The 144,179-nt window shown below is 43.0% G+C and overlaps 2 protein-coding genes and 1 long non-coding RNA gene across 5 annotated transcripts in view; 2 read left to right on the top strand and 1 right to left on the bottom strand.

The window, feature by feature from the left end:
- Positions 1-38,760, bottom strand: part of B3GLCT (beta 3-glucosyltransferase) — a 115,169-nt gene extending 76,409 nt beyond the window's left edge. Inside the window, exons 1-4 of one of the 3 annotated variants that reach the window (XM_059377804.1) lie at positions 38,434-38,760; positions 24,214-24,263; positions 14,762-14,801; positions 9,060-9,169 (exon numbers count right to left, since the gene is read on the bottom strand). In XM_059377804.1, the coding sequence (XP_059233787.1) occupies positions 9,060-9,169; positions 14,762-14,801; positions 24,214-24,263; positions 38,434-38,506 (273 nt within the window). In that variant the 5' untranslated portion in view covers positions 38,507-38,760. The remainder of the gene's footprint in view (positions 1-9,059; positions 9,170-14,761; positions 14,802-24,213; positions 24,264-38,433) is intronic. The other 2 variants (XM_059377802.1, XM_059377803.1) reach the window with 2 other exon arrangements.
- A 28,049-nt stretch (positions 38,761-66,809) lies between these two features.
- On the top strand, positions 66,810-91,558 carry HSPH1 (heat shock protein family H (Hsp110) member 1). Its single transcript, XM_059377434.1, has 18 exons — positions 66,810-67,273; positions 69,790-69,847; positions 71,721-71,861; positions 72,562-72,684; positions 74,855-74,954; positions 76,178-76,311; positions 76,743-76,987; positions 77,754-77,982; positions 79,434-79,540; positions 79,791-79,924; positions 81,831-82,039; positions 83,737-83,868; positions 86,351-86,488; positions 87,364-87,489; positions 88,705-88,812; positions 88,914-89,033; positions 89,409-89,570; positions 90,654-91,558. Exons 1-18 carry the CDS (start codon positions 67,167-67,169, stop codon positions 90,858-90,860), a joined length of 2,580 nt encoding a protein of 859 aa, XP_059233417.1. The 5' UTR covers positions 66,810-67,166; the 3' UTR covers positions 90,861-91,558.
- An 8,653-nt stretch (positions 91,559-100,211) lies between these two features.
- LOC132002969 (uncharacterized) lies at positions 100,212-106,766 on the top strand. Its single transcript, XR_009400090.1, has 3 exons — positions 100,212-100,277; positions 104,169-104,258; positions 106,663-106,766. It is a non-coding gene; the product is annotated as an uncharacterized LOC132002969 (long non-coding RNA).
- Positions 106,767-144,179: the final 37,413 nt, after the last annotated feature.

Below are 144,179 nucleotides of genomic sequence, written 5' to 3'. Positions count from 1 at the left end.
AATAAGTCCCCAGTTTAATAAACAACTAATGTGATACTCAACACCCATCAGTTACTACAAAAAAAAATGAATCGAATCTTCAGTAAGCATCTAACTGCTCTCACCTAAAAAGAGAACTGTAGTGATATCCAGACACACACAGTCAAAGCTAACCTTTCAGTGAAGTGCCTCATGCTGTCTCCTTGACAATAAAAAAAATTTTCTAAAAACAGGAAACAAAAAACCATCTTTTTTTTTCTTTCTCCAGCTTATTCACACTGAAAGGTTTCTGTTCTGGCTTATCTTATGGAAATAAAGTTGTTGTTGTTTTTTTTAAACTAATGAACCAAAGTCTGTAGACTAACTCTCCTCTAGCAAATAGTGATTTACAAAACTTTCTGTGAACAGGGAAAAAATTATCATTTATCTGTTAAGGTTGAGATTCTTCCAGGTTTTAAATAAAGTTCATGCCACAAAAGAAGACAATAAAATTTTAAGTGTCTGTTCTTTTCAAAAGCTATTTAGTTAAGGGGGTAGGGGGGAGTTTCTGAGCAGGTAGTTTGGCTCCATTTGGCCCAAAGCAGAAAATGTAATCCAACGACTGCCAATTGTAATGCATACAGCTACAACGTCCCCCGACCTGTCCCCCCAAAACTCTTCTAAAAATATCCCACCTCTGAACTTGCTTTTCTGTATTTGCAGGTTGCCTTAAAAACAGAACCATAGGGTGTGGTGAATAAACAATGAATTTTGGAACACTGAAAATAAATAAATAAATAAATAAATAAATAAAAATTAAAAAAAAAAAACAGAACCATAATTTCTCTGTGCTTCTGCCCACATTTGTCTCGGGTCCTGCCTCCACTGCGAACTCAGGCCTCCCCTCCCCCCTGCTCTCACTACTACAGGGGCTGATTTCCTCACTCAAAGTGGTTCCCCAATCAAGCATGACCCTTGCCCTGTACTCTCGTTGAAGCTCACACTTTAGAGTCTTCAACAATTTTTGTTTTACTAGAACCGACTAAAAAAACCACTAGGATGCTTTTATATTCTTTCCTTTATTGTCTCCAACTTAATCCTATCTGAAATTCCTTTGGAGAACAATACTGGTTTCCATACCTTTAGGCAAGTATTAAGACCTAAGATGTCTGAAGTTATAGTACAGATGATCATAGTCTCAGTTCCCCTTGATTACTGGATCCCAGGTCCCATGAGGGAGAAGACGACATTCAGAGGATTGCCTCTCCATCAACAATACAAGAACAAGATACTCCGACAGTGTCATTACCAGAATCCAAGCTCTTTGCTCCCACTCCAGGTAACAAAAAATACATATATGTGCAAGTATTTTCACACAAATGTCCATTCAAGAAGGAATTTCCTTAGGTTCGAGAAACAGAAGTCAAATCATAACTGATGCACATAGTACGTGTCTCAAAGAACACACACTCAAGTGCCTGATTAATTAAGAGATGTGGCACAAACTCGCCTTGTGGGTTTCTGCCAGCCTCACCTGCAAGCGGCCTTTTGTTTGTGCACCTCTTTAAATAGCTAATCTTTGTAACTTCACGCTACTCCTCCATCTGTAATGTGGGCAGAAAAAAACCTGAGGGGGAAAAAATAGCACTTCCTCAAAATCTGAATTCTCGTATCCACAGATATGCATTTAGGAACCCTGTGCTCACCAACCACATCCCCCAGCTCACTTTCCTTTCCATCCATTCCAGTCTAAAAAGACCAGTACATGTGCACTGTGAACACATCCTTACCCATCATCCAAACCGTTCCCAAAATCCCAGTTTCCACCTGGCGTCCTAACAGTAAGCTTTCTTGACAATTTGCCTTTGTCTTCCAGTTTCAGTTTCTAAGTTCTCAGCTAACGGCCCTCCAGCTCATTTTTCTTGTCTTTCTTACCTAATTTGACATGTCTTTTTTCCTTACCCTCTCAGGCTTCACATGCACAATGGACACGACATTAATAAACGTACGCTTCTTACATACTGTCCTACTTCCTCACTGGTTTCAAATAGGCACCACTGTTCTTTTTTTTTTTTTTAATTTATTTGTCAGAGAGAGAGTGAGCACAGGCAGACAGAGAGGCAGGCAGAGTCGGAGGGAGAAGCAGGCTCCCTGCGGAGCAAGGAGCCCGATGTGGGACTCGATCCCAGGATGCTGGGATCATGACCTGAGCCAAAGGCAGCTGCTTAACCAACTGAGCCACCCAGGCGTCCCAGGCACCACTGTTCTAACGGTCCCTCTGTATTGCCTGAAGATGTCTTTTCACATTTATAAGTACCTAATACAATCACAGATGACCAATTAATATTTCTTGGATAAATTTTTGAAGATGCTTATCTTGACGTCTAGCATCTACCTAATGATATAGTCATTTCTATTATGAAGCAGTTACCTCCTACTCATAAGGAAGTCAAAGAACTCGAGGATCTTTCTAACCTGTCACTCCCCAGCAATCAAGAACGGTACTCTGCACATAGAAGAGCACTTGGTAAAGTCTGCTAGCTGACTGATTGGAAGAAACATCCAACTGTAAACCACAGAGTCATTATAAGCTGTCTTATAAGCTTCAAAACTGGAGATGGACAGAACAACTCAAAATGACCCAAAGTATTTTAGAAATAAGGGAGTTTCACCACTCTAGCAACAACTCCCAGTATAGTACTAAGTTTCAGACGGAAAGTTAGTTTAGGCTCCTGTTTTTATATTCTCATTTAAAATGATGAAAAATGTTTGTGTTCTTAATAAGACCACATTTTAGCACTTTGAGGCAAAACAGGCCTAGGTAACAACTTGCCAAAGAAAAGAGAACAGCTAGAAGCAGATGCATAATCACAGAAACCATTAAATTTTTGCACCTTAATTTTTGGCAGATTTTGTAGTCAAGTGCAACCTGACAAGGGTAATGAATAAACAAACAGCAGTTCTAGACATCTGGCAGTGTGGGAGGAATAGATATTTTGGGCTATCAGATAAATATTCAAAGATAAAACTACTGTTGATTCCACCCTTAGCAAGAAAATTTTGTGAATGCTCATGGTGGGCAAATCCATGGGGAAAACCCAGATTGCAACCTGAACACTTCCTGATTCAGGTCCCCAGTGACATGAGAGCCCCAGGCATCCTGTTCAACTGAGGTACAGCACACATCTGCCAAACCATAGGGTTGACCCATCCTCGAAGGGGAGAGCATGCTCCCCACCACAGAGCTAGGAATGCCCTGACAACTTCTGCCTTAGATTCTCCTGTGGCTGATGAATGAGGTGTCAATTCTTTCTCAAAAATACATCAATTTCTTAAAACGAGTTCTAGTTAAATTTTTAAGTAGGGAGTCATACCTACCTCTTAAAGGGACTTTGGCCCACCTACATGTTTTGTGCATCTCAGCAATTAATTCTCTGAAGTTAACCTCATTGCTCTATTTTCATGTAGTTCTAGGTCAGGGTATCCCAATATTGCCACCAGGATTGTCCGCAAACACTGTGTTAGCTGTCAACTATCTCTGGATCTTTAAAATTCGACTTTAAATTCTTTAAAATTCAACCTTTAAAATTCAATAAATCACATGTATACCATTAAAACAAAACAAAAAAACACCCCTATAAAGAGAAAAAAATGAACCAGTATCCAGTATAGTTGCAGACTCTAAAATGTCCCTGGCCATTTCAACTACTAAAAGGCAGGATCTTGTGAGCAAATTAAATCTAAGCATTAAAGTTTTGTCATAACTACCTCAGTATTCACAGTTGGCTTCCATCCTAGGAAAGAATTTCAGAATAAGAAAAGTAGACTATCTTATAATTAAGGGAAGTTTCCTTATTGCTTTAGTCTAGACTCCATTTATTATCACAGAAATTAAATGCTGGAGAAGAAGGGTTTGCTTAATGATGTTGCTTAATTACGTGTCTTTAAACGTAAAACCAATATTGCCACCTAGTGGCAATCTGAGACAGCTACTCAACACGCGGAACGTGCAAAGTGTACACGGAAAGGACAATAAAAATTAAGGATAAGCAAACTGAAAACAGAAGCATAAAATAAAGTGCTAGGAAAGGTAAATACGGAAGTGAAATGGAACTGCTTTCTAAGCTTTAAAAGCTGAGAAAAATCTATCAGTGAAAAATGCAGTTTCTAATATTGTCCACATGCAGCAGAACATGAGGAGCTGTGGGGGATACAAAGAGAAGTACAGAGCAGGGCTCGCCTCCCTTTGGAGTCTGAGGGTAGGACAGATGCCCTGGAGGAGCAAGGGCACTGCAGGGGAGCCTGTGGGAGACACCAGAGGAGCATCCCAGAAAGTGCTGTCCATCCTGCCGTCTGTTGTGGCGGACCAAGGCCGTCAAAGTAAGAATAACAAACATTCAGCCCTTTAAAGGGAGGGAACCCCATCACAGGCTACAACATGGATGAACCTTGAGGACGGTACATTAAGTAAAATAAGCCTGTTCAAAAAAGACAGATACTCTATGAGCCCACTTACGAGGGGTACATAGAGCCGTCGGATTCATAGAGACAACGTCCAAGGGTTATCAAGCGCGGAGGGAAGGGAAACGTAGAGTTGTGTCATGGGTATGCATCCAGTTTCTGTGGAGAAGACAAAAAGCTCCGGAAACTGGTTATGTAGTGTGAATGTGCTTTACGGTATTTACACTTAAAAATGGTTGAGGGCAGATTTTACATGCTTTGCTTTTTTCTTTTTTAACCATCATTAAGAAAAGTAACAATAACAAGAGCACCAGTAACAGCAAAGTGCTCCGAGTGGAGACACCTCCCGAAGTAAGTGCATGGGCAGGAGTCCCCACAGCAAGACGACCCAGTGGCATGGCCATTTTTGAGACCCTGTCTTACAAGTTCGATTGGGATAACAAGACAGCAGCGATCACTGTTCGAGAGGCTATTCCTTCAGCGTCCCTGACATCCAACCGTGCTCCTTCTGTGTGTCTCACGCACTCCTCCTACATCCCCAGAGGGCTGCTCATGCTCTGCCCAGTCCCCAAACCCTGGTTTTCCCCCACAGTCCCACTTCCCCCCGGAAGAAGCACCTTCAAGCTTTCTGCCACTGCCTACATATGTTCCTGATTCCAAATCCCACCTTCTGGTCAAACTGTCCTCCCGAGTTTCAAGCAAACAAACATCCAGCCTCCAGCATGCGACACCTCCACCTCAGATGTCATGGGCAGAAACCTGCAGTCCTCTCAGAGTCTGCAAACCCACGAATCCCAGCCTCTGCCTCAGATGGCGGCCCCGCTCCACCCCACCTCAGCCCGACCTGGACTCTGGTCCTGACTTCTCCACTTTTCACCCCAACTGCCCCCATTCTGGCCTCACATCCCCTACCACAACCACCCCGCCAGCTCCACCCCTCGCCCCTGGCCCCGTGCCTCTCACACTGCCTGTGGTGAAGCACCAGCAGAGGTCAGCACCCACACTTTCAGCAGCATCACCCTGGACCATTCCCAGTGACTTGAGATGAGGCTCTTTACCCCGGGCTCATTATCTGTTTAGCTGCCCTCCTCACAGCCACTGGAGTGATGGTTTTAAAATACAGAGCTGACACAAGGAGGCCCTAATGGCTCTCCCCAGCCAGTCATTTTCAACAGGCAGTGCTTGTAGTAACAGGACTGTGGGTTCCTCCTGCATGTACTGCCAGGGGCCAGAGATGCTAAATGTCTTGGATCTCAAATAAATAGTTCTCAAATGCCCAGAGCATCCCCTGAGAGGCCCTGAGAAAGGCCAGGACCCTTAAGAAGACCTACAGCTCATCTGCAGTCAGTCCCTACCTAACCTTCTGGGCTGTAGCACCTACACCGCCCCACATCCTGGGCAACACACTCGTGCTTCTACCCTGGCTGCCGTCCCCCGGTTGTCTACAGAGAAGCCTCCCTGCTCCCACCCTCCTCTTTAACCTCACTAGTGCCTGATTTTTTATTTATTTTTATTGTACTGTGGCAAGAACAACTTAACATGAGCTCTGTCCTTGCAACAAGGCAAAAACTTTCTAATGTACAACAGAGTACAATGCTGGAGTGCCAACCCCAGAGCTCAGTCATCTTACTTAATTGAAACTTTCGGCCTGTTGCTAACTCTTCATTTCCCCCTCCCCTGGTTACTACCGCCCTGGCCTTTGATTCTATGAATCTGACTACTTTTAGATATCTCATGTACATGAAATCATGCAGTATTTGTCTTTCTACACTTTAGCCTTGCTTTAAAATTGCCCATGTATGGGCCTGTCTCCTCTCCTGGACTGTGGGCTCTTCAAGCACAAGGACTACGTTTTGCTGATGCCTGCATGGCCAGTGCTTTGCTCTGTAAATACTGAATGAATGAGTGAATGAATGGGAGGTTCATAGATAAATTCTTCTATTGACTAGGGGAGTCCTTGGTGTGTAAACAATGTCCTGACTTTAGCAGTGATGTCCATTTGTCTCTTCTTCCTTTTAGTGATTATAATCACCTTCCTCCTTCCAGAGATTAGAACTCCTTGCATTTTGACTGGATCCAAAGGCCACCCAACTAAAGATTACCTTTCGCAGCCTACATGTGCCCACATGACAGTGGGATGTAGGGAGAAATGAAAGAAAAGACATATACCACTTCAGGGACCAAACCTTAAAAGGAAAGTGGTTGTCCTGCATACACAAGAATGCCAATGTTGTGGTAGTTCCAACCATGCCAATGAGGACAAGACACTCTAGCCGATGGTAAAGTAACAAAACAGAAGGATTCTGGCACAGAGCTGCCAATCTCCGGCCACACACCCATGGGACTATTTGTGAGTGGAAGTAAACCCCCACCTTCCTTAACTCATTTGCTATGTTGTCTGCATTAATGTAGTCAAGTGAATTTTCTTCTTCTTCTCCATAGTGTCTCTCGAAGATTCACTTATTCAAGAGATCCTATTTTCCTAGAAGCAACTCACACTCAATCTTTTTATACAACTCTTTTCTCCACATTCTGTTGTTTCACTGGAAGAAGTAAAATAGCTATTTTATGAGAGAGGTATGAGAGGGGTCCACCATTATCAATTTAAGAATTAACCACAAAATTTTAAATAGAGAAAATAATTTACCTAAACCAAATTTTCATTTTAATTTGTTCAATTTCCTCTTGATTCAATTCCACTGCCATAGGCTGAATACCCATTCTGTTTAAGGTGCTCAGGAGGAAGAAAAAGCAGAACAAGCTGGATTAAATGGGGAAGATACATAATCTAAAAGACATGATTCCCTCTGTGAGAGGGAAGGTATTTCTGAGAACAAGGACACATGATTACATAAAGATACACAAGCTCTTAACTCATATGAGTAAGTGATGCGTAAGTCTGTCCTGGTGTCATTACTGATTATGCAATCCAAGGCAACTGCCAAGGCCTAATTGAACTAAATTCCATTAATGCCTGCCTGAACCCAACTGAAGGATTATTCAGGCTACACATTCCCCATCCTCTCTGCCTTGGCCTTCATTTGGCCACTCCACTAGTGCTTTAGGAGAGCAAATGGAACAAAGCCATCCAGTCAAGGTTGCTTCATGTCTGTCTCTCTGACGAAATCAGATAAGGTTTAGTAGAAGGAAATCTCCAAAGTTGGGTTTCCAAACAAAGAAGTATTTTTTTTTTAATTCTTTCAATGACTTTAATATCAGAAAAATATTATAATGTCTCTATTCTTTTTTTTTTAATTTTCAGCATAACAGTATTCCTTGTTTTTGCACCACACCCAGTGCTCCATGCAATCCGTGCCCTCTCTAATACCCACCACCTGGTTCCCCCAACCTCCCACCCCCCTGCCGCTTCAAACCCCTCAGATTGTTTTTCAGAGTCCATAGTCTCTCATGGTTCACCTCCCCTTCCAATTTACCCCAACTCCCTTCTCCTCTCCATCTCCCCTTGTCCTCCATGCTATTTGTTATGCTCCGCAAATAAGTGAAACCATATGATAATTGACTCTCTCCGCTTGACTTATTTCACTCAGCATAACCAAACAAAGAAGTATTTTAAACTCATCACCGGCGTCTATCTCCAATTACCAAAAAACAATCTGTCTCTAGCATGCTAGTCTTTCCTTTCCCTTGAGAAGCTGTGACGCTCCAAGGAGGGGAGGCAAGGACCTGTCCTTATAAGGATGCTGGGAGGTTGGATGAATTTTATAGGTAAAGCATTTAAAGGTTAAGCACAACTAAACCTTATGCTCAGCACTATCTCAGCCTTGAATACCATTAAGGCTAATTTGTCCATGGCTATTTACAATCCTTTATTTCCCAGTACCCAACAACAGAAAGAAAGCAATCCATCAGAGACACACATCTCCTGTCAAAGAGTTCTTGCCAACAGAGCTGCGGGATGGCCTTCATCTATAGACAAGCATGTGTGTCTTGAAGGCCACAGCAAGGCAGTGTAGTGAGCAGGGTTGGCGGAATGTTTTTTGCTCCGCTAAAGAAAGCACCTCTATAGCAAGACAAGAAGGTAGATCTTCCTTTACCCAAACCTCCAGCATTATTCATAGCAGCTTTAGATTCAGTTCATGCCTATTTTAAACATTATTAAAATATGTACCTGCATGTGTCGATCTTTCTCTCCATAATCCTTCTTGGATATTGCATTACAAATCAACCCAAAAGTTCAATTAATGATATCCAATTAAAAAACAGATTAAGAGACTCATGGAGGAAACACTAAGGTTAATGAAAATGTTATTTCAACATGAAAATTGCCTAAGAACCTGGTACTAAAATTTTGAATATTAATTATCCCTGCTATTTTAAGCCCTGCTTTTATAATGTTATTCCTTCCACTTCTTTTTATCACACTTTATGACAAAACCACAATAGTCCTACACAATTATGCAAGTCTCTTAAATTTAAAAAAATAAGAACTTAGAAAGTGAGACTTTGAGCATCCAGAATTAATAAGAACATTTTAAACAAGTTGATATTAAATAAACAAAACAAGTCAGAGAGTTACTCCTATCTAAATAAAATGGATTCTCTACATATGGAGTACTCTGGAAAAAATGAAAGCAACAACAAACAAGTAACTAGCAGACATCCCAGCCATCACTACATACCTGTGTAAGGTTTGCCGCTTGTTTTAAGATGCTTTTTTTTAACTGTTCTGCTCTCTTTGCATGAAAAGAATTACTTTGACTCTGGATGACAAATACAATTCCTTTTAAATCTAGAACCAAAAAAAAAGATTTCAGGTATTTATTTTTCAACAACTGAAATAAACTTAAAAGCAAGTTTAAAAAAGAAAAGCTGCAAGGCAAGCCTTCGGGCCATAAAAAAATCCATTTAAATGTAATCATAGCGACAAAAATCTCTTTTTGAACTGATCTCTGAAACATCCTTCCTAGAAGTTAGCAAATAAGCTCACTGTACTCCATCAAATCTGCAGTAACAAATGTGCACCTGCTCCTGCGTCTGTCGAAAGCACAACTGGTAAATGTGAGAAAGTAGGAAAACGTCGACAACACTAGCTTCCCCGGTAGCTGAAAATCTTGCTTGCCACTAGCCTTCTAATGAGTCACACATAACCCTACCTTGCACCGTGGCTTGTTATGGGTTGAAGGGCATCCCTCAAACACCACAGGTTCAAGTCCAACCCTCCAGGACCTCCGAATGTGACCTTACTTGGAACCGAGTCTTTACAAAGAGGCACTCAAGTTAAAGTGTGGTTGTTGGTGGGGGACCTAAGCCAGTATATTTGGTGTCCTTACACAAAGAGGAAATCTGGACGCAGATACACAGAGGGAAGATGATATGAAGCCCCTGCGAGAAGACAGCCTTCTACAAGTCACAGAGAAAGGCCTCAGAAGAAACCAACCCTGCCCACACCTTGGGCTCAGACATCCCCCCTTCAGAACTGTGAGATGCATTTCCATTTTTTTTTTTTTAAGATTTTATTTATTTATCAGAGAGAGAGGGGGAGAGAGCGAGCACAGGCAGACAGAATGGCAGGCAGAGGCAGAGGGAGAAGCAGGCTCCCTGCTGAGCAAGGAGCCCGATGTGGGACTCGATCCCAGGACGCTGGGATCATGACCTGAGCCGAAGGCAGCTGCTTAACCAACTGAGCCACCCAGGCGTCCCTGCATTTCCATTTTTAAGCCACACAATTTGTGGCATTTTGTTTCAGCAAACCTAGCAAACTAATAACACCACTTCAAAAATGTTTTGGATGGGTCTTTAAGGTGACAATCAACAGTGACGACTTCTGTCCCATCAGGTCACGAGAGCTTGCAAATAAATAACTCCATAATCTCTACTCTACTTCACAGGGCTCCTGGCCAGAATTACATGTTATCTCCAGGAAAACAGCCACTATTCCACAGGAGCCTCACAAGAAGTGTGGCATACAAGCCAATCTACAACAACACTGGCAGTGTTTGCCAGCCCCCTAGACTCTCGCTTCAGGGTGGCCAGTTTTCTTGCAATGACGAGCACAGAGCAAACCCTTGAATGTTAGGCCCACCTGACCAGGGAAGACAATTGGAGGTCTTGCCAGCAAAGATGGTTGCTTGGTCCCACAACGGAGAAGCACATTAGGTTCTGAGTTTGCAATAAGGCAACGGATAAAAACAGCCCTAGGGTCACTGCCCTGTGCCCAGAAAGGGGCGTTGGCAAAAGGCAGACCTCACATAAATTGTAGCCTCCAGTCACCTTATAGCAATAAATATGGGGACCAACCCCCCCACCATGTGCCTTTCCTTTTAACACCTCGACTCAGAGACATAATTTGGTTTTAATTTTATCCCATATATTTTATTGTTTTCATGTTCAGTTCTATAGTTCCATTCATTTATTCAATCACTCAAATATTCATACAGCAAATAGCTCCACAGTGAGCCATCTAGATCCTAAAAATAACCCCAAATGCTCTTTGGTTAAAACTCAATAAAAAATTTAAAGGGAAATGTTCAACAAGCTATTGAATATGACCTAATTCTTTTCCTTTGGGGGTTTATATAAATATGAACATTCCACATACCTACCTCTATTTCAAATCAGCTTCTTGGCTTTATAAGTAGGACATACAGATAAGACTTGTACAAGTATCTCATGTTTCAACTGAAATGTAGTATTTGTTCTACTGTATTGAAACATTAATGTAAGTGATATATCAAAAGAGGAGTTATAAAGACTTACTTTTGTTAAAAATGAGATAAACTTCAGAGAAAAATTTTTGCAAAATTTTGCAAAAAAAAGCTGAAGATGCACATTCCCAACAACCCAGAAACTCCACTCCTACTAATCATCCTTGAGAAACTTGCATATGCATAAACAAGGATATAGAATAAGAGTGCTCACAGCAGGGTTGTGTAAAAGGAAAAAATTTGAAGCAACTCCAATACCCACTAATAAGATAAGCCAACTAGAATACTATGCAGCAATGAAAATGAACAGGTACTTGAGGCATCATCCCAGATGGATATTATAGGTGAATCCTACAGACTGAAAAACAAAAGCAAGCTTCAAAGGAATAACCATATAAATCAAAGGTTTGTGAAAAGATATGCACAAATATATATAAGATGGATATATCACATGTGATCAGAAAATATAAAAGATTACATGAGAACACCAAATCAAGACCACATTATAAGGCTCCCGCTACATCAGGAATGTTTTATTTCTTAAACTAGTTGGTAGATACATGGATGTTCATTGTATCACTCTTTGTGGCTTCCCCTATGTTCAAAATAATTCATAAGAGGATTTTTAAAAGAGCAAATCCATCTGTCAAAAGGTTAATACTGCAGTAATCAACTCCTGCCTTTTCTTCTACCAGATCAGCAAAATTCCCACTGCTCCCACAAAGACAACAGTCCTTTCACATGGGAAAGAGGGTTTGCAAGAAGAAAAAAGTGAATCCTTCTCCTTTGCTTGCACCTGAGTCACATGCTGTGGGTTGTGTTTGTTTTTTCTGCTACTAGGAAACCACCTTCCTTCTTATCCTTGATCACACGTGCTCTGGGCACTCATCCAGCAAATGTGCCTAAGTCTGTACTGAGGGCAAGGTTCTGGCGTGCTGAGAGAGGGAAGCACAGTCCCAGCAATAGCGAGCCCGAGCCAAGGTAATAAGACAGCCATTACAGTACAGAGCCAAGTGGGGAACTACGGGAGCACGGGGTGGGGGAGGGGGGAGAGCAAGTGCAAGCAGACCTTCTGGAAAGGGGCATTTCCTGCCTTTCCTTTAAAATGCTGCAATTTTCTGCAGACCCAGGCAGAGAGGGTGGCAGATCAGAGGCGGAGAAGGAAGCAGGGTTATCACAGAGCCCACAGCCTGCCTTCTCTCTGCAGCATCAGGAGTTGGTGACCGGGGAGTCTGTCAGGTACTTGAGAGAAAAAGATGAAGGGAACAGTCAGCGATGAAGCTAGAGGAGGAGGCTACCTCAGCCAGATCAGACCATGAAGGATTTAAGTGCACACTAAGAGTGCATCTTTAGAGTAATAGCTTTCAAACATGGGAAGGGCCATGGAGCCATCCAGGACCCCACAGAGTGGGGCCTCCACAGAAAGTGATGAGGATCCTATGTCCTGGGGATGCCACAGAAGAGGTGGGAGAAGCTTCTCAACAGAGAGGGCGGTGACGTCTGGGAGAGCATGTGGAATTAGGGCCCTGAAAACGGTAACAGCTGGGAATGGCTGAGAAATAGGGTGCAAATCGGGCAGTTACTGGTGATGAGGCGAAAGAGGAATAAAGGGGTCGTACACCGAGTGCCTGACGACAATGAAGGGCACGATGGGCCACAAGAGGAAGATAAATCACTCAAGACCGGGAAAGAACCTGTGTGGGTCTGAGGCCAATGGTAAGCCGCAGAGCATTAAGGAAAGGTGATGGAACCAAGAAGGTCCCTAGAAAAGACCCCTGAAGGAGAAATAGTAATTCTTTGAAGGAAAAAGAAATCAAAGGTTCTCTATTTAGACTAATAGACTAAATAGACTAATAGAAATTAGTCTATTTCTCTGATAAGAAATTAGTCTACTAAGCACTAATCCCTCGGGGACAGAGGTAATGTAGAAACACAGACTCCATCCTGCCGCTGTCTCTCTGATGAGCAATCAGCGTGCAGCTCTTCTGATAAAAGCCGAACAGCAAGCGGACTCAGGAGTTTAGGCTGAGGGATAAATACGCACACACACACATGCATGAAGAGCCACTCCAGTTGTATTCCACTTGGTGAGAGTAACTGTCACCCATGCATCTCCTGACCAGGCAGTGAGCCGAAACAGGAAAAAGGCCACCTCACCCTGAGTGTGGAGAGACTCTGATTCTCCTGGGGGGCTGCTTTTGCAGTCCACCCCCCAACGCCCCCAAGCCTGCAGACTCAGGTTGACACTGTGGCAAATAAGGCCCCGAGGTCTTTTTGGATAGGCCGATACCAAAGCACCTATCACTAGATTTGCCATTTGTAATCGCAGGAGTGCTGATTTACTTACCCAGGTAACTTCCCCTTGGTTCTTTCAAGCCCATATCCTAGACTAGTGACATTAGTTCATTTAACAACCATCTTCAGATTTTCAGGGCACCTGGGTGGCTCCGTCAGTTAAGCGTCCCACTCTTGATTTTCGCTCAGGTCATGATCCCTCAGGGTCATGAGATCGAGCCCCACATCAGGCTCCGTGCTGACATGAGCCTGCTTAAGATTCTCTCTCTCCCTTCCCCCCTACCCTCCCAACCCTAAAAATAAAAAATAATAATCATGTTCTATAAGGAGCCCCAGGAGCCTCATCAAATTTCATAAAATAAATACAAAAACAAATGCCCAAACCCACAAGTGTTGGCAGCAGGAAGAACATCTCCACAAAGGGAGAAGTGGCTAGTCATCCAGGGTGTCATAACATATAGAAGAGAAAGCACTGAACTAACGAGGCTCCTTCAATATGCCAGTCTCAGAGCTGACGGCATGCATGCCCGGGACCCCAGCACAGGCCACCCAGGGCTCCTCTCCTGCCTTCCCGACTCTGCAGAGCCCAGGCCTGTGAAAGAAAGACCTAGAAAGGAAAGTGTGCCCTTTCTCTCCTGTCCAGAGTCTACCTCGGTCCCCACGGCCTACCCTGGGACCACCAACATCGACAAAGTTCACATAGATGTCGGTCTTCTCTGTCCTCTTGTCACCATTCGGGGACCTATTTCTCACAATGCCAGAAAGCAGCAACGACAACTGTGACATCATGGTCACATTTCTGAAGATGCTCACAGTACACTGAAGTGGGGGACAAGTAAGGGTACACAGGGGCCGTGACGGCGGCAGGGGTGTCCATAACAATGCGAGTAGCTGCTTCTGCACCAGCGTTCTCAGGACGGGTTTGGCGTGTGGTGGGTAAGCTGACCCGTGGGGAAAGCAGTGTCTGCAAGTCAGCAAGTGGAAAATCGGGCCCCAGGCCGAGGGGAGTCCTTCTCTTCCACGAAGTGTGGGCCTCGGATGACAGAGACTCTGTCTTACTGTCCCCATCGCCCCCTCAGTGTTCACCTGGCCCAATCCTCCACCCTTACTGGAAACTCAGTAAACAAGGGTCAAGGGAATTCAATCTAACATAATGGCTGTTGTTCCCAGTACAAATCACATGTCACTCTGTGGATGCGAAAAGTGTTCTCCTCGGGTCTGCGTGAGGGTAGATGTGGGCCCAGGCCCAAGACAGAACATTTGCACAGCAGTACTGACCTTATAAAGAAAATCAGGAAGAGAATTCATTTCACTGAAATATAATTTACAAGAAATATACCTGGGTACATACTCATAAGTTAAAAAAAAAAATCATTACTTACCTATGTCACTTGTCCTTGAGACACCACTTTTCTCCAAATTCTGTATTTTGGATAAAAGAGAAAAAGATAAATCTCCCCACATCACAAGGCTAGCAAAACACCAAAAAAATAAGCACGGTACACAGTAACATTTGGGGCAAGACGGCAAAGAGGATTGCTAAGGCTTAACTGGTTCATAATGTTCTGGGGAGAGTTCATTTAAAAATCCCGCGAATCCCATAGCACGGCCCACAAAACAGAGGCAGTCTCAACGCTGCCAGCGCGTGGTTCACGATGATGAGCCCCACTAACTATGGGATTTATCACCTTGTGGGCTCGGACATACCAGCATCTAGAACATCACCACCACATTCTCTTCCATCCGAGGAGCAGCACTGGGGGCCTCAGCGGGACCCAAGAAGGCAATCAGCCAGCAGTTCGTGAGCACAGAAGGGGCCTTTCAGAGCTTTAGAGCTCTGGACACAGAAATCCAGACGTGTGCACAGAAACACCTGGTCCTAATCCTGATCCTGAGCCTAGGTGGACCGGGGGAGGGGCTCGTAAACAATTTCTCTGACAAAGAGCAAAGTGTCAGCAGCTACCTCTGCCATGTTCACAGTCTTCTCTGGCAGACAAGGAAGGAATTTTCTCTCTAATTGCCCTTTTCTGCTTTCAACTGCCATTCACTATAATTATAACAATTGGATAGTGGCAAATATCCTTCAATTTTCTTCACAGACTGCAAGGAGAAATGCACTGGTGAGCCTTTACCAACAAAACTGGGAACAGCTTAAAAGCCAAGATACAGCCAGAAAAAGAAGGAGTCTCGGAATGCCAAAGGGGCCGTGACAAAAGAGAGGGAGGGCGGAGAGGGAAACACAGGACAGTGTCTATCTTCTGCAGCATTTCCTGCAATTATCTTTGTCTCAAGAATAGAAATACCACTGAGTGGAGGAGAACCCCATGGTTGGGTACCACTTTGTTATGCCTCGGGACCAAGTGACACTTAGTCCTGATAAAACACGGACTTTTCGGAAAAGCCCACTAAAAAATACTGGAATGCTGCGCTGCTTCCTAACTGTGCTAAACCAAAGCTGGGTCATCATTGTAAGTTAGCACATATGGAATCACTGCATCTCCCATGCTCTGAACGCCACCGCTGGTCAGGAGCACAGCCTGCCCTCGGGGAAGCAGCGCTGGCCTCAGAACCAGAAATGCCAATCAGCATTCACCCCTAACCTGCTGCCCATCCCTTGATCAAGCTGCCCGCTCCTTTCAAGGCCACAGCTTTGGCCAGTAGATGAGGATGGTAGAAAATTTCCAAGTTTAGATTTACAAACAGCATTGGCGTGGGTAAAGAAAATACTGTGTATACACACAGTGGAATACTATTCAGCTTTAATAAGGAAGGACATTGTGGCACATGCTACGCCAAGGTACCTTGAGGACATGACGCTAAATGCAATCAGCCAGACACAAAAAGGCAAATACTGTACAATTCCACTGACAGTGTTGTCTGATTCATAGAAATGGAAAGTAGAAGGGTGGTTACCAGGGACCAGGGACGGGGAACAGAGAGCTGTTTACTGGGGACATTTTTAGTTTTGTGAGATGGAAAGAGTCCTGGAGATTGTCTGCAGGAGAGTAGGAATATCCTTACTACTGCTGATCTGTACCCTTAGAACTGTTTACGATGGTAAATTTTATGTTATGTGTATTTTATCATAATTTTAAAAGAGAGAGAGAGAGAGATGATCCAACCCAACACTCCACTTTACAAATGAGAAAATGGAGGCTCAGAACAGGTAAAGGATTTGCTGGAAGTCCAACAGTCATTCTAGCCACAGAACCAGGATGAAAATCCAGGTCTTCTGAGTTCTTCCCCATGTTCCTTTTTTTCCACCCGTGGGATAATGCATGCCCTGTCTTCCAGAGGCATATTCTCCGGAAAACATGTACCAGAAGAAAGCACGCTTAAGAGTGAGCTCCAAGTGACACCCACAACAAAAATCACCTGTAGCCATAAGCTGAAATATTTAAAACAAAACAAAACCAAAACCAAAAAAAACCCCTGAACTCAGTGTTTCCTGACTACCTTAAGCTGGAAACCAACTGGACGTCCTACCACATCTCTTTGTGAAACCAAAGAAAATCAACCAAAATTACACATCTTTCCATTTGTTATTAAGCTTTGCGGTTCCAACTGGCTGAAAACAATAGCTCGGAAATGATTAACCATTTCGAATGGCTCGATTTGTAAACTGTAAAAATAAAACATCCCAGAACGACCGCATTAAATGAACTGAATGGAACGAAAACGGTCTTGAGCAATTTCCCCTTTGAGAAAGAAAATTAGACTAAATGAACGAATTGACAGGACATTTAAAATTCTGTCTCCAGCTTTCCTCGTGAAAAGGCTTAGCTCTTCCTAAGAAGAAACACGTGGTTCGTTTTATTATCTCTGCTGCCACATGTTTCTTACACTGACTATCAGTATCAGTCAAAATGAGCTCACTGTTAAAGTTTTGTAAGTCAACTGAATTGCTATTCAGATAGGAAAGCAGTTTCTTACTAATGTATCTACCCCACAGGCAGCTCCTACCCTGGCTGGGAAGAGACAAATCCAAGTCACCCTTTGGTGTAGGTTTTATTTGTGAAGACACGATAGATATGAACATGTGCAATCCACATGTGTACTGCCTCATTTACAAAGCCTTCATGAAAAGATAAAACATCCTCCAAAGAATCTCATAGGAAATCTTCTAAGAAGAGAAGTAAAATGGCATCTTGTACCCACTTGCAAACAACTGCCATCCCCTAGATGTTGAATGAAGTGAATTGGTCAGAATGTGTTCATCAGTGGACTCAGCTAAAAGCTGGTCCTTTGTTTTAATTTTGCCCCTACCACTTACTAGTTCAGGCCTCAGTTTCTCATCTGTAAACAAGAAGAATAATTACAAGACCTACATTACAGGGTCATTGTGATAACTTCATTAGGTAATATAACGTTGAGCATATCATCTGCCCAAAGAAAATGCTCACTAGTTGTTAACTATTAATCTTTATCATCATGAACATCTACTTCATATGAAGTCAACTAACACCATAAAAGAAATTTAATGGACAAAAGTGGTAAGGTCAATGGTTCCTGTTTTTATTTTGACTTAATGTTCCATCTGAAAGGCTGTATAAGGTATCTCTTGCTGTCATATCAGGTACACATTTAAATAGGGTCTGGACAGCAAAGGAAACAGTCAACAAAACAGAAAGGCAACCCATGGAATGGGAGAAGATACTAGCAAATGACTCTACAGAAAAAGGGTTGATGCCCAAGATCCATAAAGAACTTCTTAAACTCAACACCCAAAAAACAAAGAATCAAGTCAAAAAATGGGCAAAGGACATGAACAGACACTTCTCCAAAGAAGACATACAAATGGCTAACAGACACATGAAAAAAATTTTCATCATCATTAGCCATCAGGGAAATTCAAATCAAAACCACACTGAGATACCACCTTACACCAATTAGAATGGCCAAAATTAACAAGACAAGAGACAACATGTGTTGGAGAGGATGTGGAGAAAGGGGAACACTCTTACACTGTTGGTGGGAATGCAAGTTGGTGCAGCTACTTTGGAAAACAGCGTGGAGTTTCCTCAAAAAATTAAAAATAGAGCTACCCTATGACCATGCAACTGCACTATGGGGTACTTATCCCAAAGATACAGACGTAGTGAAAAGAAGGGCCATGTGCACCCCAATGTTCATAGCAGTAATGTCCACAAATAGCCAAACTGTAGAAAGAGCCGAGATGCCCTTCAACAGACGAAAGGGTGAAGAAGATGTGGTCCAGGGTGCCTGGGTGGCTCACTGAGTTAAAGCCTCTGTCTTTAGCTCAGGTCATGATCCCAGGGTCCTGGGATCGAGCCCAGAGTCAGGCTCTCTGCTCAGCAGAGAGCCTGCTTCCCTTCCTTTCTCTCTGCCTGCCTCTCTGCCTACTTGTGATTTCTGTCAAATAAAATCTTATTAAAAAAAAAAAAAAAAAGATGTGGTCTGTATATACAATGGAATATTACTGAGCCAGTGGAAAAGATAAACACCCAACTTTGGCATCAACATCGATGGGACTGGAGGAGATTATGCTAAGTGAAATAAGTCAAGCAGATAAAGTCCATTATCACACAGTTTCACTTATGTGTGGAACATAAGGAATAGCATGGAAGACATTAGAAGAAGGAAAGGAAAAATGAAACCAGAGGGGGAGACTATTTGTGAGAGACAGTGGACCCTGAGAAACACAGTTTTAGAGGGGAGGGGGTTGGGGGAAATGGTTGAGCCCAATGATGGCTATTAAGGAGGGCACGTATTACAAGAGCACTGGGTGTTATATGCAAACAATGAATCATGGAACACTACACCAAAAACTAATGATGACTAACATAATAAATGTTAGTGACTAACATAATAATGGTGACTAACATAATAAATAAATAGGGTCCGTCACTCTTTTAAGTGGTGGACACACACACACACACACAATCTTCAAAACAGCTCTTTGATATAGGTCCTATTACCCCATCTCCTACATGAGGAAGCTGAAGCAGAAAGGGTCAGTAAGTCCCACAGCCTATCAGTGTTGGAGGAGGGACATGAACCACAGTGTCCAACTCTACCCCTACATCACACAGGATACAATATCATAAGTTAACACAGGGGGTAAATCTGGGCAAGACTACAGGTTGAGGCAGATATGTGGCCACGGCTGAGGGGGGCACCAGAGCTGAGGGGGTGCTGTGGCCTGGAGCACGAGGCTAGGTGGGCAGGCTCCCCTGAAAACTGCACTAGATCAGAAACCTGGTTCTAGTCCAGGAACCTAGAAGAGGAGCCTAGGCCCAGAGGTCAGGCCCCAGGAGATACAATAGGGCGAGCACCCAGAATTCAGACGTGAAGCCACCAGAGGCCCTGATGTGTGGGGCAGGCCCCCAGCCCTAAGCAGGGCCGCCTGCATTCCAGAAAGCGCCCCCCAACTCTGCCACCCCTGAATAAAGCAAGCAGTGAGCTGAGGGGGAAGGAAGGCAGCTGCTTCTGAGCAAGCTGGTGGGGCAGGTCCTGATCAGTTCTGCCAAGGGTGATCAACTAATGATAATCCCAAGTTAACGTGGTTGTTGGTAAGAGCCTTAACTCCCATGTCCAGGTTCATCTACAGACTTAGGGTGACCTTGCAAATGAATTCTTCTCCAGCTCCCAGTCTCGGGTATGGTCCACAGTAGACATTTTATTACTACCTCTCCTCAAGGGATCAACGGCTTTTTTGGCTCCGTGGCCTAAGCACAAATGGGATATTTTTCAAGGATTTTAATACCTTTGTGTGAAAAATGACATGAAGATGTAAGACTCACCTTGTTTCTATTTATATTTATATATTTCAGAAGACAGATACATATATATTACCCTATTCGAGAATGTGAGTTAGAACCTATGCTTGAAAGTATAGGCTGTAATTTTCAATTCATTATACAAAATGAATTGTATTAATTCAATTCATTTGTATTCAAATTAATTCCCTATTACTATCCCTTAGGTAGCACTTCAAATTCATTACAAATGAGCTTTATTATTGTCAAACACACATACACATACACACACATATTACAATGCACACAGCTATATAAAATTACAGTATGAAAAATTCAAGGATTCAGGAAATTGAGATTCTGACTTCACTTTTTATTTTTTTTTAAGATTTTATTTATTTATTTGAGAGAGAGAGAGCACAGAATGAGAGAGAGCACAGGAGCAGGGGGAATGGGCAGAGGGAGAGGGAGAAGTAGATTCCCTGTGGAGCAGGGAGGCCCCCAACTCCATACCTGGCTCCATTCCAGGACTCCCCAGATCATGACCCAAGCCAAAGGCAGTTGCTTAACCAAGTGAGCCACCCAGGTGCCTTTTAACTGCCAGTAACCTCAGTCAAATCACGTAACTTCTTAGCGGCTAAGTTTTCTCTGCTGTACAGGCATGCCTCGTTTTATTGTGCTTTGCTTTATCATGCTTTGCAGATACCGTGTTTTTTACTAATCGAAGGTCTGTGACAACCCTGCATTCAGCAAGTCTATCAGTGCCTTTTCCTCCAACAGCATTTGCTCACTTTGTGTCTCTGTGTCACATTTTGGTGATTCTCACAATATTTCAAATTTTTTCATTATGATTACATTTGTTATGATAATCTGTAATCAGCTATCTTTGATTCACTATTATAATTGCTCTGGGGTGCCACGAGCTGCACCCATAAAAGATGGCAAACTTCAATGACAAAGGTGTCTGTGTTCTGACTGTTCCACTAACTGGCTGTTCCCCCATCTCTCTCCCTCTTCTCTGGGCTCCCTATTCCAAGACACAACAATACTGAAATTAGGTCAATTAGTAACCCTACAGTGGCCTCTAAGTGTTTAAGTAAAAGCAAGAGTTGCACATCTCTCACTTTAAATCAAAAACTAAAAACGGTTAAGCTTAGCGAGGAAGGCATGTTGAAAGCTTAGATAGGCTGAAAGTTAGGTCTCTTGCACCAAACATTAGCCAAGTTGTGAATGTGAAGAAAAAGTTTTTAGAGGAAATTAAAAGTGCCGCTTCAGTGAACACACAAATAAGAAAGCAAAACAGCCTTTCTGCTGATACGGAGAAAGGTCGAGTGGTCTGGGGAGAGCAAACCAGCCCCAGTATTCCCTTAAGCCAAAGCCCAGCCCGAGCAAGGCCCTAGGTCTCTGTGATTCTGGGAGGGCTGAGAGAGGTGAGGAAGCTGCAGAGAGAAGTCTGAAGCTGCAAAGGTTGGTCCATGAGGTTGAAGGAAAGAACCAGCTCCGTAACAGAAGGTACAAGGTGAAGCAGCAAGGGCTGGGGGAGAAGCTGCGGCAAGTTCTCCCAGAAGGTCCAGCTACGATAGTGATGAAAGCGGCTACACACCACAGCAGGTTTCTAGTGTAGACAAGACAGCCTTCTACTGGAAGATGCCATTGAGGACTTTCAGAGCTAGAGAGGAGAAATCAATGCCTGGCTTCACAGCTTCAAAGGACTCTCACGTTAGGGGGATAACACAGCTGGTGACCAATGCTAACTGACCATTCCAAAAATCCTAGGGCCCTCTCAAATAAAATATTTAAAAAAAAAGAAAGAAAGAAAGAAAAAAGTACACTGAGCACTGAGTAATATTGTTGAACTGCTACATTGTATACCTGAAACAATGTAACACTATATATTAACTACACTGTAATTAAAATTCTTGAAAACTCAAAATAAATAAAGAAAAAGAAACATGTTTCATGAGATGAATGATCTCATGGTGATTCTCTGATGGATCCAGGCAAAGAAAGTTGAAAACCTTCTGGAAAGGATTCACTAATCTATTATACCATTGAGAACATTCATGACTCATGGGAAGAGGTCAAAATATCCACATTCACAGGAGTTTGAAAGAAGTTGATTCCAACCCTCATGGATTACTTTGAAAGATTTAAGACTTCAGCAGTGGCAGTGACTAACTGCATTTGTGGTGGAAACAGCAAGAGGACTAGAACTAGAAATAGAACTGGGGGTAGGGGGATGGTGGTATGGGCAAAACAGATGAAGGGGGTAGAGAGGTATAGGTTTCCAGCTATGGAATACATAAGTCATGGGGATGAAATGTCCCACACAGGGAGTACAGTCAATGGTGTTGTAATAGTGTTGTATGGTGACAGATGGGAGCTACATTTGTGGGGAACATAGCAGAATTATAGACTTGCCTAATCACAATGTTGTATGCTTAAAACTAATGTATCATTGTATGTCAACTCTACTTCAATTTAAAAAAAAAATAAGGAAAGAAAGAAATGGAGCCTGAAGATGGGTCCACCTCATGATCAAACTTGAACAGATAAGGAGCTGCTCCTCATAGATAAATAAAGTAGTTTCTTGAGATGGAAACTATTCCTGGTGGAGATACTGTGAAGATTGTTGAAATGACAACAGTGGACTTAGAATATTACATCAACTTGGTAGATAAAGCAACAGCAGGGTTTGAGAGGACTGACTCCAGTTTTGAAAGAAGTTCTACTCTGGGTAAAATGCTATCAAACAGCATCAGCCACTACAGAGAAATCATTCATGAAAGGAAGAGTCAACCAATGGGGCAAACTTTATTGTTGTCTTATTTTAAGAAATTGCCACAGCCACCCCAGCATTCAGCAACACCACCCTGATCAGTCAGTGAGGCAAGACCCTCTACCAGCAAAAAGACTACAACTTGCTAAAAGCACAAGTGATGGGCAGCATTTTTTTTTCTTTTAGCAGTAAAGTACTTTTAAATTCAGGTATATGTTTTAAACATAATGCTATTACACACTTAACAGACAACAATACAGTGTAAACACAACTTTGGTTATGCACTAAAAACCAAAAAAAAAAAAAAAATTCATTTGACCTGCTTTAATGCAGTATTCACCTTCTTATGGTTTTCACTTAATTGCAGCAGTCTGGAACCAAAACCACACTATCCCCAAGGTGTGCTTATACATGGGAATATCTGTTTTGCTTAGTAATAACAGGATCATTGAGAAGATCAAGTTAATTAAATGTCTGAGAATATTTTATTAACCATAACCATAAAGGATCTTAAAACCAAAGGAAATCATTATTATTGTTCCTGTATAGGAAACGCACAGCACAGTTAGAACAGATAATACTCTGTTGACAAAAGAAACATCCTTTTTAAAAATGCTTTTACACTAATTGTGGGATAAAAAATCAAGTCAACTGAGCCTTAACTAATATGATATAGACAATTTATATTTTTAAAATATGGTTTCTCTTTAAAAAAAAAAAATACTGTTTCTCTTTCTCATCTGCTAAATTCATCTAATGCAAAGCCTATATGGTAAACTTTAAGCAAAGTTCCTGAATGCAATTGATGATGAAAAAAAAGCAGCAGCTCTGTGATTTGGATAAGAGTTGTCCTGTCTTCATTGGTCCCTCAGGTCTCGGTTCCTGGGTCCGACCATGCAAGGAGCCTGGCAGTCACCCTTGGGGACTCACATAGTGCCACCTTCAGGGAGAGGGATAGTCAGGCTCTTGTGACCCCAGGGACATAGTATAAGACTCCTTTCTCAGACTGGGAAAATGAAGCCCAAGTTTAGATGTGGTCAGACTAGACAAAACTACGGTCTCCAAGCCAGACTTCTAAAACATCTAACTCCATTTCAAAATACTTTTTCTTAAAATGAAATTTGAAACCTACTTGGTCTGCTTAAACCATTATTAAAGGACTTTAAGCTTATGTGTAGCTTGCCACTAGGGATTAAAAATCTATGTTGACCAACATTCCATTAATCCATTAAAAAAAAATGATAACTGTTGAAAGACAAAATCATTACAGCTCCCATTAAAGAAAATACAAATGAACCTCAGACAGGAAGAATAGATTTGATCACGAGAATAGTACCTTAGATTGCTTGACCTCTTTCTTTATATCTTCAGAAACCAAAGCAAAAGCTGGAAAAAAGAAAACATTTTTCCATTAAATTATCAATTAAGATTCATTCTCACATTCAACAGTTGTGCTTAAAATGAGAAAAATAGGGTTCTTTAATAAAGCATATTTTGCTCATTTTTAAAAGCAGCTGCACTGCTACAAGCCCACCCCGTGGGCCACCTTCATCTCCGGACCTGAAATTATTCATCGGTGGGAAGCTAATGTGCTTAGCCTACCAAGCAAAAGGAATATTACATCAAAGAAATTAGAATCTGTATACCATTTGTGTCTCTGGATATAAACTACAAAAAAGAGATGCGTACAAAATACACCTTCTCAGCAAGCTTGATTCTGGTGCCTTCTAAAGCGAAGGGGAATTTCTAAGAATCTAGAGGGAAGAGGTACAGATTCCTACTCACACAATCACTGCAGAGCCTGGCAGGCACCCGAGCTGAATCTGGGGCAAGCTTTCATTCTCAGGGGCTGCCAGGTTAGAAGTGTGGTGCAGACAATGGGTGACTGCACAGAGCCCACTCACGCAATGGGGCCAGGAGGGGGAAGGGAATTCAAATCACTCCCTATTTAGAAGGATTTCAGGTTTTGAGTTGGAGCCCAGAAATGGATAAAGATATCCCTCCAGACACACCTAGTCTCTACATTTAAAATAATAATAATAACACTAACAAGAACATGACAGGAAGACTTTGAAAATACAAAGCAAAATAATAAACACCACAGTCAGGAAGGTTAACCAGACAAAAAAATAATGTACTTTAACTTGATGGTGCATTTCTTCTGAGGAGCTAAGAGAAAAGCACCTCATAGAGTTTGCTTTCTCCAGTTAGCGTCCCCAGGAGAAAATGGGCAACGGCATAGAACAGTCATGCACGAAAAGTGTTGGACGCCGATTCGGCAGAGTAATAATGTAGTACAGGGGGTTTCGGTGGTAGGTCTCCTGGGAAAACGGAGGAGACCCTCCTGAGAAGCAGCAGACAGCTTCCTCCATTTGGACCCCTCCAACCTCACCTCCACCCCCAGACGCACCCCCACCCCCAGACATCCACTGCCTCCAGTTCTCTCTCCATTAACATGTACTCAAAGGAAATGATGGAAAACATTCACACGAAGATGCAAATGACTGACATCCTTTAATCATTTCCATTTCCAGGATGACATTTCAAAAGGCAGGGGGAAATCGAAAACGTAACCTAAAAGAACCTCTACGTGTGGAATGTGGACAACAGCAGATGTTACAGGAGGCCTCCCTGAGACCACCTCCTAGAAATAATAATCCCCAACTCCACCCCTCCTTACCTTCTTCACTCTTTTTCTCCAGAGCACTCACCACCATAATACATACTAATATTTGTTTATTGCTTGTCTTAAATATTACAAGCTCCATGATTTTGTTTTTTGGTTTTTTTTTTTTTAAGATTTTATTTGTTTATTTGACAGAGACACAGAGATCACAAGTAGGTAGAGAGACAGGCAGAGAGAGAAAGGGGGAAACAGGCTCCCTGCTGAACAGAGAGCCTCATGTGGGGCTCGATCCCAGGACCCTAAGATCATGGCTTAAGCCGAAATCAGAGGCTTTAACCCACTGAGCCACCCAGGGGCCCAGGAATGTGGTTTTGACTGCCTGCCCCATACCTAGAACACAGCCAGCACACAGAAGAAGGTCAATAAATATTCATAAATCAATCAATTATTCAATCAATACAAGTCTTTACAATGGCACTGGGATCCCATCATTTATAGGCTGTCTGCTCCTTCCACAAGGTACAATCCACCAAGCAAATTGAAGAAATTTAGTGTGTCCTCCCAACAACAATTTATTCTCAGTAAGATCTGCTCCACTTTCTCATTTTACACACACACACACACACACACACACACACACACACACAAGAAGGCAACCACAAAGCCCAAATCATTCATTAAATTCTGAGAGGAAAGATTTAACCCCAAACAGCATTTTAAATTCCGCTTCTGGGTATTTGATTCTTTGGTTTTGTCATATTTGATTTACCTCCAAACTAGCAGGCACACTTTTTAAAACCCTCAAGAAGATACCAAAAATAGAATTACTAATGAGCATTAGTAGGGAAGTCACAACACGTTAATATCACTCAGCACCACAGAATTCCACAAAACAGAACATTCAAACAACTTGCAGGATATGACAACTGTGGTCAATCTAAGACACGACTCGGAGTCCAAAATCTGTCTCTGCTGACTCCATCAACTCTTAATTCCAAACACACACCGTTAAAGCTTTCTGGGCTAAAATTCCCTCTTTTGTCAAGATTTAAAAAAAAAAAAAAACCTTCTCAGTTTAACACGTTCAGTGACTCATCATCTAATAACCAGGATTTAGTCTTCCCTCACTTTTTTGGCAGGCCAGATGGCTATGTAAAAGGAAGAGTATGTCAATACAAAAGCCCTTTCAAAGGCAGACTCAATACTAAAGAAAACAGGTCTGCAAGTTACTAACATGTCACCTTTCATAAGTAAGCAGCTAATGTCATTTCATAATGTTTCACATAGGAATCACATGGAGGGAAGACATTCCTAATAAATCAAGTGAATTCCACAAACCCTTCTTGTCATAATCGAAACAACACACCTCTATTCAGACAAAGCTTAACTGAAGCAAGAGTAAACTAGATTTTAGTTTCCTCCAAAACCACAAAGGCCTAGATTTAAAATACCCTTTAAAACACACACACACAGAGAGAAAGAAAACTGTCATTTGTCCCTATCACACTCTGCTGTGAAATTAAGAACTCCTTTCCCCCATGATAGAAATAAAATGTATGATGTTTAAAGCAGTAACAAAGAGGTGCCTGGTTGGCTCAGTCAGTACAGTGTGTGACTCTTGATCTTGGAGTCATGAGTTCAAGTCCCACATTGGGCATAAACCTTACTAAATAAATAAACAAATAAAGCAATAAGGGAAGAAATGCATCAGTTACTTTCAGGTATAAGAGCAAATCACATGGCAAGATAATCCTCATTAAACATAAAAATATACTAGTTGGTTTTTCCTTTGTGTTTCCGTAATCTAAATAAAACAAATCACCAAGGAACCAAATGCATTTTGAAGGCACAGAATATGCTATACCACTAATAAACCCAATCTTAAAATAATGAACCCTTAACAAAATTCCTACCCACAAGATCCTGGCTTTCACAGTTGGTGCAAATGAAGGAGAAACGGTAAAATTAGAGGACGAAGTAAGAAAAATCAGCAAGTGAGGTAAGAAATTACCTGTCACACAGTGGCCCAGGGTGGAGGGAAGAAGGAAGGAGAAAAGGGTCCCCCAACTCTGCCAAAGGGAGTGGCCACCTGGGGCTGGATATTTATTGTTTGGCTTCATATTAATTTCCAAATTCAGTGGGGAAAAAATATTCTTGAAAGCTTGGCCTTAATGTGCAGTTGGAGAACTATTCCAAGGTAAATCATGCTCTTATATGCCAAACTGCTGTTTAAAAGTAATTTTCCCTTTTCTATTTTCAACATGAATTCCTGTGAATTGCTACAGGGAACTATATTTAAAGTGCAAATCAGGATGGGCAATAGAAATAAGACCTTTCCGAGATAACTTTAAATAATTCAAGCCAACTAATGTGTTAGCACACCTATTCTAAGAGATAAATCAAGATTTTACAACTAACCTGGGACTAAGATTTATAGGCCAGCCTAAGCCCTAGAGTGCCAGAAAACTGGAGAGGAATTAATTGCAACACATTTAAGCAACCCTAATCAACCATCTTTTCTTGTTCCTGGGAGTGAGCAAGGGACCCCAGGGGCCCCCACAGGAAAGATGATTGTCCCTCCTAGTTCCTCGTGCTGTTTTGCTCCTCTTTCCTGGTTTGTCCTCCCAGACTATCCCAGGAACATCTATCATAGAAACCAGATTAAACACACACACACAGAAAAAAAACAGAAACCATTGAGAAGCTCAATAACTCCACTCAGAGGGGTGCTGCCAGGATTAAGTGAGATAAGACACAGCATTTAGCGTGGAGCTCTGTGTGTTCATAGCTCAACTGATGCTGCCATAAGCCACTCGTGGGGCAATGGTTTGCTGTGGGTCTAGGCGGTGTCTAGGTGGTCGTGGGCCCTACCCTGGAGCTTGGAGGGAGGCAGGGAATGGAACCGTGTGTCCCTAGCTCTGGATCCAGGACAAAGCTAGCAGCTGAGCCCCCGGCACCTCTCAGGGTCTCACACAGGCTCTGCCCCACTTTCTCTTCTGACACACTGTGGGAGGGAGCCTGTGGGGCTTCCCTTTCTTTCCTGTGACCTACTTACGAGAAACGTTTCACCCAGCACAGCTCCTCCCCAAGTGGCTCCAGCTCCCTGGAGCTTTCCAGGTTGAATTCCAAGTCCTCCAGAGGAGGCCTTCAACTCCAGGATGTGCAGCCCACAGCTGACTGACTTAGTTCCAATTACCTGCTTTGAAGATCATCCAGGCAGGCAGAACGACCAGAAACGCATGCACCCCCACGCAGCGACAGAGGGCAGAGCCTGCCTTCCCTTCCGCCTCCTCAGATCTACTGTCCCTGGGGCTGTGCACACATGGGGTAGCTGCTCCAGCCGCCCGCCCTGAGGCATCCCCGTCCAAAGTGGAGATGGAGGGCCCCTGGCGCTCCACATGGGCAGAGCACAGAACCAGCCCTGGCATGTGGCCCATGGTCAAATGGTTTCTCAGGTGTTATATTTCTAGAACAGGGCCTGACACATGCTATGTGCTTTAGGCCGTAGCAGTTACTGTCATTAGTATTCGTTTACATTTTCATTTGTGCAGGAGAAAACCAGAGTGGCTATATGCACCAGCATCACCCGTTCTGCTGGGGAACATGAGTAAGCAGCTGCCCGAGGAGCTGATGTGAGACACAAGTCCCTCAGTCAACAACCAAGTGCACAAGCATCCACTGTGCTGGCTGTCACTCTAATGGGAGTCCCTGAGGGAGCACCTGGGGTGGAGACAGAGGCCGTCTCACCCAAGGCAGGGCAGTAGAGGGAAGGGAGGCTCCCAGAGATCAAAGCACTGCTCGGACTAAACTCAACATGGTGCTTGAGCAAGCAAATTCCAAGCAGCAGAGACTTCAAGTTACAAGAGCAAGGACGCCTGGAAACAGGTTTCTGTGTCAAAGTTTGAATAGTTTAGTGTACCCAGAGCGCGGACACCTGAGGGGAGGAACTAGAGCTGCATGCCTGTGGGGAGGGAAGACAATGTGATGTGGACACCTGTGGGGACGGAATGTCTGGGACATGGACACCTGTCGGGGAGGAGAGAGACTGAGGCTAGAGATGGAACTGGAGACAGCAGGGCCATGTCATGAAAGGGCTCAGTGTTAGGGGGTCTGCTTTTATTGTAAAGGCCATGAAAAGCTTCTATCAAAGCAAGCACCATGTTGAAACGTGTCTTTGACAGGTTTCCAGAGTAGTGTTGGGTGGGGCTGTGGGGGGACAAAACAAAAGGCACAAACATGCCAGCTAGGAAGCTAATGGAGCCAGGTAATGGGAGAGAAGGGACAGAATTCGGATGAGGCAGTGCCTGAGCGTGGTGAGTGGTGAGCAAAAGCGGGGTGTTGGAGATATTTAAGCAGCAGAATCTGCAGTCCAGGAGTCCAGTGCTACCAGGAGACGGGGCAGGGAAGGGAGAGTCCATAGGGGTTGGTGAGAGGAAAGGAGCGTAGGTGAGTCCGGGATGCAGAGGGAGCAGCTGAGCACACTGAGGTGCCATTCACAAGCCCGAGAATAAAGCCAGGGGGAGCAAATGCATGGAAAAACTCGGTCTGCTTCCCAACATCCTGAGGTGCTGAGGCCATTCAAGGGAACATATCCAGCAGCAGGGAAGGGCTCTCCAGGTAGAGAGAAGCTAGGGAGAAGGCAATTGTTGAAGGAGTTTATAAGGTGTTCTTCCAAGGCATTCTCTCTGTAAAGCTTCAAAGTGTGACGGAAAGAGGTGTGGCCCAGGAGAGCTGGCCTCCACGGCCTGCTCCACGAGGAGGACCAGCACAGCACGCTGGTCGGATGCACAGAATCTAGACTCCCACCTTGTGGCTTCAAATCCAGGCTCTGCCACTTAGTAGCTCAGCAACACTGGGCCAGTGACTTTGGCTCTCAGAGCCTCTGCCTCCATCCCTGTAAAAGGGGGGAAACTAAACAAGAATGAGCTACGTTGGTGCATATACAGGAGCAGGACAGTACCTGGCCTGTGAAAGGAATGATTGGAACCTTTTGCTCAGGTGCCAAAGAGCAAACTCAGGAAAAGAGATGCTGCCCCGGGGAGGAAGCTGGACAACATTAAGGTCAGGGAACTGCTGTGCCCCACTCCGTGGGTTCCACACCACTTACAAGGTGACCAGCCGGCTGAGAGAAGGAATAGAGATTGGGGAGGGGGGAGCTGGCCTCCCCTCAAGTGTGGCAGTGAGCACACTGACATGACGGTCTTCTTTTGAGCCGCTCACTACCTACCCCTGCTTGGTCTTACTCCATCTCAAATACTTTTTCGGTTTTACCAAAGAAGTCAATGGGCAAGGGAGTTTGGAATATAGATTTTTCTTCCCTTGGCAACAGAGTTGGCCAGGACCAATACAGTCTCTGTGCCAGAGGGTAAACCTACTTATAGAAAGGACAGTAAATAGAAAGAAAATAGAAAGAAATGGGAAATAACTGTATATTTTAGAAAGACAAAGATCATTTGCTTCTTTGATTCCTATATCATTTAAACAAATAATAGGAAAGCTCATATGCCAAGGGAAACAGAGTTTCGGGGGAGAGATTCAAAACACCACCCTCACAAGCAGGTTTCCTAAGTTGAGTCATAGGTAAGGGGCAGAAGAAACCCCCGTTGCACAGCCCACTCCAGAACAAACCACCAAAAAAATCAGCGCTTCATATAATCCCTTTGCATTGTACGAGCAGCACTGAACAGTTAACTATCAAGTGAACTTATACAGTCTCTGCTTAAATTGGGGGTATCTTATTTCTACAATATAAAAAGTCATTTTAGAAGACCCTCCCCACCCCATCAGCACCACTGAATCCACAGTAGCCACAGGCTGAGATATACAAGTTCCTAATGCTGTTAGGAACTTGTCAACTGTCCAAACACCTTTGCTCAAACAACCCACTCTTCAGTTTCTGAGACTCATGGTCCTCCTCCTACAGCCCCTCCAGCAGCATTTGAAAACCTGCCTGTTTCCAAAGGATGCTGGAACCAGAGAAAGACTGCTTTGTTTGAATTCTGGAGTTTCTGGTTCCTTTCCCGAGGTGATGAAATATCTGAGCAAGACAAATCAAGCCTCAAGTCCACGCTTTGCTGTCTCAGAAACAGCTCCTTATTTCATTTTAAAAACAAAGCAGCCAGCAATCATCTTTACATTCTACAGATATGCAAGAAAATCCGCTGGCAAGAGTCCCAGTTTCTACCTGGGCCTTAGGCAGGGTTCCTGCACCTGCGAGCACATATGACCCACCTGGGGTCTGCTACAAATGCAAATCTAGAGGCCTCATCTCAGATTTTTTTTGTAAGAAAAATATGAAGCTGGGAACCCATAATATACCTTTTAACAAGGGGCCCCATAACAAAGGAAACTCTTCAAGACACTGAGGGGATTCTCCTGTGTGCTGAAGTCTGACACACTGGGGTGCAGAGCTAAACAGACTCTCAAGGGAAAGGAATGGGATGATCTTTCCAAAAGGCCTTGGCCATTTACCTTCCTTTACTTCATTCACCTCATAAACGAAGAACAATCTCCAGTATATCCACCCTCAAGGATCCGGAAAAGATAAATTCAGCACGATATGGAAAGAGCCTTCGGCTTCCTACAGCTTTCTTTCAGCAAACAATGATGTAAACTAAAGCATATCACCTTTTCAGACCATAAAATATTCTTTCAGTAGTGAAAATAAGTCATATCCCTAGGTGAAGATGGCATTGTTACAACGGAGATACATTCTAATCTTATTTGAGGATACCTTTTCTCATTTTTTGGTATAAGCCTACAGCTTTACATCACACAGATAAAGATGATTTTCTGTCCCAGCTTCTACCAAATCTTGGATACCCATACATTTTGAATGAAAGTTTAAATGGATTTATTTTGCCAATTAAGACTCTCTCCTCTTTAAAAAAAGAAAAAAAAAAATCTACTCAAATTGCCCTCCAAATCTCTCTGCAATCTCTCCTCTGAGCTCCAGACCCACAGATCCAACTGCCCACATGACACCCACCTGAACATCTCACGTTCCCCAAACTCAATTTGTCCAAAGTGAACTCCTCATCTTCACCTCCCTCTAAAATTAAAAGTAAATTTTAGAAAAATGTCTGGATACTTAATGCCACAGGATGGTTAAAAGAAACTCTATATTATTTAACTACAATAAAAAAAAAAAAGTTAAAATCTGGTCCTTCTCCATTAGTGCCTGTATCAGTAAACAGCTCTGGTAGCCACCCACAGCTTATGACAGAAACCTGACTCATCTTTGACCCCCTCCTTCCTCTCAGCCCACTGCTCCCATCAGCTGCCTTCATCATCTCTCACGTAGTTGATTCCGGCAGCCTCCTCGCTGGTCCCACAAGTCCTCACCAGTCACCTCTAATCTCGGTTCCCCGGGACAACATCAGCGAGTTCCTTACAACGGGAGGTTAAACCATGTCACTCTCCCACTGCAGCCCCTCAGCTACTTCCCACTGCTCTAAGAACAAAGCCCAAAATCCTCACCTTCCTCCATAAGACCTGCATTGCCTGACCCCCACTGAACTTCCCAGCCCCTCTCTGAAATCTCTCCAGTCCTGTCCTATCTCGGTTGTGTTCCTCCAGCACCAAGCTCTTTCCCCTCCTGGGCATGTCCCCTTCTTCCACTTAACTGCCCTTCAGGTCTGAGTTCTGATGTCTCCTCCTCCAAGAAGTCTTCCTTGACTCCCTACTCCAAGGTTTCTTAACCCGGCACCCAGCACTATCAACAATAGATCAGATCACAGATTCTTTGGAGAGTGAGATTGTCCTGCACATGGTAGGATGTCCCTCTGAGCCCCAGCTCTGGATGCCAGTAGCACTCCCTGCCACAAACAAAAAGTCCCTAGCCATTGACAAATTCTCCATGGGGGGCAAGAACGCCCCCTATTGAGAACCACTACTCCAGACTCCAGGCTAAAGCCCTCCATTTCCCTGCCTGGCATTCTCCCAGCACCCGGACTCCCCTGCCAGGGCACTGAGCACAGGGCGATTTGTTTTGTTTAGTGTTTAATGTCACCTTCCCCTTGGAGACTGCCTGCTCCACCAGGGGAAAGCCAGATTCGATCTGTCGTCTTCCTGCAATATCCCCAGTGCCTGATACATGTAGATACTCAACAGTCAGAATAAATGAAAAAAATTCCAAGTACAGTTCTTTCTTTTAATACTATTTTTGAACTGTTAACATTTTCTAGGAGTGCAAATCAGCGCCTACACTGAATTGGGTTCCTCTAGGGAGTGGCTTAGTGAATAAAGCTTTGAAACACGGAATTAAGGGAGACTCTCCATCAATAATAGATCTGATGAACCCCCAACACTCGATAAACTTTCCTTTGTGTTGGAAAAGATAGAATTAACACTCCTATATACTATTCTTTACCAAGAATCTGGCAACGCCAAAGATGGATTGTCCATAATGCTACAAGAGGCAACACATAATAACATTTGCGAATCGCCCATAATCCCTTTGTGCCTAGAAACACCCTGATTTATGTTTCTAATGAAAAGCAAAAAACAAAATAAAAAAACCTGCCTCTTAGTGGTCCAAATGAAGTCAGTATTAGGACTTACTCAACTACTAGGCCCACAATGCTTGCCTCAGAACAAGCTCACAAAAGGGTCAGGATAGTTCCTCCCTCCCCCACGCCCACCACCCACCATCCCACCTGAAACAGATGCTCTTTTCCCCCTCTCCTTACCTGCCCCCTGATAAACAGCTTGACTGTTGGCTACAGACAAACTCCTTTGAGTCAAATCCATAACCAAGAAAACCATGTCTACTTGGAAACCCCAGACTACCTGGACAAGAACTCATCCAGACAGGTAAACTCTCTATCAGTCATAGCTGCTTAAGAAATAAAAGGAGGGTTTAAAAATCGCGAATTAAAACACACACACACACACACACACACACACACAATAACCTGGGATCAGGTCTGACTCTTGGTGTCCTAAAAAGTCTAACTCACTGCAGTAAAAAGAATCTGAGCGAGAACTGGACCAGAATAAAAAAAAAAAAAAATCAAGCCTAATTTTGGTGGATGCTAACAAATTCAATCCTGACACATACAGAGTAGAAACAGGGATAAGAAAGATAAAAGTTAGGGGCACCTGGGTGGCTCAGTGGGTTAAAGCCTCTGCCTTTGGCTCAGGTCATGATCCCAGGGTCCTGGGATCGAGCCCAGCCGCATTGGGCTCTCTGCTCAGTGGGGAGCTATTTCCTCTCTGCCTGCCTCTCTGCCTACCTGTGATCTCTGTCGGTCAAATAAATAAATAAAATCTATATTTTAAAAAAGCTGTATTTATCAGAAATTCCTATTTCAGGAATTAAAAAAAAGAAAGAAAGAAAGATAAAAGTTAGCATCTTATTATTTTACCATTGGTTCAAATGAGCTTCTTCACAGATGTATCAGTTAGGATTAGGTTGGCTGCTACACGTAACAGAAAACTCAACTGAGGCTTAAACAAGACTGAGGTTTATTTTTAATCTCCTGCAATACAAGTCTGGAAAAAGGGACCCAAGGCTGGCGTGGTGCTCCACATCCTTCAGGCACCCAGGCAGGCACTTTCTGCACTTTCTGCCCCACGATCCTTACTACTGGCTTCTGTCTTCAAGGTCACCTCATGGTCACAAGATGACCACCATGGCTCCATCCATCAGATTTACACAATGGGAAGGAAGATGAAACAAAGACAAGCAAACAAACAAAGAATAACAAAAAGCATGCATCCCAACTGGGTCAGCTACCTTTAACCAGCTTCACAAAGAGACCCACCCAAAAATCACTACAGGTAATTCAGTGGCTGTCCCTGCTTGCAAGGGCCACTGAGAAACTTCTTTTCTCTGGACACACCGCTGCTGCCACTACCACCATGAGATTCCTCCATCCTTCCCCTCGCTCCCTGTATTATTAGTCAACTAGGGCGGCCTTAACAACAACCGTAGACAAATGGAAATTTATTCCTCACAACTCTGGAAACTAGAAGTCCAAGATTAAGGTGCCAACAGGGTTGGTTTCTGCTAAGACCTCTCTCGTTAGCTCGCAAGTAGAAAAGTCTTCTCACTGTGTCTTCCAATGGCCTTTTCTCTGTTTGAGTGCATCCCTGGTGTCTCTTCCCCCTCAGAGAAGGACAAGGACACAGTCCCACTGGACTAGGGCCCCACCCTTATGACCTCATTCACCCTGCATTATCTCCTTCGAGGTCCTATCTCCAAATACAGTCACCCAACATTTCTGATTATCTTTTTTTTTTTTTTTAAGATTTTATTTATTTGTTTGACAGAGAGAGACACAGTGAGAGAAGGAACACAAGCAAGGGGAGTGAGAGGAGGAAAAGCAGGCTTCCCACCAAGCAGGGGCCCAGTGCAGGGCCTGCTCTCAGGACCCCGGGATCATGACCTGAGCAGAAGGCAGATGCTTAAGCACTGAGCCACCCAGGTGCCCTCATTCCTGATTATTTAAGAGGTTTTTTAGTCAGGAAAGGAAGGAACTACTGAGGAAGGGTAACTGAGTAGCAGATAGCCGTCTCTGCCACAACAGACTCATTACATTAAAACTGTAAGAAATGGCAAAGTTCTGGTATTTTATCTAGTCTATGTCTCCTGTTTTATATGAGAAAACTGAGCTCAGACCCACTAGGAGCTGACGTAGAGGTGTGAATAAATCTGATTCTAGAACTGGCACTGGACTCTAGAACTGAAGTTGCAGTGAATTTGGTCTGTATAATCATATGGGTTTAAAATAAATTTTCTATATTGACTTTTCTCTAACAACTCGAGAGAATATGCTATAGTTTGTGGGAAAACTAAACTATATATATACCCAGGCCAAACTAACGAGGGAATATTTAGAGTATTTTTAAGCAATCAGGATTGTTCACATGCCTCAAAATTCCTAACACAATCTCCGTTTTAGCAAGATCCAAGAGCCCTGGTTTAGAGATCTATAGATTGGGTACCACATCTTTCTGCATCTGGGTGCTCCCCCAACACCATCAAAGCAGAGCTCAATAAACCAAGCTCATGATTTACTTCAGACCTCGAAGAATACAGCTTCTTGTCTGTACCAACCCATGAAAGCCAGTTCACAAAGCCAAATGTCTCACAGGGACCTTTTAACAGGTTTTAGGTCTTATTTATTGTGCTTATCTGACAACTTCACAATGTTAATAGACATCTCTAAAAATGTGTTGACATTTTGCTTCATTCTGACTGTCCTTTAATGTGTTATCAAGTTTGGACAGTACAGATATTCCCTTAAGTGCAGTAAAAAATAGACACACAGCAATACAAATGTATTTCAGCCCCTACATTGAATATATTATGTACAAATATTATATCCCCAGTACACCATTATAAAGTGCAGTGCTATAAATAGAATGCCAATTTCAGCTACCACCCACCCTGTTTGGTTAGGTGCAAAACTTCCAGGCAGCAAGCCAACTGATGTAGCCAAGAGTCACCTAGTCAAATTCCCACCCCTCCAACCTCCCTTTCTCCCTGGGCTGCCCCCCTCCCGGCCATGCATTCTTTCTTCCACTAAAGCCGATCTCCACGTTCAGTTGCTCCCCACCGTCAATTATAGCTCTCTGTGCCCAAGGTGTCCCAACATTTTTAATTACATTGTTGCTTACTTAATCATGCATGTGAACAATTAATTAACAATTAATCTCCCTCGATTTTCCCACACTTACTGAGCACCTATAGAAAAGCGAAGAGTACGCAAATAACGTCCTCATTCGGAGAGTTTAAATCCAAATAAAAACGAGCTGTACAGGTTCCAGTGGGCTACCAAAAAGCAATGTGCAATAACGCTACGTCTCTTCCTAAATTGCACTATTCTGCCATTTCTAAAAATCTGAAATTACTGCCTTTTAACAGACTGCAAACACAAAATCCGGGTTAGAGGACAATAACCCCGAGAACACTGAAAAGGGAGTCATTTTCCCCCAACCTTTCAAATTTGAACAAATCTCACCATATATGTCAATCAGGACGATTTTTTTTTTTAACTTTGCCACATCATTTTACGATAAAGGGGAGAAAACGCTCCTGTGAGGAGAACAGGAGAAAAAAGGAAAGGGGCATTAGGGCAGCAGCAACCCCGACAAGCACTGCTCCCAGAAGTGTTCTCTAATTTTCCCCCTTAAAGACCCAAGACTGGGGAATGTCCCCACCGCCCCTGCCACGCCACCACCGCACCCACTGAAGGCCCAGCCGGGCACCCCGACCCTCCCTTCCTAACCTAGGAATGATTAGAAGGGCTGGTGCCAAGTTGGCTTGTCAGCCCTGGAGACCCGGGCACGGCCGGAAGATCCCCGCAGAGAGCCCCTGCAGGGCGCGCGGATCTGGGTCGGGGGGCGGGGAGGGCCGTCCCTAGCCCCCGGCTGCCCCGCGCGGAGGTGCAGGGCGAGAGGGCCGCCCCGGCCGGGCGAGAGGGCCGCCGGGCCCGCCCGCCTCCAGTCGGTGGCGCCCGCGCGGGGCGTGTGGGGCTTGCGGGGCAGGCGGGACGCGGGCGGAAGGCAAGGGGGCGGGACCGCGGCCGCCGCTTCCCCGCTCTCAAAGTTTCTTGCAGTTGCACATTTACTCAGCGCTTCCTGTGGGGGTGAGCGCCTCGCCCTCCCGGCTCGGCCGGCCGCCAGCTCCTGGCGGAAGGAGGCGGGCAGACGCGAGCGGGGCCGGGGCGGCGGCGGGACCCGCCGAGCCGAAAGGGGCCGGGCGCGCTGCGCCCCGGGGTCCGGGAGAGCCGGGTCCCCACCCGGACGCCGCGAGAGGGCGCTGCCGCCGGCGCGGCGGGGACGGGACGGCGGGACACGGGCGCCCGCGGGGCAGGGCTGGGCCGCCCGGCACCCCCTTCGGCGCGCGGACGCGGGACGCGGGCGGCAGCGCCCGAGAAGCCCACGCCTCTCCCGTGCGCGCCCGGGCCGCCCGCTACTTACCCAGTGAGCAGGTGAGGAGCGAGAGCAGTGCCGGGAGCGCGAGGCGGCGGCCGCGGCGAGCGGGCGGCAGCATCCCGGCGGCGGGAGCTGCGCGCCCTAGCGGGGCGCGGGGACCGGAGACGCGCGGGGAGCCGAGCTGCGCGGCTGCCGCTGTCGCCCGTGCCGCCGCGGCTGACCCTTCTCCGCCGGCTCCCCTCCTCCCTCCTCGGGCTCCGCCGCGCCGGCTCCGGCCGCGCCCTCTGGCGGCCGACTTCGGGAGCGTCCTCGTGCCAGTTCCAGCGCCCGCCTGGCTCGCAGCGGTGCCTTGGGGTCCCGCCGCCGGGCGAGGGTAGGGATGACTGCACCTTCACTAGGACAGCGACCCTCTTCCAGGCTTGTGGCCCCCCGCTCCCTGCGGTCATTATTCTCCACTCCTGTTTTTCCTTCTCCCTTACCTAGGCCCATCTTCTACCTTCCTGTCCTCCCACCTTACTCCTTCACCTCCCTTTCCCGGCTCTCCTGGAGTCGATCAGTGGGTCCCCTCCTTACTCCCAAAGAAAGGGGGGTGGGGGCGGGGAAGGGAGGAGACAGGAAGCCGAGTCGCTTTTCCTCCCTCCTAATGTACCATCTGCTATTTAAAAAGAAATCAATAATTCAACCCTTAATATTGTTGGCACCCGTGTTCTACGTTGATGAAGGTGTTTTTAATCAGCTCAACTAATTTACTTAATATCCTCTTTTTTTAATAGGATTTGGCCAATAGCTTAAGCCTGGAATTTGGCTTTCAATAGAAGTTAGCGTAAATGTAATTTCGTATAAATGTGATTTTAAGTGTTCACCATAATGGAAGAGGGGGGTTGTGTTTTATTCAAAACGTCCCATAAAAATTAATTAAATTGGAATACAGAGAAGTCGAGTGACCTCATGTGGAGAGTCCCTTTTGTCCCCATGGGACTGCCCAGGGGCTCCCTCCCCAGCCAGGAGATGTGGTAGCCCTGGCAGAGGGCTGGCTCCACTATGTTATGTGGTGGGCAGAAGGGAAAAGCAGTACCTTCTTATGGTTCTTCAGTGCTTCCTGCCTCCGCCAAAGCCTTGACTCATGTCTCTCTCTTAGAAGGTAAATGGGACCAAGTGCCCATCACTTACCTGAGATTAGACCATGACCTTGTGAAGGTTGTGTCCTTGTTCTCATTCATACTTCATGTTTTCTGGGTGCCTACTCTGTGCCTGGGATTGTGCTAAGAACGTACCAACACCAGTGTCTTCCACGTGGATGTGCAATGTTCACTGACTTGCTAAATGTGAAATGAAGGCCAGTGTCAGGTGGTAGGAATACAAGTAAGATGTTGGGCTAATAGCAAAGCAGGTGCTGAATAAATGTTTATTGTCTTGGGCGCCTGGGTGGCTCAGTGGGTTAAGCCGCTGTCTTTGGCTCAGGTCATGATCTCAGGGCCCACCTGCATCTGGCTCTCTGCTCAGCAGGGAGCCTGCTTCCTCCTCTCTCTCTCTCTCTGCCTGCCTCTCTGCCTACTTGTGATCTGTCAAATAAATAAATAAAATCTTTTTAAAAAAATGTTTATTGCCTTGAGCCTTATAAATGAGAAGACCAGGGGCACCTCAGTGGCTCAGTCATTAAGTGTCTGCCTTTGGCTCAGGTAATGATCTCCACGTCCTAGAACTGAGCAAGGAGCCTGCTTCTCCCTCTCCCTTCGCCCCTCCCCCTGTTTATTCTCTCTCTCTCTTTCTGCAAAATAAAAAATCTTAAAAATAAATAAGTAAATGTAAAGACCATTCAGGGGTTTAACCTTGAATATGTTAGGATATTGTCATTTGTCAGTTCAACATCTGCAGCAAGGGTTTTAAAAGGAAGCTCAGAGGCTATGGATTTTCTCTCTCTGGTTTACACAGATTTCTTAAAACTGGGAACTAAATAACTTGTGGGTTACCCATTTTGTGTGAATGCAAATAGTGCCATCTTGTTCCATTCAGCCAGGGTTTGTGGCTACATGTCACACTATCTCTATACAAAGGGAAGAGAAATCTAAGAATTCTTTCATTTTTTTTTTTTTTTTTTTTTTAGTGATGCTCTTCCAATTTATGGTTGACCGCATTGATCCCTTTCATCTTCTAAAATATACCTGCCTGGTTAAGAGTTCTAGAAGTTTTCCAGTTTCCAAAGCTGTTTTGCTTTCTTCCCAAAAAATATTCCTCAAATATATTTGATATCGACTATTAAACAAAAGCGTGTTTACATAGATGTGGAAGCCTAATAATTAAGCAGCTTGTTTACCGTGCATGTGTTCAAAGACATACTTAATGTTTGGTAACAAGGAACTCCAGGTGCGTCAGTGTTTCCAGCAGAATTCACCATAGGAGAGTATTTTGTACGCTGGAACAGGGTGTGGGGTACGGAGCCCTAAAGACAATGGAGAGCACACTCTGTTTAAGGAATAAACCTGCCCTGATGTTCCCCCGTTCCACAGCAGACATAGATAAATGGCACATTTCGAAGCTCCATAACTCACATTTTAAAAAGGATTACCTTTCACTTACTCTAGTCATATGATAAATGGACTTCCTGGGAGTTCCTCTCCCAAAAACAAGTTGAGAGCTTCCTGGAACAAAATGTGCCCGTGAGGACGCTAACAGATTCATGGTGAGGCACCGTGTGCCATCTGAAACACCAACTGTAAGGGGACAGCTTTCAATGGGGAAAAATAAATCTCTTGAACTCTAAGATTAGGATCTGAAAAAAAGACCAGGCCTTCGCTCTCTCTTCCTGGGGTTCTCTCATCTTGATTTCAGAGGCCACCCCTATACCCATGTGCAAGGGTGGAGGGAGGAGTCCCCTTTTTTGAGGAAGAAGGGCCTGTTACATCTTGGTTTCAGCTCAGGTCATGGTCTCATGGGTTGTAGGATCAAGCCCCGTGTTAGGCTCTGTTGGGCTAGGCTGGGTTCCACGCTCAGCAGGGAGTCGGCTTGAAGATTCTCTCCCTCCGCCCCTCCCCCTGCAAGCATGTACACTCTCTCTCTCTCAAATAAATAAATCTTTAAAAAAAAAAAAATGTTCCTGGGACTCCTGGGTGGCTCAGACAGCTAAGCATCTGCCTTGAGTTCTGGTCATGATCTCAGGGTCCTGCGATGGAGCCCTGCTTTGGGCTCCCTGCTCAGCATGGAGCCTGCTTCTCCCTCTCCCTCTGTGTGCAGACATTCTCCCTGTATGCGTGCATGCACTCTCTCTCTCAAATATATTTTTTTTAATGTTCATAAGTAATTTTACTGCTCTGTGATAAATGCTACAGGACAAGTGGAAGGAAACACTTTGGAACATACAGAGGGAAAAACAAAATGGTGGCCATGGAATCCATCAGTAAGACAGAAGTGAATTGTGCAGGGTCTTAAAGGAGAAATAGGCTCCTGGGCTGAGAAAAAGAGGAAAGGCATCCCAGATAGAGGCGCAATACACACAAAGCAGATCAGCCCGAAGAAGTGTGGTGTTCTGGGAAGTGGCCATTGGGTGGCACAGCCTTCTTACTCAGCCTCCTCCCAGCCTGCTCCCTCTCTCCTATGACCTGGAAGTTCTGTACCAGCAAAGACCAAAGGACAGATTCCAACTCTCCACTCTAAAAGGCCCCTCACAGGGCTCAGGAGAGCAGTTCTCTTTGCACACACAGAAGCGACCTTCAGGATTATTTTCAAAATCCTGAAATCAGGCTTAGGGTCTGATAGCGAACTGGAATGTCTAAAACTGGGTCTCCAGGACATAAGATCACTATAATCATCAGACCTATGATTTAACTGTCTGCCAGCCATGTTCCACGTCCCCAGAATCAGTGCTCACCTGGTAACAGGAGAGCACCCGATCACTTCACCTGAAGCTTTAAACTTTAGAGAAGCATGAGAATCTTCATTCCCTATGGGAGAAGAGTGAGACAGGAAGAAAAGACATATAGCGGGGCACCTGGGTGGCTTGGCTGGTTGAGTGACTGCCTTTGGCTCGGGTCATGATCTCGGGGTCCTGGGAAGGAGCCCCATGTCAGGCTCCCTGCTCAACGGAGCATCTGCTTCTCCTCCCTCTTCCCTTCCCCCCTGCTCATGCATGCTTCTCTCTCTCAAATAAATAAAATCTTAAAAGGAGAAAGAAAGAAGAAAGAAAGAGAGAAAGAAAAGAAAAGAAATAGAGAAATGAAGGAAGGAAAATAGGAGGAAAGGAGGGAGGGAAAGAAAGGACAAGACACACAGCAGGAACCTTCATGGCTCAAGGTAGATTCAGGGGTCACAGCTTGGCTCTGCAGCCAGTGCTCGGGAGGGCCCAGGAGGAAGGCTCTGCTAACACAAATAAGGTGGTCTCTCCAACACCCTAGAGGAGCTGCTCTCACTTTTCTTCCAAAGCTATTCAAAAGCCATAGGTAAAACCCATTAAGCCAGACTTTCCAACAAGATGTTTACCCAAAGAGGCTTCACCACAGGATTCTCACAAACTAATAGCTCTGAACCAAGATCCAGGAAATAAAATAAAAGGTACCATCTTGGCAGGCCCCAGGACAAGCCCAGAAATCCAAAGCTATGTTTTTTTTTGGTTTTCTGTTCTTTTGAAGATACTGTATGGTATAAAAACTTCTCTGGGGGGTGGGGGAAGCTATCTCCTAGAAACTTCTGATCAGAAATAGATCATCCACTTGACTGTTTTGTTCTCTTTTCCAGAATCACATATCCTCCTGCTCTCAGTAAAATTCAGGAATTGCTCCTAATAGGTGAATCAAGAGGAGCAATAGGAAGTATCTGTATTTCACTTTTTTTAATGCAATTTAAGTATATTTGATCTCCCCTCCATAAGCCATTCCCTTTTATTACTACTCAATTTATTTAAATCAAAAACAAACACATAATTCCCCCATTTCTCCTATCCCCTATCTCCCTGTCTCTGGAAACCAATCTATTTTCTGCGTCTATGAGTTTGCTTATATATATATTTTAGTTTCTGCATATAAGAAAGACCATTTAGCATTTGTCTTTCTCTGACTTATTTACTTAGCATAATGCCTTCCAGGTCCGTACATGTTGTTGCCAATGGTAAGATTATTCTTTTTCATGGCTGAATAATATTCTTTTTTTTTTTTTTCCTTTATCCATTCATTCATCGACAGACCCTTGGGTTTTTTCCGTATCTTGGCTATTGTAAATGATGCTGCGGTGAACATTGGGGTGCAGATATCTTTTCAAACTGGTTTTCATTTCCTTCAAATAAATATCCAGAAGTAGAGTTGCTGGATCATATTGTAGTTCTATTTTTACTTTTTTTTAATTTTAATTCAAGTTAGTTAACATATAGTGTACTATTAGTTTCTGGGGTAGAATTTAGTGATTCGTCAGTTGCATATAACATCCCGTACTCATACATCAAGTGCCCTCCTTAATGCCCATCACCCAGTTACCCCATCCCCACACACACTTCCCTTCCACCAATCTTCAGTTTGTTCCCTATAGTTAAGAGACTTATGGTTTGCTTCCCGCTCTTATTTTATCTTATTTTTCCTTCCCTTCCCCTATGTTCATCTGTTTTGTTTCTTAAATTACACATATGAGTGAAATCATATGGTGATTGTCTTTCTCTGACTCATTTATTTCACTTAGGATAATACTCTCCAGTTCATCCATATCGTTGCAAGTGGCAAGATTTCATTCTTTTTGATGGTTGAGTAATATTCCATTGTATGTATATACCACATTTTCTTTATCCATTGATCTGTTAATGGACATCTGGGCTCTTTCCATAGTTTGGCTATTGTGGACATTGCTGCTATGAACACTGGGGTGCAGGTGCCCCTTTGAATCACTACTTTTGTGTCCTTTGGATAAATACCTAGTATTGCTATTGCTGGGTTGTAGGGTAGTTCTATTTTTTTTACTTTTTGAGGAAACCCCATACTGTTTTAGACAGTCACTACACCAGTTTGCATTCCCACCAACAGAGCAAGAGGGCTCCCCTTTCTCTAAATCCTCACCAATATCTGTTGTTTTCTGAGTGGTTAATTTTAGCCATTCTGACAAGTGTGAGGTAGTTTCCCATTGTGGTTTTGATTTGTATTTCCCTGATGGTGAGCGATGTTGAGCATGTGTCTTTGGCCATTTGTGTGTCTATTTTTTTTTTTAAGATTTATTTATTTATTTATTTATTTGACAGACAGATCACAAGTAAGCAGAGAGGCAGGCAGAGAGAGAGAGGAGGAAGCAGACTCTCTGCTGAGCAGAGAGCCCGATGTGGGGCTCGATCCCAGGACCCCGGGATCATGACCCAAGCTGAAGGCAGAGACTTTAACCCACTGAGCCACCCCGGTGCCCCCATTTGTGTGTCTTCTTTGGAGAAATGTCTGTTCGTGTCTTTGGCCCATATCTTGATTGGATTTTTTGTTTGGGGGGTATTAAGTTTAATGAGTTCTTTATAGATTTTGGATACTAGCCCTTTATCTGATATGTAATTTGCTAATATCTTCTCCCATTCTATAGGTTGCCTTTTAGTTTTATTGTTTCCTTTGCTGTGCAAAAGCTTTTTATTCCGATGAAGCCCCAACAGTTCATTTTTACTTTTGTTTCCCTTGTCTCTGGAGATGTGCCTAGCAAGAAGTTGCTGCGGCCAAGGTCAAAGAGACTGTTGCCTGTGTTCACTAGGATTTTGGTGGATTCCTGTCTCACATTTGGGTCTTTCATCCATTTTCAATTTTTTTGAGAAACCTCCATAATGTTTCCCATAGTGGCTGCATCAGTTTACATTCCCACCAACACTGGGATCTGCACCATTTCCATATGACATGATATTAAAAATAGAAAACCCTAAAAGCTCCATCAGACAACTTAGAACTAATAAATTCAGTAAAGTTGCATGATACAAAATAAGTACACAAAAATCTGTTGTTTCTGTACACTAATAATCAACTATCAGAAAGATAAAGAAACAATCCCATCTATAATTTTTAAGAGTATACAGGGGTCCGTGACCAAAAGGTTTAAAAACCACCCATTCAGGACATGTAACTTGTAAAGCATGGGTGCCAGGACTCAAACCCTGGTCTGATTCCAAGACCCTTTCTCTTGCCCTGTTTACTTTTAGATTTGTTGTATTGGAAGCCCTAGATTTCCAAGGATTCCACTTCGGTTTCCAGTTACCTAATTAAACCCTTAATCATCAGGAATTTAAAGTAAGTATGTTAGATAGGCCAAGTTATATTGTGGTAACAGACAACTCAAAAGTTTCAGTGGCTTACAATTACCAAGGCCTTCTTGCTCCTACCAAGTCTGCTGCTGGCCCAGGCAACCCTCCAGGTCAGCTGTGCTTCATTGTCCATGATCTCAGGCTGCCTGCTGTCTCAAGTTCTCCTTCACAGTCATTGTTGTAGTAGAGATGCCTGCTGGAGAGCCATGCACCAGCAGTCAAAGGCCTCCAGCAACAGGGAACAGTCATCTCTGCTCAGGTTTCCCTGCAGGGTATGGAGTGCAGTCCTCAGTAGGAGGGGAGCTGCATACTGTTGGGCACTGTCCAGCGTCCACTCCCTCTGAGCCCCCATCTTCCACCACCCCAGTGTCTGCTCTGAAGAGATGCTATGCTAGATGCTATGGGGTATGGGCAAGGTTCAGTTCTCAGAACTCAGCCTCTGCCCTTCAGAAACTTACCATTTATCTAGAATGAAAAGATCGCAAAAAGTCTCTGTAGCTGACCTTTGTACAGCTCTTTACTATTTATCAAGTAATCGTGAAAATAATTGCTGAACAAGGTGGCTAGAGGAGCAGTCCAGAAGAATCGAATAGTTTTGAATGTCCTTGGGAAAAACGTCTGCGTTGGATAATCAAGGATGGTTGCAGGAAGAAGGTAGGATTTGAATAGAGACCATGAAACAAGGAAAGGATCCAAACTGGAAGAAATGGAAAAGGGGTGGGGGAGAAAAAGACACAGTCAGTGAAGTGAGAGAAATATTTGCAAGAGGCCTAGTAGACTAATGTGGCTACAGATGATTATGTCAGAAACTGTACTGGTAGCACACAAAGATGGTCTCAGGGGGAACAGCTCAGAAGCTGTCTGGAGAGGAGAGTAGCAAGCCCTAGAGAAGAGCCCTGCCCTGGTGAGGCCTAAGTCTCTGGGAGGAGAGGGTACAGCTGACCAGACCCCCACAAAAGGAGGCTACAGGGCCCTGAGGACTCCTCATTAATCAGCAAGAGAAATATTTGGCTTAGAGATACAGACATCATTTGTTTTAATAGGAAAAGGTAGAGCCAAAATAGAAGCAAATTTTTGTCTCTTTATTTCTAAAAACATACTTCCTTTGTAATTCCCCAACTTTGAAAACAGTAAAATAGCTGCGCACGACAATGTCTTACGCAAATGAAAATACGATTTTCAGAAATAGCATTTCTGTAACTTTACGTCAAGTGGATGTTGGAATATTTGGCTTAAATTGTGGATGGCTTTCAAGAGTAGGCAAGTCCTCTGTTTTTTGTGTTTTCCTGCCTTGTGACATCTACTGACATCTACTTTTGGAGGGATATAAAATAGAAGAAGGAAACTTTAAATCTTGAGTTGCGGGCTGTGTCTCTCAGGGAGGCTGCGGGACTCACTAAAGCACTCGGGTTGGCTGAGAGTGGGGGCAAATTCAAATGGGAGCAGTGGTCATGGAAGAGAAGAGATTGCAAGGAGACACATTGCAGACATTGAATTTAAATGACCTCTGAAAGACTGAAATCAACATCTTCTTTCTGTGAAATCAACATCTTCTATTGTGCAGAAATGCATGATAACATTTCTTAGTTTGCTTAAATGTTTGAGGTTGAATTGAGACTATATGATGCTAGAACAGAGTGAAGGAGTTGAAACAAGATGGCGAGGCCTTGAACAGCAGGCTTGCAAAGGTGTTCTTTCTCTGAGAGTCCGGAGGAAACCATTGCATTGTTGAGAGGATGACACTCACGGAGGCAGCCCATTAAGAAGACTCTGGTGGCAAAGTCCAGGATGCACTGGAGAGAGTACGGGCAGATGGCAGTGAGGCGGGTTGAAGACTGTTGCAACAGTCCAGACATAACCCCAAAAGGAGCTGAACTCGAGCCCGGGCTGCAGAATTAGAAAGGAACATGAATGCAAGAGTTGCCATGAAGTATAAATCAGAAAGATTTAGGATTAGCTGGAAGGAATTAACCATGATTCTGAAGTTTGGAATCCTAGTCACTAAGTACCATAGTGACGTAAGCAAGGAAAAAGAACATAAGGATTTAAAAGATTTTGGTTTTCTGACAAAGTGTATTTGAGGTGAGAGTGGGCCATCTAAATAGAAACTTTCCGTAAGCAGATAGATGGAAGGACTGGAACTTAGAGAAGGGTCGGTGGCTGAAATGCAGATTTGGAAGGACCCACAGAATACTTGGAAAAAATTCACGGGTGTCAATAAAGAGAGTGGCAAATGGCAGGACACCAAGTCAGGGACATCATGCTGGCAGCTGTTAGGTTTTTTCCATCTTGGTACCAAATATTTGGTGTCTTTTACAACACGATATCTCTAGCCTCTGACAATAGTTAAGTGGCATCCTCCTCCTGGAGTAGGTGTCAGATCCTGTAGGGGAAAAGGCTCCCACAGGCTGCCCCCACTTCAGATACCAATTGCAAATCCAGGGTCACCTATATTTCCGACTGATAGGTTATAAATCTGGGGTTCCAAAATCTCCTCTTCAGTTTCAATAATTTGCTAGAACAACTCACACAACCCAGAAAGACGCTTCGCTTAGGTTGACCAGTTTATTAGAAAGGATACAAATGAAAAACCAGGTGAAGAGGTACAGAGGTGAGTCCAGAAGGATCCCAAACACAGGAGCATCTGTCCTCATGGAGCTGGGGAGAACCACCCTCCAGCACACAGATGTATTCACTGACTGGGAAGCTCTCCAAATACCATCATTTAGGGGTTTTTATGGAGGTCTCATTCCATAACCATGATGGATTAAATAACTGGCCTTTGGTGATATACTCAATCTCTAACCTCTAGCCCCAATCTCTTTTCTCCCAGGAGGTGGGTGTGGGGGTGCAGCAGTGTTGTTTGAGACTGAAAGTTCCAACTTCTAATCAAGGCTTGATCTTTCTGGCAACGAGTCTGCATCCTGAAGCTATCTAGGGGATCCCTAAGAAACACTTCGACAAAAGAAACTCCTGTCACCCTTATCATTTAGGAAATTCCAAGGGTTTAGGAGCTCTGTGCCAGGAAGCAAAGAAAACCATAAGGGCTGATTTATATAATACCACAGGGGCTGTCCTCATTGAAGGGTCACGGCAGGAAGAGAAGCTAGTGACAAAGCAATCTGACATGCAGGACAGGAGCCAGACTTGGCAGTGCCATGAAGATAAGCTGAGGCACTTCCAAAAGAGTTGGAAAGTGGACATTTAGCTTTCCTTTTGACTTTCCAGCATCTGAGTCCCTTGGCTACATTCGTGAAATTCCGCATCTTACTATAGGCAGAGCCTGATCACTTTCCCACCCTGCATTGCAGCTAGGAAGCAGGGGCAAAAACTAGACTCTGCCAACCAGACACTCATGCCCCAAGCTCAGAATGAGAAGCTAGGAGTGCTTCCAGGTATACTCTGCAGTGCACGGTGGCAGCAGCAACAGGCTCCTCCAGTGTGGGTGCCTCCAGTAGTAGAAGCAGCAACATCCAGGGCCAGCAACAGAATCAATGGATCAATTTTCTGCACGACTCAGGGAACTCATTCTTGGCTTCCTGGCCTCCAAGCCTGGCTCCAAGCATTCACCTCATGTCCATCCCCAACCCCCTAGATTATTTGAGCTAGCCAATACCTTTGTGTCCCTTTTCTTCTTAAATCAGCCAGAGTGACTTCTGTTGCTTGCAACTAGGACCTGTGGTGAATACAAGAAGTTGCCAACAATGTCAAGTACTGTGCATTATTGCTTTCAATTTCATGATTTGGTTATTTATGACTTTCAGACAGATACCTAGCAATAGGAATAAAATATTATTAACAGTGGAAGAAGGAGTGAGTCCAAAGATAATCCTCATCCAGCCACATGTCTGAGATGGAAATTGTGCTAACCAATAATATCAAATTGGTTATAGAGTTCTGGAGGACTCATCACAGTCTAATAGTTAAAAGTCTGAGACTTTCTTTTGGTTAGAGCTACATTTTATGTGTTAGGTGAGGCTAGAGAGTGTCTGAGTCTCAATGCTTCTTCCTCCAACAGAGAGAGACCCACTCCTAGCTTCACAGCCAAGGAGAAATAGGATCCTAGGATCATAGCCAAGAGGAGAATCCCACAGATTGGTCCAATGGGGCAGTAGAAAGGTCTCATTATCCTTTTCTTTCCTCCCCTCCTTTCCCTCCAAGTTCATGAACTTGGCATCCTCAGTTCTTCACACTCTAATCTCAGCCTTTTCACCATGGGCTCTACCTCTCCCTTCCCTCACATGTCCCACCATGGATGCAGGACTCTCTCAGAGCACATCCCATTCACAAAAGTGACATGTTCTTTCACACATAGGAGAAAATACTGCTATATTTTCCTTCTGACTAAGATGGTTCCCCCACTTTTCTGCCTGGCAAACTCACAGGCTTCCTGTATGACTCAGATAGAATATTGCTTATATGGAGAAGTCGTCCCGAGTTCCACACTTCAGATCAAGTGATGCCTGTTTCTGTTCTCCTTTCGCACTGCTCTCTGAACAATTGGTTATGCAACACATCTACCTATATCTACTTATGAATTACATGGGTGTCACTCTACCAATTATATATATCTAAAAGCACACAAAACCAGAAAAATTTAAAATAGGAGATAAAAAATACAAAATGAATTCTAGTATTTTTCCTTGTCCTTAGCCCCCACCCCAGCCCAGTCACATCCTTTGTACATAATTCTTTTTTCCCTTTGTACATAATTACATCACGTTCACAGCATCTATTGAATCCTATTATAATTCTGTTTCAATACCCTATTGAATTTGCCTTTGTATCTGCACATAAACTAGATGCTTATATATATCTGTTCAATTACCCTAGTAGCATTATAGGAAATCATTTTTTATAAATTTCAAGTTCCCATAGTTTCTCAGCGATGACAGACTGAAGAAATTGGTGTATTGACTGAGTTATTGGAACCACTGCAGTTTAAATTCAAGTGAATCGCTTTCCTTCATTCAAACTACCCTGATCTTGTGCTCGGTTAGGTTTTCTTTCTGTCAGTCCTGGATTTATGCTTTATTTTTTTAAAGATTTTATTTATTCACTTGACACAGAGAGACACAATGAGCACAAATAAATGACAATCCAATCCTGGATCGGAGCTATTAAAAAATTCCAGAATCTGGATTTGTTTTCGAAATCAAGTATTTGGACATTAACATCCCAGCTAGGACTGGGTCATCAATTTGCATATGTGAAAGTCATCGCAAACAGGCCAAAGGCCCAGTTATATTCATGCAAGACTTGAATCAAAGAAAAAAAAAAAACCAATAGGAATCTACTTTAAATAGTCACAATTCCCACTTCTGAACATTCTATTCATTTTGGGCATTCAAGGCTCAGTGCTTTTTCTTATGAGAATTATCTGACTGTGAAATACTTGTTTAAAAAATAGAATCTTTAAAAAATACTATTATGCTGTGGTCCTCTCCAATGTTCATCCTACTTGTTTAAATTATGTGTCAGTGGCCGAGCTATGTATGCAACATATAAATGTGTTAATACTAAAGTGAGTTGTATAAGGAAAACCAGCGTACACCTGCCTGGTCGGAAGGTAGCACAGTAAGAACGCATTGACTCCACCTAAAGTTCCATAGCTTCATTTTCCAAAATCCTTCCGATAACCCCTGCCCCTCTGAATACTTCCATTTAAAAAAAAAAAAAAAAGAAAGAAAAAAAAGAAAGCTCTACCAGATCAGCAAGTCCTCTTCCTGGAGAAGTACTAATAAAGTAGAGTTGACTATAAGGATAAATAAGGGTTATTTCCCCATCCACTCTGGGGAAGGAGGCCTAATAGGATGAGAAGATCTGAAAATTCTTCTTCTCCAAAAATATTAATATTCAGTTCCCAAATTTGTTGGTGTTTTCTAAATGTCATGGGTTAGGTCATGTTATGCTGCAGTAAGAAATGACCCCCAAACTCTCTGAGGCTTACATGATACAGATTTATTTCTCTCTCACATTATTCGATCAAGGGTCAGCTGTACCTCTACTCTATGTCATTTTGACTGTAGGACTCAAGGTGACAGGCAGTTTCTTCCTGGCACATTAGCGGTTGCTTTAGCAGGAGGGGGAAAATGCAGCAAACTACATATCACTTTTGTTCACATTTCACTGGGCAAAGGAAGTTGCACAGACACATGTGAGGGACAGGATGTGTTACCCTTTCTAGGAGAGGTCGCCATAAACAGGTCATTGAATATGATCAAACTATATTACAATCTAACACATGCTGTTACATTCTTATGTTTTATGTTGACCCCAGAGAACTTTAGAAAAGACTCAAACGTGGTCTGGAAATGGAGAAATACAACTATGGATGTATTCTAGCCCCAGGGATACTCTTTTAAAAAAAGAAAAAAGGCTTATTTTTACTCATAATACATGTTCTTCTCAAGAAGCTCTGATCTCTGATGTCCTCACTCAGAGACAGGGGCCTCCACCCCTTCAACTGCAATGTGGTAGATCCATGGCAGGGAAAGAGAGGATAAGAATTTGCACATTCTGTCTTAAAGACTTTCACCAAGAGACAACACCTGACACTTGTACTCCCATTCTGTTGACCAAAGTAGATCACATGGCCATGCCCAAATTTAAAGGGAAAGCACTATCCCACAATGTGCTTAGAAGGAGGAGAACAAAACCTCAGCTGAACCACCCAATGATTATCATGGAAGGTGCTGAAGGTGGCCGAGGCTGAGCAATGGAAGAAGAATCCAGAATCTACCGACCACCTGTGACTCCTCTGCCAGATGACGCATAGGGGACAATGAAACAAAAAGTACATCTCTTGTATGCCTCCTCAACTTTAACTTTTCTTTGGGAAAAAAATAAAAGGGTTAAAATTTCATATGTTGATGCCAATTTTGAGTTATTTTATATACTAGCCCTGTCATGATCTGGGCTGGGTTCCTATCTGAGCTCATCGTATAAACCTGCCAGACAAACTTAGCTAGCCATGGAAAGAAACTGTGGGTGACTTCTCAGCCTATGGTAGAGTGTGACCCTGGGTATAACAACAGCTCATCTTGATCCAGTTTAGAGATGGCTGCAGCCACCTCATAAAGGCCTGAGGGGGCTCCAATACTCCCTTTACAGACTTTGGGGGATGTGCAGGGAAGATAGGATAATTCCGAGAAGGGGCCAGGGTGCAGTTCTCCACCGGGCACAGCAGGCATAGTGTCTGGGGCCCCCACTTCTTTCAGAAAGTTCTTTAAAAATCAGAAGAAAAAGACCTTTAATGCTGAAGAAAATGTCTTTACATATAATATTAATATCCTTCTTTTTACCAATGTTTTGGTAAAATGATTTTTATTTTATCATGAGGGAAGAGGTTCATGAAGACAAAGGTGGCTAAGACCCATGAAAGTCATAATGTGATGCTGGAAAGGGTACCCAGAATGTTCCCCTAACCTCTCTGGAGAACAATAGAAATATGGTTAACTGAACTCAACCATTGAATACATTGGGATTAATAAGCCAAGAACACAAATGAGGAAATTCTGGCCTCAAGGGGAAAATAGGGCCTTCCCTTGATCCCCACCCCAGGCCATACCGTACAGAAGAGTGCTAAAGAGGATGTTCAAAGTCTACATAATAATTTGGGAATCAAGAGAGGGTGGAGCTTTGAAGGGTGATAAGAGTGTGATGAGGAAGGGATTACAAAGCTAAGCCAGAGTAGACAGCTGGATTCTTCTCTTCTATCACATCATGGACTTGGTATGATTCTTCCTTTCCCTAGAAGGGGTAGCGGTGCAAGATTCTGCAAGTTCTAGCCTATGCCTTAAGAAGAAGCAATTGTTTCTCAGGATTGCTCATCCTTGGTGCATTTTCGTCCACACCGTCATCTTTCCTCACCATTCTCTCCTACCTGTACTGTTGCAAGAATGTCCCAACTGGTGACCTTGTTTTTGCCCTTGTTGTCTACAGTTTAGACCCATGTTATACATTATGGTAACCCCAAGCCACCTAGGGCTATTAAGCCTTTTGAAATGTGACTCTGCTGAATTCAGAGTGAAATATATGCCAGATTTCAAAGATTTAATATTTTTAAAAAGATATATATATTATCTTAATAATAATTTTATATTGATGTTATATTATTAATAATTTGGACATTAGATTGAGTTAAATATACTAAAATTATTTTCATCTCTTTTTGCTTTCTAAAGCAAAAAAACTGTTTCTATTTGCTGCTTGAAAATTTTTTAAAATTATGTATGACTCATTTTTGTGGCCCACATTATACATCTATCAGACAACGCTGCTCTACACTTCATGCAACACCAAGAGTCATCCTTTGGGAATCATGAATTTCATGTTTCTCCTCTATTCAAAACTCTCTAAAAGCTTTTCATTTCACTCAGAGGCAAGTGACAGATCTTACTGTCGTGTGTAAGGTCTTAGGTGATCATAGGTGATCCCAGCTGTCTCCCTGATCCCCCCTCTTATTACGTTTGCCTCTGTCACTCCATTCAGGGCACACTGGCTTCCTTGGTAAACATGCCAACCATGCTTTTACCCCAGGACCTTTGCAACTGTTTTTCCCTGGCTCAGAATCCCTTTCCCCAGATGTTGGGTTGCCACTCCCTCACTTCCTTCAGGTCTCTACTCTTTTGTTACCACCCTATTTCAAGTACAAGTGTCTGTATCTTACGCACCCGCATGCACAATCCCGAGTCACCTGTTCCCTCCTTATTCTGTTTTACTTTTCCTTAGTATTTACCCTAGCCATCTGTTTTCCTTTTTTCTTTTCTTTTCTTTTTTTTTTTTCTGTTAGAAAGTAAGCTCCATGAGGGCAAGGCTGTTTGTATGTTGTTTACTGCTGAAGACGAAATGCCTAGAACAGTGCCCTGGCATGTTGTAGACACTTATTGAATGTTGAATGAATGAATGAATATCACAGCAGTAAATGTATGTGGATCCAGAGGGGAAAAGCCTGGGACGACCCTCAGGTTTGCCAGTAGCCTAAGTAAAAGGATCTCCTTCACTTCCAAGAGATTTGTACACTGGGGTTTGCAGTAAAAGCCTTTCAGTATTGGGGTCCCCTTTGCCTGACTTTGTTCTCTGTAGAAACTCAAGGACAGGACAGGACCTGGGAATGCCAGATGCCATCCAAATATTATCAACTCTAACATAGCTCACAAAAATCTCTGTTGCCCTTGTGTCCTTTTTTTTTTTTTTCATTTCTTTTCCTTAAACACAACTAAAACAGAATACAGTGCTTTAAAATTCTTATGTAAAATAAAAAGAAAGCTAAGAAATCCAATAGTATAAAACCAATTACTTAGGACTTGGGCTATGATCCTACAATAACTAGAGTCAAGTCGCAGATTGATTAAATTTTCAAGGGCAAGGCCTGGCTTCCTCCAGCTTCAGCTTTCATCGGTCTCCAGCTCATATGTGCTCTGGGCGTTACCTCATTTCCGATTACCTAGTATGCTCCTGAACATTGCCCTTAGTTCAAGGAGAAACTGGAATGCCAGTTTTTCTAGCCACAAACCCTTGCTTGCTAGAGACCTCAGTTCATAGTTGACGGTTTCTCCAAACACTGTTAATCCCCACCGGGTTCTTCCAGTCAGCCTCCTCCCCTGCCCTCGCTGACCCGCTCAGACATTCACTTCTCTGGGCCCTTTTCACACCTCCCGGACTCAAGGGAGCCTTTCTGACAAGATTTAGCAGCTTGGTCTCAATTAGCAAGGAAATGGAGTACCTGGAGGTCAAAGGCCCCAGATGGTAGAAGAGCCCCTTGGAACTCAGCCTCACCATCTGAGAGCTGCTCCAGATGCTCTATGCCCCTTTCCCAGGGGAGGGTTAAGATGTGGGAGTATAATCCCCGCCTACACTCCGGAAGCCTCACCCCATTCCATCCCCACACATTGCCCAGCACCAGATATAGTAACCTGTGACTTTAATGGGATGCATATTGTTCTATTCTCTGAAGCTCACCTGGGAGGGATTTTATGGTTTAGGCTGTGCTTGAAGCAAAGGAAAGGAATTACCTAGAAGCACTTTGCTCTGTTTCCTCTCCTTGCCTGCAACCACACCCTCTGCTTCTACCATCCAACCCTGCCAGCCAGTGCCCTCCCCCACCTTCCCCTGCACTTTCCCGCCCCTTTCCATCAAGCAAGGACTTCTGTAAGTAACACCTGGTTCCACCACTTACCAGCTGTCCTACGGGAAATCACTTGATCCAGCAGGGCTGTACTCTTCATTTGTAAAATGAGGATGAAATAGAAGGTACCCATCTCTGAGGAGCCATGGGAGCTTACTGGAAAGCACATGTGACACGGCATGCTCTCCTCTTCTGAGCCCATTTAGTACCCTATCCACATGGAGCTGCAGGGCCTGACTTCATCCTCATGACAGAAGGGAAAGGAGCTCAGAGCAGAGCTTAGCTGAGAGTGATAAAGACAGAACAGGTCCTGATAAGCTCAGTGGAGCCCCTGGATATGGGTGAGCCTAAATCAGATGTACCCTAAAACTTTCAAGTTGGGTGAATCAACAATTTCCCATTTCTAGTTTTATTTTGTTGTTTGGCTGATTGGTTGTTTTGTTGCCTGTAACTGCAAAAGCTCCAATTAAAATACTGCTTTTCTACTGCTTTTTGAGGCCCTGGCTTTTAACTTTGGCAGCTTCGCATAAGATTTTCATGAGTCTCTGGCTCCCCTGGGTGGCAAAGAGAATAAATTCACCTTTCTGGGATTCCTACTCTCTACATAAGCATTTTCATTTCTGCAATTTATTCACACTTTGGTGCCTCTAGGCTCAGACGTATTTGGGTTTACTCTTAGCCCACAGGTGCTTTGACAGAGATCTTTTTCATGAGCCACCCCCCATCCACCACCCCCACCACTGTGGTGGGGTTGTGTCTGCAGTGAGCCAGTCTGATCCTTTCACTAGTCCTATTTGGGTTGGCTACTGGGTTTGGGGCAGTTGCATAGTGAATGGCCCAAGTCAGGGGAGCAGAAGGTCACCCACCTCCAGAAGCAGTCAGGATACAAAGCACTGTTTTGGTATTATTACAGGTTTCCCCAACCAACTATGTGAACCAGCCGAGATTCTAGCATGCTTTTAAAAGCCCTACCCAGGGGTGTCTGGTGGTTCAGTGGGTTAAGACCCACATCGGGCTCTCTGCTCAAAAGGGAACCTGCTTCCCCTTCTCTCTCTGCCTGCCTCTCTGCCTACTTGTGATCTCTTTCTCCCTGTCAAATAAATAAATAAAATCTTTTAAAATAAATAAATAAAAGCCCTACCCATGTGAGTTGGCCTCGTGCAAATTTCTCTGAACAAGGAGAGTGCAGAATTGAAGAAAAATGTTCAAGCTGACAGTCATTTTCATCATGCGATTTGTAAAGACATGTTTAAAAACACAAAGTTTTGGTCATATTGGTTTTATTTTACTATGATCAGTTTTCTGGAGGACCATTGCTATTGCAATGTCAACAAGGTTCTTGGAACCCTTACTAGCCTTTTAGTACTCTGAGACCATCTGGAAACAGGTCTTTAAGTACATGCTACGCTGTTTTGCTTACTTTTTTACATAATTGTTGCTCATTCCTTACTTGACACTAATGTTTCTGAAGTCAGAAACATTAACCTGCTTTTCCTTACAAGCCATCATTCACCTCCTGTGTATCTGCATACTCCCCCAGAGAAATGTAGTACCCTTCCCCCACACTCCTCACCTCAGCTCAGGTGTATCTATCTTAACCCCCCATTCTGCACCCTTGACCCAAGTTGGACTGGGTGTCCCACTTCTATTTCCAGTAATGCACAGTACTGTCATTACAGCGATTACATTGGATAATTAACTGCTAATGAATTGTGTCCTCAACTAGATTGTGAAGCTTGAGATGTGGTCTTTTATCTCTTTTGTTCATTAAAAGGTGCTGCTGCCCCTCAGAACGATATGTTACTTCAACTGTAACCCTGGGAGGATTTTACTAGTTGCCAAGCACATTTAGATATGTCCTTAAGAAATAACATATACTGGGGTGGGAGGTCGGGGTACCAGGTGGTGGGTATTATAGAGGGCACGGATTGCATGGAGCACTGGGTGTGGTGAAAAACTAATGAATACTGTTATGCTGAAAATAATAAAAAATAAATTTAAAATAAGCAAATAAATTAATTTAAAAAAAAAGAAATAACATATACAGGCAACAGGTCTTTGGGGAGAAGGACGATATACGACTGTGAAGCTGGGCAGCTGGGGATGCCCGGCTCGTTCAGGGCGGAAGGCCGCCCCTTCATAGAAGTTGGGCAGCCGGGAACGCCAGGCCCGCCCAGGGCGGAACACCGCCTGCTTCAGGGAAGCCAAGCACCCAGGAACGGCCCCGTCAGCTCAGGGTGAAACGAAAACCGCCTGCTTCCCTTTTCCGTTGTTGCTCCTTTCATTTCCCAGAAGCGCCCGTTATTAGTTAGACGAGTCCTTTGAATGTGCTTGTTTAACTATAAACTTTATCTTCCTCCTTGCTTGTCTGCAAGATGAGACTAACGTGTGACCTTCATCGGTCCTTCTGTTGGCTGTTGTTCCTATCTAATAAAAGTGAGACTGTGGAGTTGCTCGTGGCAGGAGTCTTTTTTGACTGTTGTCCCCTGCTCCCAGTCTCTTGCAGCTGACTTGTTTGTGCCTAATTCTTTTCCCATCGCCGGCTGGAAGCGGCAAAAAGGTGCTTCCTGGCACAGGGCGTGGCCCAAAGTTTATTAAATGAATATATGAATTAGGAGGACAGGAGAAGATAAAATAACATTTGTTGAAGACTATAGCACTATGGTAAGAATTTCACAAGACAGAGTAAGTAAATGACCTGGAGGCATACCTAGCCCTGCTTGGTCCTGCATGTTGAGTGAATTATGGTAGATCCACATTCTGCAGAGGAAAGCTGAGGCTCAGAGCACTTAAGCTACTCCCAAAGTCACCCAGTTATAATGAGAGAGCTAAGATTTGAATATAGCTCTCTCTGGCCCCCAGGCCCAGACCTCACCTACACCTCCCTGTAGCCTTCTACCTCCTCCTCACCATATCCCTCACCCCAGCAGGTAGGCAAATTTTTTTCTGTTGATCATAATCTTTGAATCAACTGTAACAATTTTACATATGACTTCCCATGGAAAGAATCCCACAAATATTTGTTGGATGACTAGGTGAATGCCTAGACTGGGGGAAACTTACAGAGCCGAACAAACACAGGTGGCTGTCTAGTCCATTATGTGCATGGTATTAGATTAGTCCTTTAGAAAATGTACAATATCTCTGTAGCAATCCATTAAACAGAAGCATAATGCATGATAAAATAACAGTAAAGGGCTTTAAGAACAATATAACAGAAGTAAAGGTAAAGAAAATAAAGTTAGGGGCGCCTGAGTGGCTCAGTGGGTTAAAGCCTCTGCCTTCGGCTCAGGTCCTGATCCTAGGTTCCTGGGATGGAGCCCTACATCGGGCTCTCTGTTCAGCAGGGAGCCTGCTTCCCTCTCTCTCTCTCTGCCTGCCTCTCTGATCACTCGTGATCTGTCAAATTAAAAAATCTTTCAAAAAAAAAAATTAATCTTTCCAGGACAAGGACAAAGTTAAGATCTGTGGTATTCAGAATATTTTTAAGAATCTCTCAAAACAGAGAGGATGCACTTTAACCTCCCCGCTACAATCCGATTCTCTGATTTTGAATTATCTGCAAGGGTATTAACACAGATTCATCTAATGTTTTGAAATCTGGATAGTTGATTGCCTAAGCAGTTAAGCAGTATGAGTAGTGCACTATGAAAGGTGAGGATAAGGAAAGAGTTTCAGGTTATCTTACTGGGAGAGGATTAGGCAGGGAACAAAGCTAATTGGAGGTGTGGTGGGTGATTAAGTGATCAAAGCAGTAATAGTCTTAACCATTGTCCATCATGCTCCCTTTCTGTGGCAGGCCCTTTGCTTATGCATGATTGAATTACCTGGTCCCCACAATACCAGGATGCAGGAGGATTTCTTATCCACATTTCACAGGTAAGATTTCAGAGAGCTCAGGTGTAGTTTGCCCAAGGGATGTTACAGATGCAAGGATTTACACCTAGATCCATCCGATTCCAGACACGGAGGCTGGTGGATTGACTTTCACTGTAAAGGCAAATTCACAACCTTGCTGTCCACGCCGTGAACCTTACCACGCTGGGTTCTAAGAGCTGCATCCCCTTCAGTTTGCTCAAGGCGTGGGGTGATCGCCAGCATGTCTTCCGTACAAAGCGAAGGTCTTGCCCGCTGAAGGTGCTCATCCCCTGTAGGTAATAACAAGTGCCACTCTGTACTAAGCAAGGTGCAAAGTTGACTTATTAGAAAAAAAGCAGATCAGGCTGAGGGCTAATAGGCATTTTAATTATGTAAACTAAAGGACATATTTAAAGCACCAAGTTTGGGCCATATTGGTTTTATTTTATTGCGGTTAATTTCCTAGACATCCACTGCTATTGAAAAAAGTCAACAAGGTCCTTGGACTCTTTCTTGGAAAGGATTCGAGTGCTCCTCAATATTACAGTCTTCCTCCTACCATCCTTGCCCAAGTATCCCCACATTCTCTTATGTATAAATTCTGTCCCAGGGAAGCATTCTGTTCAAGGACAAATGTGATCCTCAAGGACAGGTCATAGGTCACAGTCATAAGGGTGGGGCTTCCTGTACTCCAAAGGAGCAAAAATGCCCTCTTCTTTCATCTCTGTCCCCCAAGGGTAATAAGCATAGTTGGTACTTCCTCTTCCATAGGAGGAGATCCAATGATCTTACCACTGGAGATCCAGCAAGGCCAGTGCAGGACGAGAGGAAAAAAAGTTCTGTAGTGGTTTGGTCTAGGAGAAAGAGGCCCTTTTTTCACTGCTTTGCACTCGATATAAAACGGGACCCGGGCTGTTTTTTGCAGGTAGGCCTCTCAGGCCTTGGAAGGTCAAAGAGAAAACAGATAAAAGCAAAACATACTTATGTATAGAACCTTAGCAGAGGCAGGTCAGGGATTTGCATTTTGGGCCACATAAGACACAACCAGTAGAAAATGAGGAGGCGGGAGGCAGGTATAAAAAGGCAGGGGTTAGGAACTATAGACATTCCTGACCCTTTGTTTTGGGGTGACCCTGTTCCTTCCAGTGGAGACAAAGGAGAAGAAATTTACGTTGTCAAAAAGTTAAAAACAGCTTCTCAGAAGGGAGACTTTGCAAATATAGAATAAAGTACAATAACATATTTGTGGAGTGTACTTTTTTAAATGAAAAATAACACACAAACTTCCTCAGGAAACAAGCTTAGTCTACCACAATTCAAATACCTGGTTTCAGGGTTGTTAGTCAGCAATATCAGGTTCCTAACAGTAATTTTGTTTTTTTCCCTCTTGGGGAGGTTGGAGCGATACAGCCTTTTCAATGCTTTACTCATAACATATCTTAAGCCTTATGTTTGTTGGTATAGAAAGCAGTTGGAAGGTATGTGCTATTATTGTGGAGCACCTCATTACTCAGAATTGGCAAGAATTTCTGCTTCCTTTTTGCTATTTCTCCTTTTTTGTTGGGGCATTAAAGCAACTTTAATTTACATGACTGTTAGTTCTCATGTCCCTCTCTTATCCAATTATTCTAGCTATCCACCGTTAGACAACTGACCTTTTGTGATTATATCCATTTTTTTCTGAGATCTGAGCCAACTCTCCTGAAGGATCTAGAGAGAGGGATTTCATTTCACGCTGCACAGATGAAATAACAGTTCCACTTGCCCCATGAAAACAAATCCTGAATATGTTATTTATCCCAGCACTCCCACCCTCCTTACTGGGTTATTAATTCACTTGGGAAACTGAATATACATACATGGGTTCCATCAACCTAAGCTGTCATCTAGCAGTAGCGTCCATTAAAAACACTGACATCCCTGGAATTCAGACACATGCTAGTCTCAGAATCTACCTGATTTCTTTAAAAAAAAACCCAAAAAACATTAACACTTTGGTGGTTGTTTCCCACTGAAATGGAGGTGCTTGCTTTCAACAGGGCAAATCCAAATACTGTGTAGTGAATTGACTCATCTTTGTGTACGAGGACTTTGGATTTACCCCATTATAGCTCAGGAAAAGGGAAGACACAGGATACTAATTCTTCTTCCTTTCCTTTTTTCTCAAATGTGAAGAAACAAAGAAAAGAGAGAGAGAGAAAAAGAAGAAGAACCTATTCCTGGCCTACAAATTTAGTTTTCAGGATGAAAAATCAGAATATTATGTAGAGCAAAAATGATCACTATAATCCAAATATGAAATCTCTTATTTCTACTATCACAGAATGGTTAAGGTAACGATAGATATAAGAATTGCTTAGTAATTTTCAGGAACAGAGCAGGAATTCTATTAGTCTGTAGGTGGGAAAAATAAGGCAAAGAAGAGTGGTGAGTTACATATATTCATCCGAATTAATTTATAGTCACAAAAGTACTTCTCAATCACAGTCAAAATCAACTCCTCGGAATGGGCAGGGCAAGTGTTCACAACACAAGCGTGTCTGTAGCTAACTGGGAGGCACACCATCCCTCCACACCTACTACATGGAACACAGGATGGAGCTGGCTGTCTTATTCCTAGTGAAGTTATGGCTCTCCCGTCTCTTAGCCTCTGGCTTCAGAATCAAACATCACACTATATTCTCTCAAAAATGTCTATGCTCTATTTGTGCCAGTTAAGCTTAAATAAAATCTTACAGATAGCATAGCAGTGGTTCTCAGTCAAGGACACTTTTGCTTTTTTTCTGCTACTAGTAAAAGCTTGGGGTGCTGCTAAACACTCTAGGACAGCCCAAACACAACAAAGAATGATCTGGCCTAATATGTCAACAGTGCCAAGCCTGAGAAACCCTGTATTAGAGGAAAGCTGACAAATGTCCCTTTTCCCCAGTAAGTTTGTGATATATTTCTATCATCCAAATCATTCACCAAAAATTTATTGAGCATGTATTATGGCACTGTGAAGAAGAAAAACAAGATCACTGCCTTCCTGAGCCGTACAATTTAGAGAGGAAATAGGTGAATAAACAAATAACTAAATAGATAAACAACATAATTTCAGAGTTTGGCACATGTGGCAAAGGAAGTAAATAAATAAAAATAGGGAATAACTAGAAGATGCTTTTGATAATATAGTCAAGGAAGACCTACCTTGCTGAGTAAGTGAGGATGTTTTTAGCTTTGAATAATAGAAACTCCCAATTCAAGGTGATTTGGGAAAAATGTGGCTTCACTTAAATCCAGAGGCAGGATGAGTCTCAGAATTGGGTTAATGCCTAGGCTCCAATTTCTATCCAAGTCTCTAAATCCAGCTTCTTTTTTTGGATGGCAGTAAGGTTGGCTCTAATCATGAGGTCTCATAACCTCACAAAATGGAACTTCAAGGAAGGCAATGGGGCACACAGGTAAAAAGACAGTCACATCCCAGTGCTCTAAGCAATAGCACTGAGAATCACCTGATTGGACTGTGTAGGTCACGTGCCCACCCCTGAACCAATGACTGCGGCGAAGGGGAATGGAAAGTACAGACTGGCTTAAGCCAACCAGTGCCTACCCTTGGCACAGGGTCTGGCGTCAGCTTTTCCTTAACAATTAAACAAATGGTGGGAAGATTGAGGTACTTACTGGGTGACTTTCGGAAACTTTCTCTGTAGAAGAAAAGATTCAAATTGTGCCTTGGAGGATGAGAAGGAGCTGGCCTAGTGAGGGGCCCAGGGAAGAGTATGGCGATTGGGGAAGGAAGGGGCACAAAAGCTTTGAGATGGGGTCAGGAGGCCATGGTGTGCCAAGGGGAAAGTGGTCCATAGTAAGCTTGGAGGGGCAGATAGTTACATTATCTTCTAATTTGAGCTTTTGTGAACTACATTTGTTATAAAGTAAGGTGATTCTATTTAGGTTGGGGAAAAAAACCAGTATTTCCTTAAGGATTTTTCCATGCATTCCTACTTTCAGGTAATCATTCTTTCTAATGTCACTTAAAATGAAGACAAAATAGGTTTTATCAAAACTAATTAGCTTTTTAAAATTTTTTTTTACTAATAAGCTTTCAAAGAATAATTTTCAAGTTAATATATGGGAAAAATCCTTTAGAAAGCAAATATTGAAAGAAACTCGAATGGATGAGATTTCAGATATTTGAGCGTTTGGATGCATGGGTACACTGGAGAAGCTATACAAAACTCATCTTGATTTAGAATAAGTTTTATCTACTTCTGTAACCCCCAGCACCTGACACCATGCTGAAAACGGAGGCTGCCACAATAATACTGATTCACACCAAAAGCTGAAGATCCTGAGCACTTCCAAGTTCATTACTCTACCTACATATCCACGGTTTTGACCATCTCTTCCTTCCTCATAAGCCCATCACAATTTTTTTTATATTGACTGCACATTATCACTTTTAATGGCATTTTGGTTTGGGCTTTTCTTTTATCTTTGCGTTTTTGTTTTATTCTACTTTGGGAGCGGTTTCTGCTTCTGATTTTGAGGACTCTCTCGTTCTCCAAGACAAATATGGAGGAAAACCCCCCAGTAACTGCAATGATAACAGCTAGCAGATTTAAGATGAAGTTACCTTAATTTTTTGTTTACTTTGGGCTCCATAATTACATACCAATGATGTGATGGGATTACGTTTGTCTATTCTTAGTTTCATACTAAAATTTCTGACACTATGACACATAGTGTCAGAAATTATGTGTATTAAAAATGTAACAAATAAAATATGATAAAATAATAAAAATAAGGATACTAATTAGATAACAAATGCAGCATTATCTAATTAGGTAATAAATGTGGTAGTTCATATGGCCCCTACTCACCTGTCCCAATAATTAGTTAAGGTTATATAAAATGCTAGATAAGGTTAAATAAAAGGGGGTTACAAAAATGTAGAACTCAGGGACGCCTGGGTGGCTCAGTTGGTTAAGCAGCTGCCTTCGGCTCAGGTCATGATCCCAGCATCCTAGGATCGAGTCCCGTATCGGGCTCAATATCGGGCTCCTTGCTCAGCGGGGAGTCTGCTTCTTCCTCTGCCTCTGCCTGCCATTCTGTCTGCCTGTGCTCACTCTCTCTGCCCCCCTCTCTCTCTCTGATAAATAAATAAAATCTTTAGAAAAAAAAATGTAGAACTCAGCATTCACTCAGCAGTGTGAGTGGAGATATAAATTCTGATACTGACTTTTCTTGAATATTATTGTCACTACAATTTGAGTGCCTGCTACCATGTAGATGTTTTATTTATATGTGATCCTTCCAAACTTCCAAGTGATAGTATGATCTCCATTTTTGCATATGAGGAAACCAAGGCCCAAGTAAGAATTGGAAGATTACACAGCTATCACATAATTGTGACGTATGTTTGGTGGCTTATATACAGTTTCAGTCATTATATACAACCTATGAGGAGGAGCTCAAGAAAGCTTAGTAATTATCTCAAGGCCTCACAGCTGGCAAAATAGTAAGTCTAAAGACAGAATTAAAGCCCATGAAATCTTAGAAGCCCTGCTATAAATTATCTTTGTATTTGCCCAGGATTTGAAACTGACTCAAATCTGTCTAGTTTTAAAGACCAAGAACTGTTCCTTTCTCCTTTCTGCATAAGTTTCCTCATATACAAAAATGTGAGAAGACCAAAAAAATCTCAAAGTTCTATTTCTGTTCAAAAATGCTATGATTCCATGGATGGTAATATATAAAATTTTCTTATGCAAACAATGTGGAGGCAAGGGAAGTTTTTGTAAGGCAAAACAAAAATCCTCAAAGCTACCAATATTTTCAAAGGTAAGGATCCAATCACCTTTAGTTAGCTAATGAAGCATTTTAAGGTTTATTAGCTTGTCTAAGCGCCAGGCCAGCCATCATAAAACACATATAATTTACTTCACGTGTAACAAAAGCTGGCCTCCTAGACTTGTCTCTCATACAACCTTCTAAGAGTTGTCATACTCTTCAGAGACAGATTTTTGTATCTTTGGGTCACACTCTTAACTTATCCAGTTACACACCTTTGGACTGTGCTCGTATTTCTCTGTGCCTTAGGGTGAGTGATCAGAGAGCTATCAGGAAAACTTGAAAGACACGTTAAGTGTTTAAAAGACTAGACAATAGCAGCAGCGTGCGAACTTTTTTCATAGTTGTCTCTTTACCGAAAATAAGTTGATTGCAACATCCCTGTTCCGGAAAAGAAACAAAAGTTTTTTTTCTGATCAACCCGAGAAGCAAAACTTAAATAATTTATGGCTAGGAGTGAGAGTAGAACAAGGTCCGCTGAAGACAGACATCAAAAATAAGCACCAAGTGATATTACAGACAGCTTTCCATATTACGCCACATCTAAAAATGCTTCCCTTAAAAAAATCAGTACCACCACCAAAAAACCTTCCACGTTTTGTTCCACCGAAGACTACCTTGCGGGCTGACGAATACAAGAATATTTAACACACACACGGCGCCTATTAGCGCCTTAAGCGGAAGTTCCCTCTTGTAATTCATAATTCTCCAGTTGTGGCGTAACCTATACAACAACAGAAGCGAACGCAAAACAAACAGCAAACAAAACACCGCAGCTGGAGAACGCGCGCAAAAGCACTAGCAGCACCCAGCCTCTCCCGCGAGTCTCCCCAGACAAAGCCGGTCCCGACACGCACTGCGGCCGGGACTACACATCCCAGCACGCAAGGCGCACTCCATCTCCCAAGCTGGACTACGATTCCCGACATGCTCTGTGAACCGCGGGTCGGCCTCCTCAGGGTCTAGGGGGTCTAGGGTCTCCGCAGAAGTGGGGTTTGTCTCCGCCCGATCAGCCTCCCCAGGGTCGGACGCCATCACCCACTAGTAAATTGTGGATTACGATTTTCCATTTTTCCGTTCTTCATTGTCTGTTTTACTGGGACACCGAAGAGTCCGTGGCTAGGGCGGGCGGGGACGTAGGTGGGTCAGCCTGGCGGGCTTGAGCCAATCGCGTCGGAGCGGCTTTTCTGCCACTATGGCAACCGTGGCCGTCCCCAAAGGGACCAGCCACCCATTGGGTAGAATCTTTCGAGAAGGCTCGAGAAGAAGGAAGCGGAAGTGGCACGTGGAGGGGCCGGTGGAGGCGCCGGTGAGTAAATGCCGCAGATTCTGGAAAGTTCTGATCAGTACGATACATAAGGCTGAGGAACTGGGACCTCCCCTTCTGGGCCGGTAGTCAGCGCCGCGCCGGTTTGCTGCGGGTGCGGATCGAGGCTGCCATCCCGAGCTTGCGGAGCGACCTGCGGAGACCGTTGGCCGCCTTCCTCCGTGCTTGGTCCTCTGAGAGCTGCCACTGTCCCCGGGAAGCCGGAGGCGCCAGCCAGGCCGACTGTCCGTGTGTCCGCCCGAGTCACAGAGGAGCGGTCGGACTCCGCGGGAGCCGGGCGCGGCCGGGGCAGGAAGCGGCTGCGGAAGGAGCGGGCGGGCGGGCGGCCGGCCGGAGGACGCGGACGCAGACCCAGACCCAGACCCAGAGCCCGGGCGGAGGCGGACCGCGAGCCGGCCATGTCGGTGGTGGGGCTGGATGTGGGCTCGCAGAGCTGCTACATTGCCGTGGCCCGGGCCGGGGGCATCGAGACCATCGCCAACGAGTTCAGCGACCGGTGCACCCCGTAAGTGGGAGCCTGCGGGGGCGCTAGGAAGGGTTCTGGAGTGGGGAGGGAAAGCCGGCGGGGGCTGGGGAGCGTGGGGACCCGGGGCTTGCGGGCCGGCTTCCGAGCGCCGGGCCGATCGGAGGGCGGCGTGCGGAGTGCTGCGCTCCTCCGTAGGGTCTGGGTACCGGCGGCCGCGTAGGGCAGGGCGCTTGCCCAAGAGTAGGGGTGGGGGCTTGCCAGGAGCGGGGAGGGTGGGGGTGTTGGCGATTCACGGGGCCAAAGTCAAGTCCTAGAGTGGAGTGGCCCAGGGTCGTCGCTTCGGGGTCGGTCTTCCTACTGCCAGGCCCGCGACTTTATTCGTTTTCTTGGCAAGCCTCTGTTCGCCCTTTCCGCGGCCGCCCCCGTTTCCCCATGTGGCTTCTCTGAGCTGCCTCTGCCGCCCCCAGCTTGTCCCCCTCCCTCCGAGCAGATCTTTGCGCACCGCAGATGCGGGGCTTCTGAGCATTTTTCTTCCGCATCGTGAATCTCGAAATGAACTGGAAGCTTCCAGAGCCTGTGCGCTGCTGCTTGTCCAGTGAGCGGGTGGACTGTTGTTAGCGACCAGAGAATCACTCCCTTCACAGATCCCTCTCTTCTTGCGCACTTGTGGTTGCTAACGCTGTCAGCCTTAGTGCCTGGGATCATTTGTGAGGATGTAAACGTCCTTTTCCTCGTTTTATGAGAGCCATTCGAGGGGAATCCTAAATCGTGTTTTAGTTTATTAATTTTGCCCCGTTTAAATAAAGGAGATAAAATGAGAATTGCACGGTTTTGTGCTAGAACTCGGGGATAAATGTTGTCACTGAATTAAATACCATATTCTATAGCGGCAGGAGGTGGGCAAAGGTAACGTTTTATTAAAGCAACTTTTTCGAGGGGCTTATTTTCTGAAGCTAATACATGAAACATGTCTGCATGTATGTTAATGAAAACAATTGCTTACTTCTCGGGGAAATTAATGTAGATATTTTTTAAGTGCCTTAAATCCAAGATAAAAAGCATAGAATGAGACATTAAGGCCCAATGACTGACTGTAGAATGTACAACGAATGACTGTAGAATGACTGTATATGTCACAATTTGAGTACAGATGGCTATTTTTGAAAGTGAATGGAAAATCAGAAAATGGGCAAATATTTGACAGTGAATAGCCTTGGGAATACTTACTCCATGATTTCACATATTTGCAAATTTACAGTCTGTTCTTCAGCTGTGTAAAAGGCTCTGTAATTGGAGTATAGTAGGAAAGACAGAGTGTTGGGCTTTCATGCTTAGGTACAGTTTACATCTTTGTTCTCTTTGATCCAATAAAAGGAAGAAAAGCTGTTCAGATGAGAGTAGGAACAAAATGTGTATGTGGTTGTAGTGACCATTGTGAAACTAGAAACAACAGATATGTCCTTATAAAGGGTAAGCAGAGGGCAGCATTGGAATGCCCTTTAATCTTTAGATGGAATAGATGTTTGATTCCTCTGGGTTGGCAGTATTAATTTCAGTGTGGAAAATGAGTTCAGTCGTTCTGCAAGTGAATAGTTACTCTGAGTCTAGAATGATAAACTTTTTTTGGAAGAGTCTGGCCTTTGCTTGAACACTTCTCTGGCTTTTAGAATGCTGTTTAGTACTTGCTCAAATAATTTAGGTTTAGGGGTCTCCTTAATAGCCAATTTAAAGTTGATTTAGCCTGGTGTTTAATGCCCTCAGCATATTCCCATTTTGTTCATCTATTACTCCTACCTGCACTCTGATTGAAAACCTAATTTGCTTACCTCCTCCTGACAAGACTTTGAGTTTCTCTCTGTGCTACCATTCCATTTCTATTGCCGAGAAGGTTATCTCACAGAAGTCGTTTTTCATCTCTTCAAGGCTGACTTAATGTAACTAATTATTACCTCCTTTTGTGGTAGTTGCTCTGTGTCATTCTTACTTGGTTTCATCAAGTATAGTCTTCCCTATAAGACCCTCTCTTGAGCTTTGAAACTCCAGAAACCTCCAGGCCCTCTTGTTTGGGTTTATATAAACCTTTGGATCCTAAAGAGGCCAATGGTGTATCAGAACAGCAGTGGGTATGACAGTGATAACTTAGATTTGTACAGAGTTGCTAACCGAGAAGTGAAATTAACACCATATATTTTGTTAATCATGTATCTAAGGTCAAGTTAATGTTACCTTTTATTCAAAGTATTTTCAGAGTTCATGTGCACTTCCTAATAATTGGGGACCTGGACAGTTATATTGGTATTTGAGCTATTGGAAAATGCCCCCTGAACCAAGAGCAGACTTTTTAGGTAAGATGGCTACCTAGATTGGATTCTCAGAGTAGCAATTAAGCAGACTTCCACTGAGTATCTGACCAAAACTTGTGCTATAGTTATGCTGTCCTCAAACCACCCCACCACCCGCTGTGGGTAAGAAATTTTATATTTTCTTGTCAGTTAAAGATGTCTGCCCCTATGCCTTTTAACAGTTTTGAGACATGTGGTTTGTATATCTTCTAGATCAGTCATATCATTTGGATCAAAAAACAGAACAATTGGAGTTGCAGCCAAAAATCAGGTATGTTCTTTAGAGAATTCTGGTCATTTTTTTAAAGGGAGAGTCTTTGAAGGTAAAATCTCAAGGGCATACAAGAATATGAAATATCTAAGCCTACATATTTTTGAGTTTTAGAAATGTAACGCAGGTATTCTTTATGAACCTTTACATGGGGATTTTTCCTTCTGTTGCTTGCCTCTTCTCCTAAGAACCACTTTAACAGTCTAATCTGCCAACCTTAATTTTTAGTAATTTTGTCACCTTGTAATTTATCTAATTTTTAAAAATTACAAATAAGACACTTGAAGTTCTTTCATGTGGAATTTCTTGTATATTTAAGAGTTAAAGATTCCTTCTAGAAGTTCTGTATTTAGAAGCACTTTCAGATTATTTAATAATGAAGACTGGGAGCATGTTCTATATAGACCTGTGCTGTCTTAAGGGTAACCATTAGATATGCTTGAAATGTACAAATGTGGAGCAAGTATGAAATACACATGAGAGTTTGAAGTCTTGAAATAAAGTATCTCCTCAATATTTTATATTGAATACATGTTGAAATGATAGTATTTTAGATCTATTAGGCTTTAAAATAAGTTACTGAAATTAATTTTGCCTGTTATTAATGTGATAGAAAATTTATGTATGCCCCTTCCATGTAGGCCTCACGTTAAAACTGGTGAGCCCATAGGGTTGGGGAGGAAAAATTAAAGCAAAAGAACATGAAATATGAAATCTCTTCTGAGAGGCTTTTAAAGAGAAACTGGAAAAGTTCATTTAAATACAGAAAATAACATTGCTGAAAGAGAAACAAAATTCTAATCCCTGAAATGCTACAGTAAAGCTAGTTGGAAGAGATACAAGATACAAAAGAAAACAAGGGAGAGAAAAATAGCTCTGTATGTTTAAAATAATATACTCGAAAGAAACACGTTAGTGAAGTAACTATCTTCCTGAATATGGCCATTTAGAATATTGATAATTTCAGACCTAAAACTATGGCAGTCTTTTGTAGTTATATGAGGAGAATCAGTTGAGGCTCAGATCTAGTCTTTAAGTTACTGGATATACTTTAAGTCATATTTTAGTATATAAATGTATTTTAGTACATGCTTCAGTTCTGTATTGTTTGAAAAACTAGTGCTGTCAACTTGTATTCCTCCCTTTAAAAGACGTGGAGCAGAGAAAAACAGGAAACTGTTTTGGGATTTTCGTTACTTCAGAAGCCTCAGTTTTTAGTCTTTGAATTATTTATGTATTTTAAATAAAGTTCCCACTGCTGACTTCTGTGAGTGAAGTACACTGAAGTGTGGGACTTTTCAATCCAGAGCCTAATCATCAAAAATACACAGTTGAAAGCATTAAGTCACTTAGAAACTTCTTGAATTATCCTTGCCTCTTTCTTTTTGGTATAGATAATTAATGTTCCATTATTGTCCCAACCCATGTATTTTGTAACACAAAATGTTTGTGCTGACCACTTAGCAATTTACTAGACTGTAACAACTTTTCACTTTTTTTTTTTTTTTAAGTAATTTGACTTCTAGTGCTTCTAGATCTTATTTATTCATTGGGTATAAAACTTAAAAGTTTAGTGGGGAAAAAGAAATGAAATAAAGGGGTGCAGTTCTTGGTTTGTTCAGGGCTTTAGTGATAGTTTCACCATCTTTTATTTTATCTTGCAGATTTTGAAATCTTTTTTAAAATTAAAGTCTGGTGACAGTATTGCTTCCTGTTCCCTCTCACTGCCTACCTTCTGGCATTTTCCGGGGGTTGCAGAGAGGTTATTTATGTTATTAATGGTTTGGGTTGTACATTTGACTTTCTGTAAAATTGTAATAGCTGATAGGTGTTCAAATTAGAAAAAAAATTAAATTTATAATTTCTTTTGCAGCAAATCACTCATGCAAACAATACAGTGTCTAACTTCAAAAGGTTTCATGGCCGAGCATTCAGTGACCCCTTCATTCAGAAGGAGAAGGAAAACTTAAGTTATGATTTGGTTCCAATGAAAAATGGTGGAGTTGGAATAAAGGTAATATGGACTGGTCAACCTTAGAGTCCTTAGTTGGAAATAGGAAAAAAAAAAAAAAAACACCACTTAATTCTTAGTAAATATTTAAAGTTCTTAATTAGATGAGTTATTTTTTGTCAAGTTCTTATAAACTGTAGGTATGTCTTAATGCCTGAAAATTATTCAAATTATATTGCTATAACTTAATTTATGTCTCATAAGTTCTTTATAATTGTTAAAATTTAGGATTCCTTAGTGTTGGTTAGAAAAAAATCTCAATTGTGTTATTTTATCATACAAAAGTCTATTCCTTGACAGCCCAGTTGTAGTTGTTTGGAGAGCAGTAGTATAACAAAACCAGAAATCTATTTTTAAATTAGCAGAAGCATTTTTATCTTAGGGTCACCATTAAAATAATAATGGCTACACTGATCTCTTTAGTTAGAGTGGAAATTTACTACTTTCTGTAATGTTTTGACTAGTACTTTGGGTAGAGGGAAAAAAAATCTGTCCTAGCTTTTTTCCTTCCCTTCACCTCTAGAGAAAAGTTTTCTTTTTTTTAATTCTTCTTCTTCTTTTTTTTTTCTTCGTTTTCTTCTTTTCTAACAGTTGTAACAATAAAGGTTTTCTGGAAGAGAATGTGTAATAATATTTGGAAGTTAGTATTAGCATGTAGTTTTAAGTACTACAATGTTTAAAACATTTTTCTTCCTCAATGTAGGTTATGTACATGGATGAAGAACATCTCTTTAGTGTGGAGCAAATAACAGCTATGCTGTTGACGAAGTTAAAGGAAACTGCTGAAAACAATCTCAAGAAACCAGTAACAGATTGTGTTATTTCAGTAAGTACAATTCAGCAAGGCAGTGTGTTTTATTTTAATTTGCCTTTTTTGCTACTCTTAAGTATTAAATGTGTGAAAACTGTTCTATTACTAGAGATCAAAATCCTACTGGACTGTATTAGCATAGCACTCAGGAGCATTTCAGAGTATGTTTGAGTGATATTTTTAGCCGAAGTTGCAGAGGTTCTTGATTGGAGGTGCAAATCAGAGTCTCCTCTAGGGCTCCTTGGAAGAGACTGGTTGGCTGAATGGGGAATGTTCTAATACAGTCAGTGAACAGATTTTCTATTTGTATACTTAATGGGACATTTTCAGAATTCTGCCATCAGCTGACAACCAGTTCATTAGAAGTTTTATAATGTCATCTCCTAGTAGTGATAAAACATAAGATTTTTAAAGATTTTATTTATTTATCTGAGGGACAGAGATGGCACAAGTGGGGAGAGACGCAGAGGGAGAAGCAAACTCACTGCTGAGCAGGGAGCCCAACATGGGGCTTCATCCCAGGATCCTGGGATCATGAGCTGAGCTGAAGGCAGACACTTAACTGACTGAGACACCTAGGTATCACAAAACTTAGAAGATTTTTTAACACTGACAAGCCCACTACCTTCAGTGGGCAGTTGGTAGGTTATCAAGGTGTATTTGAAATGGACAAAAATCATCTTTTATTTGGACACCAAAAAGGCAGCTGGAAATTCTCTCCCAAATGTCTAGGGTCACTTTTTGATCTTCTGTGGTTATGCCCTGGACCAAGACAGTCTGTGATGGAGTTCCCTGCATCTTGCATGGTCTTTGCATTATAACATGGGCAGCATGGCCTTCCCAGACGGTTCAAAAGCTTTTATGGCAATATATCCTGGGAAATGGAAGAGTAGATTCAGAGGCCTAAAATTTCTCCTACTGTCCTTGCAAGACAGAAAAGACAGAAGGTGTTCTATAAGACTGTCTGGTTGTCGCTTGGAAAAATAGTATTTAATCTCTGGGAAAATTAAAGAATTAAGTTACAAGTTAGTGGTTCTTCCTTTTTTTTTTTTTTTTTTTTGAATAAGCAATATGGAAAACTGATGAAAGCAGTGTTCCGATTTGAAAGGTGAGCAGACCCACTTTTGCTCTTGCCTCTCTTTCTGAAGCAGCTACAAATACTTTGGGGGAAAAATGAAAGCCCACTGTACTAAGTTTTCCCTTCGGTACTTTGTTAGTTAAGTGATTCTATGACTGTATTGTTAGACACACCTCCTGAAGAGTGTCCTAGTTAGAGTGTTGTCCTAGAAAGCGATCAAAAGAATTAACCTAGCTGGAAGCACAAGTCCGCACCATAAGAAACTTCATCCCATCCCTTGAGCTGTTTTTTGCTCTTCCTTCTTTTAAGAATATCAACAGGCTTTGCCTAAAAATGTTTTTGTAATCTTAACAGTTCTATAGAATTAGAAGGTACCCCATCACCTATTAATGCTTAAATGCAATGAATAGCAAAACTATAGAGCAGTTGCATATGCTAGTATTAGTTCCATATTATCTTTAAGTTCCTTCAGTATTTACCTGTAGTTCAGTTATATTTAACATTAGAATTTGACTTAATGCTGTGATTTCCAGCTGTCAGAAATTTAAGACTGGTTCCGAAATGGTATTTCCTACATCTGAAGCTTTTTATTACATAGAAGTAATTGTCAGGGGGCGCCTGGGTGGCTCAGTGGGTTAAGCTGCTGCCTTCGGCTCAGATCATGATCTCAGGGTCCTGGGATCGAGTACCGCATCAGGCGCTCTGCTCAGCAGGGAGCCTGCTTCCCTATCTCTCTCTCTCTGGCTGCCTCTCCATCTACTTGTGATTTCTCTCTGTCAAATTAATTAATAAAAAATCTTTAAAAAAAAAAAAAAGTAATTGTCAGTATGTCTTAGTGAATACTCCTGATTTTTATTTTGGGTTAAAATTTGGTTATAATAAAAATTACTTTGATAATATAATTTTGGGACATTTTTTTTAAAAAGTAATTATTCTTCTGAAAGTTAAGGAACTTGCTGGAAATGAAGTCTGGAAGTTCTGTTTATGTTCTGTAACTTTGCTAGGCACCTATTTAGCTGTACTGTTTTATTTAATTATAAGTGGTTGTGAGGAATTCGGATGTGTGTGTTTTAGACAAGTTAAAATTCTTTCCTTTCTTGTTGGTAGGTTCCCTCTTTCTTCACAGATGCTGAAAGGCGATCTGTTTTAGATGCTGCACAAATAGTTGGTCTAAACTGCCTGAGACTTATGAATGACATGACAGCTGGTAAGGGAAAAGAACTATTTTTGTGTAGTAGTGAATATACTATCAAAACTCGAGTTAAGACATATCAGGTATATAATTCATGTGCTTGTAGAAACGTAGCCTAGTTAAAAAAAAAAGGGTTAGATTTGAAATTAAAGAATTCCAACTTTTCAGATGCTTCTATCTAATGAGAAATTGACACTTTGTCAGATTTATGGTTCTGTTTTCATTAAATTCTATGTATATATTTTAATCTTTTGAATTAGGGGTATTGAATTTAGTTCTTTGTTTCCTTATGTGGTTTTTATATTTAAGTTTTCCCAAAACCTAAAGATTTGGGGCTTTACAACTGCCTTGACTATAAGTATTGATTAAGTTAAAAAAAAAAAAAAAGTTTTCCCTTCTATATTTCCTGAATATATGCAGTTAGTTATTGATTATTCATATTCTAGCAAATATTGATTTAAACTGTATCATTTGCAAGGCATTGTATTTACAGATATAGTGGTAAGCAAAGCAATGACTGTTCTTCCTAGAGCCTTTACTAGTTTTTTAAGATTACAGGTGAACAAAAGGTCAATTATACAATGTAGTGTATTCAGACAAAGCAAATAAGACTTTTTTCCAGTGTATATCTAATATACACGTGTTTTATATCTAATACATGTATGTCTTTCACATCTAATATGTGTTTTAAAATTCCTAAAAGTATCAATAAAGTTGTGTTCTTAAGGTTATATGTATTTAGAAATACAGTGGTTTAGAAGTTCAGAAAAAGCTAACAGTCTCTTTAAGGTAGATCAGCTTTTTGCGTTGAATCTAAAAAGAAATTGGTAGGAACTGCAGTTGCTGTAGTCATGTATTAAATTCTTAATTTTTTTGGATAAGCAGTCTCAAAGGTTGTGGTTCAAATGTAAGTATTATGTGACGAGACTGCTATTGTTTGTGATTACATTTCATTGTATTTGCACCTTGTACATTTTCTCTGTGGTATCTCTTCATACATTGCAAAGTGAATAGAGAGAGCATTGTTCGGAAATCAGAAAGGGAGCAAGTTACTGATGCCATGAAAATTAGTTTGACGTCAGGTATAAAAGAAATGTGTTCACCTTTAAGCGTTTGAGGTATAGTCAGGTTTCCTGCATGTGTAATTATTTTGGTAATGATGAAATTGTAAGAAAATGTGAACCAAAGAATTGATTGATTTTTTTTTTTAATTTAATTTAATTTTATTTTTTTGGTAGTTGCTTTGAATTACGGGATCTATAAGCAGGATCTTCCAGGCCTGGATGAGAAACCTCGGATAGTAGTTTTTGTTGATATGGGACACTCAGCTTTTCAAGTGTCTGCCTGTGCCTTTAACAAGGGAAAATTGAAGGTAAAGTCATAAATTAGAACTCAGTGACCAAAACATATTTAAATGTGTTGTATTTATCATTTTACTTCAATCAACCGAGCTTCTTAACTTTGCTTCTTGGTAATGAAGAGTTTGGGGTAACGATATTAACAAAGAATTATTCCTAAAGTTGTTCTCTATAAAGATGATGTAATTATCTTCGCATACTTCTAAGTATTCTGGCTTAAGAAAGAGCAGCTTTTTAAAGATTATCCTATGTAATCATTAAAAGTAAATCAGAGATTTAGCATTTCATTTGGCTTTGGTAGTAACATTTCTCTTGACTTGGATTTCATGTTGTAATTTAAGTAGCAGTCTTGATCTGTAGTCTTCAGTTGTTTGAGTAGCAGTATTTAAGATTCTAGTTAAAAATATGAAAATAACCAGATTATATGTTGTTTTAACTAAATTAGGTACTGGGAACAGCCTTCGATCCTTTCTTAGGAGGAAAAGACTTCGATGAAAAGTTAGTGGAACATTTTTGTGCAGAATTTAAAACTAAGTACAAGTTGGATGCAAAATCCAAAATACGAGCACTCCTTCGTCTGTATCAAGAGTGTGAAAAATTGAAAAAGTTAATGAGTTCTAACAGCACAGACCTACCACTGAATATCGAGTGCTTTATGAATGACAAAGATGTTTCGGGAAAGATGAACAGGTGCGTCTTGAATTCTCTTGATTAAATAGAAGAAACTTCCTGCTGAAACTATGGCTCAGGTGTCTGTCTAGCTATGGTGTTGAGAGTCTTGGCCTCCATTTTCAAGAGGGTGTGCTACTGTCGCTAGGACTATTCACATCATTAGAAACTAGGGTCACTTCGGCAGAGAGGTGATTTTTTATTTATTTTAAAGTGGGGGTAGCAGCAAAGGGAGAGAGAGAATCTAAGGCAGGTTCCACACCTTGCGGGGATCCCAACATAGGGCTCAGTCCACGATCCTGGGATCATGACCTGAGCCAAGGTCAAGATTTGGATGCTTAACCAACTGAGCCACTCAGGCACCCCATGCAAAGATTTTTTTTTTTTTTTTTTTTTTTTTAAAACAGGCACTTTGCTAGGTGCCCTTATGGTGGAGTCTTTTTGGTATTTATCATTTCTTAGTATTTCTAGGCCAGTTAGTGATAATGGTTACACACCAAAAAAGTTTTAAGGAATAAAATGGCAGTCTTAATATAAAAGTGATTTTTTTCCAAGAATACCAGTATAACTAATTTTCTCCCCCATCTCTTTTCTGTTCCTGTATTGTATATTTATATATATGTTAAAAATTACAGATTATAGTACAGTTTAACTTGACCCATGTGGAATTGAGGTTGTCAAAGGAAAAGGAAATTCTTTGGGTTAATATTGTTTTAAAAAATTGGTCAGGATATTGGCTTTAAGATAATGTTTCCAAAGATTAGTAGCATTCCTCTTCTTTACTAAGGGCACAATTTGAAGAACTCTGTGCCGACCTCCTGCAAAAGATAGAAGTTCCCCTTTACTCACTGATGGAACAGACTCAGCTCCGAGTTGAAGATGTGAGTGCTGTGGAGATAGTTGGAGGCACTACCCGAATTCCAGCTGTGAAAGAAAAAATTGCCCGATTCTTTGGAAAAGACATTAGCACAACACTCAATGCAGATGAAGCCGTGGCTAGAGGATGTGCACTACAGGTACTGCTGTCTCAGCCCTTTTTTCTCTTGGTGTTCATGCCTCTAACCATTTCTGCTTTGTTTCACTGTGATGAGGTCGTATAATAGGCAGAGCCCTGTGTCTAATTAGCTATCCTGAGGGAGTGCACTTCCAAACAACAGCCATAAGGCTCTGGGGAAACGGATCTTCAGATCTGGAACATCTAGGAAATTTTTGATGGAAGGAAATTTGCAGCTGTTGTTTCTTAAACTGTGGGTCAGGAACAGGCATGACTCTGAGGAGACCCAGGAAACACAAGAATCAAGCATGAATTAGCTGTGTGGTGGTAGCAGTACTTCCCAGGCACAGAGAGGGCATTTGGAACAGCAGTGTGGTGTAAGGAGGAAGTGATCGGGGTGGGGGGGAATTTGCTGAGAGTGTTAGTTAACAAGTGGTCTTAGGAAACAGCTCTTCCTCCTCCTTCAAGCTGATTGTAACTTACATATCAAGTAAGAAGGCCACTCAGAGGCTTAAGTTCATTTGGCAAAGTGAAAGCACCAAAACTAGAAGTTGCTGATAAGGAAATTAGTATTTATTTTTAGGATAATATTATAGTCACCAAGTAGTTTTAACCAAAGTTTCAAGATAACCATGCTTAAATTTTAATCTAGCTAGCACAGTTACTTTTAATACAAAACAGCAAGAGGTTCTGTACACAAAGGTTTTTAGAAGGACTATACCTTCCTTTAAAAAGGAAGGATATGTACTCATTACTGCTGGTAGTCCATTGTATCCACATGATGCATCTGGGGTTTTTGTTTCTGTTTTTTCCTTGATAATGGAGTGTACTTCCTTAACTAAGGCTCTAATTCCCCAAAACATTGGAAGTTTATCATTTCTTTAGAAGTAGAGCTTATTTTGGCCTTTCTTTTGAAGGATCCTGTGCTAATCAGAGATTGACTTTCACTTTACTTGTGTATTTGTTCAGTTTTATGTGACTTCTCTAAATCCACCTGTCACTTGGGTGTTTTCCACCTCAACTTTGAATTTACCATTGTTTCCTTCATAAAATTACCTGAAAATATGAACATTTTGGGTTTTATCTTTTTCAAAAGTTTTTTAGACATTTGAAAGGTGATATGGACAGAGTTGTTTGTGGAAACACACACAGACTCCAGAGTGGTACAGCTTGTAATTGAAATTGCTATCAGGGCATTCCTGGCAAGGCCAGTGGTTTTTTTCCCTAACTAAGCTCCTATGAAACTTGTTATTGGTCAACAGTTGTCATCCTGAGATCCATTGTATTACTGGTCTATATTTAGTGACTGGCATAGTATTTAGATGTTCTGTTCTTTGTACTTACGATGACATATACTGTAAGCAATTTTGAATTTGAATTTAAACTTACCATCCAATTTGAATTGAGCTTTATATTAAAAGATGAGTGCAATTATTCATGATATTATGATAATCCTTTCTTTTTCTTTTAAAGTGTGCAATTCTTTCCCCGGCATTTAAAGTTAGAGAATTTTCCATCACAGATGCTGTTCCTTTTGCAATATCTCTGGTGTGGAACCATGATTCAGAAGATACTGAAGGGTATGTAGCAAGTTTATTCAGATAACTATTTTAACATAAAGGAGAAAAAATTAACAAATGACTTTTACAGTTGAGGGTCTGATGAGTCCAATTGGAGTCTTTGAACAACCAAACCTATCAAAATAGTTCTCTCATTTTGGTGTTAATAAATGGTGAGGTAGAATTGGTGATTTCAGATCATTTATTCTGTTTTGTGTAGCATTATAATCTTAAGCGCTTGGAATACTGAATGCCTTTTCCTTTCCTCTAGGGTCCACGAAGTATTTAGTCGAAACCATGCTGCTCCTTTCTCCAAAGTTCTTACTTTCTTGAGAAGGGGACCTTTTGAGCTAGAAGCTTTCTATTCTGATCCTCAAGGAGTTCCATATCCAGAAGCAAAAATAGGTAAGCGATTAATTTGAAAGACATAGTGTACCAATGTAAAAAAATTTTCTTCTCGGTAACGTTGGGTGGGACATAATTCCATGTAAAGTCATTGTCAATTTAGAATAATGGTGATGAAGAAATCTCTTCCTTTTATTGATGAATGAATTGGCTTGTAGAGATGAAATGACTTGCTTAGTGCTGCTGTCACATCCATGTGTTTGTGTCTTGAAACATGTCAGTCTTTTTTCTCCTGATACAGTCTCTGCTTAAAGGATCGCCACCTGTTTTTAATACTAACCTTTCTTCTAGGTGGAATGTTACTTCCAGTTTAAAACTGGCTCAGACACCATTGCAGCAGCTTCTCAAATGGACCTTTCTATTGTAATCTCTTTTAAAAGTACATCTTTTTTGGTACATTTTTCCTTGAGAGGTTAGGTGCTGTCCATCTGTTTTGACTCTTAGTAACTGGAAATTTATGGGAGAGCTATGGATCCCTTCCTGAGTGGCCATGTGTCTTTCCCAGGCTGAGGGTAAAACTTTTCCAGTATTGCAAGATCTGTTCAGGACTCACTGTTACCCCACACCTTTTCATAACAAAGTTGTTTGTAGAGGTCTAACCTGACCAGTGTGTTTTCTTTCTTAGCACTTAACACCAAAAATGTTCAACACAGAAGAGATTTTTTTGTTGTTGTGTGTGTGTGTGGTTTTTTTGTTTTTTTGTTTTTTGTTTTTGTTTTTGTTTTTTTTGGTTTGTTCTTAAACTGTTTTTACAAATTTATTGCTAGGAAATTAGCTTGAGAAATTGTTAAATAGAGACTAAAAATTTAATAGGTTGGATTCTATGCATTAGTTCCCCATCATGCAAAGGATAAAATCCAAGCCTTTTTAGTACGACATTAAATCAATGTTATTGCCAAAATAAAAAAGCTTGCACATGCTTAAAGAACAATCTTACATCTCTTTCTCCTAACTCATCTCGGATACCCCATAGTGAATGCTGTTTCTTTAAATGAGTCTTAACAGTAATTATTTCCTGAGCCCCAGTGATTTGGTAATTATTGAATGTCTATTCTAATATCTTTCACTGACCTGGTAATTAAATCTGTAACTTCTTGTGTTTGTGTAAACAGCACCTTAAATATAAAGGTGTCGAATCCCATATAGTGCTTTGCGCATACTAGGTTCAAAATACTTAATTTTGGCTTAGTGGCCTCTGGAATAATAAGGCTATTAGTGGATATGATAGCTAACATATACCACTTGGTTCTGTGGTTTTATGTGCTCACTGTAAACACTTATCACCTCAATCCATAGAAGCATAGGTAGGTTAAATAACTTGCAGTGGGTTACACGGCCAGGATTCAAGCCCAGAGACTGGGTCAGAGTCCATACTCTTACCTCCTACTCAGAAATGCACTACAACTACTGTATTTTGCATTATAATTTCAGGCTTTGACATCCGGTTTTATCAGACTCTCTCCTACTTAACACATAGAAAAATGTTTTGATTATTCCCTCAGGAAAACAGTTTTCCCTGAAGACTCTGTAGGATTAAAATGCTTAGTATCACTTGAGATCTCTGCCTTACACTTGCTAACAGATTTTCATGTTTAGTTTGCGCTTATGTTTATTGAAATAGGATTGGAGGAGGCAGGGACTTCTTGTCATCTGTCTTACAGAATCTGTTTTAAATAAAAACAATCACAGAAGTGCCATGCCTTTCAAGGTTTTATAGGATATTAACACTAATTCCAAGTATTGGAGTAGTACCATACACCTAAGTTTATTTTATGTTAGTAGGATAGGTTTTATTTCAGTTGGTAGAGAAAATGGGAAGATTTGGGAATAGCAGTACTTTGAAGCTTTGTCGTCTTTACAGACATTTAGATTCACTTCAACAATTGTCCATTTCTTTTTGTTCTAGGCCGTTTCATAGTTCAGAATGTTTCTGCTCAGAAAGACGGAGAAAAATCGAGAGTGAAAGTCAAAGTGCGAGTCAATACGCATGGCATTTTCACCATCTCTACAGCATCCATGGTGGAGAAGATCCCAACTGAGGAGAATGAAGGGTCTTCTGTTGAAGCAGACATGGAATGTCCTAATCAGAGACCAGCAGAAAACTCAGACACTGATGTAAGTTTGTGGATAAGCCTTTGAGTTGGGATATATAGTTGAGTTAACTCTATAGGAAAAGAGTAGGGAAGGGTTCAAACACATTTTTCTTAATTTTATTTAGAATTTTGGGGAATGACGTGCTCGCTTCGGCAGCATATATACTAGAATTTTGGGGAATGATGATAGCATTGCTAGGTGATGATATATATGGCCCAGAATTTGGTGAATTATCGTTAAATTCTATGTAGCTAATTTGAACTGGCACATTACAAAATAAGAGTGTAATTATTACAAAGTAATAATTTTGTTTTGTTAATTTTAATTAACAAAATGTAACAAATTTAATTAAAATGTTAATTTTGTTTGTTAAAGGCATTGACCACATATGAGAAGGCAGTTTTGACTGATGATTAAGAAAAAAAGAAAAAGACAAAAAAAATTTGGAATATATACCAAATATTAAAGCTGATTTTTAAAAAAATACTGCAAAATTGGCTTTGGTATTTCAGGACTTGTTTGCTTTTATTTGCGTGATCTGTTAAATTGTGGGAGGGAAGGAAGAGAACTATCTGCATGGAATATAGAAAGTTGTTACTGTTCACGTTCTTCCAATTAGTATGAGTACAGAAAAATTTTAAGAAACTTCAAGATGGATTAGCTGTTAGAGTTTACTTCTGGATAATGATCAGAAATAGCTTAAATGGAGAGGCAAGTGAACAGTGTTTTAGTTAAGATGTGAGAAAGTGTGGTATCCTGTGGTCAGACAGCTCGTATCCTTATTATTCCTGGAACATTTAAGGAACATTAGTATCTGAGCCTAAGGTTTGTTCTCACTTTTAAAAATTGCAAAATGATGCGTTAAATGATCAGTGCTGTATACTTCTCCATTTGGCTATGGACACCCATTATTCTAATGCCTGTTGTATCAATCTCTTTGTACTTTTTGGATATTTACATCATGAGTGCCTTGTTTCTGAATATTTATTTCAGTGTCTGCCTTAGACTCTTGAAGCTCTGCAAGAAAAATTTGAGAGCCTTCAGGGTGGACAGAAAGTAGTTAAATGAGAATGTTTCAGGCTTCTCCCAAAGATGGGAAAGGACTAGAGCAAGCACTGATTTATTGGGGATTGAGGTCTACTAACACATAGCATGTATCTTTATCCTGAGATCTTCTGAAGTGGAAATAGCTAAATCACAAAAAGAAGGTGGGGACAGGAGGAGCCTTGGGTATCTGTAAGCTGAAATGAGGAATCCCTGAATGACTGATCGTTGGCTTTTTTATGCAAATGTTCAGTTCATTGAAATGGCGATATGTTGCTGATGGCTGCTGGTGAATTTCAGTTTTGGAATCTTGTTTCTGGGAGAGAGGCCTGGAGTAAATCTATTTCTTGTGCTTTTGCGAGTTATAGCTCTACAAAGCTAGATCAAAGTTTCCTAAAGGAGAGTTCTTGGTTGTCATCACATCAATCAAAATGCCTACTGCTTGGTTATTTAACAATATTAACTGCTCTCATTCAAATAATTTCTTACAGGTTTAAGAGTTGTAAGGAGTTTTCAAGTATTTTGTATTTATTTTGATTTTATCCAGTATCTTTTCTCACCCACCTATTAAGATTTCAGAAATTGAGTGTACTGTCTTTGGTGCCCTGTAACCTTTTAAATTTATATAAGTACACCTGCTTTCTACATCCTTTGTGCCTGGGCTTTCATTTCAGAAAAATATCCAGCAAGACAACAGTGAAGCTGGAACACAGCCCCAGGTACAAACTGATGGTCAACAAACCTCACAGTCTCCCCCTTCACCTGAACTTACCTCTGAAGAAAACAAAATCCCAGATGCTGACAAAGTGAGTGACTCTTCTAGTTCATTCCTTTAGACAATGTTGCAACATGTGATCATTAATGATATCATTAAATTTGCAGTTTCAAGAGCCAGCACCAACTTACCTTATTCTGTATAGGGTTTTGGTTTTTCAGTTTTTTATGTGTTTATCAATTAAAATGAGTTAGAGGTACTCAAGCCCACCTAAGGGAATTGAATATCCTGTTTTAGACACGATAGCTTCTCTTGATTAACTGCCACTCCAAGCAACAAGAGACGAATGCATGACATGTCTTATTTTCTCTAATGTCAGAGGTATCTGCTAATGTGAGGAGTTTTCACTTGAATTAGTCTGAGTGATAAATACACGGGCTATAGGAGTCTAGTAAACTTTTTTCTCCTCTCAAATCACCTGTCAAAACTAAATTAATTATGATAGTGTGCTAATAACCAGATTGTACTTCAAAGTCATTTTTCTTTGCCATGTTTCCACAGTATGTATTAGAAGCTAAATTAAATATTTGTGCTTGTCCCTTGAAAAATGACAGCTTCTAATCAAACCTTTTAAAATTCATAATCGTGTAGATACTGGGAAGTTGACATTGTTCTTCCAGATCATTCTGTGCTTTGCAGAACTTCACTCTTTGTACACGTTGCATGTAAATTATTAACCTTTCATTAGTGGTTTGGTTTTCTCTTACCTTAAGATGAATCACAGAATTGTTTTATACTTGGTAAACATTTCGTTTTTAATCTCCTGCCCTGATTGATCCTGTGGGAATCCTAATATGAGCTTTAGTTCCTGACTCTGAAAGCTGCTTTTTTTCTCCCCGTAAAGAGTTCCGTGATGATGATGGTGGAGCAGCATTGCTTTCTTTGCCAGAACAGCTCCTTAATGTCCCGTCCCTCCCCTCACTTAGTGTTGAGTAGTAACTGACTTCTGCTGGTAGTCTCAGTGCCTGTCTGGAACATGACATGGAGTACCATTTCATGTTCATAGTTGTAGGTGGGAATGCCAGTGTCAAGCCCTTTGGAACATTCTCACACACCCCTTTGGAGGGTTCTTCATCCATTCCTTGTTGAGTGCCATTTTGTGATGTATCGGTTCAGTCAGTAGTTGGTTTAATGTTGTACCGTCAGAGTCTTACACGGACTTTAACTGCTATGTGTGTACTGTCATCCATTTGTTTTCCAAATATCTGTTGTACTCCTGTGTTGTATGAGGGATGGGTGTCCTCTAGTTCATTTTCCTTGTGGTGTGTGCCCCGGAGCATGCACAGTATATTGGGGGGTTCTCGTGTGCTAGAGATTGGGACTGCAGGCTGATTGACTAGATCCTTGCTGGTGAGACAGCTGGCTACACTTCTGAGACCTGTGACTTTAAGGAGTACTGAACCTGTGACTTTTAGGAGTACTGAACTCTGGGAAACATGAGTTCTAGTCCCATCTCTGTCTTCGTCATTTTAGGCAAGCCACTGAACCTTTTTCAAGTCCTCCAGTTTCCTCTGTGAAGTGCCTAGAGTTCTGAAGTTTTTAACTTCTCAGAATTATCCTGTGGCGGTGCTTATTGTACTGATAGGCTAGTCCTTCCTATCTGACTATCCCAGCCATTCAGGGTGTGTGTTTATCCCATTTGTTATTTTCTAATCTGTTCCACAGCTGAGTTTCCTAAGTTGTGTTCTTTGTTATCTCAGCTAGTAGGAACGTGTAGAAAGGGGAATACATAGAAAAGTCTTAGAAAATTAAAGGCCATGGGAGATACTTACTTCTTTAGCCCTGTATTTACATATTTTGAAAGACCTGCAGCAAACTGTTAGCATTTGCTGCATCATTTCATTTTCTATTTTAAGATTCTTTTGTCTCTTTTTTTACCTTATGTTTGCTTAAGAAAAGGAGTATGACTCCAAGGCAGATAGTAGGAATAAAGATAATTTATATATGTATACATACATTTACATCTGTATGTGTCTAGAATCCCCAAATTCATTAGGAAACTTTAAAAGGCACTCATCGGTATAGTGCTAATTGCAATTGAACCAGATATAATACCTGGTTGGGATGGAGGGACTGAAGTATAAAGGAGGAATAGAAGTGATCCTAATGTGTTTACCTTTGGTCACAGTGTGTTTTAGTTAGTTAGATTCTAGACAGTATTTAAAGATGTGGTAATTTAATAATAGTTTAGACTTTTTTTTGGAGTCCTAGGCATTGCATACAGGCTTAAAAATTAAAGACGTATGAAGAAAAGTTTTAGCAGGAAAGATTAAATTTAAGTTCAATATGCAAAGAGAAAAATATCCTGGTGAATTCTTGAGAGAAAGTATGACATGTTTAAGTTGTAGCTGCAGCCTGGTTTAAAATGGGTGGGTGGGAATTAGATGATGTGCACTCCTCCAGTTCAGGATATTAGGGAGTTTATTTTTAGAAAGTATGATAGGGAGATTTTTTTTTGTTGTTCTGAAGATTTAGGAATTTTTCCTTTTTTTTTTTTTTTACCCCTTCCTAAGGCAAATGAAAAGAAAGTTGACCAGCCTCCAGAAGCCAAAAAGCCCAAAATAAAGGTGGTGAATGTTGAGCTGCCTATTGAAGCCAACTTGGTCTGGCAATTAGGGAAAGACCTTCTTAACATGTATATTGAGACAGAGGTAAGTACTTCAGGTAATTATTTTCCATTCTGGAATTATTTAGTTGGTTGGCCCAGTTACCCATACTCCTAATAGAGGAATAGCCGTGCTTCTTTCCCATACCCCACGTTGTATACAGTTTTAAGAATAGGAGGAATCCAAAACTAATGGTTCTCAGTTTAATTTTTTTTAAGAAGGGTGTTTATATTTTTGCCTCCTTATGGAAAAGATCTATACTCTAGATCATTCTGCTTGATTGCTCAAGGTCTTGACAGAAATTGGATGCCACTGTGTTCTAGGACAGGGCGCAATACAGTTGGTACCTCAAGCCACACTAAATGTTTTTTTTTCATACTAAATTTTCTGTTAAAATACACTGTGCTTCTTTGTAGTCTAGAATATGTGAAATAATTGAGGTATAGTTTTGTTTTATTGAGATGGCAGCATTGTGTTTTGAAATTTAATAATTACACCTCATTAATATTTCATTAATAAGTGGATAAATAAATTTACAGTCCTTGATTTCAAATACAGTTGCAGCATCCTGTGACCATTATATATTGGCCAATATTACTCCCAATAGGAGACAACCATATAACTACCTAAAAGGAAAGAAAATTGTAGTGAATTGAATTTTTTTCTTCTTTGTATTAAGTCTGAGATGCAAAAGCTATGTTATTTATCATGTAATTAAGAAAAAAGTCACAACCTACTGTGTATATTTTAGTAAATGAAGAACTTCATAAGATCTGTTATAAACTTATGAGGTATCAATTAGAACTGTAAACACTTTTTTTTGGTATAATTGTTGATTTTAAAAAGCAGAGTCTAGTTAACGTTTAGTTACAGACAGCAGAAGAGTAAGGCTGGAATTAATCTTCCCTGTTTTCTGGCAGGGCAAGATGATCATGCAGGATAAACTGGAGAAGGAAAGAAATGATGCTAAAAATGCTGTGGAGGAGTATGTGTATGAGTTCAGGGACAAGCTGTGTGGACCATATGAAAAATTTATATGTGAACAGGTATGTGTAGAGCTCTGTTTCATTCAGATAATAAAAGTGCTTCATGTAAAATTTGACATTTAAATCTCTACTAGATTATGTAATGAGCTTTTTGAAAACTTGAAATTGTTTAAATAGTCCTGAAAGAGGCTCAGTAGTAATATGTAGTTTTATTCAAACTTGTCCAATGACTTTTTAGTTTTCCAAAAAGAAAGAACCTATCAAACATTTTTAGAGTCCATGACATTAAAGGGTTGTGGGCTAGACAGGTAAATAGGAGAAAATGCTCGGTTTTAAAGACTTCCATTCTTACATTTTTGTTCTTGTTTTTTTTTTTTTGTTGTTGTTGTTATTGTGACTCTGGTTCCCTTGGTTACTTATGGTCAGTGTTTTATCCCGGAAGACTTGTTCATCCAGTCATTCCAAAATTTATCAGGCAGACTATTCCCTTTAGCTCTTTTCTAAGCTTCCAAAGTCAGTGTGGCTCTGAGTAAATCTCAGAAGCAGAACTGTGAAAATGAGGCTTAGAAAACAATTGGCTAGATACAAATCTGGGATGGTTTCGGGATTAATTCTGAAGTTAAAAGAATTTCAACTTAGAGGTCTATTTTAGTTCTAAGTTCCTTGGGCTACCTTGTAATAAGCATTAGTTTTTGGCTCTGCCCTGACATTTCCTGGATTTCTTGTGGTTGGAATTCTGAAGGAGAGATGACCTAAGGTGCGTAGACCTCCCAAGACTAGAGTAGAAATACATTATGGGAATTGGTTAGGAATGATTTTTCTTTTCAGGTTCAGTGATTGAATTGTCAACTTGCCTATTTCCCTTTGATAATTGTGGGAGTGAATAGAAAGTTAATTCATCAAAACCTAATTGCTTTGGAAAGCAGAAAGATAATTGTTCTTCCATAACTCCATTTCAGTGTATAGATTGTCCAAAAGTAGACTCTGGGATACGGTATTGTTAAGTCTGTAAGCGGTTTACCGGACTTAACAATGTCTCCGTGTAAAAGAGAAGCCAAGAAATTATTGTTAATCTCTCATGTAAAATCTACTAGTAGATTTTACTAGTAGATTGTTCCTTGATACTTTTCAGTAAAGAGAGTCCAGCTAATCAGAGTGCCTTTCTTAGAAATAAGATTGGTGACTTAGTGTTTAGCACTTCTGAGGATGACTCGTCTTGTTGTGAATTTAAAGTGAAGTTGCCACTGGTATGGATTCTTAATGTTCCATATACAGGATCACCAGAATTTTTTGAGATTGCTCACGGAGACTGAAAACTGGCTCTATGAAGAGGGAGAGGACCAAGCTAAACAAGCATATGTTGACAAGTTGGAAGAATTAATGGTAGGTCCTTCTCTCCCCCTAGGATGTGGTGCCTGTGTTTTAGACTACAAACTTTCAAAATGCAGTTAGACAAGTGTTAATTTAATTACATCTTGTTTTAGAAAATTGGCACTCCAGTTAAAGTTCGGTTTCAAGAAGCTGAGGAACGACCAAAAATGTTTGAAGAACTGGGACAGAGGCTGCAACACTATGCCAAGGTAGCTGCAGACTTCAGAAATAACGTAAGTCTTTTTGTGCGTTGCAAGGAAGCTACCCTAGATTTTTGCAAACTGATACTAAGTTGAGGAACCTTCACTGTGAACACATGAGAAATTTGTATTTGGTATAGAGATAGATTTGAACTTCATGGGAAATGGGGTCAGGTTAGAGGTTACTATTAAATACTTTCTTTAAAAAAAGATCTTATTTATTTATTTGAGCGAGAGCATGAGCCCCAGGGTAGGGCAGAGGGAGAGGGAGAGGCAGGCTCCCCACCGAGCAGGGAGCCTGATGTGGGGCTTTTTCCCAGGATCCTGGGATCATGAGCTGAGCCACCCAGGTGCCCCACTTTTAAATACTTAAGTCTACCGAATGACCATGCCTCTTTTTCCATTCAGGATGAAAAATATAATCATATTGATGAATCTGAGATGAAAAAGGTTGAGAAGTCTGTTAATGAAGTGATGGAGTGGATGAACAATATCATGAATGCTCAGGCTAAAAAGAGTCTTGATCAGGATCCAGTTGTACGTGCTCAAGAAATTAAAGCAAAAATAAAGGTAAGTAGTATTGTCTAATGTTTGGTGCTGTGTTTCCTTAGGGACTCAAGCTGCAATCCTGTGAACCTTAAATATAACTCTTTCTTTGACTATTCTTTAACCTCATCCTGATTGAGACCAGATTTATTAGTTCATTATTGATACTACAAAATATAGAAGATCGTATGTGTTTCTCTTAAATTTCCATTTTTTCATTATTTATTCAGTTCAACAAATACATTTGTTGAGTCACTGCCGTTGTGGCAGTTAGCCTGCTGGTTCGAGGAAGACTTGACAGCAAACGAGGAGAGGAAGTGTATCAGATGAGGTCAGGTGCTGAGGGCAAAAATTAAGTAGTCAAAGGGTTAGGAGATACTGGGCACTGGAAAAGGACTCAGGTATTTTATCAAGGAAGGCCTTGCTGAGTGTGTGAGGCTTTGAAGAAAGTTGAGAAGAAAACCAAGGGATGCTTTCCCTCTGGAAGAATGTTGAAACACAAAGTTAAAGAATCGTGAGCCTTTTTTTTTTTTTTTTTTTTTTTAAGATTTTATTTATTTTGGAGAGAAAGCATGTGAGCAGGGGGAGGGGCAGAAGGACTGAGGGAGAGAACATCCCAAGCAGACTCCAAGGTGCGGAGTCTGATGAGGACCTTGAGATCATGACCTGTGGCAAAGAAGTCAAGAACTGGAAGCCCAACCAACTGAGTCATCCAGGAGCCCCAAGAATTGTGAGCCTTTGAAGTCAGGGGGCTATAATCTTGAATCCCAGTTCTTTGCTTACTAGGTTACCTGATCTTGAGGTTAAGTTAACCATCCTCTCTGAACCATCTTTCATAGGTGGGGATCATAATTTCTACCTTTTAATATTATTGTGAGGATTAAATGAAGTATGTGAGGACTTTGCCAGGTTCCTGACTCATCATAGAACATTATTCACTGTTGTTTTCACCAGACTTTAGCCATAGTTTTGGGCAAGTGTCATGAGGAAATTGAATTCCTTGAGATAGAAAAAATAAATAGCTCAGGTGGTGTCTTAGGAAAATAATTGAAAATGACTGGATGGACCAGAGTTAACCTGATTACCAATTTTGTTTTCCTTGCTTAGGAGTTGAATAACACTTGTGAACCCGTCGTAACACAACCCAAGCCAAAAATTGAATCACCTAAGCTGGAAAGAACTCCAAATGGCCCAAATACTGATAAAAAGGAAGAAGATTTAGAAGGCAAAGAAAATTTTGGTGCTGAGCCTCCACATCAGAATGGGGAATGTTACCCTAATGAGAAGAGTTCCATTAATATGGACTTGGACTAGATACTGTTACGTTGGCTTAGTCCTTCAATGAATAAAATATTTTTGCCATAGTATGTGATTCTACATAACATACTGAGACTATTTATATTTTCTTTTTTAAGGATGTTTAGAAATTTTGTGTATTATATGGAAAGAGAAAAAAAGCTTAAGTCTGTAGTCTTTATGATCCTAAAAGGGAAAATTGCCTTGGTAACTTTCAGATTCCTGTGGAATTGTGAATTCATACTAAGCTTCTGTGCAGTATTACCATTTGCATCACTGAGGATGAAATTGACTTTTGTCTTTTGGAGAAAATAAAACAAACTGTACTGCTTGTTCAAGAGGGCTGTGATTAAAAATCTTGAAGCATTGTTCCTGCCAAGGTAGTTTTCTTGCATTTTGCTCTCCATTTCAGCATGTGTGTGGGTATGGATGTTTATAAACAAGACTAAGTCTGATTTCATAAGGGCTTTCTAATATTAATTCTGTCCAATAGAGTATGACTTTTTGCTTTGATATTAAAAATCAACGAGTAAAGCAAAAGCTAGTGAAATGTGTTAGCAGCATGCAGAACAAAAACTTTCAACTATATCTCTTGTTATACAGTACATTGTCATGTGAAGGTGTAAATTGGAAGAAATGTTGATTGTTTGTAACTGATATTGTGAAGCCTTTTATGAGCTTTAAAATAAAGTTCATCTTATGGTGTCATTTCTAAACGGTTTTGTCATTAAAAAATGCAGCTCGAGGGGGAAGGTATATAAATTGTAGCAAAACTGAAGTTACTTTCTATGAAAATCCAGTTTTCCTTTTTTGCTGCTCCTTACATATGCTTTTTCCTGATAGAAAAATGGCATATTTATTACATTAAACATAATTTTTTTTTTAAGTTGAATGTAACTCCAACACTGTAGAAAAAAGCATTAACTTGTTGCATATCCTTCAAGCTTTGTCCTAATGATGGAGCTTTGTTGGGACAGGTATGCATGTTATACTGTTGTGTAGTCTTGTTTTTTAAAACTGTGTAACCAAGGGAAGAAGTACAGAGTCAGGTGTTTTAACTGCACTGCTCTCCCGAGTTCCAACATAAAGCCATGCAAAAAAAAAAAAAAAAAAATTTGACCAGCCCCAGTGTTGGTGGAAAGAGGTTTCTCTGGGTTTTGCTATCTAATGTTGCAGGGAATCCTGTCTATCTGCTTATTTCCTAAGGACAAGAAGTGTTGGGGGCATGCTGGGCAAGACCTGCAGGGTAACAATAGATAGCAAATAACCATACTACCATCTAAGGGGCCACAGTTTCATGGTCCTTCAACGAGGGCCAGCTTTCCCTCACCAAGCAGCGCAATCCATGTTTATCTATTGCAAGTCTATTATAATAGCTACTGTTTGTATACTGTGTACTAGGTATTTCAGAGGCTAGTCCTCAAAACCTGGGCATCCCAGTCACTGAAGTTTTAAAGTCTACACTACAAATAGCAATTAAGCACTAAATAACTTCGTCTGTGTGTGTGTGTGTGTGTGTGTGTGTGTGTGTGTGTGTGTGGTGTGTACTTTAGCATTGTGTTTGCCTGTTCCTCTTTCCTAAATACTCCTATTTGTGGTGTTTGTTGCTTTTTTTAAATAAAATGTTGTTATTAAGGATCTTAACCATTTGCCAACATTCAAATATTTTCCCAATTTGTAATTACTTTTTTTTTTTTTTTAAAGATTTTATTTATTTATTTGACAGAGCACAAGTACCAGAGAGGCAGGCAGAGAGAAAGGAAGCAGGCTCCCTGCTGAGCAGAGAGCCCCATGTGGGGCTCAATCCCAGGACCCTGGGATCATGACTGGAGCCGAAGGCAATCACTTAACTGACTGAGCCACCCAGGCGCCCTACTTTTCATTTTTTTAAACTGTTCAGAGTCCATCTCTTGTGGCTCTTCTTATGTTCTCTTAATGCATGTGAATATATACTCATCTAGGATATGGCCCCCCATTGAGAAGTAAAGATACGTTAGTGTTCTGTGTACAAAAGGGAATCTCTTAAAAAATTAATGGTTTTTAAAAATAGGAATGGGAAAACTTTTATTCTTCTACCCCAAAATAGTACCCAATGATCATGATAGAGGAGCTAACAGTCTGCTCTAAGTCCGTTTTATAATAAAGATTGGAAATTTTCTGTAGTATCACTTTTCTGCAAAGATGAAGTGTTTTTTAAAATGGCTCAACTGGCTATAGTTTGCAGGCCTTGAGGTTGCATTTTTGGGTGTGGGGCAAAGCATAAAACATCAACACTGACTACTTCATGATATCCTATCTAATCATAGGTGCACACAGTTGATAGATATATCTAGTAATCACCTAAAATCCTCAGGACAGGGACTAGTTTGGCTTCTCTATTTAACAAAGTATTGATTTTTATATTTAATTTTCATGACCATTATTTTAAAAAATGATTACTCACTGGAGAATATAACCAGTGACCTCTGACACTGGCTGTAGCAACTTTACAAGATGGGTCTTCTGAGGCAAGAAAAAAGCAGAAATAAACTCTTGGGACTTCATCAAGATAAAAAGCTGCACAGTGAAGGAAAAAAAACTAACAGGCACCCTGGGGAATGGAAGACGGTATTTGCAAATGACATCTGATGAGGGGTTTGTATACAAAATATGTAAATAACTTAAAAGACTGAACACTCCAGAAACAATCCGGTTAAAAAGTGGGCAGAAGACATGAACAGATATTTTCCCAAAGAAGACTTACAGATGGCCAATAGACACATGAAAAGATGCTCAACATCACTCATCTTGAGGGAAATATAAATCAAAACTCACACCTGTCAGAATAAAAATAGCAATACAAAAAACAACAGGTGTTGATAAAGATGTGGAGAAAGGGGAACCCTCTTGCACTGTTGTAAAGATGTGGAGAAAGGGGAATCCTTTTGCACTGTTGGTGGGAATGCAAACTAGTGTAGCCACTCTGGAAAATAGTATGGAGTTTCCTCAAAGGTAAAAGAAGAACTACCCCGCAAACCAGCAATCACACTCCTAGCTATTTGACCAAAGAATACAAAAGGACTGATTGGAAGAGATACATGCACTCCATATTAACAGCAGCAGCAGCAACAATAGCCAAACTATCTATGGAAAGACCCCGAGTGTCCATTGATGAGTGGGTAAGGAAGATGTGGTATATATAATGGATATTACTCAACCATCAAAAAAATGAAATTTGCTGTTACTAACAATGTGTATGGAGCTAGAGGGTATTGTCCTAAATGAAATATGTCAGAGAAAGACAAATACCATATGATTTCACTTGTAGGTGGAATTTAAGAAACAAAACAGATGAACACAAGAAAAACAGACACAAACCAGGAGATAGTTAACTGTAGGAAACAAACTGAGGGTTGCTGGAGGGGAGGTGGGTAGGGGACTGACTAGGTGGAGGATGGGCATTAGGGAGGGCACTTATTCTGATGAGCACTGGGTGTTGTATGTAAGTGATGAATCACTAAATTCACCTGAAACCAATATTACACTGTATGTTAACCAACTGAAATTTAAATAAAAACTTGAAAAAATAAAAATAAAAATATCTACTGACTTTAGCAATCAATAATGGACCTCTGGAGTCCAGTTCTTCATGAACATTGGTTAAGTCTGAGCAATGATTAACTTCCATAGGTAAAATCCCTAATATGTACTCGATTTTTGTTGTCCTGGATTTCTCATCAAAAAGCGCAATATAGCTCTTTTAGAAATGGCTATCAAGAGTTACTTTTAAAAAGACCAAAAAATCAACTTTAGCAGTTGCCAATGACTCACCTTTATCAGGAGTGTTCAATATTTCTGACATTATCACTTGTCAACTTCTACCCAGACTGTGGTCTTGCCTGTAGTATTTGCTGTGCGGAAATAACTCACTATCTATATGTAATCAGCACAAAACAACCACGTCATACTTCCCTGGAGAGATTGAGTCCTGATTCAGTGATATTTGGAGAGAGAGATTCACTTCCCCAAAGAACTGAGGATCTTGGATTTGGGGAAGCTCTTGTAGGGGCTAGGGTGATGGGGACATGTCCCTTTTGCCATTGTGGCTAGCTCTGGCAAATGTGCAATGGTTTTCTCTCAGGGGTCTAGCCTTGGCTACTTCCTAAAAGACAACATGTCAAAATTAGTTATTTTTGAGTCTGTATTTGCATGTGTTTTGTAAATAATATGAACATGTGTGACATATTTGAAAGCTTTAGAATAATTAGCTGTTCCAGTCTCTAGTGGTTTTATTTTCTCAGATTTGTCACATGGTGTGGGTCCCTTAACAATTCTTATTCTACTTAAGGACAGGTGGCACTATGATATAGTGGAAAGAGCACCTTTTGGGGTAAAAAAAGATTTGGTTTCCCGTCCAAGTATCCAATCCGTGCCTCCCTCAGCCCCCTCCCCAAGTACACTATGGTTTTTAGACAGATCACCCAACTTTCCTGAATCTCCCATTTCCTCATCCAAAGTGACATCACATACCCTCGGCAGAGTCTCTGAAGTTGTGCATCCTCAGTGGTACGTTTTCTGAACCTCAGCCTCACTGATACTTGGGGCAGGATAATACTGTGTCATGGGGGTCTGACCTGTGCCTTGTGTAATGTTCAACAGCATCTCTCAACCACTAGATGCCACTAGATGCCCCTTTGTGACAACCAAAACTGACCCCTGCCCCTTGAGATCCACTCTAGTAAAAGTGACAACTTCAAAATCATACATAAAGGGAAGGTCGGAAATTGACACCTAGCTGCCTCGGAGTGTCCCAGAACTCTGCGAGGTGCTCCTACTCTGGCTTCACCGTCCTCCGAGGGGGTGTGTATCGCCCAGTTTACAGGTGAAGAAATGGAGCGGGGAGACAATGTGACCAGGTTGCAATGTTAATCAGAGCTTAGATCTGACTGACTCTAAAGCCTGTGTTCTATGGCAGTAGAGTGAATAACCTGAGCATTTACTCAGGTGTAAAAGTTGGTCAGCACTGTCAAAATACACTTTTATCATCATTGCAAATGCTTCATGAGAGGACTCAGATCCTGTTTTTTGAAACTGTCTGTTGAATTCAACCATATTACAATTTGCTGTTTTTTTCACCAGGCTGTACATCACTTTGTAAACTCATGTTTATATGAAACACCAAAGCTTTTCTTGACCAAACACAGCCTCTTAATCCAGTATTTTCTATCCTTCCTTTCTTTCTTTCTTTCTTTCTTTCTTTCTTTCTTTCTTTCTTTTTTTTTAAAGATTTCTATTTATTTATTTGACAGAGAGAGCACAAGTAGGCAGAGCAGCAGGCAGAGGGGGAGGGAGAAGCAGACTCTCTGCTGAGCAGGGAGCCCGATTCAGGGCTCGATCCCAGGACTCTGCCCCTCCTCCCACTCCTTCTCTCAATCTCTCTCTCAAATAAATAAAAATCTTAAAAAAAAAAAAAAAAGAGAGAGAGAGAGAGAGAGAAATGGAGAGGGGGCCAGGGATTAAGCAAAATATCAACGTATTAAAAAAAGTCAAGATGAGTATTGGTTCTTTTAGACAACTGCAGTTGTTTTTCATGCTTTTGTTAGGCTATTGCAATTATTCATTAAAAAACATAACAAAACAAAAAACAAAAACCAAGTTTGCCCTTCCATTAAACTCCAGCCTGGAAACTGTGATTTGCAACACTGGCCCAACTTACATTGTCTCAGAGGCTTAAAAAACAAACAAACAAACGAAAAACCACTTGCCCTCAGAAGTTCTGATTTAATTGGTCTGGGATGGCACCTGGGCATCAGGATTTTTAAGCCTTTCCAGATGAGGCTAAGGTGCAGGCTCAAGAGCCACTGAGCTACTGTTGACTGGGTATGTGGCATCTTTCCGCCCTAAGAGTTTCTAAGTTTCATTTTCTGAGCATTGATACTCTGTTATGCAAACTGACAAAGACGCTCATCCATCTCCCTTTTTCTGCATGCAGCTTTTCTCATGGGCTACGGATGTTCAGTTCTCACTTTGCAGGAGAGGAATTTGGGGATGGATGTGAGATGGTGACTGCGCCTTTCCATAGGTCTGTGTATGTCATTTTCATGGCTTCTGTTTTCATCACTGAAGGCTTCAGTCATACTGAGAATGAACCCCTGTGCAGCCAACTGAATGAATGGTCATGGTTATTGGCACCAGTGCCTCTTGGGGGGCCCTTCCTTGCATCACCACCACCCCTCACCCCAGCATCGTCTGCCTGTTCTACTCCTACTCCATCCAGCCCAGAGATTTCCTACAAATGTGCTCTTTTTACATGCTTTTGTCTTTTATTACTAAAAATCAAATAAACCAAGCAGAGGGAATCAGGAAACAATCCCCTATGTACCCAGTCCTGGCTGCGGCTCAGCTGGGAATTGTACTGGATAATAAATTAAGTGCTTGCATAGCTTTTAAGTCAAACATACTGGAGGTTCCATTCTGGCTCCGATTTTTACAATCAGCATGGCTTTGGCATCGACCTGCCCAAACCAATTTCCTCTGTAAGCTCAGCTTTTCCTTCCACAAAGTGATTGTGAGGATTGAAGGAATTTATATGCAGGAAGTGCTTGGCAATTGGGGGACAGAGCCAGCACCCAGCACCCGGAAGGCTTGCCACACGGAGAGGAGGAAGTTGTTTCCTCTTTTCGCTAGTTTTCTTCTCCAATATCAGCATATACTGTTTACTCCTCAGCTGCTATCACTGCACACACACACAAACACATCAATATTTTAAAATTTCCTCTCTTTCATGTCTTTTGTAAAAAACGTGGCTCTTTAAATAGACATAGGCAGTCAAAGCATGCCTGTCTTCCTGCTCAGGGAACAAACCAGCTGCTGTGTGATTCGTGGAAATTCAACCTATTTATTAATGCTGGGTGCCCAGGACTACCTCTTTGCTAACCACTTCCAGATTTGGGAATGTTCTAAAAGCCAGATGGTGCCCAAAAATGGCTCTTGGGAACCATGACTTTATAGTTCATAAGCAGAGGACAGTACTTTTCCAGCTGCAAAGAAGTGATGATTGTCGGGATTTGTAAATTGTCCTGTTTACTAGCATTAAAAAACAAAAAACAAAAAACAAAAAACATCTAAAAGAGGAGGGTGCCTGGGTGGCTCAGTCGGTTAAATGTCTGACTCTTGATCTCACTTCAAATCTGGATCTCACGGTCATGAGTTCAGGGCTCACACTGGGGTCCTTGCCAGGAATGTGACCTACTTAAAAACAAAACAAAACGAAAGAAAAACCTCTGAAAGAGTTGCCTTAATAATATCCTTTTCCCAGGGGTGCCTGGGTGGCTCAGTGGGTTAAGCCTCTGCCTTCTGCTCAGGTCTTGATCCCGGGGTCCTGGGATTGAGCCCCGCATCGGGCTTTCTGCTCAGCAGGGAGCCTGCTTCCTCCTTTCTCTCTCTGCCTGCCTCTCTGCCTACTTGTGATCTCTGTCTGTCAAATAAATAAATAAAATCTTTAAAAATAATATTCTTTTCTCTTAAACAACAACAACAAATACCAGAGCAGCATTCTTTTTTCTTTTCTTTCTTTTTTTTTTTTTTTAAGTGCCCCTACCTTTTTACTTAGAAACATTAACAAAGCCTCTGCCTTCAGCTCAGGTCCTGATCTCAGGGTCCTGGGATCGAGCCCTGTATCAGGCTCTCTGCTCAGTAGAAAGCCTGCTTCCCTTCTTCTCTCTGCCTGCCTCTCTGCCTGCATATGATCTCTGTCTGTCAAATAAATAAATTAAAAAAGAAAGAAAGAAAGAAACGTTAACAGAATATTGCAGCAAACACTTGGCCAATTATGGCAATTCTCACCTGTCTGTTCTCCACATACCTTTCCAGAACAGGGACCTCCTCCTCCCAAACCACAAGTCCATTGCCACACCCAGGGTACCTCTCACTGGCACATCAGCATTATCAGGTCCACTTGTGCCTTCGATGTCCTTTACAGCTGTTTTTTGGAATCTGGGATATGATCAAGGAGTATACACTGCCTTTAGTTCCCATAATCCACCCAACTCTTTAAATGATGTCAATTAAGTTTTGTTCAAGAATGTTGGACATTTTGCCGCAATACTGTTCAGAAGTGTTTGGCCAAAGGAGAGGTTTATTGAGGAATTAGAAGAATTAGAAATAATTAGACAGTACTTGTATTCACTTAGATCAACTGCATCTTTTTAAAAGCCTTGGGGGTGAGCTCACGGTTAGGGACAAAACACTCTTCCGTTAGTAGATAAGACACATCCAAGAGCAAACAGCCCTACTGCTTAACATCCACAAAAATCAAATCTAGACTAGCAGAGCTCCACTTTACAATTGTTGTGTTTCAGTGGGACAGAGGTTTGTGTCCTGCGGGTAGGGGCACTGCGGGTCCCTACATGTCCCCCACACAGCTGATGTGTTGAGGTCATGAGCGCTGCACCCTCAGGAGGGGACACTGCCTTTGCGGTACTGATCAGGCTTTTCAGCTGTCAAGTGTGAGACACCCAACTTCAAGTGTGCTGGTTCAAAGAGGGAATTTATAGGAAGAATGATGGCATGTGATTAAAGAGCACTGAATAACCAGCATGTGGGTAACCTGGCGTGACTCATCTTCCAGAACGCGTTACTGGCATGAGTACGGCACGCCCTTCTCTTCTGCCCTTGCTCTTGTCTGCTCCGTCTCCTGCACACATGCTTGCTCCCTGGGCAGAGTGGGAAGTCCCCCAGCAGCCAGGGCTGATACACACCTTCCTGTATCCTGGAGTTGGGGGGAGGGAGGACTTGTGATGGGCGCCCTCCTGGGGACCAAACTGCCCACAGCTGAGCTCTGTAAGAACATGACCACTTGCATTCAAGTCCTGTGTGGCAGGAGGAGCACTTCTCAGGACAGGAGCTGCTCTGGGAAGAATGAGGGATGCTTGACACACCCAGTTGCGGCGTCTGCCAGCTCCTGGGGGCTGCCTGGGCTCTCCCCAGCAGCTCAGCGCATCTCTACAGCACCCTTGTGGGGCATGGAGGAAAGTGGCCAGGAAGTGATTCTTCAGTGTGTGGTGGCATTGAGGACATCCACCTGTCCCCAACTGTCCCAAAGTTGTGCACAGGAAGGATGGGTGGGCATGCTGAGAGGGAAGCAGGCAGTTCTTCCTTCTTTCCTGTCACTGGGAGTCACCACAAATAACCTAAGCAGCTCACGGATCCCTGTCTCTGAACTCAGCCCTGATGGTGTGCCCAAGAAGGCTCGCCTCCCCTGAGACCTCAGCGCTCTCATCTGTCACTTCCACGCCTCTCCATCCTGCTGTGCTGCAGGCTCCCAGTGAACAGCAGGGACAGGGACAGGCTGACTGCCAGGTCTCTAACTTTGGTGTCATTCCTCAAAATGGAGCCCACAGGAGGAGACCAGGATGGAGGAGGAGGTGAGGAGGGCTGACTTCACCTTTGTGCATGGTGAGTTTGAAATACTTGCCAAGGACAGACCAGGGCTGAGAGCCAGTGAGGGGTAGGGGGTGGCTCCCAGCTGCGGGACTCAGGAGGGAGGGCTGAGCAGAAACAAACCACCAGTCCTCACAGAGGCCATGCCTCAGGCTTTGTGTGTAGATGAACAAGTGGACCATGCATGGAGCCAGGGGGAAGGGTGGGTGGTCGGAGGGTGGGGTGAGCAGGGCTACTGTGTCCTGTGAAAGAGTGTAGGGGGTGCGCAGGGCCCCTGGGAAGCCACAGGGGAAGCCACAGGTGCACAGGGGAAGCCACAGTGCTGCTCCAACATCCCCATGCCCTCCCCTACTCCAACAGGAGGCTGATCATGGTATTAAGGACCTTCTTCGACAAGCCCTGACTTCCCCAGGCAGCTACCAGAGACTAGCCTCAGATTGCTCCCACTGGTCGCCCAAACTGGTTAGGACATCCTGACTTCTCCCACACAAGGAGATGAGGATTTATTAGCTAATGTAAGAAATGATGCCCCCTGTCAAGGACATGGTCTGTGAAGGCTTCAGCCCGGAGTTGGTCCCAATGGTCTGTGAGACCTCTCTGCAGATTTGTTTCCAGGGACAATGGCAGCCCCCTGCCCCCATGAGACAAAGCTAAAGCAGGATTGGCCACATGTGGATTTCCGTGTCCAGTCCTGGTACTCCAAAGAGATCTTTGAGTCATGGACCTTTACAGTGTCTGTGAGAGGTAGAGTTTGAAGTCCACTCTTGGCTAAAACTCTGGATAGCATGCGAAGTCAGTTCTCGGCTGCAGCTGAGATTTGGGAGGGTCCCAGGGGGGAAATAGGTGGAGGCAATGGGGTGAGAACCGGGTGCCTCAAGATGGACAGAAGGGAGGACCAGGATGCCTGGGGGTTCTTTCTGGGTTTGATGCCGGTGGCTGAAACAAGTGCTTCTGATTTCCAGGGCCTGTTTGCTCAGTGGGACAAAGGACATACAGGTCCTGGAAGTAACTTAGGGTTCCGGTTTACTCCTCACTCTCCTAAGTCTACATGTGGGGGAGTGCTCTGCAAACACCATGTCCCCTGTTTCCTTAGACCCATTCACTCCAACTGCTCTGCTCTCAGAAATCACCAGGGAACCTTCTGGGGGCTAAGTCTGGAGACCTTTTGGGCCTCATCTCCTCTGGTGGCTCCGTAGCGCTCACGGTTCTCCATGTCTCGCTCCTCTTTCATGGGTCTGGAGGCCAGAGGTCTGAAATCCAGTTGGTGGCAGGTTCTCCCTCTCTCTAAGGGCTCTGTGAGGAGGATTCTTCCTTTCCTCTCCCAGTTTCTGGTGGCTCCAAGTGTCCATTGGTGTGTGGCCTCATGCTTCTTTTCCATGTCACCTCCCCCCCACCTTGTTCCCCTTTCTTCTGTTCTCTCCTTTGCCTCTCTCACAAGGACACTTGGGATGGCATTTAGGACCCATCCAAATAATCCAGGGTTATCTCCTCCTCTCCTGATACTGAGGTTAATAAGAACTGCAAAACTGCCGAACTTCCCAGTAAGGTCACATTCATAGGTTTTTGGGGATAGGAACTTGCTGGGTCTGGGCAGCCATCCCTCAGCCCACTACCGGGTCCCACAGTGGACAAGAAGAAATAGTGCCTATGTCTTCCTCACCACGTTTTCCTGTCTGTGTTTCACCAGAGAGAAATCTCCCACATAAAATGTGCTTGCTTTGTCGTTGTGTAGGAATATTAAGTGAATAATTAAAATTTGTAAGCCTTTAGTAATAGCTCTGATGGTCATAAAGAAGCACACAAATGACATCTTTCTTCATGAGAGTCACCACAACAGGAGGCAGAAGTGAAAGGGGAGGCTGGAAAATGTGTCTTGGGAAGGGGGTGTTGGGCATGATATATCCAACTGGCCAAATTATTGCAGACCAGCATCTAAACTATAGAATATTCTCTTTGGGACCTTAGAACGGGGGGTGACGGGAGGACAGAGCCAGGTTTAACCTGATCAGATAGGACATGGGGTGGTTGGAGGGATGGAGGGTAGAGGCTGGCCTCAGAGAGGGGCCTGGGAGCAGTGAGGATTCAGGTAGGACAGAGTGGCTTTCAGGGTCTAGAAGAGTGATCCTGCCTCGGTGTCGAATCTCTGAGGCAGCCGTCCAAGCGTCTAGGAGCTGTAGCTAGCCTCCCTCAAGCTCGTGGAGAAAAAACTGTGGTTCCTCTTTGTTGGGCCCCTACCTTCCACAGAGCAACCTTGAAAGGCAAACAAACTGTGCTCCAAGGCTTAGCCAAGTGGTATAGGCTAGGTTGTACCCAACAGAGGAGAGAAGACAGTGCCATCACTGTCTAATGCCACTGGTGAGAGACAGGGAGCCTGACTGGGCTTCACCACTCATGGTGGGTCACTCACACCAGAGTCCTCAGCTCACCAAAGTCCAGTGGTAAGATTTGGACAGGAGAAGGAAAGAGCTGGTCAAGCTCTGAGCCTGTCCTGGCCCCACCTCAGCTTCCTGGAGCAGTCCCTCCAAGGGACTACTGGGCATCTCAGTTAGAAATAAAATGGCACTTGCTTTCATCTTCCATTGTTCCTTGTTGTGCGTCTCTCTCTGGGATCTCACCAGAAGAAGGGGTTATTTGGCGGGGCAGATTTGGACTCCCCAGGGCCACTGTTCAGATGCCGGGCATCATAAGCCTCTCAAATTCTATCCAGTCTCATCTTTCCCACCAGCTGCCCAGCATAGCATATATGCCCTATAGTCCATGATGTCTCACACTGTCCTTTATGTACAAGGGAAATGGGACAGATGGAGGAATCCGGAGACTTCATCCCAAACGTGGCTCTTGCCACCTTCTTGCTTATGATCCTGAACAAATTACTCTCTGTTATAGACTGAGTGTTGGTAACACCCCCAAATCCATATGTTGAAGCTCTAATTGCCATGCGGTGGTGGTAGGAGGCGATGCCTTTGGGAGGTGATTAGCTTGAGATGGGGTCAGAGGTAAACAAACTCGCTCAACTGTCTTTAATCCAGCATTTCCCAAACTCATTCCTGCAAGGCCCTGGGGGTAATGCTGGGGTTGTCTCTGCTCCTGCTGTGGTGGGCAGCAGGGAGTTGAGAAAGCAGGCTTCTGGCTACAGAGGTAAGAGTGGGAAGGGGCAGAGGGAAGACCTGGGTCAGACAAAGGTCTGATGTTCTTCACTGCTTTGCCCCATCTTCTTCCAACAAGGCCAGACCAATTGGAAGTTGCACCTGGAGGTATCTGGAACCCTGCTTGGCATGATTTATAAGATGGGATTTGTTTTGAATGTCGCTGACTTCATATAATGGCATTATTTCCTCAAGGGATTAGTTAATGGAAGGAACACTGCCCTCAGCAAAACAGCATTAATGCAGAGCTCTCAATTTAAAATAGTACCAAGTAGGCAGGCTAGAACCCCGAGGATTAAACTCTAAATGTTATGGTCCAAAAATAAAGGATTAAAAATGAGTACTTCATTAAAATAAGGAGAAAGGTTTACATAAAGCAGGGTGGGAACAGTGGTCTGGCCAAGGTAGGATGGTTACTTAGGAGGCTCAAAGATTCAGAAACAGAAGGGCAAAGCCTGTGTGGGGAGCAAATTGTTCCCCCTTCCCTTTTCAGCAGTTGAGGATATTAAGGCTTACGGGATAAAGTAATAATATGCTCTGGCCCAGCAGCAAGCTGGTAACATAGCAGCGAGCAGGTCCTCTCTGTGCCTCTGGGGCCTGGAGAAAACCCAGGATTTAAACCCATGTCAGGAAGAAGGCAAGGAAGGAGGAAGGGAGGGAAGGGGAAGGGAAAAGCAGGCGGAGAGGCATAGTTTGACAGTCTGAGGCAGTGGGAATCCATTGTCTAGCCTTGTGTACCCAGCCCCCTTCTCTTCTCCAGGGGAAGCAGGGCCTTTGCATCACCATGGATCTAAGGGACCAGCCATTTTTAAAGGAACCAGTTCCCAGACTTCACTTGGGTTGAGCCAAGGTAAGTGCTGACCCAAGATACGGCAGCAAATCTCTTTGCTAGGGATTTGAGGCTTGGAATGCAAGAGAACTTGAAGTCAGTCTCTCTGTGGAATTAGAGCTACTAATTAAACCCAGAGACCACTGTGGCCATGTTTCCTGCAAGGAGCACAGAGCTGGTCTGCAGAGAAAAAGAGGAGAGTACCACAGGGACAAAGATAGAAGGTCAGTCCTGACGGGGTTGTTAAGTTCTCGGTCACCATTTTCCCCATGGTTCTATGAATCAATACATTTCTCATTTTGCCTAAGCTTGGATTATTTAATGGGGAACCAGGAGTCTTCCCTGATGTGAGCGTTTTCTACTGGCGTCAGCTGGAGTTACTGAGGTCTGGACTCCGGCGTGGCTGGGTCAGAAAAATGTCAGGGAACAAGCAGGCAACTTAGCCAGAAAGCAGAGCAACGTCTCCCTGGCAGCTACTGAAAATACAGAAACCTGTGGGATGCCCTTCATGGTGGGGGTGGGGGGAGAGGGGGCTCCTAAAAAGCACTCAGTGAGAATCCAACATTCTTGGCAAGGGTGAAATAAAGTAGAACGTCACAGGAGCCTTGGGGTGGGGGACAAGAGGAGTCTAGAAGTGAAAGAGAAGTAGGCGCAGGCTCACCCCTGGTGTTTGGGGGCAGGGCAAGAGTACAAATGGAGGCTCAGTCTTTAAAAGTTAAATATCAAGTTAACAAAGTGTTCATTAAAATCTTAACAGATGGTGAGTGTTCTTTCCTCCTACCTTGGCCATTCAGAAGGCCCCAGAAGGCCAGGATGGTTGTAGAATTTTTGTTCCATAGGGATGTGGCAATGCAGGGAGGGCAGCCTCTGGCTCCCAGAGCCCAGCTCACTCTCTTGCTCCCTCCACCCTTGGCTTCTTCCTGCACCATGACGGACATGTATGGGCACCCTCCCCCAACGCATGTCCACTGTGTGCGTGCACCCCAGCACATACCCGCCCCCTTTGCTGCCCTGCTGAGCTGGGACTGTGTGGGTCTCTCCACGAATGAACAAATCCCTGAGGACACGGCATGACTCTGGACACAGATTCAAGGTCATCTGGGCTGACATTTCCAGCTCCTAGGACCTGTAGCACAGTCTAGAGGTGGGACACTTCTCAGACCTGCACACTCTTTGCCCTTTGTGGGGGCGGGGGGGGTGCATGGCCACGACAATACCTCTCCTGCTCTTCTAAGAAGCCTGCTGCTCATGGACTGACCAAAGAGCAGGTGAGCCAGTACTGGACAGTACTGGACTGCAGGGTCGAGACCTCCTGTGTTTGCGGTACTCTGTACCTTGCTGCCCTCATTTGCAAAGTGATGGCTTTGAATTAGGGGTGGAGATTTAGAGCCCGGTGACTGGGGCCACCCTAAGGTTTGAAGTTTGAAAATTTCGGCTTGTGTGACTTTGCGCAAAAAACCCATAATCTCTCTGAGGACCGTTTTCTCATCTCTAAAGCACGGATGCACCTTCCCTAGGCTGCTTCAGGGTTGAAGGACGCCCATGGAGAGATTGGCATAGCAAGTCGCTGTGACTGGCAGCTGCTTTTTTATTCTTTTTCTACCCCTGTCAGGGTCTCTGAGAGAGGGCTGAGAGCTTCCGAATGGCTGTTCTAGGACCACGCTTGGAAAGGAGAGGGCAATCGGCCTCCTGATTCTTTTCCCAGAGCCTGCTTTTCTCAGCTCGGATGGTCTACATTGTTGGTAGTTAAGAACATGGACTCTGGATTTTCTTTTGTCATTTACTTAACTCCTAGCCATCAGCCAGCTGTCTAACCTCTGGAGCCTCAGGTTCCTTGTTGGTGAAACGGGACACTAATAGTATCTACTCATAGAGGTTTATTAGGAATAAAGGAGATAATACATTCCAGCGATTAACCGTGGCTTGCCTGGTATAAGACAAACTTTTCGAAATTGTCAGTTTTTTCCCAGCAGCCTCCCTTTCCTGTCCGCTGCCCCATCCTACCGGCGGATGGCGGTGGTTGGTGATAATCTGCGGTGTGTTGGAGCTGCAGCCCGTCGGCTCTGCGCTGGCTTCCCTCAATGAAATCTTGGCTTCCAAGGAAGGAACACCTCGAATCTGACTCGTTTGCTTCAATTCAAGGTCTAATTGCTTTGGGAGGAAGCCCACACTGGCCGAAATCACTCCTCGGTCTTTCTTCCTGGCCCCTGATGGCAACACGGGCTCTCGCTCAGACATCTGGGTTAACTGGGAAAGAAGAACTTGCCAAGAAAATAGCAACCTGGTGCCTTCAGAGCGCAGACAGGGAAACTGCTGTGTGATCAGTGCTCCTGGGCAGCTTCACCTCCTTCTTGTTCCTTCGCGAGGAAATTTACGTTAAACAAATCCGAGCCAATAATAGACAAGTCTGGCTTCTCCCCGACAGCGGACACGCAGGCGACCTCGTGGCACCGGAGGGTCTGGTAGATGCTCGGCCACCCCGGCCCACATGTTCTCCTGGAAGGCGGGTTCCAGTCCAGCGGCAGCCTGGAGGGAAAGAACCAGGTGAGCTTACGGATTCCTCAGCCCTCTGCTGCCTCCTGCTGAAATGGAAGCCCCCTGCTCAGCCCAGTGGTCCTTGCCATCATCCTACGGCTTCCATTAGCAATACCAGGGGCAGGTTGGTCTCTTCCACTCACCCCTCTATCCACCCTCCGCAGCAGCTCATCTCCCTCCTGTTTATTTCTCAACACCTTGGAAAGCCACCAACTCCCATCTCTCAGAATCCTTTCATAGTCAAGTCCTTGTCATGGTCGCCCCCTCCCCCACCCCAGACTCCGAGCCATTCGCACAACACACCCTGTGCCATATTAGCCATTGTGAACGACAGGTAGTTGTGTAGCATTAAGTCCATTCACACTGTTGTGCAAACATCGCCTCCGTTCATATCTGGAACTCTTTGCATCTTGTAAAATGGAAACTCGATCCCCCATTACACTACAACTCCCTGTTCCCCTCTCCCCCCAGCCCCCTGGCCATGGCCTCTCTGTCTCTCTGAGCCTGACTCCTCCTAGTTTCTCTCGGGATTCATCCTTTTGCCTCTGGCTTATTTCACTCAGTTTAATGTCCTTGTAGTCATCCAGGCTGTAGCCGCTCTTCCTTCTCTAAAGGTTCCCTTGCAAATGTCTATGTCCTATTCAACTTACAGGTCTGGGTACGAATCATTCTTCCAGGAAGCCTGCACTACTGTTTCCACGATGCTTTGCACCCCTTCTGTCAGAGGACAGCCAAGTGGCGAAGGGCTAGAGCCTGGAGACAAGCCCCCTGTTTCCCCGAGTGTGAACTCCTTCGGGTCACAGACTCTTCTATTCTCACCGCGCCCAACCGAGAGCAGTGTAAGTGCCCTGAAAGTATCCATGTACAATTTCTGGCAAAAGTCTTGAGACCAAGCCTGAATGTTCTGCATCTATCAGGGATAGGAGGTATACTTGCCTACCCTTCCCTAGAGCAGCATTTGTCTCTGTGGTGCCCTTCTCTGTTTCCTGGCTTCCGTGGCCTCTGTCAGTAGCCCCCCCCCCCCAATGTCTCTGAGAGTCCAAGGGTATCCTCTCCCTCCCTCTGTTCCATGCATGGTCACTGAGTCACCCACTCGCCTTCCTGGTAAAGGGTCTCTTCCCAGTCTGCGGCTCCCAGACTTGCTTCACCCCACACAGCCCGGAAAGCCCCTACTCCTGGCCACTTGCTCACCCCTTTCTGTACAAGTGAACCCCAGCTAGTTGATACTAGTGCGATCACTCTGGCCTGCGTTTGGGGGAAGGTGCTTGATTCCACGGTCAGCTGCCCATTGCCAACAGCTTCTACTTCCTATCAGGAGCATTATAAAGCTACACTTTGGGGGGACGTCTGAGTGGCTCAGATGGTTAGGCAACTGACCCTAGGTTTCAGCTCAGGTCATGATCTCTGGGTCATGAGATTGAGCCCTGCTTGGGGTTCCATGCTCAGTGGGGAGTCTGCTTAAGGATTCTCTCTCCTTCTCCTTCTGCCCCCTTTCCACTGCCTCAAAAGAAAAAAAAAAAAAAGCTACAACTTTCTTTCTATGCTCATATAAAAGCCCTTCTCTGAGGTCTGGTCTTTTCACAGACCGGTGACACCATGTGCCAGCCTTATACTGACCAGTGGTTCGACTTTGGGCAACTCCCAAGCCTCAGTTTCCTTATCTATAAGTGTGGAAAATGCACAGTCCATCTCCAGGGTGCTATGAGAATGAAACAAGATCATTTAATAATTCCTGCCTAAACATCAGAGGTGACCTGGAAGATCCCCAACATTTTTTGGTGTTGGATGAGGTGTGTGCTGTTTGAGAAGGCAGGCCCCACTGAGAGAGTCCAGGTGAGGTATCTGATGGGTAGACCAATGACAGGGTCATCCCCCTCTTCCTTCCTGCCCGTGTTCTCTTCTTCTCGTCCTCAATGCTACAGCCAAGCTGTCCAGAGAAAGGCATCAGTTTGATTTGTTTTTATTCTTGATACTCAAAGGATTACACATGGTAGATGCCCTCTTAACTGAAATGATGGATTGACTGACCTGTAAACACCATGTCTGATGCCTGCAGCTTCCCAACGGTCATGGCTGGTCAATGACACATCTGCTCCCAATGGTAGAGGGTTGAGTTGTGTGCTTAACAAAGACTCTCTGTGTTTGTTCCCAAACCTATATGCCAGTGGTACCTTTTATTGTGGATATAAATCAATTTACATGATATGAAATTTAATGAAATTCGAGTGAATAGTTTTCATTTTGTGAAAACTAAGACGAATTCTTTGGTAAGACAAGAAGAAGGGTGATATTGAATTGAGGGTAGACGGAACAACTTTTAAAAGTGTGTGGAAAATTCTAAAAATCTAGGAGGGTACTGTGCTCATATTGCTTTGCAAGTATCTTTCAGTTCTTGCTCTACTTAAAAAGAGTAGAAACTGAAAGTCATATATAACGTATTTATGGAAGACTGTGCTGAACTTGTCTCTTAGTTGAAGAGAAAGTCTTGGCCCCAAATCCAAAGATCGGGGAACAAATGTACATCTTACTGTTGCAAGTTGAAATAAAACATTTACTATTTTATGTAGGGTTCTCTGCCTTTAAAAATATAGATTTTTAAGTAGCCCAACAAACTTGTGTCCATCCAACTGGATGAGAGTATTTCCACTGGTTCCCCTCCTGGCTGGGACTCTCTAACCCGCCCCACTCTGGCCTCTTTTCTTCACAGCTCACAGATCCCCATTTAAGGTTCCACTCTTGTGGCCTTGCAGCAGAAAGAAAGAGAGAATCGATGCTGAGTCCAGAGCCAACATTCATGCTGCCCCTCTTGGCGTGGACCTAAGGAGCATGATGGTATCTTCCTACGGCTGCCTCGTGCTCTTGGTTTATGTTGTTTGGCAGCCTTGTCCCACCCCACACCCAGAGCCATCTCTGGAGATGGACTGAGCGGTGTCCCTCAAAACTCAGATGTTAGAGCCCTAAACCCCAGTGTGATGCTGTTTGGAGATGGGGTCTTTGGGAGGTCATTAGGGTTGATGAGGTCATGAGATGGGACCCTTAGGATAGGATTAGTGTCTTTAGAAGAAGAAGAGAGGGATTCTTGTTTCACCCCATGAGGACATAGTGAGAAGTCCATCACCTGGAAATGAGTTGACCCAAACCTCGATCTTGGACTTCTACCCTCCAGAACTCTAAGAATAAATGTCTGTTGGGTAAGCCACCCAGTCTTGTGTTTTGTTACAGCAGCCTGGGCAGACTAACACTCCAAGGAGAGGCAACTAAAACACATGCTGGTTCTGCAAAGGTGTTTAAAGAATGATGATGATTCTGCCCTCGCCCATGATGACAATGATGAAGATCCAAGGTATCTGTGGATGAGACTCCTGCTCCCTTTCTGTCTCCAGACAAACACAATGTCATGCTCACCGTCTCCTTAGATCACAGATCCTCCTGGGAGATCCTGGGTACCAACAGGAAGTCTAAATGCCTTGCCTGAGGTCACACTGTTTTCAAAGACAGACCTGTAACTCTAATTTTCGTTTATGCCATTTAATTTCTTTTTTTAAAAAAAAATTTTATTTATTTATTTGACAGAGAGATAGAGAGAGCACAAGTAGGCAGAGGGAGAGGGAGAGAGAGAAGCAGGTTCTCCCCTGAGCAGCGAGCCCGATGTGGGGCTCAATCCCAGGACCCTGGGATCATGACCTGAGCTGAAGGCAGCCGCTTAACCAACTGAGACAACCAGGCACCCCTTGTCCTTGCCATTTTCTAACCAAACTTTAGACTCATGGCTGTCAACTTTTTTCTGGCATGATACACAAGGTAGGGTTTCCATGTGTGATGCCTTCTGATTTTGACAGCATCTGAAACATTCTACTATTTGACCCACTGGAACAGAGATTGGCTAGTCACCTACTAAAAGTCCCTTTGAATTCTCTTGCAGCTAGGTGTTACCATGTGACTAAGTTCTGGCCAACAGGATGTAAGCAGAAGTATGTAGGACCTCCTGGAAAAGTTCATGAAGGGAGCAGATCTGGCTGGGATGTGCCTCCCTTTTGTCCTGGACATCTGTTCTCCATGTTTCTGTTTCTTCAGACTATTTGGAAAGTGGGGAGCCCCTGCAGCTATTTGTACCATAAGATGATAGTGAAGACAGAAACCAGAACCAAGATACTGGGCAGAAGTACAAAGAAGGGGTCTGGGCTCCTGATGATTTGGAACCACTGCACCATGGAAATGGGCAAGTCAGGGTGGTGTCATCACTCATGCACCCCCACAGCCTAGATCTAAATCCCATGATGAAAGGAGTAGCAGGTGACACTGAGTAGCTGTTTCCAGGTCCCTTGATGATTGGGACCCAGGACAGTTGGTTTGGGGCCTGGAGAATAAAATACCTCACAGAACTGGAGAGACGCTTTCATTCATCTCACTTCTCTGTGGAACCCAGCCACATCCCAGTGCAGGGAAACTAGAGGGCACTCAAGGCCTTTGGGGTACCCTATGTTTTCAGAGCTTTGGATCCTCACCCCACACCCTCAGGAAGTCTGAGCGGTTACAAGAAGAACAGTGAGAGTACTGCCCCACATGGCCTTGAAGGCAGCAACATCAGCCATGGAGCTCAAGATGAAGAACTCAATGGGTCGCCCTTGGCCACCTGGGATGGCTAGACAAAACTGGGGCTCGGGATGTCCAGTCATGCAGGTAGGACATCACACTGGCGAGATTTGAATGGTGACCTCATTCTAGTCACAGGTTGGGGGCTTAGGGACAAGTGACCCATGTTGATGACAGAGTGGTGTGAGATGCCTCAGCCAGAAAAGGCTGCCTTACTTCAGGGGGGCCCTCACTTCGACCTGCCTACTCCTATTAGGCTGACCTGCCATTGCGAAATGCATACCATTGATCTATGTCTTTTTTCATTTCAACTTCAGGGATGGGGTCTTCTGGAAAGCGAGGATTAGGGGTCTTTTCAGGCTGGAAGAAGAAGGAACAGTTATGGGACTGAGAACCCAAGGTCACACTGGTGATGGGGAACAGGGATAACTTGTCAGTTACATGAATCTTCTATGTTGGAACAAGATCCAGCCTGGCTGAATCTGCTGGAAAACAAGAACATTTTCCCCTGAGATTTTACTCAAGTTTTCAAACCACCAACTCATACGAGATATTTTCCAGGTGAATGATTTTCTGCATTCTGTCAACTTACTTTAGTTGTGATTGTATTTGCTATGCTGATATTCTGGAAGAATTGCTACTGACACCCAGAATCCAATCAACACATTCAGTTTTGCAAAAACAGACATTCAGAGAAACATAACGTTTTTAGGGCTGGAACAAAACACACAGATCAGCTAATCCCTCTCTCATCTCATAGATTAATAGGAGTGATTGGTGAAGGTTACACATCTAATGAAGGTAAAGTTGAGATCAGAACTCAAGAGACCCTACCTTGTAAACAGTGCTGTACTTTATTCTGCAATTTCACAGTTTGGATTCCCATTGACTGGCCCAAATACACTACATAAGGGCTGAGATTCTTTTCTTAATTTTCCCCATGTATTTCTCTTAGAAAGAATTGACAGACTGTTTCCTGAGGTAACAGCAGTCAAATCGGATAAGATAATAAACACAGAAGCACCTAATGGTTTATCTACACAAGACCAAGGTCAATCCTGGAGTCCACCGCCCCACCCCCTTTTACTCTCAGAAAACAAACATCACGTAAATTATCTATTTTGCAGTCAAATGCTCTACCACTGAGCTATACCCCCAAATTATCTATTTTGATCTGTTGAACCGAATAGCCTTCCTCCCCTCCCTGCCTCTCCCTTCCCCTCCCTTCCTTCTTCCTCTTGCTTGCCCTCCTCCCTCAGCTCCCTCCTTCCGGTTCCTACATTACACTTGCAGTCAGAATTTCTCTCTAGGACTGCTTCCAGCCAAACATCCGCCTGGCTTCTGCGCACGTCAGCACATTTCCCTCATCCTGGCCTTCCTCTCTTCCCACCTCCCTCTGTGCTTTTGTTTCCAAATTGCGGGTCTATCAAAATTAATGAACTCATTTATTTGCTCTATATCAAATGCACATGGAAATTATTGTATTTCTAAATAGACCGATAGTGCTGGGTAGACACATTCTGATCTCCTGAGAGCCACCACGGTACCTCTTTATAACCTTGGGAATGCTTACGAGAACACGATCGTGGCAATGTTGAGAGGCCTCTGACAAGACAGAAGGTTTTCTTGATCTATGTTTGCCGGGTCCCTTTATTTCCTATTTTGAGTATGTTTGAAGCTCTACAGAAAAGTCAGCAACGAGGTTACACTGTGTGATCAGTATTCTAGGAGGCTGCCAAGGAAAAATCTGAGACACATTATTTTGCTGGCAGAGCAGGTGTTCTGCTTTGAGTTGTAACATAACCAGTGAGCAATAGCTCATGAAATGACCTTCTTTTCAATTTATTAAAGGGCAAGCGTTTCTTGGAAATCCATATATTTCACTAAGCTCTAAATCAAGACTGCATCGACCAGAGCCCTCTCAAAATCTCTTGCTCCAATTTTGACTTTCATAGACTAGGGCACTAACCCGATCATTTCTTCCTATCACTCGCTAGGAAGCCAAGCTTTAGTGTGTATGTCTTAAAGGGGCTGAATTGTCAGTGTCTGTCCTTCTCAGATGTGACTGCAGGGCTTAGCCTGATGCTAAGTCTCTCCTTATAGTCCAAGGCCACAGACAGTCACCTTTTTGTTGGTCAAAAGGAGGACAAAGTCAAGTGACCCTAGGAGACGAGTTCCCACAGATGGACCAACAATCCCTACCCTCCCAACCCCTAACACAGCTCTGGTCGGTAGCGTGATCTAGGGACACACTTTTAATCCCTGTATTTACTTGGTTCTCTGGGTCATTCCTTGACTCTTTCAGGTTGCAGTTTGTATTCCAAGCCACAAAACTCCAAAATGCAAAGATGTGAATTGGATGTGCCGGGACCAACCTTAGCCTTTTCCTCCACCACCTTGTCTTGTTCCTCCTCCTTTGTGTGCAGAACAGCCACATCCCCTCCCAGCACTGGGTGAGCAGGTGTGCTCTGGGGATCTGTCAAAATTTCACAGGGCACTCTAGGGTGGCTCCAGGAGGCAGGAGTGAAAATATCCCAGGGGCTTTGTTGCCCAAAGGTTCCTGGAAGAATAGAGACAAATAAGCATAGTATGGGAGCTAACCTGGCTTCTAATTGGAGCAAAGCTTACTGCTAAGATGGCTAGGTCAACCTAATCAAATTTAGTTCTGCTTTCATAGTTCCTTAAGAAACAATTCCAGGGCAGTTGGCTCTGGAAACCTGAGCCTGGTATGCCTCCTACAAAATGCATCACATGGGCGCTTGAACTACTCAGTAATCTACTGAGGATTTACAGAATAAATTCTAAACAGTTTTAACATTTGCTTCAAGGTGTATCAGTTAGGGAAACAAGATGACCTGCTGAAATAAATATACAGAGTCTCTCTACACAGTAAGTCAGGTTAATCTTATTACTTCAGCCGACCCTGGCTAGGCCTTTCCCCATACATAGCCCCTCCAGTCCTGAATCATTTCTACAGAAACAAGACCCTATGATAACAGGGTTCCTTACCAAACTCACTGAGATTAGTCTGGCTGAGTTCTAGAAGTTTAACTGTCTTTGATTTTGCTAATTTTTGTGAAAGTAAGCTGACTTTATGGTATGGCCTGAATTTTGTTTCTCCCCCAAAACTCACATGCTAAAGCCCTAACCCCCAATGTGACTATATTTGAAGATAAAGCCCTTATGAAAGTCATTAAGGTGAAAATGAGGTCATAAGGGTAAAACCCCGATCTGGCTGGGATCTGATAAGAAGAGATACCAAAGCAGTCTCTCTGCCATGTGAAGATACAAGAAAATAGTCCTCTGCAAGCCAGGAAATGAGCTCTCTCCAAAGCCCAACTGTGCTAGAACCTGATCCCAGATGTCCAGTCTCCAGAACTGTTCTCATGTGAGACATAAATGTCTACTGTTTCAGTCACCTGGTGGATGTTATTTGTTAGGCAGCTTGAGCTGACTAATACTCTTGGCCTCAGAGAATTCATGACTCAACAGAGGCTACATCAGAAACCCTGAACTGGGACTGAGGTAATGGCCAGGTAGATGTTCCATACCTATGTACTTCCCATCCGCACTCCACAGGCGCACAGTGTGGTCAAGGGAGGATGACAGCAGAAATTTTTCTTCTATCAGCTCCAGACTAATGAGATAAAAAGGAAGGAGAGATGCTCCAAGGCTTGTCCAGCATGAGACACGTTGGATCAACATGTCAATGCTCCATTAATTACAGTTGGAATATAGAAGCCAAGCCAATCTCCCCAATTATTCCTGGTACCATTCTTTCCCTGCCTTCGACCATACCACACTCTTCAAATCATCTGGCTTCAGTCCCAAGGTATCAAACAAGATACACTGGAAACCATCTTATAGATGATGGGCCTAGGGGGTAGATCACAAGGTTGTAAAAAACAGCCCAGCCAGAGTTCAGGTCATGCCTTTAGCACCAACGCCTTTCAACTCAGTAACAAAATTAAATAAATATAAATAAATAAATTAATTAACTAAATTTCCAGACTTATAGTAAAATACCAGATCACCATCTAGTCAAGGAAGACAATCACCCATTTACAAGAAAAATGAAGACTTCCAATCAGTCTTGTGCAAACAATACCTATATTTTCTTTCACCAACAGCAGGACTGGAATACTGTCTTCCTATTTCAAGTAACTCAGAGGCCTTCTGAGAGGGTTAATGTGATTAAAGTTCTGAAAAGTATTTTAACTCTTACAAATTCTCAAACTCTAAAATGGATGGTACTTACGATGTCACCACACTGACATGGGCCCGCCAGAATGTCACATCTAAATTGAAAGTAAAAACACACCTGAGTACAGTTGGAGTTAATGTGAGATGCTATACAACCATTCCTACAGGACAGGGTCAGATCTGGATGAGTATCCTGCAAGGGGAGAGATACTGGTGTGGCAGTCATTGGTTTTGTTACATTAATTGATAAGTGTTTATCGAGCATCTACTATGTATAAGATCCTATCCCAGGTCCAAAGACATACAAAATGGGTCCTGGGCAAGGTGCTTATGTTATGGTTTTCCTCAGTGCTTAGGGTTTGGTAAGCATGCAGAAGCAGACAACTAATGAGAATTATTTTGTGAATTAGCCAGGTAAGAGCTATGTTCCCAGTACTTGGAGTAAATGACCTAGACCAGGCAGGTGGCTCTTACTCTTAAATTCCAATTTCTCTTACTCTAGCATTTAAACTTCTGTGGTGAACAGGAAAAGATGACTCAGTGGAAGTATGCAAATATTTACCTTTCTATTGGCTTTATAGAAATGTATTTATATATACATATAGAAATATAGAAATGCTATATTCTATTTATATAGAATAGTTATATAGAAATGTATATGGGGTTTCATATAACCATTTATATATATTAGATATTAAATATGCTAAACAAAGCTAAATATGCTTAGTTAGAAAGTTGTCTAAGGGACACAAAGTAAAAAATGAACAAATCCTGAAAATTATGTATTGTGTATATGTAGGTGCCCCTGTATATATATATATATATATATATATATATATATATATATATGGATTATATATATGGATAGACATTTTCTGGAAGAAAATGAAAATTCATTAACAGTGTTCTCCAGATGCAGCAAGGGAAGGTTAGGAGGCAGTAGAGGTCACAGTTAACAACTACTATTTTCCATTTTCCATTCTTTTGTGCTGTCTAATTTTTTTTTTCCAAACTTGAACACTTTTACAATTGCTGAAAGGGTTTTAAATTTTTAAACATTTTTCTGACTGCTAAACCAATATGTTTCTGGAAAATTTAGAAAATACACATTTCCAAAAATAAAAAATAAATAATCTCATCTACAAAGAGCTAACATTTGCAAAAACTTTGGTGTATGTCCTTCCAGACTTTCAGTCTTCCATATACTTCTTCGTTTTAACAAAGACTCATACTTCAGTAATTTCGCAATCTGAATTTTTTCACTTAATAATTTACCATGAATATTTTTCCTGTGAATACATTTTCATTTACAGCATTATTATTTAATGACTAGATGGCATTCCAGTGTATTTGTTACACCATCACGTACTGAACCAATTCTCCTTATGTTGGATATCTAGCTTGTCTCTAATGATTGTCTTTCGTACAAATAATGTTTTGATTCACACCAATAACTAAATCTTTGGGCACTTGTCTTTTTTTTTTTTTTTTAAGATTTTATTTATTTATTTGACAGAGAGAGATCACAAGTAGGCAGTGTGGCAGGCAGAGAGAGAGGGGGAAGCAGGCTCCCTGTTGAGCAGAAAGCCTGATGCGGAGCTTGATTCCAGGAGGATCATGACCTAAGCCTAAGGCAGAGGCTTAACCCACTGAGCCACCCAAGTGCCCTACACTTGTCTTATTATTCTTTTCAGCCACATGCCTAGAAGTAGGACTGCTGGTCTGAAGCTTTAGATACATACTGTCAACTTGCCCTTCAGATAGTATATACCAATTTGCTATCTAAGAGCATTTGAGTGCCCATTTGCCTGTATCTCTGCCAACTGTGAATATTTTCATAAAACTATTTGTTACTACATCCATTTGTAAAGGGTTGAAGAGAGCCCCTCCCATTCTCACTGGTACAATTTCATTTTACCAATGAAAACATTTAATTAAAACAGAAGCTGTGCTAATCATGGTATTTAACAAGGAGCGTTCACTGCTTACTCTTGGGGGACTGCAGCTCAGGTCCCTGCAGGCCGTACTCTTTGATGTCATAGACGTGCACAAAACCTTCCTGGTCAGCCACGTAGGCAAGGGCATCTCCTGCTGTCACCGTGATGCTGCTGACCTGCGCTTTGTCCCTGGACTGAAAGAGACATGCACAGCACCCATTACAGAGACACCCACGTGGTGCATCCCAGACACACACAGACATAGCCCCTCACACATACATACACACGAGCATAGCCTTTCACAAACATGTACACACGGGGCCACTCGTAGATAGCCAGACACACACGCACATACACACACATAGGGCCCATGACACACACACAAACACACGTGCACACATAAGTAGTCCATCAGAGATACACATGGGGTCAGGGTCATTGCAGATAAAGCAATGTCTTTATCTTGCCTGTCAGACAACGGCAAGTGGAATGTTATATCTCATTTATAACAAGAACCAATCACTGTGCCTGTGTTAATCTTTCAGCGAGATAGGGAAATGCTGTATAGAAAAATAAAGCTAAGAACTTGGAGCCCATAAGAGTTGCTATGTTTCATAGCCAGGCTAGTGTCAAAAAAGAAAAAAAACAACATGGGTGCCTGGGTGTCACTTAAGCAACTGCCTTCAGCTCAGGTCATGATCCCAGGGTCCTGGGATAGAGCCCTGCATGGAGCTCCCTGCTTAGTGGGGAGTCTGCTTCTCCCTCCCCCTTTCCTGCTGCCTCTCCCCCACCCCACCCCTGTGTGTGCTATCACACGTTCTCTCAAATAAATAAATAAAATCTTAAAAAACAAAACAAAACAAAAACAAAAAACAATAGACCCAAAGCCTGGAAGTGATTTCCAACCAACTTCCCAACTTACGGGAGTGAAGTTTGCAATGGGACAGGCTCCACCAAACAGCTTCCAGAAGGTAACAGAACCTGTGAGGAGGGGACAGCAGGAAGGGCAGTGTGGCTGTGCAGCACCGCCCCCACCCCCCCCAAACTCCCCCCGCCCCTGTGCTGAGTGTCTGAGCCTTTGCTGACAAGCCCTGCAACCTCATGACCCCAGGGCCTTGTTCTTTCTCCCTTGGCTAACAGATCAGTTAGAATTATCAGTAAATACTGGGGCGGGGGTCTTCTGTATGGATTTTGGATTAACTGGTTCAGTAGCCTTTTCTTTCTCCATTAATCTGGGCAGATTTTGTGGTGAGAAGGTCTCCAGCTTTGGCCATAGAGAAAGGGTCCAGAAATTTGGGCTACAGCAATAATTAGTGTGTGTGTGTGTGTGTGTGTGTGTGTGCACGCGCGTGCATCTGTGTGCCTGTATGTATGAGCACTTATTTCACACACACTGTGGGACTTGCCTAGTCAAAGGAATTCGGGGAGGGGTGGGCGAGGTCCTTTTAGGCCTAACAGTTATGCATAATTCTTGACCATGTTTTATACGTGGATGTTCATGGAGCAAGCCTTTGTGAAGGCGGTCCCCATGTGTACTGCATCCTCTTGGGAGCTCCCTAATGGATGCACTTTCCTCCTCTTCTCTCAGGAGCAAAGGAGCTCTGTGCTCCCACTGGGTAAAGCACAAGCCATGGACGCCTCATGGTGGAGGATGGAGAGAAACATCCAAGGACATCTGCAGCTTGGGGGGCTGCTGGGACCCTGAGTCCGCAGCCTCTGACACTACATGATGAGAAGAACACAGACGACCAAATACCCTGGGACCAGTAGACATATCTCAAGCCTTCCCTTGCCACCGGAACACAGTTGGCTGGCTGCTTTCAAATCGCAATTTTAATTAAAATCCTACAGCTTTGGAACAGGACTATGGCCCACTTGTTACATTTTACTAAAGCCCGTGGTGGGGGGCCGGAGGGGTCATGTCATTTGTGGAATGTCACCAAGCTAGTTAGTGGCGGATCTGGACTCAGAAGCTCATCCTCAAGTTCTTGGGGGAGCCCCAGCTTCTTCGTCCTAAAATGAGCAGGCTATGTAGCTGATCTCCACTCAGGATTCTTTGTTCGTCTTCTTTAGGCTCTTTGGTCAGGCCGCCTGTGGCTGCTTGTGGCCTTCCCCTTACAGACTATGATTGGCATTTCCTCAGCCTGACTCAATGATGTCCTCTGTGGCCCACTTCACTTGCAGAGGGCCTCTGAGTGGGCAGCCGGGGCAAGGAAACTTGATTCGGAGGAAGGGGGAGTCAGGCCCTCACTCTCCATGTGACCACCTCGCTGGCTGGCAGGACTGGGCCAGGGCAGGCCAGGGTGGGGGCCTCGTCAGCCTGGGTTCCAAGGAGAGACAACCGCCAGAGGGAGGGATAGGAGAGGTTGCAGAGGAACAGGAATGAGTGACTGGGGACCCCCCTCTCCAAACCTGGGCTTAGAGTGACCAAGTCTTAGCAAAGAGCAGCACTGGGGGATGCCATGCTCACCTCCAGGCCCATTGGTGATGAGGGAAGCAGCCGCTGATTCAAACTTGGCAGCCCGAGACTTCAGGAAGGTGAGGCAGGAAACACACCGGTCTGAGCCTGGTGACCAGGGAAAGTTTCGTTGTGACCTCCATCAGGCTCACAGCCCTTTCTTGCCCCCTTCCTGCAGCCCTGCTCCCTCCACACCTCACCGTGGGCCTGAAGCTGGAGCCGAGCATACAGGGGTGCTCAGGCAAGCAGGCACCTGTGCTGGTTAAGAACCAACCCAGGTGAAGTCAGGTGTGAAGGCTAATGGCCCTGGCAGCACAGGACCCTAGGGCTTTTGGAGAGAGTCAAGGATTTGGGAGAATTTGCCCGGGATTTTATGGGTGTTCCTCAAGAAGCCCCACTCACCAAAAATTCCTGGATTGGAATAATACGAATTAATCTTATGTCACCTTTGACATTTACCAAGATGGAAAACCATGTGAAATCCCATGGTTTATTGGATTATTAACCCCATGGCCAGATGAGGAAGTAGAGGCTTATAAGGGTAAAAAGCTTTGCTCAAGTCCATAAAGATGTTCATGCTTCTATTCGCTTTGTTTGTTCGTTTTATCAACATCTGTTTAATCTCTGGTACAGCCTAGGCATTGCAGTAAGGGCTGCAGAGAGAAAGGGAAGCAGAGAGCGAACCAAAGCAGAACTAGCCCCAGGAATGAACAGGATGCTGATGGCACCTGCAGGATGAAGGCTTCTCAGGGGAAGCAGCATCCGATCTGTAATCTCGAAAGATACCATGGGCAGGCGGCAGAGAGGGCTCTCTAGGGAGAGATGTCAAGCCCTGATCTTCACAGCACAGCCAAGTGTCGGAATAACTTCAAAGCCCACCACCCTGCTTCGCCTCGGTCTTCCAGTCTCCTGGCTAGACTTCCAGGACCTCCACACAGGGGCCACATCTGTCTTGTTTATCACTTTTCTGTAATCCCCTCACAGTGCTTGGCACACAGAACTCAACTATTTGCTGCAGAAGAAAAGTCCAACAAGCTCTTTAGAAGCAAAGCTGTGAGAGCCACAAAGAACGTTGCTACTTGAGGTTGTGGGCAAGGAACTCCCTTTATATTGCCCTCCTTGAGTCTGTGTGCTCCAGGGTACATAGGTTGCCCAGAGTAGAAGTGCAATGAATGATCTCATGTAAATAAGGGGCCATATAAAAAATGGGGTTGATATTGGAGTTAAATACAAGGAGAGCTGCTCCGTGAGGACACTCATGTATCATGTTGTTAATCATTCAACAACATTTATTTTGGCCTCTGAGCTCAGCACTGTGCTGTGCACTCAGGAAACCATAGTGGACATGGTAGACTCTGACCCTCAAGCTCTCCTAATCATTGTTACTGAGTTCTCTGGCCTCGGTTTCCTGATCTATAAAAATGGGTGCAATAGTACCTATCTCTCAGGGTCAATGTGAGCACTAAATGAGAAAAAAATATTAAAAGAATTCAGGAAAATGACATAGAAGATTGAATAGAGTATTTTAAAAATATTTATATATTACTATATTAATTATAATCATTATTAAATACTAAATACTACTTAAATTATTATATTCATTAAATATTATATTATTATAATAAACAAATATCATTAGTTATAAATAAATATATTAGTTTCCTAATTAAAAAGCTTAGTATCTAAGAACTAATAAATGAATCTGGCAAAGTAGCAGGGTACAAAGTCAGCCCAAAATAATCAGTTGCTCTTCTATATACAAACAAGGAACCATCTGAAAAGGAAATTACAAAAACAGCCCCATTTCCAATAACATCTAAAAGAATAAAATATTCAGGAATTAAGAAAATGAAAGACTTATACAATGAAACCTACAAAACATTGCTGAAAGAAATTGAAGACATGAATAAATGGGAATATATCCATGTTCATGGATTAGCTGACTTAATATTGTTAAAAAGTCAATATTATGCAAAGCAATCTAGGGGCACCTGGGTGATTCAGTCAGTTAAGCGTCTGTCTTCAGCTCAGGTCATGATCCTAGAATTGTGGGATCGAGCCTCTTATCAGGTCCCCTGGGCGGGAGGGAGTCCATTTCTCCCTCTGCCTCCGCAACCCCCCCCAAAAAAGTAAATAAGTAAAATAAAATAAAACTACACAAAGCAATGTCAATGGTATTTTTTACAGAATAGAAAACCCATCCTAAATTTGTATGGAATTTCAAGGGACCCCAGATAGCCAAAATAATCTTGAAAAAGAAGAGCAAAACTGGAGGATTCACATTTCTCAATTTTAATACTACTATAAAACTACAGTAATCAAACAGCGTGGTATTGACATAAAGACAGACATGTAGACAAATGGAATGAATAGAGATCCCCAAAATGAACCCTTATATTTATTGTCAAATGATATTTGATAAGGGTGCCAAGACTGTTCAATGGGGAAAAGACAGTCTTCAAGAAATGGTGTGGGAAAACTGGATATCCACCAGCAAAAGAATGAAAATGGATGCTTATCTACATATAAAAATTAACTCAAAGTGGATAAGAGACTTAAAGGTAAAACCTAAAACAGTAAAATTCTTAGAAGAAAACAGAGGACAAAAACATCAGGACATTGGATTTGGCAAAGGTTTCTGGGATATGACACTAAAGGCACAAGTAATAAAATTTAAAATAGACAAATTGGATTTCATGAATTTTTTAAAAAAATGTGCATCAAAAAACACCCACAGTAAAAAGGCAACCTATAGAATGAGCGAAAATATTTGCAAATCATATATCTGATAAGGGATTAATGTCTAGACTAGAGGGAACCTCTAAAACTAAAATAACAATAACAAAAAAAAGAAGAAACAACAACAACAACAAAACAAAACAAAACAGAAAAACCTGTTTCAAAAGTCGGCAAAGGACTTGAGCAAGCAGTTTTGCACATGAAGGGATGCTCAACTTCACTCATCAGGGAAATGCAAATCAAAACCACAAGGAGATACCACCTCACACCCATGAGGATGACTATTAAGAAAGAGAGAAAGAAGGAAAGAAAGAATGAAAAGAAAGAAAAGAAAAGAATAAATGTTGGCAAGGATGTGGAAAAATTGGGACCTTATGCACTATTGGTGGGAATGTAAATTGGTGCAGCCACTGTGGAGAACAGTACGGAGGTTCCTCAAAAAATCTAAAAAAATACCCCATGATCAAGCAATTCCACTTCTGGGTATATACCCCAAATCATTGAAAAGCAGGGTCTTGAAGAGATACTTGTACACCTATGTTTATAGCAACATTATTCACAATAGTTAAAATGTGGAAGCAACCCAATTGTCTTGGATGGGAAAATGAATACCAAACTGTGGCATCTCCACATACAATGGAATATGATTCAGCCTTAAAAAGGAAGTAAATACTTAATGAAACAAGATGGGATCGGGAGGGAGAAAAACCATAAGTGACTCTTAATCTCACAAAACAAACTGAAGGTTGCCGGAGGGAGGGGGGAGGGAGAAGGGGGGTGGGGTTACGGACATTGGGGAGGGTATGTGCTATGGTGAGTGCTGTGAAGTGTGTAAACCTGGCCATTCACAGACCTGTACCCCTGGGGCTAATAATACATTAGATATTAATAAAAAATAAAAAATTTAAAAAAAAGAAAGTAAATTCTTGAATAAGCTACAATAGGGATGAAACTTGAGGACAATACAGTAAGTGAAATAAACCAGTCACAAAAAGACAAATACTGTATGATTCCACTTACAGGAAGGACTTAGAGGAGTCAGAATCCTGAAGACAGAAGGTGTAAGGGGAGGCGGCGGGGAGGAGAGACTGGGGAGCTGGTGTGAAGCGGGGACAGAATTTTAGGTGGGAATGATGGAAGGTTCTGTGGATGGGTGGTGGAGGTGGTTACTCAGCCACATAGCGTATTTAATACCATTGCGCTGTACACGTTGCTGTGTGTATTTTACCACTATAAACAAAGAAAGAGGAGGAGGAGGGGAGGAGGAAGAGGAGGAGGATGGGGAGGGGAGGGGAGAGGGAGGAGAAAAAAGAAAAAGTCTTGGTCTCGGGGTGAGCCCACTGCTCTCCTGGATTTTAGTCTGGTTACAATCTCTGTCGTTCTCGTTCCCTGTCAAATTCTTTCTCTTTGATGTCAAGGAAGATGCGACAATCCCCAATATAAGGAAGAATGAAACTAAAATGTCAAAAAGCCAGCAGAAAGTATTTGTTTTGGTCTCATTTGGCTTGGCTTACACCACTGCCTTTCTCCCTGAGCTCCCCTCTCTACTCAAAATGACTTCAGAAGAACAGTCTGGACAGTTTTTCCAAATAAGATGGTGACCTCTTAACCAATTCCATGTGAACCAGACCACTGGGTTCTGGTTTGACCTTCAAGTAGAGCCAATACTCCTCTTTCCTGGAAGTGTAGGGCACTTTCCCATATTTTCATCTCATTTGTGCAATGTAGAAATGTGAATTATTGGTAGCTATGGCTGGCTTCATATTTGGGGGAGAAAAGGAGTTTCTCAAAGCCAGCAGTCATATAACTTTAAGCAAAAATTCTGCTACAAACAGGGTTTTAAATTAGAGCTGCTGGCTAAAAAGTCAACATTGCATTCTTGGCCAGTGACTTTATTTTCATTTTAATGGCAAAGAAAATAATCATTAGAAGGAAATGCCACCACTTCTCCCTCAAAGATTTTTAAAAGTTTTTGGAACTAGCAGAAAGAGCCTCATACAAGAATCTTTTTTATGTTATAGGGTAGGAACAGACTGAGTAATAAAGGAACAGGCTGGAGTGGCTGGGTGGCTTGGTCGGTTAAACATATGTCTTCTGCTAGGGCTGTGATTCCAGGGTCCAGGGATCGAGTCCAGCAATGGGCTCCTTGCTCAGTGGGGAGTCTGCTTCTCCTTTTGCCTGCCATTCCCCTGTTTGTGCTCATTCTCTACTCTCTGACAAAGAGATAAATATAATCTTAAAAAAAAAGTCTACAGGTAATAATTTCTTTTTAATGTCGTGGTATTCAGTTTCTAGCCACTGCCTTCCAGAGTGTGTCTCAATCACAGCAGTCTTGGGCATTGCTTTATCATTCTTTTATCTGTTGGGCATGCACATCCTGTGTCTTAATTTAGACTGTGAGCCATTTGAAGGCAGCATCAAGCCTCAAGTCTCTCTCTAGTCTTTTCTATGCATCTCTCTCAGGGTTATGTCGATGGGAATGGCTCAAAGATATTTTCTGATCAAATGAGTTATTAGAGCTGTTCTTTGGCTATTAAGTTATCAGGTGCCTGAACCAGGAGATTACAGGGTGGGGGGGGGGGTTTCTGAGGGTTTGCTGGTTGGGTTTCAGGAGATGCAAGAATCCCCCAGTTTTATGTAAAATCTCCAGTATCTCCCTGTTGGGGCTCCATGGGTGTGAGGTAGTAGGTCTCTCGGCTGTTGGCAGATGGGTGTCTACAGACTGCCACTTGGGAAGGATGAACCTGGACTCTGGAAGTAGGGCAAGGAGTGGTAGGAAGCCTTTGGCTGTGGGTTCCCATGGTTTTCCATTCAATATAGCCAGCCATGAAATGGATAGATAAGTGTGTTTTTCAAAGTGTTTGTGACTTAGAGGGAGAGGGAGGGGTGTGCTTACCAGCCCCAACACCTAGCACTGGGCCTGGCACATAGCAGGAACTCAACAGTGTGTTTTGAATGGAGCCATGAATGTACGGGCCAATGATCACATTAGCAGAGAAAGAGGGCCATGAAGAAATGGAACCAGGGCAGAAAATTAAGGGAGAATGGGGTGGAAGATTGGGCAAAAGTTTTCGAATACAATGTACGAGTAATAAGGGACGCCTGGGTGGCTCAGTTTGTTGAGTGTTTGACTCTTGGTTTCAGCTCAGGTCATGAACTCAAGGTCCCGGGATCGAGCCCCACTTTGGGCTCTATACTCAGTGGGGAGTCTGCTGGAGATTCTCTCTCTCCCCACCGCCCTCCCCTTCGCCCTGCTTGTGTATGGTTTCTCTCAAAACAAATAAATACATGAAATCTTTAATACACACACACACACACACACAAGTATGTGTATATATGTGAAATATATATATATGCATACACACACATACACACACACCATATACACACACATATATATAGATGTACAAGTGTGTGTGTGTGTGTGTGTGTATGCATATATATAAGTAATAAGGATTGACCCATGTGGCAGAGTGTAGGGGATGAGGACTCTGGGGCCCTGGGTACCACCTGAGGGGGCTGATGGAGAAGGTGGCATAAAGCCTGGGCATATAGCTGAGTGACACAACAGAAGATGATGTTTGAGCAGCCTTGCTAGCTGGGCAAAAGGAGCCTGTGAAGACAGAGGGGTTAATCAGCTCTGTAGCAAAGCCCAAGGGGCTCAACAAGGCAGAGAGTCCTTTAGATGGACAGTAGAGGAGAAAAGACTCCAGGAGGTGGTGGGCTGGACTGAGACAGCGTCTGATGGATGAGTGCCTGGGGATGTTGACCGAGCTAGCCAAACTCTTAAACTCCCTCCCAGCTTGGGGAATCTCCCGCCAACAGGTTAAACCTGAAACCAGGCCAATCCCTACAACCTGGGAAGTTGTCCAGAACTGAGATCTCTTTAGGACATGCCAGAGTCCTAGGCTGCTGGGGCCTGCGCATAGCAGCCAAGGAGCGTACTACCCTTGACCTACCCTTTCCATCTTCTGCATCATCAGAGCAGGGGGGAGTGTTCAGCTTGCAGTATATGTGGCCTGAGATGACATTCCAAATGATGACCTCCCCATCATAACTGGAGGTGGCAAGAAGAAAAGGTGGGCACTGAGCCACACACAGGATGTCCTCCTTGTGCCCGTGGTTCTGAGAAAGAGAGAGATGGAGAGGGATGGGGAAGAAGTCAAATCCCCAGTCACCGCCAGCTAACTCCCCTTCATCTGATGCCTAAGACAGAGGATGCAGATGGGTTCCTCCTTCTGTTCTTGCCCACATCGAAGACTCACCTGGAACCAATCCATGCAGCTCAGAAACATGTATTGAGTGAATTAATAGTTGAATGAGTAACTGTATGAACTTCACGGTCTTGCATGATGCCCATCCTTACAGTGGTCATCACTTCCGGGGCATTTTCTGCTTAACTTTGTTCTTTCACTCAATAATCACTAATCCACAAACCCCAGGAAATAAGTTTATCACTTCATCTTCAGTGAATAAAGCAGACTTGGCTCACAACAGGCCTTTGGCATATGCTAGCTGAATGAAAACAAATGAATTGGGCATTGCTATAAACTGGACGCTGGGCTAGGTCCTGGGAATACCATGGTGAAGACAGACAAGGTCTGGTTTCCTGGAGTTTGTATTCTAGTGACTTGTCCCTTTTGGAATATTTATGGGGGTATAAGGTAGGGTTGAGCCATGATGGTTGGGCACAGTGACTTTTCTTTCTTAGCACTTGTCTTATTGGCTTGGCATCCAGGCAATTTTGAGGAAGGTCATTCCACCCTGGGAGGCTATAGAAAGTTGCGGGGGGGGGGGGCACTTTGCTAATAAGAATCACAAGAACTCCCTGCTTATGGGTCCCCAACAAATCACAGGGCAGGAATGTAAGCTCTTAGGCTCTGTGGCTGCCCAAGGATGACACAGTAATTGCATATAATTTTGCATGCCAAGCAGAAGCAGGAAGTAGAGGCTTCTTTGAGCAAAGTTACACCCACCATATCTTGGGCTGCCATTCCAGCACGACATGAGTCGTGGCTGAGCTCACAGAGAGTTGCGTGGATTGGTTTCTGTGGCCCCATGCCCCAGCTGTCACTCTTCCTGGAGCTAAAGCGGCTACTTGGAGCTCAAGCTCCCAGCTCTACCTGGACCCATCATGAATCATGCTGCAGCAGAGCCTTGGACTGAAAGGTATCTGCCTCATGTGCCCCTGTTTGGGTGGAAGTCAGACAGTGGACTGGGGCTCACCAGGTCATCCTGCCAGTGTGGCTGGGGCTTCCAGAAGTGATGAAAGTCACGTGGTGCATCCTGTATGCAAAGCCAAAGAGGAGACGTTCTATAAGCAGTGAAATGAGCTGCCAACACACTCCCAACTTCAGAGAGAAGGTGTTGGCACATTTTATAACCCTACCCCTCACCCCACCAGTGATGTAGATTTTCGAAATGTCAAAGCAAATTCCCCTAGTGCTGGTGGGAATAAAAAGCAATCCACTTCTGCCGTTTGGGTGATTGCATTTCAACAAATCATATGTCAACTGACAAACCCTGCTTGGATGGTCTGCACAGCTTCGCCTTCGTAATAAGACCCATAGCTGTTGCATGTGTTAAAACAAAAGCCTTCAGCTCAGGAACCTATAATACCAAAGGACGAATTCAACGCCAGGGCTTCTCAGGTAGCCATCTTTCAAATCATCTGGGGATGCAAGGCTTAGACTGTGAAATATGGTACACCTTCAAATGAATAAAGAACTTACAACGTTTAAAGACTGTCGGAAATCCATGACCATCCAGCATAGCAAGCAGGGGAAATAAAATGTCACAGGTAGATTTAAAACTTAGCTGCAGTCAGCATTTTCAGCTTTCCCTGTCTCTGAATCCCTTCCCCTTCTCTAAGCCATAAAAAAAGAATTTTTCCCCCATAGAGCTGCTTATGGATGGCATTTCATCTCCTCTTTCCACTTTCCAGAGAGGAACTAGGGCAGAAAGACAAAGTGGGAGGAAGAAGGAAAAAAATAAAGGGCTGCGCAGTTGATAGGGAGGTTAACACTCGGTTAGGGATGTTAATGTGAGATACAGCTGAAGGCCCTGTACGCAGGGAAGGAGGGAGCACGCCAGCCTGTACAAGGGGTAAGAGCACGAGGCAAGGTGTGGAGAGCTACGCGTTCAAGGCATGGTCTGCTTTGGATTCCCGGGGATGTCCTCTGTGCCTCTGATAGCAATTCTAGCTAACAATTTGTGGTATTGTGGTTTATGATAAGAAGCAAGTATTCGGTCTTGGTCCCTATTTTTGGCAGATAGCTCCCAAAAGCTTTGGAATTTCTTTCTTTCTTTCTTTTTTTTTTTAAAGATTTTATTTATTTATTTGACAGAGAGAGATCACAAGTAGGCAGAGAGGCAGGCAGAGAGAGAGGAGGAAGCAGGCTCCCTGCTGAGCAGAGAGCCAGATGCGGGACTTGATCCCAGGACCCTGAGATCACGACCTGAGCCGAAGGCAGCGGCTTAACCCGCTGAGCCACCCAGGCGCCCCAAAGCTTTGGAATTTCTTAAGTGATGAGAGCATGGGAGGTCTCTGAAGTTGAGGGACAAGAAGGACCAGCTTGTGAGACTAAGCCCATAACCTGTGGGACCCAATACCAGCTCCAGGGAGATGGTGTCAGGCTTGAGCTGAATTATAGGACAGCAGCTGGTGTCAGACACTTACTTCTTGGTGTAGGACCCACCCCCTCCCAGAACTGTGTGCAGAGTCATTACACTTCTTCCCAGAGGAGAGAACTAGAGGGAAGAGACTGAAACAAAAAACGTTTAAAAAAAGGTTTTTTAAAGGGAGGAAGGGAAAGAGGGGGGAGTTCTTCTGTCTGTATCATGACTTGTAGTAAAGAGAAGAAGCATGAGGAATTACTACAAATGTTTTCAGTGGGAAAAGAATCTATGGGTTGGGGGGGGATGGCAATCGGAAGCAGGGTTTTGAATACCTAATTTTGTATATTCCACTTACAAAATATACATTTATTCTTCTGTCCCATCCAACAGCTATGATATACCTAGAACAGTAACAGAGTAGCACATTTCAATACTTAAGCTTATTATCTCTTTTTAATTTTTGCCTGCAGTCAAGACTGTGGTTTAATTTTGCCATGTCTTTGTGGATAAATGGAGAGAGCCAGAGAGTTTTTATGAAGAACAAGATAAAATGTAATTGGATAAATTAGGGTCAGTGTTTTCACTGGTACTTAAGGGATCTATAATTTCCAAGATCTATAGATGATGCTCTGTGAGCAGCTGCCCTCCCGAGGCTTACTCTATCCTAACAGCCTTGTTGAACCATGGAGGCAAGGCACAAACAGAAACTGATCAGGAATTGTTTTCACTCATAGTGTTCAGGAGAGGATTTTTATTCTTTGATTTGTGGGTGCTAAATTTCATTACTCTAGTGATCTAGTCTGCTTTACTCCTTTAGAAAGCATTTTGGTGGAGAGAGAGTGCTCCCTATCTCTACCTCTAAGCAGTCATCAAAATGGGCAGAGAATTGTTTATAATATTCTAGAAGATCCTAGCTGCCTGAATTACCATCGGGGAGCAACTGGCATCCTTAGAAATTCTTTGACCTATTTCCTTCTGGAAAATTCTCTTCACTCTCTTGGTGTCCTCCTCCAGGATAGATTTTGTATCAGAAAGATGCCTCTCTATATCCAAGCCAAATAAAACTCACTCACCTATTTTGGTTCACCTCCACGTAGGTGCAATCACAGACTTCACTTTGCTTTTCATCTAGAAAGATCACATTATCAAAGTATATTAGACATTTTTCTTCACCGGTTCTTGAACCAGCTTGAACATATTGACTCAAACAAACTGATAACTGGGGAAAACTTCAGTAATGACTTTCTAGTTTTCAGACCACAGTTAGCTGTCTTTCAAGGCCCCACAGCACTGCTGGTTTCCGGCTACACTCACTGCCCTAAAAGACTGGCCCCGCCCCTGCTCAGCTCTGGGAGGAGGCTGGCCTTCTGCTGGCAGGACCCTCCATGGTGCCCGGCACTTGCTGAGCGAGTGAGTGAACAAGTGAATGCATGCAAGTCAAAAGCAGATCTGGGAATCACAAATTCATTACCCTGAGTGATTTTTGTCTTTCTTACTTTGACTTCATTTATATTCTCTGAGAGTTGAAAACCATCTGCCTTTTATCTTGCTCATACAAGGGTGACAGGCCAGAATTGTGGAAATTCTACCAAGATCAGGCACAGCATGTGAACTAGTGGAATAAAGCCACCTTGGGCGGGTCGGAGGGGGGGGGGATCACCATAACGCATAAAACAGACTAGCTTTTAGTTTGTCTAGATTTTGACTTGTGTGATGTTTAAAATGTTCAGAAAAGTTAAGCTCATTCGAGACCTCAAATAAATATACCAGGTAATAAAGGACTGAGTGCACGAGGCTCAGCTGGGAGCACATATGTTTATGTAACATATGGCTCTCCTCAGTAGAAGTGTAGTCATTGGTAAAATGAAGTGCCGGGGAGAAGGGACGCAGGACTGTTACATGCATTCTAGACTCCAGCTCATTTGTCTCTTCTACACTGACAACAAATGCCCAATCCCGCATCATTATGTTATAGGAACACTTGGTAGGAAGCGACTTGCCCTGTTTCAGTGTGTGCAGACAATGTCCGTTGTTGTAGCTCCATATTTTCAGACAGCCATCTCTGCCCCCGGTGATTAGCCTAGGAAACAGTCTCCTGTCAGGAAATCATGTCAAGGATCTCACTGCCTAATGGTTGAAGAGAATGAAGAAGACACATACCTTCTTCCGCTGGTGTCGAAGGTCAGACATGTGATTCCAGCATTGCCATGAGCTCCAGTAAATCCAGACAACAGCCTTCCTGTTTCGAAGTCCCACACTTTTACCACCTGTATCCAGAAGTTGGTAACAAGTGACACAGAGAGAATGGTTATCAAATTAAAGGGAATTTGCATTTAGAAGTCTATTGTCTTGGATATGAAAGATGAAAATTTACCCTGAAAGTATCCATCTGTAAGTCCAATGCAAGTTGGCTTACTTCAGTGTATTTGTTTGCTGCATAACAAAATACCACAGAACGTGGGACTTCAACAATGGGCATTTAGTTTATCACAGTTCTGGAGGCTGGAAGTCCAAGATCAAGTTGTTGGCAGGTTCGGTTTCCTTTGAGATGCCTCTTCTTGGCTTACAAATGGCTACCTTCTTATCGTGTTCTAGCATGGTCTTTCCGCCGTGCGTGCACACCCAGGGTTTCTCTATGTGTCCAAATTTCCTCTTGTTATACAGACACCAGTCAGATTGGATCAGGGCCCACCCTAACAACCTTGTGTTAATTTAATCCCCTCTTTAAAGGCTCTATCTTATAATCACATTTTGAGCAGCTGGGGTGACGACTTCAGCATACAAATTTTGGGGGAACACAATTTATTCCATAACACTCAGTGAGAAGATGAGAAAATTTAGAAATCTTTGGATAAAAATCTCCTGACTACTGAGGATCAAAGAAATAAGTGTGGATTGAACTTTCAGCAGCAAAATTTATTTGGCACCAAAACAAAGCCAAATGAGAAAAACGGCCTATTGGGGGGAATGAACATATCTTCTAAACCCTCAGCTTTAAGATATTGTTCAGTCCAACTAGTTTTAGGGGGGATTGCTTTCTTTCAGCCCCATCCCTTGAGCAAACTTTGAATGAGAATCATCTGTGAAGGGAGTGGGGAGGCATCTTTCATGACTTCGGGTAGGTAAGTGCCCACCCTAAGGAGAGCATACTCTGGGGCAGGCTTTCTGGATCCTGTACCCAAAGACAGTGACAGGAAGAGAGGGAAAATTCTTGAGGACACACTCTTTCTCAGAACTACTGAATGTTCCTCTTAGTCTTTCATTTTGTGAAAGAGTCTGCTTCATCAACCTAGAGAGACCTCCAGGTCTCTGATCCCCAAACCAGAAGGCATCATCTCACTGTTGTTGATTTCAAATACCTGAGACCAGATTTTTGTAGTGTACACTTTGTTTCCTTCCCCTCTGTCCTCTTACAGTGTCAGGGTTCCCGGAGATGTCCACAGCTCAGGTACATCCATTTGCTCTCCTTAATATTGCAATAGAACCTTAGCATTACTGGGTTTTACTTTAGTTATTCCAACATTTGCAAACATCCCAAAGCTTCACAACATACAGTGATTTGTAATATGGTTGAGGTCCAGAATTGAATGAAGTACCAGTTGGCATGGAAAAATTAGCAGAAGGGCCCAGAGTGGGGCAGATAAGCCCTGGATGACACCCAACAGAAACATCTTTCCTTTGGACCTGTCTTCCCATTAAGTGATTAAATAGTTACACGTTTGTTTCTTTAAAAAGAAATTCCCCCAAGAACACCGCCAGCTACTGCAGGAAAAGGGAGTGAAAAGTTTGAAGCGAGCAATTAAAATATCTTTAAAAATGACTTTAGGGTTCTATTTATAGAACAAAGAAAAGTCTAAACGTGCTATTTATACTTTTTAGGTGCATTTTGTAGATGGGATTTCATGCCCTAGCAGGGCTCCTCTAAGAACTTCCTTGCCCCAAGCGAGGCTTCCTTTTGAAGTTCCCATTCAATTAAACATATTAAAATGCAACCATATCCCAAATGAAATGTAATCTTGCTATTACATCTTAAAACATTTACAAAATATTTGTAGCCTTAAACTCCGTTGAAAATTTATTCATTATTCTTTTTTAAATTTTTAAATTTTTTATTTTTTTGAAAAATTATTCATTATTCCTGAAAAGTAAACTTCCATAGTACATATAACTGGATATATCAATATGGATGTGAGTAAGTTGTGGTTCCAATGTCATACATTGTAAACATTTGACTGAGTATTTATTAAGTTTACGTGGTGCCATTTTCAAGCATTAAAAGTTGGTGGTCCTTAGTTTTCTGCTGGGCAATTCGATAAATAAAATATGGTGTAGTGGTATTAATAACTTCAGGCATCATGAAGACCTTGGGCTACATTCTCTCCTCCACAAATATAGGCTGTAATATGGCTTAGATACTGTGAGTCGTGACAGTGGGCATGGGTTATAAAGATTTCACACAGATCTGCAAGGTGAGCAAATACTCAAATCAATAACTCAATTCAGTAAGTATCTGAGAGTTTACCAGCATGTCCCTAATACAGTTAAGAGCTGAGAGAGTATTTATATCTCAATTCAACATCTCCTTACCACCCACAGGCAGGGAAGATATGCGTTATCAAAAGCAATGCTATTGAAGGAGGCTGAATGTGTTAGCATAGAATTAAGAGCCCAAATGGTAATGGAGCCCTTCCTTCTGCCCGGGTGTGGGAGGGATCTAGGAATTTTTCTCAGAGGAACTGATATCCAGAGTTGTGCATTGAAGAATAAGAAGGGCTTTGACAGATCAAGAAGGAAGAGGAGTGAAACATAGATGAGCTACAGGTTGCCCTAAGTCCCTGGTGAATGATAAGAGATGCAAAGACTCACACGGGGGACCCAAAGCAGGACAAGCAAGAACTGAATCTAGCACCCCCTGGGAGGAACTAACTTGGGGGTTCAGGAAGAAGGAGGTGCCTGTGTGAGTCCAGGGCAGTAAAAGCAAGATCTGTGGAAGAGAGAGCACTTGAGTTGGGCCTTGAAGGATTGCTGTGGAGTGTAAGAGAAGAGGAGAAAGCAGGAGATTCCAGGGTGGAGATTGGAAAATGTTGGACAGCTCCAGGGACAGGCTTGGGCAGGATGCTGAGACCAGAAGGTTGGCGTCCTTGGAGTCACAGGTTGTTCTGATAAATCTGGAGGGAAAATGCTCTTTTATAAGTAAGGGCCCCAACTATGCAGGAATCTACATTCCTTGAGATGAATTGAGACTGAGTCATCATAAAAAACTTTTGATCAACAGACCAAATAACCTATTTCTTTCGATACTTAATAAAACCATGGTGATGACTAATCGCTGAGTGACTGGCAAGAACATATGCAAAGACAACTGTGTCTCACTGGGAGCAATGCCAACGTGAGTGTGAACATGAAGAGCACAGGTCCAGACTTCCAGACTGTGGTGCCCCCCAGGGCTATAAAACCTAAAGACAGGGTGTGCCAGGCAACTGCAGGAAGAAGGAAAGAGGGCATAGCCAGATGGCCTGGGGCACTGGCTTATAATGCAAGAGCCTAGGACAGTGATTCAGAAAATGAAGAACCAATGATGTAGATTTCAAAACACTTAAACATCTTGAGTATACTTGGGATGTACTTGCCCTGCCCGCATTAGCTCAAGGACAGAAGGACATGGGTTATGGGATGTGCATGCTTCTCTGCTCTCACTCCTTATTCAAGGAACCCTGGTTATGTCCCCTCCTGTGGACCAGACACTGCGTCACTCATCTAGGGGCCAGCATGATCCTTGTGAGTGCCAGTGAACGGGGAAGTGAACGTGGAATACTCCATACCCTCAGCTCCAGATTAGAGATACAAGGTAAGTCACAGGGTTGTGTTAATCATCTTACACGACCAAGAAATAATACCATTCCTTAGTACCCGATAGGTCTTCCAAAGAGCTCACACTACAAGCCACTGGGGAAACTGTGAGCTCTTCCACCCAGCTTTCAAAGAAGAGTGTCCAAACAATACTTGATAAATAGTAGAGTTGAAGAAGTCTAGTAGAATTCTTAACCTCTGGAGCCAGAATGTCCCTGGAACATTCTGCTCAGCTCCAAGATGAGGACAATGGGGTTGGGCTCATGCTCACAAATCCATCATTGCTAAAGAAAGCAAGAGCTGATACTTACAGATGCTTCAGAGCAGCTGACCACCTGCCTGAAGGCCGGGTTGTAGCGGCAGCACGGCACAGGCTCTTGGTGGGAGACTACCAGGCATGGCTCCGACGGAGATCTTGCTCAGGAAAAACAGAAAGGGTAAAAACCTGAACCGAAGGTATGCCATGGACACTGTGGATGAGGCATCTATTGGTTTATTAAGAAAAGTTAACAGGATAGGGAGCACCTGCATGGCTCAGTCGGTTAAGCTTATGACTCTTGGTTTGGACTCAGGTCACAATCTCAGGGTTGTGATCTCAGGGTCATGAGATTGAGGCTCCCTGTCCCACACCCTGTTGGGTCTGGGCTCAGCATGGAGTCTGCTCAAGATTCTCTCTCTCTCTCCCTCTCCCTCCCGCTCTGCCCCTCCTGTGCACGTGCTCTCTCTCTCTCTCTCCTCTCTCTTTCTCAAATAAATAAATTAATTAAAATCTTTAAGGAAAAAAGGTGAAGAGGATGAAAATAGGTCTGTGACCCTGGACAAATTGTTTAAATGCTGAAAACTCTAACCTTTTTAATCTCTTAAATGGGGATAATGTTATCTATTATAAAGGGTTGTTTTGAGTATTCGTTGAGAAAACCTATGGAATATCCTTCCCACACACCCCCATACTACCTAATTGGCATTCAGCAAGCAGTAGCTGCTCACCATGAAAAACAATACCACATCCCTCTTATTTAGGGCAAGAGAAGTGTGATTTCCTACAACTACACAGTGGACCTTCTTCCCTAAGAATTTACATCTTCCCTCAAACAAACACCAACTGTACCATCCCATCCCGAGTCTTCAAGCCTGGAGGGCAGCGCTTCTCCATCACAACAGGAACGAGGCCCTGCAGCATGCCTCCCACATGCACCCGGGGTCAAGGGCGCCTCTGTGTACTCAGGCCTTGCCTTGTGTGTCCCCTCTGTGAGGACAGGGCACAGAAGGGATAGCTCTAGGAGTTATGCAATCCAATTGCTTTGCACTCATTTGCTCATCTGTAAAATGGAACCCTTTATAGAAATTTTGTGAGGAGTAAGTGAGGAAAAGGATGTCCAATGTCTGGAGAAGCCTGGTGTGGGGGGAACACTTAATAAATGAATGTTGGTTCCCAGACCTACTGTTCTGTCCTCTCTCTTGATGGTCCTTCCAGAGCTCAGCCCCAAGGCTGGGACCCTAATAGGGATTTGGTGGACCTGAAGCCTCCAAATTAGTGCCAGAAGATTCCCAGAGGGTGGAATCCTTTTCAAGGAAGAATAGCTTTTGGCAGAAAGAGAGGAGCACTTTCCCATGAACGGTCTCTGGACTGCTCCAGAGGAAGTCTGGCCTGAGGGGACGGAGGAGGCAGGCAGTGGGGGTGCTGTCCCAGGGAGACAGTGCCAGGCCTGGAGCCAGAGCCTCTGGACCTTATCTACACCCCTTCCCCAATGTGGGGAGGAAGGCGTCGATTCTCCCCCCACTTCACAGATGAGGACATTTCCAGAAGGCTAAGAAGGACCAGGTGACTTGATCAACATCACAAAGTTCCCTGTGACAGAGCAGGAACGGGCAGATGTCATCTGTTGCCTAAGGGTTGGCGCTAAGAGATTAGGGCTGTTCTGACTGCAAGGTGGAATTTCAGTCACTTTGCTTAAAAAAAAAAAAAAAATAGGAAATCAATCCAACAGGCTGTTTTTCTACCCACAGATGCCACATAGAACAGATGGCCATTGGACTGACTGTAGTCCCATCTTTCAGAGGGTTGCTCTGGCATCCTGAGCTGAGGGCGTGCCCTTGCAGGTCCGGCGGTAGCCTGTGGTAGGATGGCTGTTCTGCCCTGTCTCCCCATCCTCACTGGCTGTTCCCATGGCCTCAGCGAAACATGAGGAAGAGTGAGTCCAGGCATAGGCAGCAGCCTTACGTTCTGGACTTCTCAGTAGGGTTTTGATGCTGCAAAATCTGATCACTTTTCTGTAAAGTTATTCTTGATCTGTGATTTAACCACTGGACATAATAAACCTATTTAAGGTTCCTCTTAGGCATATGTTCACAATTTTTTAAAGATTTTATTTATTTATATATTAGAAAGAGAGAGAGAGAAAGCACAAGAAGGGGGAGCAGCAGGCAGAAGGGAGAGGCAGAGGGAGAAGCAGACTCCCCACTGAGCAGGGAGCCCAATGTGGGACTCGATCCTAGGACCCTGAGATCACAACCTGAGCTGAAGGCAGACACTTAACCAACTGAGCCACCCAGACATCCAAACACATTTTATTTTTTCCTTAAAACCCACCTTTTGAGACAGTATGCCGTCATTTTTGGCTCGGGAAATCCAGTTGCCATTATCATATAGATGGGATGTGAACCCTGCAGACCACAATATTTAGCCTAATCCTTCTCTGCCTCCTCTCCTTAGTTTACAAAGACTCCGGGAATCCGTTATCTTGCCGAACAGTGAGAGGGAAAGCTGCAGGCGCGGAATGAGGGATGGATTATGTCAGGGCAGTAAGTGGGGGTAACGGAGTGGGGTGACTAATCATGGGCCAGGTTTGAACCGTGAGGCTGTAATGATGCTCCTAGTTGTGGTGCGCAGAGGGCCTGAAAGTTCTCAAAGCAGATGATGCGTCCTGCCAGCCCTGCCAAGACCAGGGACAGGGGTGTGACTCACCCCAAGGCCACTGGGCCTAGGAAGCAGAGCCTTCTCTCTACCCCTCACAGGTGCCTCTTAGGAGCTCTGCAGGCTCTGGAGAAGAAAGACTAGACAATGCACCTCCTGTAGTCTAATTAAACAAACAGACAGACAAATTGAGCTCTCCTTTGCCTTCAGTGTCTCAGACAGACTTCTACCCTTCCAGTGGGAGGAGCACCACGCAGGGGGAGGGAGAGAGCCGGGCATCCGGAGAGGCATTCTAGTCCCAGCTTTGCTCCTGAGTCCCCTTTCGACCTTGAGCAATTCATTCCCTTCTCCAGGCCTCTGCTCGCTCATCTGTAAATAGGCAGCAGCGTTGCCCTGGGTGACTTGTGGGTTCCCGGGAGGTAGGATTGAAACTCCTCAGTAAGACCTAGCAGTCTCAGTCTAGCAGGACGGGGACGGGCACTGAAGTGGACATTCATGCTAAGAAGATGAACGTCTCAATGACTACCCTGAGCGTGAAAAAGACAACCGGGCACCCACTTTCCTGGCCAAGGAGGAAAAGAAATGTGGCTTGCAAAGTTGTGCCAAGGAAATCAAGATGGACTCATTTGTAGAGGAATCAGGGAGATGGGTCTTGAAGGCATTTGAGCTCCCTGAGACTGAGGCCCCGAGCAGGAAAAGCCCACTAGGGGACCCTCCATAAGGACCTGTCCATCACTGAAGCATGTGCTGTCCCTGAGTGACTACCTTGCTGTAGGGACAGGGTTTCACATGTGGGCCCCTGCTGCAGCAAGTGGGTCTGATGCTTTTGGACTGAATTAAAAGCCCCTGGGACTTCTTGGACAATTCACTAGAGAGGTAGGGCCAGTGGGGCAATAAAGGTTCAAGAGGTAGATTCGGAATTTTGGGTAATCCAAGGAGGTGGTACCGGAATAATCAATGGGAAATGTTCAAGGGAGCTCACCAAATACATGCTGTGAGATAAAGACATGGGGCCATAGAGCTTAGGAGCTCCTCCAGAGATCTCAGCTATGGATGGTTCTATAGAAGGTTGCAAGCAGCCTGGGGCCAAGAGGCTAACCTCATACCTCAGTCTCAGGTGTAGGAGTGCGACCGTGTCAGTGGCCACACACAGCGATCTGGATTCAGGGAGGTAGAGGCAGGCTGCGAAGTCCCCCTTAATACCGCTGGCTTTGGAGGATGCAGTGAACAAGCAGCTGTCCGTCTCTAGATCCCAGATCTGTGGCGGGGTGGGGGTGGGGGGTGGGAAGATGAGGAAAAAAAGTAATTGGAGGTCTTGAACAGGCTGCTTTGCTGCCTTTCCAAAGCTGTCACCTGTGGCGGGGGTCTGGTTAGGACTGACCTAAGTTTAAAAACTGCCCTCCCCAAAGGAAAATGTTCAAAGTGCTTCCTTTCCCTTCTGCATTTGTAAAGGAAGCAGAAAGGAAGCTCTTGTTCCCGAGCCCCTCTGCTATGCTGAAGCTGCCCAAAGGGCCAAGACACCTGTGGCCAAGCCACCCTGGAGCTGAGCTTCACCACCCCCCAGCCAGGAGCCGCCAGTGTCTTCTCCGCTCCTGGAGTTTTGATATCGTGGAGTTTTGATATCGTGGGTCTGATGGGCACAAAGACTACCTCTCTATCCCCTAGATATGTTCCCATTTCGTAATACACTTCCTCAAAACCAGCCCTGAGGCGGATATTTGGAGGGCTCTGGGAACAAATCTCAGCATGGTTATTGAGTAAGGACATGGAGGTCCAAACCACCCCCCACTCTCCCCACCGCCTGGGTTGGAATCCCAGTCCTATCACTTAAAGGCTCTGTGGCCTTGGCCATACTACCATACCTCCTTTCAGTTTCTTCTTCTGTAAAATAGGGAGACTAATAATAATGCCTATCTTATAGGATTTAAAATCTTGGGGATTTTAAAATATTAATTAAAAAATAGTGTTTACCATCACAACTGGGCCATGGTATAATGGTAAATGATTAGAAAGATATTGTTAATCATTTATTGGGATTATTATGCAAGCCATGCCACAGCTCTTGTATTATTTTAAGGTACTGCAATCTGATGAGAGTGCAAGGGATGGCCTCATCCACAGGGAAGAGCAGATGGGCCAAGTGTAAAACCGGGAAGAAGGAATCATCATGGAGGCAGCTGTTGTTCAGTGAGCTAAGCATTGCGTTACCTGCTTCCCATGCACTGTTTCATTTACTCTGTTCCAGGTTGAATTCTGTCTCTCCCCTCCCCTCCCCGGTCTGTCCGTTGAAGAACCCCCAGTATCTCAGAGTGTGTCCTTCTTTGGAAATAAGGTTGTTGCTAGTGCAACTAATTAAGAAGAGGTCAAGCCGGAGTAGAGCAGACCCCCAGACAATATGACTGGTGTCTTTGTAAAAAGGGGAAATTCGGAGACAGACACAGAGAGAGGGAGAAGGCACAGTGAACAGCTAAAGTAGGAGTCCTTTTCAGACTTCTTTCCCTCCAGAGGTGCGCTGGGAAATTTGAGGACTAAACTGGGCGGGATGTACTTGGGGCTTCTTTCCCCTCCGTTGTGACTCCCGGAAGCGAAACAGCTAGCAAGAAATTGGAAGCCTTTACCCAGTAAGCCAGACTCTTACTTGTTGTACTTACACTGTTGATTTTCTTTAGTTCTCCCCAGCAGGTAGCAAAGCCATCTAGAAAGTTCTAGCATCCTTTTTTATCTGTGATTTTAGGTCATGGTGTAAAAGGCAGAAAGCAATACACTCTGGGAGGCAAGTATGGGGGTGACAGTAGCGATCAGGGTAAAACAATCCCATAGAAACATGATCCCAAGGAGTACTTGTTCAAGGGGCATCCCCCACTCCTTTCTGGAGTATTGAATTGTTTGAAAATGCTGATTTTCCTAGATAGAAAAGTAACACACATAGTTTTTTTGTTTGTTTGTTTTGTTTTTATCAGTCACTTATACCACCAGGGGAATCCATTAATCTGGTAATTTCTTCTTACTTCATGAGGTAATGTTACTGAAAGAGAGGAAGTTTTGATGAGGGGGAGGATGAGGTAATTCTGGAGCCTGGCAGAGTGATCTTAGTTGATGCATAGAAGGACCCCTGTGAGGTCTGTGAAAGGGAAAGGTAGGAAGGAACTCTTCCTACTGCTGTTGAGGTTGAGTCGGCAAGTTGGCATTACATCCCCAAAGTAGTTATAACAAATTGATATCACTGACTTATGTATGGCCTGTCCAGCACCCTCCTGTCTTCTGTTAGGAGAATTGCCTCTCTGATTGCAAGCAGTAGGCAAGAGACCCAAACTTGGTCAATCTGTGTCTTCCCTTAGATTTTTCCGGCTGGAGCTGATAGCGAATCTATAGTTGGGCTGTGAGTTCAGACTGGGAATATTAATGGTCCCCACATTCAGAAGGAGATTGCTTTCCTGCACTAGAAGTCAATATCAGTGTGCACCAAGGAAGTATAGGCAGAGAGCATGGGAAAAAGAGTGCCATGCTTGAACCCAGCTGTCCATGAGGTCATCTGTCTGATGATCTGGTTTCAATAACCCATAAATTCGCCTTTTTTTTAGCTTAAACTACTCGAGTTTGATTTTTGTCTCTTTGGCTCAAAAGAGTCTTACCGAGTAAAACTACTCTGAGGTGAGCACAATTTACCCATTATCTTCTATGAGCACAACTAACCTACAAGGGGGGTCTTTCTTCCATTTTACAGTAGAGTGACCGATGTCCAAGAGAATTAAGTCACTGAATTCAGAAGGGTTGAATAGTTTGTCCAAGGTCATCTAGTTCCTGGTAGTTTCAGAGCATGACTCAAGTCTGTATTTCTCCAAAGCATGCTGTCTACCAACCCCCCAATGCAGGCTTCTCTGTCCACAGTGGAAAGGAGTTGCTGGGGAGTGCACACCAAAATAAGGGATTTCCTGCTTTCCCTTCACCCAGAGTTATGAATTCAGTGGTGGAGTGTGAGAGAAAGTGATGGGTCATTTATAGCTGGGATTTTTAAGAGGCAGATATGCCGTATCTGCTGTCATGCCCATTGTCCTGGGATGAAGAAGACTCTGAGAACCTAGGGACTTTGCATGAAGACAGCATGGTTTTTATTTTATTTATTTATTTTTTTAAGATTTTATTTATTTATCAGAGAGAGAGAGGGGGAGAGAGCGAGCACAGGCAGACAGAATGGCAGGCAGAGGCAGAGGGGAAAGCAGGCTCCCTGCTGAACAAGGAGCCCGATGTGGGACTCGATCCCAGGACGCTGGGATCATGACCTGAGCCAAAGGCAGCTGCTTAACCAACTGAGCCACCCAGTTGTCCCGACAGCATGGTTTTTAAATGGAAGAAGAAAGTACTCCTTACTGGGAGTACCGGCCTTGGGTATGACAGCAAACAGAAACAAATTTCTACTGTCTCTACCCATGGAAAATACAGGGTTTATTTGTTACAGTGGCAAGCCTTACCTTAACATGCTATCTTCTTTCAGGAAATAACTTTCTTTCTATGGTAATTCGTGTTGACACAAAACAGCCCTCTTTGTAGTGTGCAGTATTAAATTCACAGAAAATAACAAGTGAAAACAGAAAACCAAACCTGTCACTTTACTCTCCTTTAGGGTAATGCCAGAAACTAGCAGACTCCTAAAACGTTTCATGTGTCCCCATGATATAGAAAAGTGAAATATTTGAGCTGAAAAATCAATTAGAAGAATGAAGACTATCTGATCAGGCATGCTAGAAATTTAGCTGTTTGGTTCCTGGTTGATTACTTTTTATTTGATAGGAATAATGTATTCTGAAATAAATTACACACCATATTTCCAAGATAGGATTTCAATATATTTTAAACACATTTTGGGAAGTGATTCAATATGCCTGAATCATCACAGGCAAGATGCTAATCTTGTAATCATGATTTTAGATTGGAAGAAAATGGAGAGGCACTAGGAAAAGAAAATAGGATAGGAGACGTGTCCTCACATACAGAATTATGATTATCTGGTGGTGCCAAGTTTTAAGGAAAAAAAAAACTCATTAAAAATATGAAATCTCCAACTTTATGGTTTTGGAGGATACCTTAGGATAGATTCAATTTTCAAAAGAAATCAAATATTTGAAGTCCACGAGTCTTCCTATTTTAATCAATTTTGCTTGGAGGACTGAATTGAGTTTGGGTCCTAGTTACATCACTGACCATGATCTCAACACCTAATTTTGTGTAAAGTGTCCTCTTGGTTGTCAGGACATGGACTCTGAGCTCACTCTATGGGAGCCATGTCAGACTCCACACACAGTGAGAATACACTTCTTGAGGCTTTTCTCCCCCTTGCTCACTCTTGCTCTCTTTTCCATCTCATCCCCTCCACGGCTTAAAATTTCATCTAAATGCTAATGACTTCCAAATTTATATCTCTAGCCCCGATGTCTCCCCTCAACTCAGGATGACTCTATCCAACACATACATAACTGAGCTCCTGGTCTGATGCTCCTCTTCCCCACCATCTGCCCCACCATGTCTCAGTGGGCTCTGGCCCAAAGCCTTGGCATCTCCCTTGACTTCTCTATCTCTCCCTTCCCCCTCCTTTACAAAATAATAGTTTTATTGAGATATAATTCACATCTTACAAAATTTGCATTTTTAAAGTGTATAATTCAGTGGGTTTTAGCATATTCACAGGGCTGTGCAACCATCACCACTGTCTAACTTCAAATCATTTTTATTATTTCAGAAAGAACCCCTATACTTGTTAGTGGCTACTCCCTGTCCCACCTCACTGCATCCCCCCAGCAACGACTAAACTAGTTTCTGCCTCTGTGGATTTGCTTATTCTGGGCATTTCATACAAATGGAATCAACCAATACATGGTCTTTTGTGATTGGCTTTCACATAACATAAGCTTTTTTAAGGTTCATCTATGTGGTGACACGTATTAGTGCTTCATTTCTTTTTGTTGCTGCATAATATTTCATTGTATGGATATGCCACAGTTTGTTTATCCATTCATTTGTTCATGGACACTTGGGTTATTTCTACTTTTTGGCTGTTATGAATAATGTGCTATGAATATTCATATGTAAGATCTTATGTG

Source organism: Mustela nigripes, chromosome 15 (assembly GCF_022355385.1).
Source record: "Mustela nigripes isolate SB6536 chromosome 15, MUSNIG.SB6536, whole genome shotgun sequence".
In the NCBI taxonomy this organism is placed as follows: domain Eukaryota; kingdom Metazoa; phylum Chordata; class Mammalia; order Carnivora; family Mustelidae; genus Mustela; species Mustela nigripes.
The sequence above is the reverse complement of the archived record's forward strand: the minus strand, read 5'-3'. Positions and strand labels throughout refer to the sequence as shown.

Excerpts from the sequence above, each read along its gene's own strand:
- HSPH1 (XM_059377434.1), top strand. The coding sequence starts at position 67,167 with ATGTCGGTGGTGGGGCTGGATGTGGGCTCGCAGAGCTGCTACATTGCC. Across the intron at positions 83,869-86,350 it reads AAATCCCAGATGCTGACAAA|GCAAATGAAAAGAAAGTTGA; the intron begins GTGAGTGACTCT and ends CCCCTTCCTAAG. Across the intron at positions 88,813-88,913 it reads ACAAGTTGGAAGAATTAATG|AAAATTGGCACTCCAGTTAA; the intron begins GTAGGTCCTTCT and ends ATCTTGTTTTAG.